The sequence below is a fragment of the Equus quagga genome, chromosome 1, assembly GCF_021613505.1.
Source record: "Equus quagga isolate Etosha38 chromosome 1, UCLA_HA_Equagga_1.0, whole genome shotgun sequence".
NCBI lineage: Eukaryota > Metazoa > Chordata > Mammalia > Perissodactyla > Equidae > Equus > Equus quagga.
The window spans coordinates 178,257,518-178,383,812 of NC_060267.1; the positions used below are offsets into that span (position 1 = coordinate 178,257,518).

Sequence of the window (126,295 nt, forward strand, 5' to 3'; positions counted from 1 at the left end):
TCTTAGTACATCACTCTATCCATCTCGGGGCCTCCTACAAATCCCTTTATTCAGGGCCAATCTTTCTCAAGTCTTTACCGCACACGTCATAACCAAAGTACATATAGATTTATTTTTATTTTTGGTCTGTTAAATTCAAAACTCCCATCCAAAGGGATCACTTTGATTCAAATACAATAAAATCGCAGACATAAAACCAACTCCCAATTATTCATTCACACGAGTGCCTACTACATGCCGGCTGTTTGCTAGGCTCTGAAACTGAAAAGACTACATAAGGGCCAGGCCCTTCCCCCAGGGAGCTTATGGCCTCACTGAGGGGGAATGAAAGGTACATTTACGATCCAGTCTGCTACATGCTCAGAGAAGCAGGCCCGAAAGGAGAGGCAGTGTAGGCAATCTTCCCCGTTTCAGTTACCAATGCTGTGTAACAAACAGCACAGGACTTAGTGACTTGGAACAATGTTGTCTTCGCCTCTCGTGGCTCTGTGGGTTGACTGCACTCAGCGGGTGGTTCTCACTTGGGGACTCAGATGTGGTTGCAGACAGAAGTCTACCATGGGGACAATGGTCATCTGAAGGCTCGACTGGGCTCGATGTCCAAGTAATTCACTCACGTGGTTCCAAATGACGTAGCTCACCTTCAGCTGCTGTCTGGTGTGCTCATACATGGCCTCTCCATGTGGCATGGGCTTTCCACACAATGGCACTGGATTCTAGAGGGAGTGCCCTAAGGGTGAACGTTCCAAGAGATCAAAGCCACAAGGTCCCCCACGACTCAACTTGTAACTTCTGCAGTCACTTCTGCTGCTCTCTGCTGGTTACAGAAGGCCCACCCAGATGCACGAGGGAAGGGCTGCACAAAGGCATGGACCCTGGGGGCCTGGGTCACTGAGGACCATGTTTGGAGTCTCACTATCACAGATGCCAAATCATTTATGTTTCAATAATACATATTTTTTAATCTCCTCTCCTCTTAACTCACAGAAGATCAATAAGGAAGCTGTCTTGGGACAATACGAAAATTAATGAAGTCACTCCACACTTAGATGAGGAGCACCTGAGTCCAGTCCAGCAGCCAGGGTGCAAGGTGACCCAGAGGAGGGAAGGTGATCAAGAAGGATATGTGGTCAGCAATGGAATATGCGAGAGCTGGAGTAAAGGAGGACTACTCAGTACCCCTCCCTTTCACAACTTCAGCAGGAACAAATTTTGTTAATCCAAAAAGCCAAAACAGAGGTTATTTTCAGTTTGTCTGAATCACCCAATTTTTCCAACACAGAATCCTGTCCCCATTCCTGCACTTACTAGCCCTGTGCTGATTATGAAGAAAAAAAATTGTGATTTTCCCTTCCCTGCCACAAAGAAATTTTTTAAAATATGTTTGATTTTACAATCAAACCTCTGAGACTGTTCAAATATTATGTAAATTATTTTGTCTGCCAATTACTGTATCAGTTATATTTGAGTCTGACCAATTCTATACTGATTTTATTATTAGTCCAGGTTCATATTCCCTAGGGAACATAGATTAGCAGTTTACAAAGTAGATAAAGAATAGAAAACAAATTACTTCATCAGTATTAACTGGAAACATGCTAGCTATCCCTTATTTCAGAATAAAGTGTCCAATTCCTCCTTTTAAAATATCGTAGTTATCACACTACAAAAATAAAGAAGCAATTCCTGAAAAAAAAACCTCATCTCTATCATTTTTATTTATATTAGCCCTTAAGAAAAATTTTGACTTTTTTAAAAAAAAATTAAGGCTCTTGCTTTTTGCTTAAAATTTACTCTATTGGTTATTTATATTGACCACAAGATGGGGCTGTGATGTCATAATTTGGCAAGATTTATAAAATATATAAACTATTTATGGAAACAGAGGACAATAACAATAAAACAAAGTTTAATAGGATAATCTAATTTTTCAAATATGTGCATTTTTTCTATTAATCAATTATCTAATTGTTAAATGCTCAGAAGGAAAATATGCTTTAATTTGTCCATTTCTCTCTTGGAAGTCATTGAGCTTTGTCATATATAAAATTCTCCTGAGTAGATGCAGAATTATCTATCGTGACGGGATTTCCTTAAGGATTCTTCCAACCCTTTCACGTTACATTCCTAAAGGAAAACGTACTCAACTTAAAGCAGTGCTAACAAAAAACGTCTTTCAAAATTTTTTAAAATTATTTTATAATTAAACACACAGAAGTTCATTCAAATCTACGTGGAATTTTTTCTCCTTCTCCATCCCTTAATTCTGTTTTTAGAATCTCATATTTACTTTGGGGTGAGGATGATTTAAATGAAGAGTACTTTCTTTCAATTATTCAGGACATGCTGATCTTTTCCATTTTATCTGCTAAAACTATTCATTAAGTTGATTATTCGTGTCTTTTGTGTTGTAGTAGGCAAGAATTCCTTTCTAATTTTCAAAAGAGTATAAATATTCACATTTTTAGTCAACCATTTTTCAGCAAAGACAGAATAGCATGCCAAAACAATGTTACTTGATTTATCAAAAAAAATCACCACCTCAAAAGTCAGCAAAGAACCTACTTTTCTAAATGAATGTTTTCTAATCTATTTTAATGTATTGAGAATGAAATAAAAATATAAAGTCAATCGTAAAATTTTTTTTAAAACACCTGCCAGGAAGATTTAAGATCTATCAAGTCCTCACGTCCCCAGCATGTTTATTCATCTTTCCAATTTTTATAATTCCTTTCTTTAGAATAATTTACCTATATAGCACTAGGCATTTTTAAAGTATGTCTACATGTACTGTTTTCTAGTCTTTTCCTTACTTATTTCTTAATGTATTTCTCTTCAAATTTAATCCAAAATTCACTGCTTTCATTAAAGATCTTTATACATTTCCCCCCTCTTTCTCCCCAATGGCTTTTTCTTAATAAAGAGTTATTCTAAAAGAAATCTGTAGCTTGCTATTCCAAAAAACCACAGACAAACAGTGCTATCTGACAAAGCCTGCTTTCACGAAGTCCTAAACACTTTAATTTTCCAAAACAGTCAACATCTAGTCAAAGAGAGGTATTTACTGAGACGGACTCTCAATGGTGACTCAAAATTTTATTTGGCTTTCCTGCAACTTGAAGAGATCTGCTGAAGTGACCACTCCATATTCCAAATGAACGGCAGGCCCTCAAAAATGTCATACAAGATGGGCTTTAAGGCTTAGCATGCAGGGAAATTAAGCAGTGCACACAGGGGCTGGCCCCAGGGCCTAGTGGTTAAGTTAGGTGTGTTCTGCTTCAGTGGCCCATGTTCGATTCTCGGGCGCAGACCTACACCGCTCATCAGTGGCCATGCTGTGGTGCCAACCCAAATACAGAAGAGAGGAAGACTGGCACAGATGTTACCTCAGGGTAGATCCTCCTCAGCAAAAACAAATGGTGAATATGACAGGAAAATAGGAGTGGAGGAATATATAAAGAGATTCTGTCATTAGGATGGACCACTCAATTCATATGCTGTTTTCCATATTTTTATTCTATAGAGGGGCATTTGATCTCTCAGGTAAGTTACCAATATGGGTAAATTACTTATGTTTTTCAAAAATGAAACAGAATGGAGAAAATTAATACACTAGACTATTAAAGTATCCATATTACAGGAAAATATTCACATTGATTCCTATGCACATTAAGAATTAGGAAAAAAATGCCACCATGATGATGAGCATCTAAAGCCCTTTGATAATATATGTATACACACACACAGGCACCTGCAAACACAAATAGGTGCTATTAACATCAATACTTCCATTTATTAAAATTAAATTAGTTAGGGGGCTAGCCCCGTGGCCCACTGGTTAAAGTTCCACATGCTCCACTTTGGCTGCCTGGGTTCACATATTCAGAGCCCAGGTGTGGACCTACTCATCAGCCATGCTGTGGAGGCATCCCATACACAAAGTAGAAGAATACTGGTACAGATGTTAGCTCAGGCATAATCTTCCTCAACCCAAAAAAAAAGAGGATTGGCAACAGATGTTAGCTTAGGGCAAATGTTTCTCACACACACAAAAAAATTAAATTAGTTATGGGAATTCTCTCCTTTTCTTTCTACTGCTTTTTCTTTAAATAAACAATTGATATACAATTATATTTCTTTGGTAAACTATTTCACTTCTGCAAAAACTTAAAAATAGCAATGATATGATCTAGCACTTCCACTTCTGGGAATATATCCAAATGAAACAAAATCATTATCTCAAAAAGCTACCTGCACCCCTATGTTCACTGCAGCATCATTTACCATAGCCAAGACATGGAAACAACCTAAGTGTCCACTGATGGATGAATGGATGAAGAAAATGTGGTGTGTGTATATATATCATTTCATGTAATCTGGGATATATATATATATATATGTATGTATATATACACACACACACAGTGGAATATTATTCAACCACAAAAAAGGAAATACTGCCATTTGCAACAACACGGATGAGCCTTGAGGGCATTATGCTAGGTGAAAGAAGTTAGATAAAGAAAAATAATGCATAATCTCACTTATATGTGGAATCTAAAAAATGCGAACTCACAGAAACAGAGAACACATTGGTGGTTGGCAGAGCTGAGCATGTCTCAAGCTGCAGCTTTCTTCATCCACCAAATCCTGCCCATTTTCCATCTTTCAAACTTTCTGATATACTTATGGGACTTTTTCATCCTTTCCCTCACTAATTGTGATTTGTTCTTTTTTAAAGTACATTTTATATCATTTCATGTAATCTGGGATAAAAAGGAAGATAGAAAATGTGCTCAGCTGATTGCCTTGATCCAATTTCTGGAAACATGGCATGAGATTAAAATAGTTACTGTAGGTCACCACCCATGCATACCCCAACTGTAAAGAACCAGGATCTGGTAGACATCTTTCCTCTGAAGTGCACACAAGGGACACTAAGCTGGGTTGCACGGGGAGAACTCCACTTTTTATAAGCAAAATCTGTTCTGATTTGTTGGCATGCATGACATAACCAGGTACGTATTTGGAATACCATCCCTGAAATATAATAATATAATTCACAAATAATGACTAAAATGTCTCTTCAAGTTGATGGATAGCAGGAATTTACTTTGGGTATTAAGTGCCACCAAAGAAGAGAAAAGAGATAGAACCCAGCTTCTTATTCCCGAAGTCCATCCCCAAGTACTTATAAGACCTTCTGCATCAGCATATTCTCAGCACCTGGAATAGTGCCTGGCGCACGGTAGGGACTTCAAAAACACCACTGAATAAATATATACATATTGAATAAATGTTTTGTCTCTATTTCCTTACTTGTAAAATGTTAGATCAAACCCATAATCACTTTGAAATTAGAGATCTTACAATTCAATTTCTAATTCAATAAATAGACTCTTCATTTAAATTATGATATTAGTAAATGTACCAAGCAAAATGATAGCCTAGGGGCTGGCCCAGTGGCGCAGCAGTTAAGTGTGCACATTCTGATTTGTTGGCCCGGGGTTTGCCAGTTCGGATCCCGGGTGCGGACATGGCACCACTTGGCAAGCCATGCTGTGGTAGGCGTCCCACATATAAAGTAGAGGAAGATGGGCACGGATGTTAGCTTAGGGCCAGTCTTCCTCAGCAAAAAGAGGAGGATTGGTGGCAGATGTTAGCTCAGGGCTAATCTTCCTCAAAAAAAATTAAAAAATGATAGCCTATTATATCCAGATATTCCTTCAGGCTACTCCATAATAAATTCTCTTCTAAAGACAAATCACCAATAATAAAGAAGACAACAGAAACTTATTTTAAATTATTTTATTTTTCATAATTTTCTAACACATGGTGTTAGAAAAATGAATCTTGGCACCATGACTTAGACCTTTTTTTCAAGTTTAACCTTTAAGTTAAAAACAGTAGCTACAATAAGGATATTTAAACCTTACTCAGAGAAATGGTGAAAACTCAAGTCACAAATTTTTTTGTGTTGGGGAATATTTTAAAGTGGAATAAAGGGAAGGTACTGAAAAGAGTAAGAAGGATAGAATGGAGATTATGCTGGGAAGACAAAAAGGGAAGACTCTCCCTAAAGAGAATATGGAGAGAGACAAAGGGCAAAAGGAAGAAGAAAGGCTCATCAACTTTATTTTCCTGATATAAAATTCAAGTACTTAAAAAATTTTTTTAAAAAATCATAAAATGCTGCTACTAATCTCAATGAAATTTTCTTTTTCCTCATTATTTTCTAGAATTAAAAAAAAAAAACAACCTGTTTTGACTGAAGGACACTTGATCTTAAGTCAATACTTGATGTACTTTAACAAACGGAACGGCTTGAAAGCTTCCCTAAATCTAATATCTCCCTAACATAATCCGCCTTGGAAAAGTCTTCTGAAGGAACAGAGGGCTTGATCTCGAACACAAATGCAAAAAATATCTGTTGCACAATCTAAACAAAAACGTTTCCAACTCGATCTGGGCCTCAGTCATGCTTTGTACTAAGTTTCTTGAGGAAAAGCACTGTGTAATATTGATCTTTGTATTCCTTCAATAACTACTGTAAAAAGTACCTGCGTAGGAGGTCAAAAAAGTACTTACACCATTAGTTGCATACAAATTCAGTTAGAACCCCAGTTTTCCAATGTTTCAAAAATTGCCAATTTTCATTTATATTCATTTTGTCTACAAGTTGATAAATAAAATTCTTCCCAGGCTTTTAATAAGAAAATACTATTAGTCTCATTCATCACTTGTACATTTGTACCTGAATATTTTATCAACTGAAACACAAATTCAGAAAATTGTCATTATTTTCAGAGACATTAAGGCACAGAAATAAATATTTGCTTTTACTTTTTTTTCTTTCTCCTCTTCAATCTGTGTTTTAAGGCTCAGAGCAGACATTAAGAAATATCAAAGAATTTTTTGTAGGAAGTTTTTCAAATGTTTGGCCCAACGTGAAGCTGTTCTGTTGCAGTTATTTAAATACTCCTCTCAACTTCTCAAGCACATCTTTCAAAGACACGTTCATGCCAGTCATCCACTCCAAAAGAAAATTCAATCCAATGAGCAGTAAATAACTTAGGGATCTATAAATGACACTGCGATGTATCTTGTTCCATTTTTGACAGGAAGCCCTTCATGCAGATGCGTGAGTCTCCCTGGATGCATGAAACTCCAGCCTTTCCGCGGCGATTCGATAGAGCAATTGTACCTTAGAAATTTGCATCCACCTCCCTAAAAGAGACAGAGCAAATAAATGTATCAGTTCATTCTGTTTAATTCTTTATCAGTGGCAAAACTCAAATTACGCCATGTAAGTAGAATCTAAAAAAAATAAGGCAAAGGCTTTTTCATAATGACTTATTTCTTGTGAAAAATATAAAAGGTAAAAGCCATAATTACCTGAAAATCTTCTCCCACATTATTGAGCGCGATGTTGATGGTAAACGTAGACGCATCGTGATGAGGGCGGAGAGAGCGCTGTCTATCAGGGGAATATTTCACCACGAAATTCAATAACGCAAACCCCTAAAAAAGCAAAGCAAACCAATGGATTTGCTTATCAATAAAAACATAAAACTGCCCATTTGTGTAAACCTGGTAGGCGGTAGGCAGGGGCATGGAGGATAACTACCTTCGTATAATAGCCTGCAAAGACCTTCAGTGTAACGGGTGCAATAAACTCCCGGATAAAATGGAGCCATACATTCTCCAGATCAATTTGCTTCATGTGGATATCATCAGTTGGGACATTTTCATAACCGCCAGATATACGGCTATCCTAGAAACAACAGTAATGACATCATAAAAGTGTGGTCCACGTGCAATTCACATTTATATTATCTTGGAATTTTTTTCAACCACAAGATCATAATAGACAATAAAAATAACAGTTGTTCAATTATGGTGTACCATCTGCTTTAATTGCAAAACTATCAAAATCACTTAGACAACATGGCTTTGCAAATGTATCAATGATGAAGCAAAGCATTGCCAAGTCAGTAGACTCCTTTCCTACTTATTTAATGTATATGGGAGCTCGGACTATAAAGTAAATAAAATGGATTTCCAAAGCCCTCTTGTGACCCCTGAAAAGTGAGTTTTTTACCGTGACCCTTCAAGCAGCCTTAGCTGTTTAATGGGCATAGATTCAGCGTATGTGCCCTTGGACGAACTACCACTGAACACAAGCTTTCCTTGCTCTGCTCCTCACTTCTACTTTCTGGCACCCAAAGTCCTTTCATGCCTGCGTGTCACTACCCTGCCTGCAACATGCTGATTTCACATTCTTCCTTGTACTTTGAACTTCTGTCTCCCTGATCAGCCAACTAGCTTGGCTATGTAATTGAGCAGAGGCAGTAATATTCCACAGTATTCCATGTAAATTCTTTGGTATTGTTAAGGAGCTGGCATCTGTGAGTTCTCAGAGGAAAAGAAACAGTTTGAACCACAGACAGTAATACTTCCTGCCAAGTCTTTGGCACTAAATGTAAACACAAAATCGAATTACACGGAAGGCATTCAAACATTTCTCCTTCTTAGGTTTACACAAAAAACTGCTTCGGCGGTCAACCAGATAAGCTCTGTCTTAGTATTTTCACTATAACTCACTGTGAAAATGCAGAGAATAAAACTGGCCTTGGAGAAGGACAATCTCACACAGTAAAGACAGGTATTACCTTACCATTTCCAGCCCAGGGACACTGACCCTTAGGGACCATCCAGTGAAATTACACACACAAATGAGAAACTGAGGCCCAGAGAGATTAAATGTTAAAAAATTAGTGGTAGAATTAGACTAAAAACAGAGTTCTCCTGGCAGCCTTGGCTAGCCCATTCATTTAGGTCTAGGACTCAGACATGAATGACAAAAAGGACAAATCACCTCTCATTTCTCTAAATATTTACCCCTCCTCCCACCCCACATACACATTTCAGTTGTGTGAAATTCAACTTACATGATGTTTCCCCCCAGACCACTGGCCATAATGTTCCATTTCTTCCACCAGTTCGTCACAGGCTTTTTCAGAAAATATGGGAAACCAAAAGACATCTGGACAAGGCTATAAAACATGGCATCACCATTAAGAGAGCAATATTTTGTGTCTTTTAACTAATAAATGATATTTCAAAAATAATAGGACACAATATTCAATATTCATCTCACTTCCGGATGTCTATTTAAGAAGTTTGCCCAAAATTATTGACATGATTGTCTATAGACAATACTAGTTTCGGGGGTTCTCTTTTTAATGCTTTCTAAGACTTTATTTTGCATTTTAACATCTGTGAGATCAAGATGTGTCTTAGAGTCCTAGTTGGCCAGGCAGCCGTTGTGCTGTGGTCATAATCCACACTGTGTGCATACTCAGACAAACTTTCCTTCTGCCCTCACTGTGTGTGTGCACACATGCACGTAGTTGGTGGTGCACTTGTAGAGTTAACTTGCCCTTGGAAATGTCTTTTAAAATGACTTACATTATGATTTGTCATTGAAATGAAAAGTTACTATGTATACAGAGCCCCAGGACTATGATGCTTTAAGTCTAAAATAGCTCTTTTGGTACACATAAAATAAAAAATTCTAAATGACTACAAAACATTAAGTCATAGTCTAATTGGCAGTATCTTTTTTTTTCTTTCTCACAGTATACAAAACAATGGAGCATCGCAGGATCAAAGATGCCTTATATTCTCTGAAATAAGGTATTAGCAATAGTTTGGAACACTAATCTAAAATAGAGTTCATTTTTTAAAACACCTGAGGAGAGACTCTTGGAGTCCAATTTCTTTCAAAGATAAACTTTCTTTGGAAGAGGCCTACACCAAAGATCTGCCAAAGGTCCCCTTTTTTTAGTGGTTTGAGAAAGCTATAACATTTGGGAAGCTGATTTAAAAAAGGCTGATATTAAAATTATTGTTAATCTCCATGTTCTACATTTTTACAACTATATGACCCTTAAGGCTGCAAAACTGGTAATTAAGTCACATGAATTTTACCTAAAGGACAGTTTCTTCACTTTCACAACATCCTCCGCTACAGCAATACTGCATTAACAATATTCCCTTCTGGAAATGTAGCAAAAATGCTCTACATATCATAGTAATTCTTAATACAAACCTGCTCAACTATATTTTCAGTGAAAATCTTTGAATAATCACGGTTTATATATTTTTCCTTCCAGTCCTACCAAAAAAAAAGCAATTGCACAGATTAAAGCAAATACCTTTTTATAAGTACTTTAGTAGAAAATATAAAATACATGCATTTTAGAAATTGCTCAAATTATAAACGACTGTGTAGTGGACAAAACAGGAATTTTCAGAAACCACAGTTTACATTTTTAATCTTTGCCTTGTTCTGTGTATGCTCACATATTTCTATGAAACACAAAATTTTTATTCATAAAGTTTTATACCTCAGGATTTTAAAACTTGAGTAATGGTATAGTGATTAGATTTGTATTCTATATTCTATGCATATACGCAGGGGTAGGCAAATACATGGGTGTTTAAAAGTAAAAGATGATAAAATTCTACCAAAAAGTATTACTGAATATCAGCAAATTAATCTCCTAGGGTCTTACTTATACTTTTATAATGAATTACATTAAAATAACAAATTTTGTTAACGTATTTAAAATCTGCCTTCACTTCAGTTTTTAACATGTATCAAAGAATGAATACGGGGTTAATAAAACTTTCACTTCTTTTAGTTACTGGAATTAAGGTATAGACCATATACTGAAAAACAGCTCTTCCTCATGCTAATTCATGAACCCGAATCTTCTCTTTGACCAATCTCTGACACACAAACCACACAATTAGGATATCTCACTTTTTGTCAACATCAGCAAAGGAATCCTTTGCCTGGGTCAAGTGTTTTACTTCAAAACCCAATATTTAGGGACTAAATTAAATCACTTCAAATTAAAATATAAGGTGATTCAGTATCCAAAAAGATCTCTTCTTAAATGCATTTAGACTGTTGAACAAAATTCTTAATTTTCTCTTTACAAAGTACAGATATAGGGAGCCAGCATGGAAGAATTGAGATATGGACTCAAGATAATTCCAATCAAAGTATGTTTCAAAAAACATCTGTCCGAAATGTACTTTTTGAGGACAAATTTCAGGGGAGCCCTGATAACACATATGCCATTCTCAGTTTTGCATATCCCTGCTTATACACAGCTCAGACATTTTCGATATGGAAGAACCAAAGCTATCTTCAAATTCTCTAATAAATTCCATTTACACATAGTATATAATTATAAGGATCAAATTAGTGTATTTTATCATTATTCCCTCTAATATTGATTAGCTTTCTGATTCCAAAATATGAGAAAAAATTAGAAGCAAATAATCATCCATAACATTTCAGCATCTTTCTCTAAGTATTTTTTCCTATGCACCATTATTGATTTTTTGAAGTTAAAGAAAAAGGCCCCTAAGAACTTAAATTTGGGTATTAATACTATCTTTTCATTTTAGACCACCTTTCCTGTATCATTGAGCACACTGTGACTTTACTAATTTCTGAGGAGTTCTGATAATGGGATAATCATTAAATATTCTCCTTTGGGTATCCTTCATGTGTCATATTGATCAGGCTAATTTACCAATGAACAAAGCAAAGCCACAGAAAGAAAAGTAGTTCCTACTTACTTCTGATATTTTCATTGCATCCTCTCCAAAGATTTGAATTCTTACACAAATGTCTACAGTTCAGGATATAATTTGGGACATTTTTTCAGGAAGCTAATATTACACAAGAAATCAAATAATTCTATCACTCAAAATACCAAGAGACTCAGTGCCAAAGTAAAATACGTAATGCCACCCTCATCATTAAAAAAACGCCTCTTTTCAGTTCCTATGAAAGATGAAGATATACAGCTAAAATGGAACAGAAGTACTTTTAAAATATAAAAATGTCAAAAAGTATTCTTTTTCTATTCAACAAGTATTCTGAGACCATTACATTTACTACTCTCAGATGTCAGCTACTCTTACAAAATAAAACGCAATTCTGGGCAGGTGGACTGAGATTCTGTAATTTAAAACATTTACTATTGACAAGGGGAAAACCATAAACAGCAATATCACAGAGATGATTATTCAAGAGAGCATTTCCCCTTGAATAAATGTGCTAACTTGACCAGAGAAAACAGGTCTCAGTAAGATAAAAAAGAGTTAAATCTTGTATGATTCAAATGTTTAAGAAAAGAAATAATTTTTTTAGATTTTAAAAGGAAATAGTTTCCTCAACCTAAAACTTTCTTTATATGCTAAATCTCTGCAATTTTCTCTGGCTATATTTAGTGTACATTCACAGAATTGTTATAAAAAATAAACGAAATGACAAAATAAAATGCATTTTCCTAAACTAACTTCTTGAATTTTCTTCCTGAAAATAAGAATGTAATATTGCTATAAGTTAAAATATTAAAAATGTAAACATTTTTTCTGAAATTGTGATTAAAAATTTGATGGTGCTTTTGATATATAAAATAGAAACACTGGGAGAGATCAAAGAAATTGATAATTCCCTTCCCCAAATCTAACATATGTCTTAATAAAAAAAAGTTCTTGGTGAAGTTTACATCTACTCTACAGGTCATGAAGTATAATTAGTTATATATCTTTTTTAAAAAGATATAATTAAAAAAATTTAAAGCCTCTTACCACATTTTCACATTATTAATCCAATTGATTTACATCCATTTAGAGTTATAGGAAAATAAGCAATAAATGAAGTTGAGTATGAAATACATACCACAGGATTTTCAAAAATCTGCCAGAGGTCATTGTTATAATGGGAAGTATTGTAATTAGCAGTTGATAATAGTCTTCCAAATTCGTGTCTATTAGAAATGTACATAAACACACCCTATATGCCAAAAAAATAATAGTATTAACAATCTTAGAAGAAAGTACAAGAAAATATATTTAACTATAGGAAAAATACATAGGAGATATTAATTTCAACTTTTATATTTCATTCATGAACATGCATTTTTATTTTTCATATAAAACATGCATGATGTACAATGAAAGAAATAAAATTGCAATTATGACTTCAGACACCACACAAAACTAATTGATAGCACTGACACTCAACTGAAGAAAAGAAGAGGAAGAATGGACTGTTTTTGTCCCTTTCTCATTGATCCTAGATGTAGACATCGGGGAAAAAACTCCTGTTTGAAAGCAGAAATATTTTTGAGACACCAAAGTGCAATGAATTGTACCTCTTTTGGCTTCTTTCCCTTTCAAAGAAGACATCACATTTTTAAGCAAGAATTCAAATGTCAGTATTATTTCATCAGTCTGTTTTATACTTTTATTGTCTTGATGTTTAAAAACTGAACACACAAATTATTCGTGCATTATAAGGCGGCTAATCAGTCTCACATCCTTGCCCCAAACCAAATAAATGTGGCAAACGCCCCTAAAGTAAGCTTGTTTCTTTTTGTACCTGTTTTAATGGTAAAAGGGTTAGTTATTAATAAAAAAAAAATTAATGAAGAGTACCCAAATCTCATTTTAATCAAGATGTACGTTATGCTTACTTCTACCTCTTCTCTCCCTTAAAAAAACACAAACTAGAGAAAGGCCTTTGGGTTTAACTTTCTCATCTGTCAATCATAAAATGTCAATCAGCCCAAAGAACTAAGAGTTGACGATCACACAATGCCCACCCCCAACACACAAACAGACAAGCATATATACAGATTAAGAACCAACGGCTACCAACATTTTACCCAGCTAAATGGAAAGAAGACTCTTAAAGAAACTTTACTGTTAGGCAATATACCATATCTAGTATTAATTAAATAAATAAAAATAAATAAAAATAACACCTTTGGGGGGCTGAGCATTTGGAATGTTTCCGGAGTAGGGGAGTCTTTTTCCCTTTGTAAAGTCTAAAATGAAGAGAAGCATTGGGTAAGTTGACCTGCACACCCACTCTCTCAGGTATTCTTAGGTAAATCAAAACAGCAGCCCTTGATCAAAAGCTGACATTGTGAAATGTCCTTCATAGACAACATGCAGGACAAGCAAAGCTTAGAGCGCACAGAAAGAAACATCTCCAGCCCTTTCTTTGTTTTGGGTCAAACATAAATCCAAGCTCATTCCTTAGTAGAACTTTCATTAGACACAAAATTAAGACAAAGGAAAAAAAATGTGTAAGAGAGGCCATTCCAGGATGCGCTGTTGAGTCAAATTAGCCAAACATGAGCACAAAAAACAGTCACAGGTACTGAGGATATTCAATGTAACAGTGCACACAGGTTTGTAGGAAAAACAAATATATTCAAACAACACATGCCTTATTAAACTAAGAAAAAATACTTGCCAACTTTTCTGATTTTTCCCCAAATCACATTTGCTTATTTAAATTTGAATAAAATAGCCCAATCATTTCTAAAACACAAAACCATATAAATACATTTTAAAACATATTTATACATTTTGAAAAACATTTTCTACAGTCACTTTAGTTTTATAATGAAAATATATTTGTAGAATAGCAATGTATCATTAATTTTTCATATAGATTAAATATACTAATATATCAACCCTTCTTCAGTTTAGTGGTAAAGAACCAGCTTTTTAAGAGTGTGGAGTTAATAATGATAGAGAAAATATGGATCTTGATTTCAGAACAAAAGTATGTTCTTCTTAAATGTGTAAATGATCACTTCACCTGGGGTTTATCTAACTAATTTTAATCAGGTCAAGTTTTCAGTATAGAATTTCAAATGGGAGTAAAGATGAATTCTTAAAAATACAAAACTGATTTCTAACAAATCTATGTTTATTATTGAAATCTTACTATTGCTTATGAGTTAGCCTAAGCACCAAACCTAACATTTTTCTAATTGTTTCCACAGATAAATGTTCACAAATTATTCTCCATAAGTGTTCCCAATTTATCAATGCAGAATCAAAAAAATTGGCTAGTACTTAAAAATTAGAAAGAAAAAGGGCATCAAAACACAATAACATATCAACTGGGAAAGCAAGCCATCTTATAAGAACATTCAAGCAAGCCGTCATCCTATACCCTACCATTTCTCTAGCATTTCGGCAAAGCGCCATGTCAGGATCCAATTTGTCACGAACAAAATAGTTCCTTTCATTCATCTCTGATCGGAGTGTCTTTCCTTTAATTAAGTACACGTTAGCCATGTATGGGACATTCCATATCCCTCTGAAAGTAAAGAGAAGATATTCCAAAATACCACAAATACAAAATATTTTAAGGTTATTTTTATCTTTTTAAAATAAATGTTTTATGTTTTAAAATTTTGCATATATAACTTATTGAATCAAATTACACACAAATCCAACCACATTTACTCATATTTGACGTAAATATACATATACATATGAGATTACTTGGTACATACTACGTTTTTCTGAGATTAAATCACAATCTCCCTAGATAAACTTCATTTCAGGGTTGATATCTGTTTGGCATTTTGGCTGTCATCCTCACTTAGTTGTTACAGAGTATAATATTTTGTTGTACAGAAGGTGGTTCCATTTAAGATGAAGCAGTCTGATACCAAAACAATCACATACAATCGGTAGTGTGCTAGAGCCAGCTCACACTGGCTCCCCAGAGCTGACGTTGGTTTCACTTCCCCAGTCTACACCCAGAGTCTTCACATCAGAAGCCTGAAATCAGCCACGATAAAAGTATTTACACTGCGGAAACTGGCAAACACTGTAGCTGTTATATGTGAAGTGTATTCTTGTATAAACTAGGTCAAAAACCTCCACCTGATCCTTTTCCTTACACTTCAGACAACAATGACAGCGCCTAAAGCAACTGAAATGAAACATGAATTCTCTATTCTACTCTGTGAACCCTTATTTCTGCTCTACCCACAGAGACTATCAGGCATATGGCCCACACAAATCATCCCAGAAACAATTAAAGGACTTTAAAACAACAGAATACGATCTTCATAACATTTTCTCAGCTATCATGCTTCTTAATTGCACCTAAGAGAAAGCCTTTATCATATTTACATCATTCAAATTTACTAATACTATTTTCACAAGCAAATCATCATTTTCCTTCTGAACTGTTCAACAAGAAGTGTGTGGGGTTTTTTCTAAGTTTAAGGGCACATATTTTTAGTCATGAAAGAATGTTTTCCTTTTTCACTTGGGCTGATATATCTGAGAAATTAGGTAAACGACTTAACATCTGATTCACTCAGCTCCATCATCTGATGAAAAAAAGAATGACATTCTTCCCTAACACTACTTTAGCAAAAAAACCCTATTTTTTAAACTAAAAAGTAATCACAATTGAAATATCAACTGTTGTCTCTGAAAAAAACTATCAGTCATATACACACTTTGTAGCAAGTAAATTATTTTCAAGCTCTGGAAATGGAAATCAGATACTGGTGAAGAAATTGATCTTTAAAGCAGAATATTAGCTATTTCAAAAAGAAACCTCTTACAACAGGAAATGTTGGAAGGTTTGAGTTGTTAGTGTTGTTTTTATTTGCTCATTTATGAATTTTAAAAGTGATCAAAACAGCCTTCATCCTGGCCAATAAAGAAATTAACTAAACTAAATTCCCTTTCCAAACTTTTGACTAAAGAATATTACTCTTCTAACCATAAGATGGCTACTTATAGTAACCATATATTGTCTCTTAGTATTTCCCACCACAGTGAGTTCGTTCCTTTGAAGATTTAGAACTTTAAAAATAATTTTTAATATTAATTTTACACTAGTATTTCAGGATCCCAAGTGGTTGTTAGGTTTTCAAATTTCCACTAAACAGAAAGAAAAGAGATAATAGGAAAACAACTTAAGTGATACTAACAAGACCATGTCTTTAGATTATGGTATTTTCCATTAAAAGATTAAATCAAGCAACTTACACTCTGTTTCCTTGAACAATATCCACGTAATCTTCAGATCGAGCGTAGTACCCATCAGGACTCAATGCTCCCCAGAAGTTGGACCACAGCTTTCCATGACGAGTTACAAGAGGAGCAATAATCTTCCTAAAGAGAGAGAGAAAACCAAATCCTGGTAATTATTTATTTTTAAATTACCACAGAATTATGTGTTTTGATCTTAGCATGACATATAAAACATATTTAACACACATGTAGTTAGTCTGAAAACCTAAGAGTAAAAAAAAATAAAAAGAGGAATTTCTTCCTAACGTTTTCTCTTAAGTAAGTACACTGATTTTCAATGATGTTCCTTAAAAAAAGTAACAAAAAGAAAACGTAACTGAAAATGCTACTGAAAGTATAAAAATAACTTGTAAAAGTACCTTACTTATAGCCAAGAGTGAAACTACCTTAATTCTTTAATTATTTTAAGTCTTTCAGAAATTACACTAAAGGAAATCAAATATTTTCATTGTCATTGGGAAGACATAATAATCCCGGGTACAGTAAAGCATCCCATAAATATTTGCTGAATAAAAAAATGAATCAAGATGGGCTGACATATTTGTAAATAGGCCAGTTTTCTTATGGTTAAGTCTTGAATTACTTTAAAGTATGTTTCCTTTTTTTTTTTTTTAACAACTTTTAAAACTGGTGTGCTAGCCCTGGCAACACTGAGTATTTTTCTGGTCCTTTAACTATTGTAGAAAAACAAAATCTGAGGTTCCTCTAGAACTACTTTTAAAATGAAGTGAACTGCAGTGGTGTCACACAATTTTTAAGAAAAGCTCACACAACTCCACAACTCCTCCAAGAGGAAGTCTATGGATGAACTATTCTCCACAAAAAGACTACTTCGTGGGCCAGCCCCAGTGGCCTAGTGGTTAAGTTTGGTGTCCTCCACTTTGACAGTGGCCTGGGTTCATTTCCTGGGTGTGCACCTACATCACTCGTCTGTGAGCGGCCATTCTGTGGCGGTAGCTCACATAAAACAAGAAAAAAAAGAGGAAGATTGGCAACGGATGTTAGCTCAGGGCCAGTCTTCCTCATCAAAAAGAGGAGGACTGGAGGCGGATGTTAGCTCAGGGCTAATCTTCCTCAAAAACAACAAAAAAACACAATCATATTATATATAGGGTGGGTTAATAGGGCATAATAGAGTTCTCATAGATTTTACTCAGCAAAATAAAAACTGTAATTCTAACAGTTCGCTGTTAACCATTCTATCTGTTACGCAAAATAACTGTGTTAATATATGTAAACATACTTAGAAGAATACCTGGCACTTAAAAAGCACTTGTTACAGGTGGGCTCTAAGTAGTATTAATAATGTTATTATCAGTAGTAGCAGTATCAACAAGTGAAGATTAGTATTGTTATAAGCTGGTATAGGCACTGTCTTTTTCCCATTCCAACTCAGTTAACTGAAAACAGATACTGCCCAGAGATAATCAGTTCAGTATTAAATAAAACCACAGATCTGGCTGTGGAATAATTTGTACCTCTGATACTTCTTTCAAATTCTAAGAACTACAACTCTGTTTGCAATAACCTTTTAGGTCAGAAGTTTTATGAAACTTTACTTTAAAATTATCTACAGAGAAAAATGCAGTTCCAAATTTTATTAGTATCAGATATATCATGATTTCATGTAACGTTAAACAGAAAAGTAGGCCCAACAAACATTGCATTTGTGATTGTAACTAATATTAAATAATTCTAATTTTCATGAGGTTCTTTCTATTTGACTCCTTTAAAAGAAAACTAATTAACTAGAACTGAAAGTTAATAAGGTGTAGAAAATAACTAGGTGTGGGTCTCCTCAATTTGTTAAACATAGATAAGTAATTATAGTGTGTCCATGTAGATGCAGAAAATGATTATCATTTTAAAAATAAATCAACACTGAATTTTATACAGTACCTGTTTTGTTCAATCAAAATTTTTAAAGTCCTTGGATTTGTCAAAACAACATCTGCGTCCACACTGAAGTAATAGTCACAGTTTTTATCCTGACGGCAAAAATCCCTGACATGGAAAAAGAAATAAGAATTAGATAAAATGAATATTTTCTGGTTGAAAAATGATAACATAAAGCTTATATGTAAAACAAGGTTTCTCTAACATACTTTTCTAATCAAAATAGTAAGATAAACAAAAAGATAAATATTGTCTTAAATTTCAAAACGGTCAATTTATCAACACAGATGTTCACAGACACACCAACGCTGGAATCACACACACACACACAGGGCAAAATCTCGTAGATATTCAACAACTCAGTTGTAAGGGAATCTTGGAGATACAAGTGTGTAATTCTTCAGGTATTAAGACTTTTTACACTTGATTTGCACAGGACTCGTTCTGAGATAGTTGCTCCCCTGCCTCCTAGGGGACACGGGCTGTGCTGCAGGCTGTTCGTGGTAGAGCCTGTCACGTCAGCGTCAGGAACATCAAGCAATGAACCACTCGTGACCCATGAAACGCCCCCAGGAACCATGGCCTCCATGTTGGGGCTTCTCTCTCTCTGAGCTCCCCTCCCTCACTGCTGGTCCCAGTTATCACTTTCTGCTTTTGCCAGCGTGTATCTGCATACCACACTTGTTTCTCAGCAACTGTCAAACAGGAGACTAGGCAGGACAGCTTGTTAAAATTGTGCAAAAAATTAGAGAAAAATGAGTTCTGAACGTGGACCCAAGGGATTCTCCAGTGAATAAGTTATGGTACCATTAGTAGTAACATCTGTTTGGTTTTTCCAAGGCCTGTCTTCCTGCCCATCCCTTCACCTCCCACACCAGGCAGTATCCGTCACTCTGGGCCCTGCGCTTCCACAGTGTGAGATAAGCACATCTCCTGACGAGAAGTCCCCATGACTTATCAACCTTTTATCAGCAGCTCTTAACCCACTGCCTGCCATATACAATTAACATTCACCAAATAAATGCTGGTTTTTACTATTACCAGAGTTGTACAGTAATCTGTCTGAAGTATTAAAAGGGCTAAACAAAGGACCTAAAACATTTCTTCTGAGTGTTACATTATTATCTAGATCAGTAGGTAACTAGAAAGCAGGAATACCTTTTGTTCCCCACAGCCTGAAACACACATTTTTACTACACACAACCTTCAGATAGTAAACATTTAAATCACTGCTACATCATCATACTATTCATTTGTCAGAGTACTTTTTCTTTAATCTTGATCTGAAGTTCACTAATAGTTTGATTAAATCTGTTGACTCTTAGTCATTAAAAGAAAAACGTAAATAGATTCCATGGCCCTTTACATGAAAATATACACAAACATAGACATAGTCTAACAGTAGAGGCGCTCTTGCACATGCACACAGAAACACACACACACACTTTTGAGACATCTAAGTTTAGGGTACTAATTTTAAAGAAAAGTTTTTTTTTTTAAAGTTTGTTTAGTAGAAATTGTTCAATTTAAATTTATTAAAACATACATTCCCATGTTTCTGGCTTCAGCTTGACTCAGATTTTCTTCTGGCCCTACTATTTTTATAGTACTGATTTCATGTTTAGCTTTATCAAAAAATATCTTGATGTCCTTTTCATGATAAACTTCCTGTAACATATTTAAACAATAGAAAATTAGTGAGAAAATAAGAGAGTAAGATGACCGAAGTATTCATAAGTAGGGATGGGTTCATATTCAAAGCTGTAAATTCCACAATTCTAATACTCACTCAGTTACAGACAAAATGATAACCATATTAAACATGTTACATTTGAATATCACCTAAATGTCACATAAGAATCTAAAATAGATACATATCAATATTTTTTTAAAGAGAAGATACTTCAAAACTCTTTTAACATCTACTCCTAGACAAGTCCTTGCATAAATATTTAAATTCTGGGTGCTATAAAATGTTTCTAACTCAAGAGAAAATATAACTGATGGCCTGAGAATGGACATGTGTTGTAAAATATTCATAAAAAATGTCTATTAAATCTAATATATTAATATAAGTTGTAAATATAAATAATCATATTTTATAAAATAAATATCACAAGATTCTTTAAAGCCAGAGATTAAAAAAGAAACTTATAAATAAAATTGTGCTTTTACAAAAAGAGGGGAAAGTTTAACAACATTTTTTTGACAGGGAAATATAATGGGAAAATTGTCAACATAAAAGCCATCAAATTAGTGTGATTCAACTGTGCTAAAATTTAGATAAGATTATCTGTATCCATCATTAGAGCATTTCTGAGCTTTTTATGTATCTAGTCTCACTAAGTAGTTTTGAAAACTTTTCACAGCTTGTTAAAACTACTTATCACATAAAAGCTGCATAGGTTAACTTTAAATAGAAGACAAGACAAAAACTCCTATGATCAAGGAGTTGTAGGTGTTACGAAAGCAGGAAAAATACAAATAACAGACACAATACATAAAAAACAAAACAATTTAACGTTAAGTACATATATTACAACGCATTTTCCAAAGCAAATGCTCAATGATTCAACCTTTTAAACTTATTTTAGCTAGTGTTTTGCACATTTAAAATATTCTCTGAGAAAGGCAAATGATTAGCTGACATGTACATTAGGAAGAAAAAACAATGTTAAACAAATAGTATTAGGACAGAAGAGAAAACAGCATTCTTCACAGCTTTTAAGTTTTAACTTAAAGACTTTAACTTCACAGTTAGTAAGTTTTTCTAGCTGATGTTAAATACCAACTGTTTTAACAGGAAAGAGGCAAGCAAAATACTGAGGGAAAATGTCTTTGAGTTTAGATTATATGTGGGAGGTATTTGGGAGGTTCTGAATATTTTTGAAGGAAATGACAATATCACAGTCTTTTGGGGAAGAACATGCCGATGTGTGATTAATCAAAACAATACTCTATCTGGAAGCAATTTCAAGTTGTGATGTTATGGTACTATTATATGCTGCAAACAATTTAATTCTAGAAAAGAAAGTACCAGAACTAACCAAAAGCAACCCAAATACAGCGCTTTGACATCTCTTCATTATATATTAAGTTGAGCCACAGGAAAATAATGGCTGATAATCAACCATTTTTGATTTACAAAAAATTGAGTTTCATGTGGTTCATCCCAATATTATGATACTAGTTTCTGGACTCTAAAATCCTCAGGTTCTAAACAGGCAGGGCAGTAGTAAGTACTCCAAAATTCCCCCACTGAATTTAGCCCAGTGGACTTTTTTAGACATACATAAATAATAACAAATAGTTCTAAAGAAGATCAAAAATAGTTTTCACATAAAATATTCATTTTTCAAATACTTACTTTGTTATGAATAAAGAGTTTAAGTGCTTCTTTTGGGTAATCCAGTGTCAACAATAGGTTCAGAAATCGAGGTAGGAAAGGAGTTGGTTGCTCAATAAAAACACCTATTGTTACATTTGGATGGACCTTTGTTTTATAGCAAACACACAAAAAAGTTATCGTTAGTGTGGTTTTACTTTAAATGCTAATCAAGTCTTAGTCAACACAACATAAACTATACTAGAATGTCAGTTCAATTAATCTGCTGAATCTGCATGGCCCCATGGCAATTCTCTAACCCTTGAAATACATTTTTGTTGACCCCTAACATCAAAGTGATTTTATTCAATCTTGTCTCGGTATTATGACTTAGATTTGAAGAGGAAACTCTCTGTCATATTTATGATATGGATGTAATTAAGGATATTGCCTACTCTACCATTCAACACTTCCTTTATGATAGTCCTTAAAGAAACTGCCTGCAGATCTGAATCTATTTTGACAGCCTCATCTAAGAAGCCAGAATGCTAACTGTGTTTCTCTTTTTGTTTCCATGGTTTGGAAGTTCAGCTGTTAATTTGCAGCTCAAATAAAGCAATCATGAAGGACTCGAACATTTGTTTCCATCATCGAATATCTCCTTAAATCTCATTTAACTTCATTATTATATTATATATAAAGAAAGCTATTTTCTTTCACTAATATATTGTATCTTCTTGTTCCTATTTTCATATACTTTCTTAAATCCTGTTTGAGTAGGTTTTGGGGAACACTTTATCTTTCATCCCTTGCATGAAAACTTCTGAAATACCCATTTTATTTGTCAGTCCTTGTGACAAATACAGAAAAAGGAGTGAAAGTTGCTGGCTTGAAAAACTTACAAACGGTTGGGGAGGACAGAAAGGTAAGTGAATGACCATGTAATAGCGCTATTACAGAACTCCATGAAATATTTCTTTATAAGGCCTTTTTAAAACCATTTCTCAAAGCCTGAATTTAAGGATTAAAGATTTTTAAAAGTACCACATACGTTAAATGCTGAATTAGGTACCCCTCCCCCATCTTTTCACACATGGAACTTCACACATTCCTCTGTTTTCTGGATCATAACTTCACATTTGTTTGCATTGAAGTACACCTGGTAGACTGTTGCGCTTCTTTATCCATCCACGCACTCACCCAAATATTTATTACTAAATGAACAAACAAAGACAAAATATCTACCCTCTAGGAATTCTCAATTCAACAGCGGAAATAAGTAAAAAGTGGATCAAAACTCCCCCTTACCAAATGAGATAATGCATTTCATGTAAACTTCATAATAATCTTAGAAGTTATTTATTATCCAAATTTACACGTGAGGAAAATGGGATTTGGAGAAGTTAAGCAACCCAGAACACATAATTTAGCAGGTAAAGAACTGGGCTTCAATATGCTACATCTCCATTATCAATCTAAATTCATTCCTACATGCCAACAATAACAACCATACAACTGTTAACATTTATTGAAGGCTTAGCACTTCACGCATATATAAAGTTTATACATATAAAATAACATATAGAGAAATACATAATTTGATTTAACCCACCTCCCAACCCTCTAAGACAGCCACTCTTGTTTTTACATATAAAGAACCTTGTCTACGGCCCACATCTAACAATATGGTAGACCTGAGATCTTAACTACCTACATAATTTTAATTTTTATATCTCTATTGCATAATAACTACACATATGAAACACAAGAAATTTATTTTTCATAATAGAATGGCTTTCCTGTATAGCATGTAAATAGCAAAAAATAAGATAAAATAAAAACATTTTAATATAAATATTTTTCTATCTTTGCACCAGAAAGTTTATGAAAATGAGAACCAAACAGAAAGTATTAACTCTCCCTCCAGAGGACAATATTACTTTCTGCAAAAAAGATCAAGATGACTTTTAAACATCTTCATGATGCAGCTTCATTCAGAAATATTCTGGCATTCTTTCCAGAGAGGAAACATTCAGTTTGTTATTTGAGAGACTGGCCAAAAAGTCTTATTTTCAAGTAAAATAGGGCTCTATTCAGAAGCTCCTATATGTGCACAAGTTACTCTTTATCCTCCTTTCAGACAGTAATAAGAACAGAAACTATTTAATTCAGGAGCTTTAGTGTTTTACAGTGAGAGTATTTTGTACGTGTGAGGGTCCAGGAGTTCCCAGAGCTGTATTACTGGGAATTTTATTTTTGCCCACATGGGTTCTACTTATCTGGCATGCTGCAGATTGTCAATAAACCTACGGTGACTGAAGGAAAGAATCAGCCTTAATGACAAAATCATACCTGGATTCCAATTGTTCATACACATAAAAGTCTTCTAAGATATAAGAGCAATTTTTTGGAAGAAAAATGTTACTATAGGATATCCTAAAACTGCTCTGCTCTGGCTGATGACAGAAGAAGAGTGTATAAAAATGTATTACAGACAAATAATAATAATTTCCAATTGCTCATTTAACCTCAAAGCATAAATGATAAGCCATAGCTGTAATTGTCTATGAAAAATATATATAAGTAGCACCGTGCCTGGTATATAATATGTACATGACATCCAGGCAAAACTGCACAGTGGTCAAGAAGACAGGGTGTGGAGCCAGTCTGCCTAAATCTAAACCCCACCTCCAACACTTAAAAACATTGTGCGCCCTCAACAAGTTACTTAACCTGTATAAACCTGTTTCCTCACCTGTAAAACTCAGTCAACAGTACTACCTACTTTTTAAGGGATTGTGTGAAGTTTAAATGGGTTACATATGTAAAATACTTAAAACAGTCCTTAGTTATATAATCATTTATTACTCTTTAAATCATCGAGTTTGAAAATCAAACACAGACAAAATTAGTCAATACAAACGCTGGAGCACTGTAACCATTGTTTTTCCTTAATGCTTTGACCTAGTTAGCAGAGTAAAACAAAACAAGAATACCCAATCACAGCAGGCTGTTAAATATTAAAAACCACGCCCCTTTCACGGGGGTAGATTATTAGATGGTTTTGCTTTCAGAAACATTTCAGAAATACACCAATCTAACAATTTTCTGAGTCATCCTATTTTAGCTTTATAAATCCATTCTCTGCCCTCTTATCAAAACTATAAAATAATGTGCCCTTTTTTTTCCACAAGTCACTGTATTTCATGACAATATACTTTTTATTACTGCATTTCACACACAGTCAATTCCACTTACATTTACTGCAGACAGGTCAATTGTATCCAATTCACAAAGAGTGCAGCCCTTATCCTGTGTCCACGCATTAGGTACATAGTTTCCAAAATAATTCAGGAGAATCTAGTAAATGAAGGAAAACTGTATTAACAAAAATCAGCCTCTCCCCTCAATGTGCTTTTGAACTCAGGTACCTGAGGGTTACTGTAAATACTCAATAAGAGCTTGATTACCCTTGGACCTTGTTCCTAACACAGTCACAAATAAAAAGAAGTTAATCTTGTTAATTTGCTGTTTTCTTGTTTAATCTGAAGGGTGACTCAAGGGTCACAAGGATTTATCAGCTTGATTTGCAGAAGAAAAAGAATGCCTTTAAGGAAGTTCCAACCATCAGATAACCAGCCCCCAGCTGCTGCTGGTGCCAAGAAGTCTGATTGCCCAGGGGCTTATCTGGAGTGAAAGAAACATGGATTTCCCCTTTCTTTCTCCAAAACTCCACCTCCCAAGCCCCTTACATTCTATGAAAACCCCTTGCTTTCATCTTTTGTTTAGGTGAATTTGAGAGAACCTATCCTCCCATCTTCTCGTTTTGGCCAATTTGAATAAAACTTTCTCCATCTCCAAGCATGTGTCTCAATTATTGACTTATTTTGCATCAGCACATGAACTTGAGATTAAGATGTTTGGTATCACTTTCATTCTATAAACATGTAAACTGGGTATATTCCTTTAATAATTCTATTAATATTTATCACCTACATGCACATATTGAACAAAGTTCTCTCCAGACTATGAATCATAAAGCAGGACAAACTTTGTCTAGAAATGCCAAAAAATGCATAAAGTAATAAAGGTCATTTATTTCATTATATAAGGAATAACACCAGAAAAGACAATTAAGAAAATATGTCAAACAATGAAACACACAGATTTAAGTGGGCTAATGAGACTTACTGGCAAAACAACACAAAAAACCATCTTGTGAACAGTAATTTAATAACAAGATAAATATGTTTAAAGGCTCAGCACAGACACAGTGAATGGGGCAGTGACAGTGTGACCTCTTACCAACAGTACCATACAAAACAAATATTGCACAAACTTTATCACCAAAAGGCAGAAAACTATGCTACCTATAATAAACTATGCTTTCTGGCAGTGAATAAGGGGTACTGACTTCAGGAAAAGAAAGTTTGCAGACTAAAACAGATCTAGAACAAGCTCCTAATTATAGCCACCCCATAGATCCTATCAACAGTAAAGTACAACACTGCTTCCCCACCTACCCCTTTCGGATCCTCAGAGGATTTCCTTTGTGACCTATCTCCCCTTGTCCTTAACCATCTATTGGCATTCATTTTACCTGTAAAATCTGTGTCCTTGCATATCTTTTGGGTGAAGGAGAGGATGAGGGAAGATGGATGGAGGAGAGGGAAGCACTATAAGATATCCTCTAAGCCCTCAAATGAATCTCGTATATCCATAGAGTTTGAACATTTTTAGGAAAATTCTGCTGATTTACTTAAAAAAAAATTACTTTATACTGCAATGTTAATATCTATAGCAGTATGAACATTCATTCATACTTTTTAATTTTTTTATTATTTCTTTTCACAAACATTTTTTCACCTCAACACAGTGAACATGTAGCAAACTAGCTTTGGCTGTGACTTTATATTACTTTTAAAAGGAAGCACCTCTAATCCTCATTATGCTTATATAATCATTAACTCTTCATTGGAAAGGTGAGATGAACTCAAAGGAAAAAATGTCTATCCATTACATATGATAGTCAAAATGCATAGAAGTGACAAGTGGATTCTTCTAGCTTCTTAAGACTCTAAAAGAGATCTTAAGGTATAGAACAGATGAGGTAAATTACTCCAGTACCATTTTACCAGATTCCACACATATATCTGGGATTCCATCCAGATATTTCTATTGTATTGAAACTGAAAAAATTCTGGTAAAATAAGTACAGCATTAATTACAATGGGAAAATCTTTGTGTAATACAGATATTGTAGACATAGTTACATTTAATCTGTATAACACAAGAAGAAGTAATGGACAAGTAACTCACATTTCTTTTGAATTACATTATAATTCAGGAAACAAATTACAAGGCAGGAAATATGTAGTTATGGCATTCATTAATAACATTTCAAGAGTCAATGTGGTCATTTTAATGTGCCTCTATAATAAAAACAAAAAATTTTACTGCTGTCACATTACAAATGCAAACATTAATTTAATCATTCTTGTTCTACAAAAGATTATGGTTTTGAAGGAAGAAAATAAAGAGATACATGTGAAAATGGATACTTCATTATGCATTATTTCCAAAAGAGATTTTTAAAAAGCCCAGAGGGAAATATACAGTTCTGTCTAAAATATCCTGGGAAATATTTTTTTTAAAGAAGAAGAAAATCCCCCAGATAGTTGGCCATATCTAAAATTCTCATGGATATATAAAGACTATACTTTCCTCATCTCAGAAATCTTATAAAAAATTAAATATTTATTTCATGAATTATTTACCAGTCTATTAGAATCCCTATGTGACTATGAAAATGATTGATATTTTTCAAAATGTTAGAGCATAAAAGGCATTACTTTGAGTTTTCAAAATTAAAACTTTACTTTGTAACTTTTCTGCTTTCTACTTTTTAGCCTCAATTCAATTTTTATACATAATTAAGACATTTTAAAAACATTACTTTTGACGGGAAACCTCCCTCTTTTGGATCTCTCACCACACAGGCAGAAGTTATCCACCACCCCCACCCTCCCTTACATCTGTTCTCTCCATTAAAAACTGCAGACAGTCCTGCTGGCAGCTTTGGAAAGTGCAGAAGGCTGTTTATGTCGTTAGGCTGTTCTCGGCTGTCCCAGCTACTAGGTGGTAGTACTTTCCTGATCCTTCTTTCACAATACCGCAATGTTTCCAAGGATGATGTCATTTCACTGGCAGAGAAATTTTCCAACCAAATTTTTTCTTCCTTTCTTTCTTTTTTATTTTCAAATCATTCAATTATTCAAGGTCATAGTGACCCTAATATTGTGGGTTTTATGCAAAAAATTAAGATCCCTATTTTTATTGCAAATCAAATTAGTTTCAGAAATGATTTGTTTTCATGTGCAAATGAGGTGATTTGATCTAACTTCTATTTGTATAGAAATACCACCAATATCATAATGACTACCTTAAGATGTATATTATCTGATATTTAAAAGAAAAGGTTAGGTATAAGAATAAGCATCTTATGATGGGGTACTAACACTAAATAAGCTTCTGGAATAAAAAGTAAAGCTTAAAAACAGAAATTATAGTTTCTATCTAAAAACTAATTTATATTAGATTGTTTCTAGACCAGTATGAGAATAATCATGTAGAATAAATGCAGAAACATATTTCAAACAAAATATTCATTAAAAAACAGAAAGTTGTTTATACATCATTATGAAAACAAATGAAAAATATGAATGTTCACAGATACATACTGAAAGGACATAAAAACTGAAAACAGCAGTGAATGAAAACAATATGGGAGGGTTGTGGGATTATATGTGATTTTTTAAATTACTTATAATTTAAAAATTGTTCTTCCTAATAGCACGAGATTTAGAGAAAGTAAGAAATAAACTCATCGCTACATACTTTGATCTATTAACACACTATAAACAATCTATCATTTACAGATTATGTGCATATTTTTAAATGAAAAAGTGAATTACATATTATACCATTTAGTTCAATATTATGTCTCAAAACTATGGACGTTATAATCATCCCTTGCTAAATAAAATAATAAGTAAAATTAACTTACAGAAGCTCATATAAAATTTTTTTTCACCTTTATGAAGGTTAAAAGAAAAATTTGTATGTAAAGAGTAATATACTTTCTTTCCCCATTAACCTGGACACAGAAGAAAATGTGATATATTCATGTGCCTCTATTTAACGTAACATTATTAAATAAAGTATGAGCATTAGTTGAATACTTGTTTATATAATCTTTTCTCAAATTTTTGTATTATACCAAATATAATTTTTATCATAAAAAGCTTACTTCAGTTTTGGTTGCCAAATAGAATTGTAGGAAGATAGACTAAATAGGATTATGTCAGAGAAAATATAATAGGATCATGAGACTGCTTGAAAGCCCAGAAACAGAGATAGCCTAAACTGAGAATGTTTCCCGGAAGACTTCAAATTTCTTGGTCCCCACAGCCTTCCTAAACGCTTAAGGATTAGCGCCCCTTTTCTTATGAGAGATCTTCAGTCACTTAGGAAAGCTCCAGTCAGTGTTCTCCTGGGGATTTTTGGAAGGAATTGATCACTTTGAAATCAGAAAACCATTAGGCCTTACCCACAATAGCTAGATTCTCAGGACCAAGCTTCCTCTTTAAAGACATTTAAATCTGATTAAAATATTACATTACCAAAGAGAAATAGCACACTATTTAGTTACAAGCAACGTCTGGTTAGAACAGCACTTGCCTGACTGGTGCCAAGGGTATCAGACAGATGGCTAACACAGAAACCGCAAGCATGCTCATGCACGCATGCGTACACACGTATGCACACACACACTGTAAAGGGCTTCAGAGACAAAACTGGCCCATCTATCAAATTTGCTCAAGGATAGTTATGGCAACCTACAGCAATTTTAAGACTTTTTTGCCCTGCCAGAAAAATATCTGCTTTACCACTCCCAAGAATAATTCTAGGTCTTTAGATTGTTTATAGACACTGACATTTAATTATGATTTATTGAAAGGCTAATATACGCTACAGATGTGCTGACCTTGGGAAAACAAAAGTCAACAGGATAGATGTCATTTCTGTAATTCTTAGGCTAAAGGCCCAGTAAATGAGGAAGACACAAAGACATGTAATTTCCTTCCCCATCCAGCATGTGGTATGTATTGTGATGGAAGAAGTTTTAGGTATTATAAAAGCATGCAGAGACCTGAGGGGCAAAGACTAAGCTACCACCTAAAGATGAACAGGACTTGGGGTACAGTGGGTCGTAACGAGGGCAGGGATTCCAGAGTGAGTGCAATGCACGTACAGAGGACTTGCAGACAGAGGCAACGTGAAATGTTTGTGACGTTGAAAGTCACTCAGTATGGCAGGAGCTGAGGGAGAGAATGACAGTATGAGAAACGTGTGCATGGATATTTGTGGTATCAAGAGTGGTGGGGTAGATAAGGTGGTAGATTGGTTATCACTAAAGCAGGAGCAAAATGTAGAAAATGCCTTAAAGACAAGTTGAGAATTTGGAACTGCATACCCAGGTCCGTGGAGGAAATCACACAGGTAAGTGATGTGATCTGGTTTCTGCTTCAGCAGAATATTCCAGTTCCAAGCTGCTGGTGGGTGGCTGCCCCTGGTGGGAGGTTGCAGTTGGCCTGAACTAAGGAAGCTGCTTTGGGCACAGAGAAAATTAGATAAACTACCACACACCAGAGTTAGAAGGGACAGCTGTTGGTTTGGAAGAGCAAGTTCTTGGCAAGCAACTACAGCCAAAACAAAACCCAGGTTCTGGTTAACCAACTGGATGGAAGAGAAAGCAGAACTGGAAATCTTGAACTCTGGATCTTATACGACACAGAAATAAATCTACCAAAGGTGTATTTAGACCTGGAGCTCAGGAAAGATACAGGACACACAGCAAGGATCTGAAAATCATCAGCGTCAGGAGAGGATTTGCTGACATGGGAATGAAGCAAATTACTCCAGAAATGTGTGTAGAAGAGAAAAGGAGGAGGCCTCCGTGGAGAGCTGTGGAACACTTAATAAATCGGAACAGGGAGAGCTTACCCCCGGCCCCGACCTCCACACACAGCAAGTGCTAAACTTTAAAAATGTATATTAAAAAAAGAAAGAGAGGAAAAAAGAGATTTAAGTAGAAAGGCCAGAAAATCAGTAGACAAACCAGCAGAGCATCATGGAAACAAAAGGAAACAGTATTTCAAGTAGGACTGAAGGGGATTGACGAGGTCAAACATTACCTTTGGGTGAAGTTACAGACAACTGTCTACTACCCAACAGGAATGTCACAAGAGACCTTGACAGGAGCACTTCCTGGTGTGGCGGGAAGAGGAACAGTGGTGCCGGTGGGATGTCTCTACTTCAAAGCAGTTTGGCTGTGAAGAGGAGGAGAAAAGACATGCAGGCTGGAAGGCACTGTGGGTTGAGGAGGATGTTTCAGTTTGTGTTGGCTTAGGTTCTGTTCTGTTTATAGGATGGGAAAGAGTTGAGGGTCTTTAAAATGCTGATGAGGAGAGAACAGAGCTGGGAAAATTGATTAGAGAAGGCAGAGCACAGGAGAAGATTAATTTGTAGGAGACAGGAATGGGATGAAAAGGATGGTGGAAAGATTAGCCAGAGGAGAAGGGGAACCTTCCGTTTTGATGGTGGAGAAGCTGCCGATGTGGGCTTTCCCCTGAATTTCTTTCCATGTATTCCACTGGAGTTCAGACTACTCACTCCTCCAAACAGCAGACTACATCTCCCTATCCTCTCTTCCCGCAATGCAAATCTACCTGTTAACCTCTTTTCTAGGTACTTATGAGTAAACTAGGTATCTCAGTATCTCAGAACATTGTTTTAGGCACAGTACATATACAGTCATGCACCGTCTAACGACATTCAGTCAGTGAAGGGACCACATATCCAACGGTGATCCCATAAGATCAGTACCATATAGCCTAGGTATGCAGTAGGCCATACCATCTAGGGTGGTGTAGGTACACTCTATGATGTTCGCACAATGACGAAATCACCTAACAATGCATTTCTCAGAACATATCCCCATCATGAAGCAACACATGACCGTCTACAATTCACGTTCCATTTCAATTGGATACCAGCAATACAAACTTATCTATAAATTTTGCAGTCAATAACAATTCAGCAAGCTCAACTATACATATTTGAAACAGAAAAGCACCCAAAATTTCATTAGTCAAATTAAGTCTTTGTCGATCATGAACCATCGACCTTGGTATAAAATAAACGCAAGAGGAAGCTTTCTGGCTATTCAGTCGCATCTCACTTAGCAAAGCTGCTAACTTAGAAATGGTGACTGAGGAGAAACAAATGGCCCTTAACGACCTCAGCATTTCCTACTCAGACAGGATCTCTGTACGGGGGAAACGTGGCTAACCCTCAAGGTAGCTGTTATTATTAACCACTAAAGTGAAACGTGTTACAAATAGAATGAAAAGTTACTACTCTGCTGAGGAAAAATCATCAGTTTGATTAATCTGAATGAAATAAGATAACATATACTGCATAAAAGATAAAGCCTGTAAAAATTGTTGGCACCAAAATAAAGCCTTTTAAAAATATTTAAAAAGAAGAGGAAGAGGACCTTCTACATATTACTCCACAGTCTACCTCCCAGAAAGAGGCAAACAGGGAAAAGCCACTGTGACTCACCTTGGTGGGTCCATTTCCATTAATTGCCACTGGTAGTGTTTCATAAAATACGTTCTTAGCTCTGGCTTTACCATTTTCAAATTTCAAAACAACTTCATCTGGGTGAAAAAGAAAAAACAGGTTTTAGTCACTTACATTGCATGTGTATTTACACGTACATATGTGTCTATCTAGAGCTATAGCTATCTACATAGCCATATCTATCTATATACATATCTTGTTACCAAATTTCTCATGCATACTATGCCATGTGCTGCAACACTCTCAGGACCCCTCCAAGTCAGCAGATACCCAAAATGAAGGATGGGACTGGTACAGATAGACAGTCTGAGAGTCTCACTTACTCCAGCCTGGCACTGGCAAGTGAGTTACTACGCCACTGGGGTGTCTGGAGGAAGGAAAGCATCTTTGGAATCCTACCTCTGTCTCTTCAAAGTGATGTGATCCTAGACCAGTTAAACTATTGTCTCAACTTACTCATCTGTAAATGAGTTCCTTGCCTGACTTTCAAGGCTATTATGAAGATAATAACAATATATGTATGGCGAATAGAACGCTGCCAGGCACAAGCAAGGCTTCTACAATTGGCCACCATTGACAGTATTTCCTGTTCTTGAAAATCAGAACTAATGCAAACTCCAGGAATACACAAGTCAAATGGGAGCAGCAACAGTGTTTTGGGTTTTTTTTTTTTGCTTTCAGCTTTTTTCCCTCATATTTCCTGAGTACTCCAAACTAAATATTCTGAGAATCTTTTTACTGTATGAACTGACTTGAAGAAGTGTATTGAATTGCAACATATTTTTAATTTTTAAGGTATTAATGCATTAATTAATTAATATATTTTTATTTTAATGTATTAATATATTGTTATCAAGATATACGTCTCTTTAGGAAAACACACAGAGGCATAGGTACATGCACGCACACATGCAACTGCACCCCCCCCCCCCCCCCCCAACACACACACAGATCCATAAGTGTGCATGCCCAGTTACCAGCTACCTTTCAGCTAGGGTAAAATACTCTAATGCTCTAATACTCTTGGGTAACAATACAGAGAACTTATACTGGAAAACGTGTAAAAGGGGTAAAAATGAGGTGCAGGTAATTCGTAAATAAATCTGCAGTCCCCAGATGGTGAGACATTAAATTCTAGACTACCTTAGGCCAGAAGTTTATCTTTTTTGCACTAGTCTTAGGAAATGATTTTAACCGAATGAATTTAACTATATCAAGCTAAGCTCAAGTTCAATATTTTTTAACAGTTGCAATATCTACATGTCAAACTTAGTCACAGACCCAAAATGGATACAACAAAAGGGAGGACAGTTGAAAACACAGGTGTTCATTTGTACACACAAGTAATTTGGTATCTAGCAAGCATACCTACAGCTCCATTTAAGGTCTGGAAAATTTTGCATTTGTGATCCAATGTGATGTTAATAGCTTCCTAAAAATAAGAATAGAATGGAATTGAAAATGACAACAAAAACAGCAAACAACTCTATCATGTTAATATCGTTTGGGGGGGAAATTTGAAGGTCCTATATGTAAATTATTCCAGCAATATTTTTCAAAAAGACAGAAAGAATGTAATTTTATAGTTTATTAAATTGGAGGATAAAGGGTATGGTAAAGCATTTAAGTTTTTCTCTGAATATTTCTACTTCTCCACCTTTTGACTTGTTCTGACCAGAGAATTGTTAGCAGAAGTAAAATGAATAGCTTCCGCTTGGAGCATGTAATTGCCAGTTCGAGACCCTAAGTGTGCTCTTTCCCTGTGGACATGACCCATCAGCCTGGGTCCCTGAATGACCACAATAAGTAGAAACGCCCTGCTGACCTGGACATGTAGCAGGAGGAATAAACCTCTGTTGTGTTAAGCTGTTGAGGTTGGGGGTTATCATTGGAGCATAACCCGTCTGACCGCTATAATAAGTTTGTAACTAATCAACATAATCATAATAATTAACCTGCTTTACAAACCTTATGCTTCTCAATGCACCAGTTTTTCTGCTACATTACAGTGTTTTAAGAATATTCCTAAAAATTGTCTTTGCCTGCTGTTATGCACTGTTTGTGTCCCTCCAAAACTCATATGTTGGAGCCTAATGTGATGGTATTTGGAGATGGGGCCCTTGGGAGGTAATTAGCGTTAAACTGAGCTCATGAGAATGGGACCCTCGTGATGGGATTAGTGCGCTTATAAGAGACATCAGAAGGTTTACTCTCTCTCCCTCAGCCATGTGAGGACACAGCAAAAAAGTGATTGCTGTCTACAAGCCAGGAAGAGGGCCCTCACCAGGACCTGACTGTGCTGGCACCCTGATCTCGGATTTCTACCCTCCAGAACTGTGAGAAAATAAACTTGTGTTGTTTAAGCCACCCCGTCTATGATATTTTGTGAATGGCAGACCAAGCAGACTAAGACACATGCTATAGACAAAATCTTATGCTTAGAGAGAAACAAACAGGATTTATGCAACTAAAACTATTATAAGCCCAGCAGTGAGATTTCAGAGGAAGCATCCTAAAGCAGAGACAACTCAACGAGTCTCAGGGTACTTTCACAGTTGAATTACACTAAAAGAAGACGGGCAGCAAGCAGCACGGGCCAGCACTCTTGCCAAGAGGAGGTTTCTTCTCCCAGAGGAGAGAATAAGTCCTAGGCTTGGCGTGTCAGGCACACAAGAGGGAAAGTAAAAAACAGAGATGAAGAAAAGTAAACATTTTAAGAATGAAGTTTACTAAATATTTAATGTCTAATGAAAATACTTAGATGACAAGTATTTATCTAAGAAACAGCTACAGTTACAAACTCACTATAAAATATACTTAAAATCTTACATTTCCTAATGACAATACCCACAGATACACAACTCAGTAAATTTTAGAACTGTGTCAGTTATATACAGTAAATTTGTGAAATATGAACTTATATTAGGTAAATATATTAAAAATATTCTTGAATTAGAGAACTTTGGTTTTACTTTTCTCCAAAGTTTCATTTAAATCAATCTCAGGAGTATTCTCTCCAGGGCCTATGACAGATGGCTATTGTCCTCAATGTTCCCCCGCTTGCCAACAGAACTCAGATTTTCAGTAGGACACATATGCTTGAAATAAAGAACAAAATTTCCTTTGCATAGTATCTATAGCCACATAAATATGTTCTAGTGAAAGAAAAGTATGAGAAAGTATTTTGTGAAACTTCTAGGAATGCTACCTAAAGAGAGGTGACACAACTGAAATGGTCCCCTATTTACTATTCTGCTGCTTAACTGCCCAGAATATGGATACAATGGCTGGAGCTCCAGTAGCCATCTTGAATAAGGAGGTAGACTGAAAGTGGGAGCTATTACACATACCCTCTTCAGTGGATTAACATAAATTTTAGTGTAAAATAGTTGATCATCATCATTATCCTGGAGATTCCACTCCTGCACTATACGGTTGATATATGGAGCATAACCAATAAATCCTGCAATACAACAGAGACAGAATAGAGGATTTAGTATTCAAAGATCAAAACTTGTGTCTGTGTCAATTCCACTGGCCAATTGTATAGAGTTGTAAAGCCTCTAGGCCAAATCCTTAGGTTAGAATTTCCTGGCTCACCGTGAGAGAAATAGGAGTTTGAGGGTCCTTTGTTTTATGTATAAACTACAATAGAGTGAATTTTACTATGAATTGCAAATCAAAGACTCTTTTTGAATAAACACATTCCCAAAATTAATTGACACAAAAAGGGGACCTAATATTTTCCAAAGTTCCTAAGGGAAAAAAAGTTACTAGGAAAAGAATAGAATAAGACAGAAGAATTTTCTTTCTGACCTTCTAAAATACTCTTCTTGGATCCTTCGTAGAGGATTTGCTGTTTCTGAAAAAGGAAAATCTCTACTACAGTGATTTTAAGGTCAGTGCCAGAGACGCTAACACAATCAAAGGAATGTTGGATTTGTCACTGACTGCAAACATCCCAAAGAAATTTTATATCTAGGACATTTTGGGAATTTTTCCTTTACTTGAGCTAGTCATTATTGTGCCTGCTAAACCATTTTCTGGCTAGGTTTTGTGTGTCACAGTCTGGAGAAAGGAAGTCTAAAATTGGATTTTTCCCCTTGGCCCTAGAGCATAAGGATTACGTTTGCCAATAACAGTTGTCTATAAAAGACACAGACAACAGGATCATTTTTCCTCTGTTCGAGTCTTCCTCTGAATTTCAGAAACGCAGCCAAGCTGTGCTGTTTCACTGACATGCAATACTTTTAAAAAAGGACAAATTTTACTCCTGTGAAATGAAAGGAAACCTAATTTTTTACCCTCAAAATTAACATTTTCTCCTAGGAATAAGAATTAAAAGAAATAGGTCCAGGACTACTGCTGTTACCTAGAGAAAAGAAGACAAAATGGACACGCTAAAGCAATCACCGGTTGTTCATTTTTGCTATTTTTGCCAAATAGAAAAATCCTAAAACACTGAAAAATAATGCACTTTTTAATTTCTGTGACCAATCTTCTGTGATAAAAAATAGATCCACATAGCGACACATGACATTTTCCAATGGTTTATGTTGCTGTTTTCAAAAATTATGTTTCCTTATCCTATTTAAAAATCTCAAACATCCCAAAAAAAGAAATTATATCTATTTTCCTAGAATGTGACATGCATTGTATATGATTTTTATTTTTCTACTAAACTGTCATATTATTTCACAACAATAAAGTTTCTAATATTCTTAAACTTTCCTCATAAGGCAACACGCTTACTCTCCATGACAAAGATTTTTTTAAACTAAATGACATACCCACAAACAAAACCCATGTTCTTTAAACAACTCTCAATAGCTCACTCAGGAAATTACATAAACTTTTATCGACTGTATTTAAATTTCTACCATCTCTTTAACTATTTTGACTACAGAAGGCATAAGGATGATGTTTTGATGTCTTTGTATCATCTCCCACCTATAAACACCTTTTCCTTAATTAAAATTCCTCACAAAGGCGCTCATTGGTAGTTTTCTGCTGTTTGCACAGTACTGTGTATCCATCTGAAATTTAGATCCCTGAGCAGATATATCACTATCTAGATGAATTTACCTATGATATTTCACTATGCAGGTCATGTTTGGAAAAATTAACAAACATAAAATAAAACTTACCCTAGAGTTCGATAGCTGCACAGTTTTTAAACTATCTAGGACTTAGGATAAGCTACAAAAATGAGCCTTGCGTGACTGAAGGCCTGACGGTTTGGAGGTAGAAACAGCAGCATCCACAATTCATGTGCTCAGCCGAGAGTGGGCAGCCTCCCAGGCAGAGGCTTTGTCAGTGCACGAACTGGAAATCTAAGGGTGAAAGACAGCTAAGGCAATGAGGTCAGAGTGACCAATATGAGAAAGCGTAGGCTCCGACTTGAATACGAAGTAAAATCCAAAGGTGGTGGAGAGATTATAGGAAAAAATAAAACAGTCAAGAGATCCAAAAAACCATTAACTGTAGATGTACTGAGATGGAGAGTAAACGTGAGCTAAAACTAGCAGTAGAAACTGGAATTTAAGGTGTCAGAAGTGCAATATTCATGTGGGCTGACAAAGTTCCAACGCACAACTCTGGGATTGGGATGCTGAAATAAAGTGCAGGGAATAGAGCCAGGTTGAGGCATCTCACTGAGAAAGTAAAGTACTTGCTAAAGCTTTCGCTGTCTTAAGTGGCTGAGCGAAGCCTAGGATCCAGACATGCTATGCTGCCACCTCAAGGAACATTTATTTGAAATATCCTGAAGGGTATCAGTAATTTACACGGAAATCACCCAAAATATCTGTTTTTCCAATTTGGCTTGCAATCTCCACCCAACTTGTTTCTCTAACATGTCCCCCTATCCTATTTGGTTACGTCTTCTGACCATATATTTACATTAATCTCAGTCTAGGGAAAATATTTTGGAGTCATGATAAGTCCAAAGTCAAACTTTCTATCATTTTTTGGAGGGAGAGGGGAAATGTGATAATTTGTTCCTTTAATTTGCAGCAGCATAGCTAATCAGCACTTTAAGTATACCCAGATACTTAATGTTGAATCTTTTTGACTAGCGATTTCAAGACCAATCATTCATTACTCCAATACATTTAAAATCTAGATAAAATTAAGTAATGTCTATTTTTTAAAGCTGCATGATTGTAGATTGTAGATTGCACTTTTTCCTAAGGGAACTTATTAAATCTACTATCCTTAGATAGAAAATTCTCAATGAAACTATAATGAGAAGACCCAAATTCATGTCGTTTTCCCTTTAACAACCAAATGTCTTTAGAGAAGTCACTTAAATTTGGAGGACATGGGTTTTCTCCCTTATCATGTGGAAATAATAACAGTGCCTAGTGTTGTTAGGAGCATCATATGACATAATATATGGGAAAATGCTTTGTCAACTTATAAGATGCAATGTGGATTTTAAACTGATATAATTTTTCCATACTTGTAAGATGATAACAGTTATTTAAATCTTCATTCTACAGTTATATATACAAAAAAAAAGGTTGTTTTATCAATATTTATAATTTACTATGACTTGCATTAAACTTTTCTGCCAGTGTCTTACCTACCTCCTGAATTCAGGTATCGTTTCCCAATGTGCACTATGGGATACTTGTCTGCTAATCTTTTATCTGGCCACAGAATTCCATCTGCTGCAAAGACCACTTTGTGGTTTGACTTTTGAAACTTTTTTAGAACTTCTTCTGGACCACCAGCAAATATGACATCAAAGCTGTTTAATGAGGGAAAAAAGAAGTTTTAAAGTACACTTGTCTGAATTTAGGCACATAAACCAAAAAGTACTTTCCAATAAAAGTCAGAATTTAGACTCCAACACAAGATTAATAACAACTATTTACAGAGTACACCAAACAATTGTCCTTCAACTTAAATTGTATAGACTGTATTAAATTATTAGTGTTTACATTACACTGGCAAATGAAGTTCAAATAAAAGACAGCTTTTTTAGTACTAGTCAATATTTTTTCAAAAATCACTTATTCCCCAAAATCAAAATTATAAAAGTGTTAAAATTTTAAAAAGTCAGTAATTTGCTATATACCTTAATAATACAGACACAATCACTGACAGAAGCTGCCATTGTAACTGCCTCATGTTTCAATTTAATTTGTACCCATCCATTATAATTTCTGAAGATTTCATTATCTTTGACAAAATGTGTTCAACTACTAATATTCATCAACATAAATTTATATTTGAATCACTATTTAGCCTGAAATCCTAAAACAGAAGTGTATAGACAAATGCATCCTTTTAAAGCTCAATAAATTTGAAAGAAATTATGTAAAATTGACACTATAGTTTAATGTCTATAGTTTCATTGACCTTTCTGGAGACTTCATTCCTCATAGTTAATTCACAGAATCACAACAACTTAATAAAATATAAAGCATAAAAGCCACTATCTGTTTCATACTTTCTCCATTCTTGCTACGACCACAGATTCTTTTGCACCTTTTCTTACATCAGAGAACCTCAAGGCCAAAGGTTTCCAAATATGATAAATTTAATGACTTAAGATCCGGATGACAAACAATAAAAGTAAACAGATGCTCTTGAATTCAACACCAGGTCTTCCTAACAGCCAATAGTCCTGATGCACAGCTGTGATATCTGAACGGAGGAGGGAGGAGGCTGCTCCACATGCCTTTCCCAGGCAGACCTGCTCTCAAGGAGCTTGTTAATATGCTAGGATAGTAGTAATGTATCAGGCAACATTTAATAACTTTCTATATATGAATGGTTTTATCAAAATAAAACACACTATTGGGGCCAGCCTGGTGGTGCAGCGGTTAAGTTCACACGTTCCGCTTCAGCGGCCTGGGGTTCACCAGTTCAGATCCCAGGTGTGGACCTACGCACCGCTTATCAAGCCATGCTGTGGCAGGCATCCCACATATAAAGCAGAGCAAGGACGGACACGGATGTTAGCTCAGGGTCAATCTTCCTCAGCAAAAAGAGGAAGATTGGTGGCAGATGTTAGCTCAGGGTTAATCTTCCTCATGAATTAATTAACTAATTAATTAATTAAAACACACTATTGCTCATCTCTATAAAACTAAAAACCCAATGAAATTGTATAAAATTACTTTAACAAGAACAGTGCAAGTTTATACTTGTGGTAGAGATGCTAACTGACCCCATGCACATTCCCATGCCTTTATTTTGATAATGGAATCCTGCCCTGTTAACTGGGAACATGGCTGTCCTGCTAACGACTATTCTGGAGCTAGATGTGGCCGCATGACTAAGTCTGTCCAACGGAGTGTGAGTGGAACTAGTGTGCTCAGTCATACCAGGTCCTGGGCTTCAAAAAGGAAGTTGCCTGCCCTCTGCTTCTCTCTCTCTTCCTTTCCCCTTCCATGGTAAACAAGACTTTACAAGTGAAAAATACTTGACATACACACCCACACCACAGAGTCCACTTCTGGATCAAAAGTAAAACCAAAACAAAACATGAAAATTAAAATGTTGTTGACGTACAACTAAATTTAGTAATTATGCCTAGCCAATTTTTAAAAAAATAAGGGTGAGATAAAAAAGATAGACTATTTCATTTATATTGTCCTAGAGGATTTAAATTGTATCACTTGTTTTTATTTCAGTTACAAAAAATAACACTTCAAAATTAAAACATATCTCTATAGGTATACATTTTGGTACATAGTTTTTTCTCTTTTCTAAGATCAATAAGCAAGAAACTGCTAATACTGTTAATAACATAATAATAAAGTGACTCAGGGCATATAATTTGAAGTCTGCCAGTTGGATTTCTAATTCCAGCTCTGCCACTTGCTATGTGAGTTAACCTTAGACAAGTTAGTTACTTGAACTCTTTATGCTTCAATTTATGTATAAAATGGGGGAGAAAGTAGTACCTATCTCATCAAGCTATTGTAAAAAAATTAAAAATTAAGAACAATATATGGCAAATTATAAGCATTCAATAAAGTTAACAAAAATTAACATTATTGCTGCTAGAAGATAAGGTCTAACGTAAGGGGAGAGGCAGGAGGAAAACTCTCCCTTAAGTTTATACAAATCTGTAGTTTAAAATAATTTTATTTTTAGCAAGATACACATATGTTGTATGACAAATTTTAAATCAGAATAAATTTGTTCTGACTAAAACCTCAAACCAACTTTTCCCTGCCTGTATATTTAAAAAACTGGATTAATCTGACTTCACAAGACAATATTTACAAAAATATATCAAGTTTCTCTTTTTCTTATAAATAAGTACAACTGATTTCCTCAGTATGACTTTAGATTTCTGCCTCCTAAAATAATCCTGTCTTTTCTAGCAGGGGATTTTCCTAATATTGAAGATTAGGAAGTAAGACTAGTTCCATGAGTATCTGAGCCATGAGGGGCGAGACACATAAGCCATCCAAGTTGTAGAGGAACCCCAATACATTGTCTGGAGACAGCAAAAAGAGCTTCCTACGTCAGAGACCCACATAACTGAGGACAGGCCAAAGTGATTGAGAGATTTTCCAGGTAGCATCACGTATTCAAAGTTGTAAATGCACATTTGGAAAGCGAATGTCTTCTGCCTTGTAACCCCGGGGAAGGATACAGTATTCAGAGTATCTCCTAAATGATTAACAGAAGTCAACAGCGTGAAAAGCAGGCACTGTGGCAACTTCTAGCTTTATAATTTTGTATTTTATAAGCATGCATTACCTTGATAACAAAAAGCAATTATTTTAAAGCAAAATGTACAGGCAAAAGTTATCTTCACATAATTTAAATGAGAACTGACTTTGAATAAAAATGTAAGGTTGCTGAAAGTTTCCCATTTTATTCTGAGAAGCGGCATTGTTATTTCTGTGGTTAAGGACTTTAGAAAAGTTCTTTGAACCAATTTAAAATTTTTCAAAGGTCAAGAAAGTTTTTCTGCTCAAAGTTACTTTGGCTACGACAACGCAAATAGTCAAATTTTTTAACAAATCCACAACAGTCATAAAAATAATTCTCATAGGAATTTGATCTATTTAAATATGAAGAATAAAATAAAATTTTCCGCCGCTAACTGTGGTAAATATTCCTGGGTCCTGCAAAAGCCATAAGGTTCCACATTAAGTGGTCATACTGAGTCCTCCAGCAGACATGTCAGTGTTCTATCTCTAACAGGTCATTTAAACTTTACAAGTGTTTGTCCTTCTGTGCTCTCTGTTTTTGTGACACCACCACAGTCACCCAAGCTGAAATCCTTCATTCAGCCTTGCTTCCTCCCTTTCCATGGCCCCTCTCATCAAATCTTTCAACAAATCCTATTGATTCCTTCTACGTAATCTATTTAGCATTCAAATCCTCTTCATTCCCACTAGAAGACACCGGACTGGATTAATTCAAAAACCCTACATGCCTCCACATTACCCACCCCCTCCCCACTTCTAATAAGGACTGTCTGACAAACTCTCCTGAAAACCATTCTGTGCCAGTTCCCAGACTGGATCACTGGTCCTCAACTAGGGTTTAAAGCAGGATTCAGCGAATATTTACTATCTAGTCTTTTACAGAAAAAACTTTAGGCTTTGCGAGCAATATGGTCTCTGTTGCAAGAACTCAATTCTGCTGTCGTGGTACCAAAGCGGCCAAAGGCTAAATGTAAACAAATGGGCATAATTGTGTTCCAATAACTGTTTACAAAAACAAGCAGTGGGCCAGACCACAGCTTACCAACCACCAGCCTACAAAATGAAGTCTAAACGAATCACCCTCACATTAATAACTTTCCATTAAATAGCCTGTTCTAAAGCCAAACTGAATTATTTGACCTGTCATCCACATCTTTATTCAGGATGCTTCATCCGCTTAGCATGTCTCTTCCCAATCAGGTCCAAAGCATTCACCTTCAAGGCCCATTTCGAATGTCACCTCCTCTACAAACCTCACTTGATCAGCATAAATGGAAAAATCGTTTCCTTCCTCTTAATTCCCACAGCTCCTTTCCTCTCCCCTTTCATGGAACATTTTATTTTTCACTCTTCATGCTGGGAGTGCCTATCTTACAGTAGGCTGCGAGTTCTTCCTTCACAGGCCAGATCTGCTTCTTTATTCATCTGTGAATTCCCCTAGCCCTGTATTTTGAAGACAGTCAATAAATACTTGCTGAATTAATGAACGAATAAATGAATCCCAAGTCTCAATAAGAAGCAAAAGGTACTGAGTAGCCAGGAAAGAAAGCAACAGAAGAGTTCTCTAATTTTTTTTATTTGTTCCTACCTAATCCAACACTTTCTTCATCATCACTGATATAAACTTAAGCCAAAAGTTATAATCATTCAAACTATTAGCAGCCAGTGTTTAAAAGCTTAAAGGCTAATGAAACTGAAGCACACCAGTAGCAATACATCTGATAATTCTGTTTTTAATTGTGTCTTCATCTTAAATAGATATCTATATTTCCATAGATAATTAATACCACAAACTAATACTATGGAACCCCCTCCCCCCCCAAAAAAAACAGTTGAAATGTCCACCCAGTTGAATCTGCAGAGCAAACTACAATAAACTCACAGTGGTAAAGGATTAAATTTATTGTAGGAATTATGGAGGAAAGAACAGATATTAGCTCATATAAAGTGGGTACTATTTTAAAAACTAAATATGACTAGAGGAGGATTTTCCTCCAAACAGTAAACCATTTTGTCTCCTCAACATAGAATTCTTACTGAGTCTGGGCAGAGGTATGAGTCACTAGGACACTGCCGAGCTGGAGGGTCATTTTCTCCAGACAGTTTTCTGAGAGTGGCCTAGCGCTGGAGTAACAACTAGCCGAGAGGACGGCAAAGGACAGAATGATGGCAAGACACCAACCTGTGTAAGCTGCTAGTTATCTGTGGGGCCGTGAGTCAGCATACCTGTTGTTTCTGGGTCAGTCTCATTATTTATAAAATAAATGCAATAGATGGTTAATTTTAAATAAAAATCTCCCTCTTGTTTTAAAATGATAGTTAGGTTTAATCTTGGCAACATTAGTACTTTCAAATCTGACATATATTCAGTGCACGGTAAGTATTCATTGAGTCGATGAAGAAATAAAGAACCCATTTTTTTTAATCCCCGCATTTATTTTTATGTAGCTACAATATGCCAGATATAATGTATACAAAGCTCTGGATAGAAAAATGTATCCAGAGAACAGGATTTCTGTGCATCAGCATCCCTCCTCCCAGCCACAGCAGCTAGCACCATATTTTGCACATAAGAGATGCTTAATACATGTTTACGCAAAAGAACAAAATCCAAGGAGTAGATGATCTGTTTGGGGAAATATATATACGCGCATATATGTATAAATATGTATATACATACACACACATAAAACAGACAAATTAATGCCATACAAGAGTACCATGTATCAGTCCAGATGTATATAAACACCCAATGCTTCTTTTGTATACAACCTGCTTATTCCTCCTTCCATCACACCTACTAACATGCTCAGTAAATACTAACAGGAACATCTGAGCAATCTGACAAACTAAAAGTCACTCATTTCCTACATAATTCCCAACCATATTTCACACTATTCTGGATGAGCCAGAAGGCAGTGCAATATATTTAAGTGACAGCTAATGATTTCAATTTTTCCTCCAAAAAAAGAAAAAAGCAATATAGAAACTGAGAACTCTGATGTGTTTGGCTTTCCTTCATACTAATATAATGAAATGTTGTCCGTCGGTAATGACTAGGTTCTTGGTGTCTGCACACACAAACTGTCATCACTGCCAGGAAAGAGGAGTTGGTCAAATAAATATGCCCTAGTTAGTTAAAATTATAGCCATTGTCCTTGAAAAGCTTTGTTTTCAGAAAATTTTTACTCTGTCTTCTGAACAAACTATGTAAGACAATACAAAACGCAGGAATACGGAGTATGTAAACTGAATTATGAGAAGTATAAAATACTTATTTTGAAGAATACAAATAAGATAGGACCTGGTTACCTGTAGAATTAAAACATATAAATTATACTTCTTACTTCAATAACAAAATCATAAGAATATTTTCACAATTAGCAAAATGACCCAACAAAACATAACCTTTCACAATTTTTTTAAAGTAAATGATTCTAAGGAGATTATGCCAACATTCAAATTTTTTTGAAGACATATATTTTTCTTCCAAATTAGGTCTGCTCAGTTTTGTTTGCAGAATGAGTATAATATGAGACTTCCTTGAGGATGGGATATGTGTTTCTTTCTTTTCTGGAGTGTTAAGTCCTGTGCCTGGGTCACAGTTTGTGCTCAAGACAGGTATACTGAATGCAAAGTGAAAAACTGGCTTCACTCATCTTTTTCAGCAAAACTGTATTTAATCAGAAGCCAAAAGAAACAAACATTGGTTGACATGAAAGATGAGAAGCAATAGCATCTTTTTTATGCTTTCTAATCAAAATACAATTGTTTCAACAATTTCAATCTTTGAAATTTAGAAAATTTCAATGCTTTCCGGCCTTTATAAGTCATTTTATCTCTCCAAATGAATGAAGCCAAAACAATCTTTAAAAATAGTTTCAAAGCGTCCAGCATATTTCTCCCTCTTTCAATATCTGTTTCTCCCTCTTCTAATGCAATTTATTGTCATCTAATAGTTATTGGTTCCCTGCTATTCACTCTGACCATATGTAAATCAGATACAGGCCCCAGCTTCACTGTCTGGAACATACAAACAATGACAATTCAACCAGACGAGTGAATAGAAGCCAGCAATATACAATTAAAGTGATAAGGCACACATGCGAACAGCAGAGATTCGCGTGACTAAGATTATCCCTCAATTTTCAGCCAGTGTTTATTTATCCTGGATCCATCTCCCAGACCAGGGCCACCTAGAAAACCACTAATGTAATGGCTTCACTTGATATTCATTTTAATTTTATATCAGCTTTTGTATTGTAACATTGACTACCATTCTAATTTTTTAAGTTTAGTCTTCCTTACTGCTATCATTAGTTAGCAAGGGCCTCTAAATTGCAAAGTCAATTCCTTTATCTGACCTCAAAGTCATACAGTTAATCATCTTTAATCACATACTTTAATGACCTGGGGAGTTTATACCTACTCAAATCCTTGGGCAGATATTTTCATAGAGGAAATGTTCCTTTTGGTGAGCCCAGTAATCACCACTGAATACACCTTTCAAATATTTCATATATTGGGAGACTTTCAAAATAAGCACACCTGCATTCTGACTAATGGCATTATATTCAATGGCACCAAAAAATGTAAATTTATGCTCTGTCCAAATTCAAACTCAATTAATTGCACTGACTTTATTTATAACTAATTTTCTTCTAAAGAATTTTCTTAAGTTTAAAAGCAAAAGAATAAAACAAATAAAGTTTTTATTAGACAATTATCTGACCCCCAAAAGTATTCCACCCCATGCTTACTTAAGGGTCGGGACTCTGCTAGTTTATATTTCACCATATTCCGCACAGAACAAGTTTGTGAGGATATTTGGTATGCATCTAATTTACTCCTAATCACACAAACACATTTTGTTACATATTGCCCTACATATTATTCTAAAAAAACAAAACTGGTCACTGTATGGTAATAATTAGGTCTGACCAACTGTCTTCAATGTCACTAAAGTTAAAGAAATACATGCTTTACAAGCTAATTCTAAATGTAATGCAAAGTCCCTCATTATAAAATTCAAATGCTCAGCTACCTTGATGAAGGTGAATTATAAAGTCATTATGAAACAATTTTTCTCCATAAGAGAATCTGCAGCTACAAAGTTACAATAGTTGTTCCCAGAATCTTTATGAGCCTATTTCAAAAGATCTCATCACATATCATCCCTTAAAAGTCATCAAACTTATTATATTTACTGGTAGTTCCTCTAATCAAGAGGAGACTGTCAGCTTCACAAACTATTTTAATTGCAATAAAACACACACACACACACACACCCTGCAGTGAAACTCAAAGAAAAGTTAGTGGTACTTTCTTATATGGAGAGCTTCAGTTTTCATTTTGTTTTGAGAAGAACCCAAACCCTTGCCAAATACTCACTTTTATATAAATTAAATATGATAAATCTTACCCTACAGAGTCTATTTATAAACAACCAATCTCTAATTTTAAATGTTCACCCGAAAGTCAGTTTAGAATACATATTCCCATGGAAGCAATGTTATAAAATTGTTTCCAAACTAATTCACAAAGGCCTACCTAATGAGCACGAAGGACCATTCCAGGGTAGTGGAAATGTCTTAAAACTGAGTAGTGATAACTGCATAACTCTGTAAATTTACTAAATATTACTGAATTTTACACTTAAAATGAGTGTATCTCATGGTATGTAAATCATACCTCAATGAAGCTATTTTTAAAAAATCCTATCTAAACCATTAAGTATATAAATCTTTGTATTTTTTTCAGAGTAGTGACCTATGCGTCCATAAAACTAATTATTATCGTTGAATTGTCCTTTAAAAAATCACATAAGGGGGGCTGGTCCCGTGGCCAAGTGGTTAAGTTCGCGCGCTCCACTGCAGGCGGCCCAGTGTTTTGTTGGTTCGAATCCTGGGCGCGGACACGGCACCGCTCATCAAACCATGCTGAGGCAGTGTCCCACATGCCACAACTAGATGGACCCACAACGAAGAATATACAACTATGTAACGGAGGGCTTTGGGGGGAAAAAGAAAAAAAAATCACATAAGAAATAATGGTTTGTTTGATTTATTAAAATTAATATATTCTGAATTCTAGCCTTGACCAGAGGTAAGATTAATTAGGAGATTAACAATTTTGATACTGAATTATTATCGCCAATAATTTATAAACAGTCTAATTAATTTCTTCCAGACCTTAGATTACCCACAATTTTCTACTGCATGGATCACTCTGTAGACAATACTTTTTCAAAAGGGTGTTGTTTAAAAACACATAAGAGGAGGAAAAAACCTCTAACCTGGCACCATTTACCCATCCCTCTTTACCTTGGTTACTTTCTCACCATCCCTAGGTTTTCCAGGAGGACAGACATGGTGGATGATGATGGAGAAAATGTGAATCCTTCCTGGACCATGGTTTGGCTGAGCTAGGCCTGCGTGTTTTCAGTCAGCTGGCTGTTCTCACAAAGGAAGTTGTCAGAAAGTTTGTTTGCTTCACAGACAGATCCCAAACACTAACGGTGCCTGGCACACACTAGACCTTCCGTTAAAATTTTACTGCTGTCTTTTTTGTCAAGCTGGGTCTTCAAGTATCATCTAAATAAACAAATGCAACCTCAAGCAGTCTTCATATATCTCACGGTGTCCCTTTTCTCATCAAAACAAATTGGCCCCTTATTAAACCAGTTTCTCCCATAGCTAAATCTTAGATGGGGGCTGGAGGAGGGGGAATGGAAAGGATAGTAAAGCTAGAAGGAAAGAAGTTCTTCTCAAAACAAAAAAGGAGGCTTGGGAATCTAAAACCACTACTCATATGTGGTAACTTTACAAGGACGATTTGCCTCAAAGTCAAAATCAAAATGTACATGTGGCAAGCTGGCCACAACGGTTGTTTGAAATTCACGGTAATTTTAAACCAAAAATTTGCTATGAGCTTTCCACTCTTTTTCCAAGGGTAAAAAAACTGTCTAATAAATTCTGTAGAAAAATTCCCGGCACACAAGCTAACACCAGCTATGCCACCTCTCATGCTGCAAGAAGAGGTAACTATAAGCAGAATTTTGTTTTTTTCCTAGGAGACACTCTGGAAATTTTAAAGATGCAAGAATATGGACCCTTTCAAAACTTTTAAGTGTTGATGGCACTGGGACTTCATTATGTCTATCTTCATTTCAAAATTTATCCCCTTCTTATTTACACACTTACACAAAAAGCATAGCTCTCACTTTCATCTGCAATAATTTGTGGTTTGGAATTTTCAATTCAGGGAAAAATGTAAAGAAACTTTCCTAAGTTAAAAGAGAAAATGCTGTGGGATTTAAAATGAGCAATCAATAACCAAAACATAAAAATTAAAAGGAAGGTAGAGAAACAGAATAAAGAAGGCGGCAACCGCTAATGATTCATGACAACTCAACATTATTAAAAACATGTAAGAAAAAAGTAAGAAAGACAGTGGACACTCCAGATTAAGTAGAAGAAAAGCGAAGTCGTAGACAAAAAGATAATTACACACTCAAAAGGTTTTTCTTTCTTAATAAACATAGATTTTCTAATTTCTCACTTATAACGTTACATCATCTAGTTCTTCCTGGGTGACCAGAATCCCCTGACACAAAGACAGGCTCAAAATGATCTTTGCTCCCTTTCAAGTCAGGATTAAAACACGAATTTCAGAAAAATGTTAGTTCATGCCATGTATTCTCACTGCTGTTTATAGTAACTCATCAAATTTGATCACATTACGTAACTATGTCAGACCATGGTTTTATAACTATGAGTAAAATCTACTTTTTAAAACAATCATTCCTTGTGAATAAAATAATTTAACATATAACCTACAAATATGACTATCAACTCTTTTTAAAAATAATTTAATATAGACTTAAAAATCCACAAGATTTTCCTCTTACCATTCAGTAAACAAGACAACCAGATCCTCTTGATCGGCATAATGTTCCATGACTTCTTTCATTAGTCGCACTTTTTGGCCCCCTCCAATACTATTAATGCCATCACCACCTCTCCAATCTTCTCCTTGACCAAGGACCTATAAATGAAATCAACATTTCATCCCTGAGCAACCGTCAAATTATGAGAGGATCATAAAAACTGGAAGTCATCAGCAGCTCGTACAGTGTCACACAGTAACCACTCTTTTTTCACAAAATGACAGTGCTCGACAGGAAAACCTGATGCCTAGGTCAGGTCATAAGTCTTCAATGTTATCCACCCATAAAATGCCACTCCCAATTTTACCATTTCAGAAGTAGAGTTTAATCCAAGGAGGTCGGGGGTTGGGGGGGACCACAGAAAGTATTTCTCATATCTTATGCTCTATTTGTTCAGACTAAAATGAAAAAGAAAATGAAGAAATCTTCCATTACACTTTCCAATCTGGCAAGAAATCGGTATGATGAACACTGAAAGCCCTTGAAACTCAGCGACTCCTGGATGGGGCCCTTAAGCGATTTTCCTTCTGAACCAAATGGGTTGTTCAGGGAAACAGAGGGCATGAGGTCAAACATTACCTTATAAATCTTAAATTTACATCACTCTCAAAAGCTTAATAATAATTTATCAATGTAGAAGTGGCCTAAGAAAATTGTCCTCCGTTCTTGTCCCTGTTTGCCTTAGCCTCAGCAGCTACCTCCTGTGGACGCGCATGCTGACCCCCCTGGCTGTGAGGGAGCAGAAAGTGTGTCCCCCTCCACCACACACACACCTCGTATCTTATTTTCATCAAAACAAGGTCTGAAGTTCCCAAAATAATGATCTACTAGGAGATTTGTGAAATTAAGGAGGAAAATGACATTAAATATAAAAGAAGAGGATAAAACAAATTTAGAAAACAAGTATTATTAGTTCCAACTTTACTTAACATTGAGTCAAACGCAAACCTGGCTGGCAAAGCCTGTGGGGCTCCCAGCCTCCAATCTCTAGTTATCACTTCAAAACTACCTAATATTGAAGGTTGGGGGATAAAGGCTGGCCAAGAAAACTCCAACTGATATGGATCTGGATTCACATTGGAACTATCTAGTAGAATTATTAGGTTTTGCCCTAAAAAGTGGCCTCCTCTTTTTTTCGAGATTTGTTAACTTCTATTCCATACCCTTTGTGGAGCTCTCCAGCACTGTGGGAATGCCAGGACAACCACATCTGGGAGCCTGTTTTGCAGTGCACTGTTATGCTCTGCTCTCTATTTCCTTTCCCCTACATCAGTGTACCAAACTTCAGAATGCATCAGAGGCACAGGGAGGGCTGGTGGAAACGGACTGCTGGGTCCTGCTCCAGAGGTTGTGACTCAGTAGGCCTGAGGTGGGGCCTGAGAATCTTCATCTCTAACTATTTCCCAGATGATGGTGATGGTGGTCTGGGGTCGACACTCTGGGAATGACTGCATTTCATAATGGGAAGACGGCAGGAGGATCAAAAACTCCAGTCAGCCAAAGGGGCTGGGGTCCAAGAGTTGACACTTTTTAGCTACATACCCTGGGGTAAGTTTTCCTCACCCACAAACAAAGTAACATCTACCTCTCACGGTTTATATAATCAATCAACAGCACACCAAATATAAAGTTCCTAACACAGCTCCTGGCACATAAGAAACATTTCACGCTCTCCCCAGTCTGAACCCTACAGAGCTCCCTCATTGCATTTCAGCATTATTTTACCCTGATTTTTCTGTTGCCTCCATAGCGCCTCCTATCAGTGCGTACTGCTACGTTTTTCCTCTATCCTAACAAACTTCTAACAAATTTCTCATTTATCCTGCATTAAACATCTGGTTGTTAACACTAGATCTCTTTGCCAGCAAAGCTTAGCCTCTCTAACAGCTGTTCTATGTTAACGTCTGTACCTAGTCTTCCAGTGGCTACACAGCAAATACCTTCTTTCTACAGCACATACTGGAACTGCTGAGTTTTTCCCAAGGCCAAGCAATCTCCACCTCTCCTTTTTTTGTTGTTTTTTGGTTTTTTTTTTTTTTTTGTAAATGTGTTGCTTGTTTGTCTGTTTTCCTACCCTATTCTCCTCTTATTTGTAGAAAAGACCTGGCTGAGAGATCCTTATTTCTATGAAAAATAAATAAGTAAATAAAAAAGGCAGGCCTTTCACAGCTCAGTTTACTACTTCTACCAAATACCCCAGGTTTCCTCTGACAGCTTATCAATGAGATATTCCCCTGGAGATGTGTCTTCTAAAACTCTTTTATACTTTTATAATCTTTGCCAATTCCTCTAAAACAAAGAAACAACAGGAAAAGCAACTCTCAATAATAGCAGAGAAAGGGTATCCCCTTCACAGTCATGTTCCTAATTCTCTGTAAACAAAGAAACACACTACGGCAGACAAACCCACCATAGAAAAATTTCTTCAAAATCAGTGAAAAAAATTACTGTCAAATACTAATTATGTTGTACTTGTACATGATCCCTCAAAATAAATATAAATATAATAAACATCTTTCTGTTATTTTATAGAATATGTTCATAGAAAGCATTAGCAAACATTACAAAATTATTGTCTGAGTGGCAGACTATTAATAAGGCCAAAATGTACCTTTAACACAACCTAGTACATATAAACTAATAGCAGTCAGGTAACCAAATTTCATCTTCCTTCTGTGGATTGCAAATTGTATTGTTATTGCTATGAAAAATGTACTTTAGGTACAGATTCTAACATCTCCGTGAATTAAAAGATATACCATACCTTCACAGTATAATTGAAGTATTTGGCTGACTGCATAAATCGATGGAATCCATCAGTCTCCTTTGTTGCTACAGTTATGACTAATAATTTATCTGCAAAGACAGAAGGGAATACCATAAGATGGTTTACCAAGAAGTAAAATGCTCCCACATTACAACTCACTATAGTGACTAGAGATTTCATTAAACCCATGGGAATGCTCTGGTTGGTTAATCTTCACAAGGCTAAACAAAGAGCTGTTGAAAAAATAGGCGATTCAACTGGGTTATACTATGCCAAATGATGAACCATCAAATGATAAATCATTTTAATGGTAAGAAAGTACATTAAGATTTAAGAAAAGCATGCCCTCAACAAATCACTTCAACACCAAGAGAAACACTTCCATAAAATGCAGTTTTCATCTGCAGAGACAGAGAGCCTCCTAGAAATCATCTCATCAACCAGCTTCATTGTCACCTATAAGTTATCACTGATTTTTTGCACACATCAGTGAGGTCCTGAAGCACATTATATTCATCAAAACGCTAACATGTACAAAAAGAAAAGATCCAATCACGAGACTGATCCTAACCCTTTAAAACAGATTACGATGAATTGGGAGAAAACATTTAGAAACAGAATCCTAGTTTTTTTTCCTCCTAGTAATGAATTTTTGTATTGAAAAGCCTTAAAAGCCACATCATTGACACCAACTTCAGTGCTTTGCTTTTTCTTTAACAAATAAAAGGAACTAAAATCAGCATAGCCCCAGTAAATACACAGCTTCAAGTTACCATTTTATAATGGACTATTATTTTCAAGCCAACATAACACCACTTCTTAGTAGAAGAAGGTAGATTTAAGGAATCATTTCAAAATATCTATAGAAGCTATTAAGGGAAATACTTATCAGGAAAAGGCATGTTGGAAAACGCATAAAAGAAGCGAGTACCTCAGCAAATGCCAAAAGTACTCGGATATTTTTTTTTAACTTAAGGATATACGAGGACCCATGGACTAAGAAAGCAAAACCGACATCTTCTCAACATTCTAGGCACGGAGATATATCATTTGATTCTCACTTGTCCATTATCAATAAGAAAAAATTCAGAAGGTGTTAAATGTCCACTGAGCAATACACAATCATTGGAAACAGCGTTAATGCATAATAGGAATCAATTAGAAACAACTTCATACGAATCAAAGTAATTCTCCATCAAATTTCAAAAATAAAACCATAAAATATAAGCGCAATACACATAAAGAAATAATAAATTCAAACATTCGCTAGTCAACCAAAAAAAGAGAAAACATTTCTATGAAGATAAATATCAACACTGTTAGACTGTTCTCCTGGAAAGAGGTACTTCTCACATAATTTCCACCATTTTGAGAAATAAATATTCAAAGAAAAATAAGTCATTTTCATAAAGTCGTCAGGCCACAAGTAGATATATTTTTAGAGGATTTTTCAATTAATTATTCTTTTTTAAAAAACAAATATTCATTTGTAAAGTTTCAAACAGGGCTGAACCAATTAAGAAAATGTGACATGTTACCATTCCCAATAAATTTTGAAATAGGGAATACCAGATTTTATAAGAGTAAAGAGCATACTTTTTAAAATCTCTTTTCTCTGTAATAAAATGACTACATTTAAAGATAGCCTTTAAAAAAGCCTTCTAACTTTTTCTACATAAGTCATAAGAATTAGCTACAAGTTTAGATTTTGACTGGATGGACTTTTACATTTACCATTTCCAGTATAAAATTAACAGCAAAGATTTCATCATCCTTAACAGGAAGAGTAATGTTGGCCAGACCCTCGGGGAGCCAGAAATGTTACCTAATCCAATGACTCAGAAGGCAAAACTAAAAATGTGTAGTCTGACTGTGTCTGGCAATTTTATGCCAAATAAGGACTCCTGTTGTTTCAGTACTGTTGCTAATTACAAAAAACCAACACCAAATAATAAAAAACTTTGTTAAAGGAAGGTATGTTTAACAACATTATGTATAAACGTCTGTTTCCTCTTACCTGCTATTCAGTATCATTACTGTGATGAAAAATAAACCTTACTCGATCAGGGGAAGTAAAAGCTGTACTGACATGTACCACGCATGAGCTCTCACCAGCTGATTCAAGGGTCAACGTGCTCACCATCTATGAACTATTCCTGTCAAAGAATTGAACCTACCTTTCACATATACTTTAGATTTCACTAAAATTTACACTACAAATTTACCAAAACTAAAAGGACAGAGGACAACTGATCTATAGAATCGATGGCAAAAGGGTTGAAAAAGAGAAGGGAAACTGCCACAGTAACTGCTATAGTATATTAAAAGAATTGAGACAATTCAACCAAATGCAAATCATGGACTTTAGTTGGATCCTGATTTGAAAAACTAACTGCAAAAAGTTATTTATGAGAAAATTAGGGAAATTTGAACACTAATTGAATATCTATTGATATTAAGAAAGTTAATTTTTTAGCATGTTAATGGCATTGATTTTTTTTCAAAAGAGTGCTTACAGGGGCCGGCCCCCTGGCCACATGGTTAAGTTCGCACACTCCACTTCGGCAGGCCCAAGGTTTCACTGGTTTGGGTCCTGAGCACGGACATGGCCCTGCTCATCAGGCCATACTGTGGCAGCTTCCCACATGCCACAACTAGAAGGACCTACAACCAGAACATACAACTATGCACTGGCAGGCTTTGGGGAGAAGAAGAAGAAAAAAAAAGAAGATTGGCAACAGATGTTAGCTCAGGTGCCAATCTTAAAAAGAAAAAAAGTCCTTACAGTTTAGAGACACACTGAGGTATTTACCCAATGAAAGGATATGGTGTTTGCAACTTGTTTTAAAGTTGTTTGGAGTAGAGGGGAGGCAATGGAGGAGGAGGATGGAGATTAAACAAGACTGGCCAGACGTGACGAGTGTTAAAACTGGATTCTTTTTGTATACGTTTGGAAATTTCTACAGCTAAAAAAATAGAGTTCAACTTCATACATAATCTCTAATCTTCCTATCAGAAAAATGACAGAAAAATATTCAATATAAAACTTTAAGCCTGAATAATCTAAGTAAAAGGAAAGATGAAACAGACAGAAATGTTCTAACCAAACAAAACTATAATTTAAACAACTAGAATTCGTACCTTACCCAATCCACCCGCCAGAACTGAAACGCTAAAGTGAGATGACTGAGGAAATGAATTTGAGGAAATGGACTTAAGCAATATACACCCATCACCACTACCAAACCAATCTATAATGGCGTCAAAGAAAAGGCAAACGGAAGCTCAGCTGTGACCAAATGTAACCTCTATAGCCACTGACTGACTCTATTAGAAAATAGATTCAGAGCGAGAGAGACTAGAACTGCTCATCGATGAAAATCATATCATAGCAAAAACACCCAAAAACTTGTGTAATCATCTTTACAGTGTCCCCAAATGCCTATCACTATAGTGCGATTTGATAAATACTGAAGTAGCTAAATATTTAGCTCTCTACAAAAATTGAGACGACTATCAGAATTTCTTCCAAATCAAGAAGTCAACTTATTTAGACAGGCCAAAACATGCTATGTTCTCTCTTATTCATGCACTTACAGTTGGGGGTGGGGGTCGGGGGAGGCACTGTTAAAAAGTCATTTTCTTTCCTCCAAATAAGAGCAGAAATTACCAATATTTACTGCTGACCTAATTTTTCTTTCCAAAAACAAATCATGGATTTAAAATAGAAAGGTTTTTTTTTTTTTGCTTTTATAGCCTGTGTCCAAATGCTAAAGCAGAACATAAAATTCATCTGAAATTCATTGTCTTAATGACAAGCATTGCATTAAGTAACTCAGCACCAGTCCAGCTGCCTTTGATCCCAGTACTGAGGGATAAATCACTCTTCCCCAGAAACCTTCCCCACACACAAACCAATCCTTAATTCTAAATTTGCAAATATCAAGAAAACCGATTCTAACACAGGAGCTCTGAGTACACTGTTCTCACTCCGCAGCTAACTCATTTTATGAGCAGTCACACCCTTCATCTGTAAAGCCCAGCAGCTCTCAACTTTCTACTGAAGGAATATGTTTTCTTAGTAACGGTTGGCACAGTGCAGGCGCCAGCAAACTCTAACTGTAAAAGGCCAAATAGTAAATATTTTAGGCTGTGTGGGCCACATACCATCTCTGTCACGAATCTCCGCTTTTCTTTCTTTCTCTTTCTTTCTTCCTTCCTTCCTTACTTTCCTTCCTTCTTTCCTTCTTTCTTTCTTTCCTTCTTTCTTTCCTTCCTTTGGGGAGGAAGATTGGCCCTGAGCTAACATCTGTTGCCAATCTTCCACATTTTGCTTGAGGAAGATTGTCACTGAGCTAACATCTGTGCCAGTCTTCCTCTATTTTGTATATGGGATGCCACCACAGCATCGCTTGATGAAAAGTGTGTGTAGGTCCATGCCTGGGATCCAAACCAGGGAACTCACGGCCTCCAGAACAGAGTGCATGAACTTAACAGCTATGCTACCAGGCCAGCCCTTCTTTTTTTAAACCCTTTAGAAAGGTAAAAAAGAAAAAAAATTATTAATTTTCTAGCTATCTGTACAAAGGCAGCCATGGGCCAGATTTAGCCTAAGACATAGGCCAAGACAGATTTTGACACTGTGGTTGGCTGTATAAATCTGAAGACAAACTATTTGAGTTGAAATCCCAGCTCTACCATTTACTATTTATTATACATTGGGTAGTTACTTAAATTCTTTGTTTCATCTGTTTCTCATCTATAAAAAGTGTGTAATAATAGCACCTACCTAATAGGTTTGCTCTGGAGGTTAAATTAGTTAATATATGCAAAGTGGCTGACACTCTAAGTTCTACATATGTATTATACAGTATCTTCTTATATCTTTCTTATTTCTACTCAACAGATGTATGGATAAGGTAGGTTGTAGTTGTGCACATCTCAATAGGTTATAACTCCATTTCCATCTCTTTCTCTATCAGAGTTATACACTCAAGAGTCTAATCTCTTCCAACTCTCAAGATTTTATGATCTTAGTAATGGTAAAAAACAAATCAAGACCAAACCTATCTAAAAACAGTTCAACTTGAAGCTGTTCATTCAAATAATTTAGCCAGTAACTGCAGATACAACTTCTCAAGTTTTTACATTTCTCTCCACCTCCAAGTAAACTATCCTACTAACTCAAATTGTGATCATCACTAGCCCAGGCTTCTGCAATAGCTTCCTAAACCCACTTTACCCACTCCAGTCATATCTCTACAAAGCAGCCAGAGTGATCTTTTTAAAATATTTAGCTGTCTGATTATGTACCCCACTGCTAAACACCCTTACGTGGCTTCGCGTAGCTCTCAGGATGGTGGCCCAGCTCATTACCTCAACGTGGTCCTTGACTACCTCCATCCTCTCCAATCTCATCTGATACCTCTCTCCCCTTTGCTCTCTCTGCTCCAGCTGCACTGGCCTTTTCTGTTTCTCCAACAATGCCTGCTCCCTCCCACGCAAAGAGAAGAGCCTAGGCAAGACCATTATCTACTGTCCCCTCAATCTCTTGATGTAGCCACTGCCTGTTCAAATTTGAGACTCTTACACATATGCCATTTCCTCAGGGAGACCTTCCCTGACCTAACAGAATAAGTTAGTACCCACTACACATTTTCACTGCACTCTCTAACTCTCTTTCAGACAACTTACCACAAATTGTAATTGTATATTAATTTGCACTGTTATTATTTGAAGTTAAAGTCTCTCTCCTCAACTAGACTATAAATTCCAGAAAGACAGGACATCTTTGACTCAGCACTACGCCTCCAGGGCCTATCACAGTGTTCAGCATACAGTAGGTTCTTAACAAACATTTGTTGAATGAGTGGATTCAGGGACAAGTGATGTTATGTTTTATTTGCATATATGCATAAAATAATTTGTTCTCAACAAAATGCCTATGTAGTTAGCTTTATCATCTCCAATTCATAGACGAAGAAAGCAAGGTTTAAACAGGTTAAGCAAGTTAGCCAAAGTCACTCAACAAGTTACCAGCAAATCCAGGAATAGAACTTCAGTTATTCCTCCATCTATTTTGTTCCCATGTCAGATGTGCTGTTTTTAGAGTCAAGAGGCTAGAAGAAAACTTTGAGCTTTATTCCTTGTGAAGAAAAGCGATAATGTAGCAAGCCTGAGACTTCTCTCCTTAGATCTGTTTGCAGGGTTGGTCCTTGGCTGGCACCTGGAAAGCTGAATTTTGGGAGGGTTCTCACAACTCCCAGATAAGAATGGTTCACTGTGCTAAATTGTACAAACAATGAATTTATGGTGAACGCTTGCTTTCCTTCTAAGAGTCTGGAATTTTGGTACAGAGGTTGTCCATGTGACCAGCCCCCAATAAAAACCATGGGCACTGGTCTCTAATGACCTTTCCTGAGAAACAACATTTCACATGTGTTGTCACAACTAGCTGCTGGGGGAATTAAGCACATCCTGTTGACTCCACTGGCAGTTAGAAGCTGTGTCTTGTTTCCCTGGACTTGGACCAAGCGCCTTTCCCCTTTGATGGCTGTGTCTGGTATCCTTTCACAGTCATCAATCATAGCCATGAGTACGACAATATGCTGAATCCTCTGAGTCTTCCTAGTGAATGGCTGAACCTGGGGATGGTCCTGGGGATGCTTGACCCATTATGCAGCCAACAAGTCTTCATCTGAAAGAGGAATCATGGCCCTAATTGGTTATATGTCTGATGGAGGGCTGGGTTCAGAGGAACAGGCCAGAGAGACATAGAAATGACTTCAATATACTCCAGAAGAGAGATACCTGGTACATAAGGCATCATCCCCTACTCCTACACTAACTAAGAGTCATTTCATTTAACATAAATTGTGACTTCATGGACAGTCTAGCAAAGCCTACTTCTTTTACAGAGGAGGAAACCAAGACCCAAAGAGAAAACAAGACTTGTCCAGAATCCTGCAGCTAGGTGGTAACCAATCTAGGACTGGAACTCAGGATGTTCAATTACTAAAAGTATGGTTTTCCTAGGTCTTACTGCACGGTTTTGTTCTTTGTTAAGCACTAGTCACCCAAACACTATGACAAACAAACTGAAGCCATGGAGTCTAGGTGGCAAAAAAACAAATTTTATTTTGTGGAATTGTTAAAAGAAATTCAAAACAAAAATTCCTCAAGAGCAACTCATGCCACAATTTCAACAAGGAAGAAAACCTAAAAAGGAAGTGTGAAAAGGACATCACAGGATTCCTTAGCATCTTTATAGGAAAGGGGGTAGAAAAGGGAATGCTTAAAGAAAAAATACTAGTAATTTCCAACCACTACTGCTACATAGGCGACATCTTCACACATGTTAGCATTCAGATGGAGGCCTGAGCTTCCACAGCCCACGCTGGACAATGCACAGACACAGTCAATGAGGAGACATGCTGTGAAGAAGCGGAGGGAGGGAGGTGAGGATGTAGGGTGACCAACCAGCTCAGTCTGCCCAGGACTAAGAAGGTTCACAGAACATGGGGCTTCCAGTCTTAAAATTCGGAAAGTCCTGAGTAAACAAGGATGAGCTGGTCACCCTAGCAGTATGTACAAGGGGACCAGAGACTATTGCCAATGATGTACAAATGAATGGATGGCAAATGGTCCAGCAGACAAATGGTAGGAGGCTTTTAAGTTAAGGATAAACTCTTTCAGAACCAGAAGGTCAACCAACACCAGAGAGCAAGTGAAGCAGGACCAGATTAGGACCTCCAGAGGCCTCGGACACCTAAAAGCTCAAAGTGACTAAGACCAGCTCTACCCCTCGTAAGTGCTTCAAATCATAACATGCATTTTTAAACTTTTTCTCAAATAAAAAAAAAATTGTACACATGCTAAAATTGAGCCTTTTTTTAGGTTTCTGAATTTCTTTTTGGGTGGCCATGTTTTCTGATGATATATGCACATGTTCAGTTTGTCTACTGAGTAACCTAGAATCGAATGGAAGACAAATTTCTAGGCAGGATCAAAGGACTATTAACAGTATGCTCAAGAATTCCTAGCACCTAGCTGCTTTCGCAGAGCTTAAAGCTCAAGCACTTAAGAATAACAGATAATAGTGAAAGCTTAAAGGCATCTATGTATAACTGACAAACAGATGATCATATGACAAAAAAACACTGAAATTAGTTATTTGTAGTCAATACAACTTGAATAATTATTAGGCTAAGACTGGAATTTTAGAGTAAGAGACAATTTTTCATAGTATGAGATGTAATTTCTAATATAAGAAATTGTGGGCCCCTCTATAACCATATTAATTAATTATAGCAACCATTGACCATGAAAATTATGAGAAAACCTTGATATAAATACAGCGACATATTTAAATAGGTTTATATTCTTCTAATCTCAACAGTATCCACATACTTCAGAAAGTGATTAATATACATATGAACTATACACTCTATTCAATCTGTGTATTAAAAAACACTTCATTCAGAATCCTGTTTCACCAACTCTCTTCAGTAACACCCCAGTGTCCCTCATAATAACTATCCATGACCTATGTAAAGATACTCAACCTAATGTCAAGAGCTCAACCTGAACGTGATAAACAGTAAGAAGAAAATTAATGAGGACCCACTTGTCTACATCAACCCCAATTGCCTCCCGGAAACACGGAGATAAAATGCAAGGACTGGACTGCAGCCAAAAACTATACACAGAGTTCCAACAAATAGTTTCTGGAGGTTAGAAGGGGAAAGTAAAATTCAAACACTGAGACTGATCATGCTAAGGGGGGCTTCAATCACAGCAAGTAAAACGTGACTTAAAAAACTGAAAGGAAAAAATGGTGTCCTGCGAATCCTACTCAAAAACAAGCTAAAAAATGAGCCAACACGCGCGACAGCTGGCCAAAACACACAAACCAACAAGCAGAAAAGTGATCTTAACAAGAGAAGATGATCCCACTGTAATCTGTGCAGCCCAGGTGCGGAAAATTATGAGTCTGGCACGCTACATTAGGGAGAATTTTGACAAACACAGAGATGGACCAGCATGGTTAGACATCTGGCAATTATTTCACATATTGAATAGTTGAGGGATTGAAAATTTTTCTACCTGAATAAAAGATTCACCACCTCCCCACCTCATCATATTTGACGAGAAAAAACAGATTTTCTCTCTTATTTTAAAGGAGATAATTGGCTGGGAGAAGAATCAATGGAGAGCAGGTAGATTTTGTATCAATACTGTCTTAATCCATTTGGACTGCTATAACAAAATACCACAGATAGGGTGGCTTAGAAACAACAGAAATTTGTTTTTCACAGTTCTGGAGGTTGAGAAGTCCAAGATCATGGCAGCCGCAAGGCTGTGTTCTGGTAAGGGCCCGCTTCCTGGTTCATCACCAGAGCCTTCTCGCTCTGTCCTTACATGGAGGATGTGGCTGGGGTCTCTTGGGAGCCTCTTTTATAAGACCACTAACCCCATTCGTGAGGACTCTACCCTCATGACTTAGGCACCTCCCAAAGGCCCCCCCTTTTAATACCATCACCTTTGGGGGTTAATACTTCAACATATGAATTTTGGGGGAACACATTCAGACCACAGCAAATACAAAGTACAATAAAAAGCATCCAGAATGAATGGACAGTCTTGGAAAAGCAGTGTTTCCTATCTTTACAAATATTGATATAAAGACTACAGGACCATTTTCCAGCATTTATGACTTGGAGAGCACATCTGATCCCTTCAATGGTTATGAAATTTATACCTTCAATGTAATTTTATTACCAAATGAAAAAGGGTCTGTCCCCTTCACAGAGATTTTAATCCGTGGAATTCCAAGGGTTCAAAGGTTGCAACAACCTCCAAAACAGAAAGACGTAGCAGGAGTAAGAACCTCCTTTGACTGGGATAGGGTACCCCATCTGCTGGCCAAATGCTTTAGCAGAGACTATGAATTGCCTGCCAGAAATCTGTTTCCAAGACTGTGTAGTTTGTTCAAACAAATCTGATCTATTGCTGTTTATTCCATATTTTACAAAGGCACTAAAAATATTTCCCAGATTCATAAGCAAAAGGCATAAATAGCAAAGTTAGCAACCAGGACAAAAGAGCAGGGGCTGAGATAACAGATTCCTGCTGACTAACCTACGAATGAAAAGAGCTTCCCTGGGGCAGAGGGCCACCTGGAGACTGACTGGTGGTTAAGCCAGCCACGCTCTCAGAGAAAGTTGTAAGGGTGAGGTGCCTGAACCAAGATAACCTTTACTTCTCCATTATGGGAAGAAGAATCTTTCTGAAGAAGTCTTCCTAACCTAAAAGAATGAAAATAAATGAATCTGGGATGCAAAAAAAAGCAGACCTGCTAAAGTGGGGAGTGGCTGAAATGGAAACAAGGGAAAAGTCATAACTTTCATTCATCACCTTCAAGTACAGTCAAACTTTTGTCTCTTCCACACCACATTGTGATGAACATATTATATTTTTTAAAAGAGGACATTTTCTAGTGCATTGACCTTGCATAAAATAAGTATATTTAATCTGAGCAGCAGCCCATCCTCACACTGTCTTAAGAATGTAAAAGCACCTATTTTGACAGCTCAGAATCATCCCCCATAACTTGCTGGTTCTCCACATTGTTCAGATGGAGTATCTTTCCATTTATTTGTCTTCTTCAATCGCCATATAGCAGATTACTAGAAAACTGAGTCAGTATATCAGATATTTTGGGGACATAAAGTTAAATGTAGATGATCTGATATCTACAACTACAGATATCTTCTTCTATGGAATTAATACAAGATTCCAAAAAAAGGAGTTTTATTATTCACTTTGTGCTGCAAACTGTCATAAATTTTCATCTTTATATAAGAAAAATGTCCTTTTTTTTTGGAGTATATCCCAGAAAATATAAGAAACATTCCAGCATTCACTGTGCCAAGTTAGGGATTAGAGAAATACATTTATATACACACATGACTGATTTTTCCTTCTCCAGCCACTCTTTGTAATTTAACTTTTTGGACTAGCTGATAAAGTAGGAAGAAATATTCTTTCCCAGTGCTTTCTCCCAGACATCTATCTGACTTTCCCTCAGAGGATACCAATGCTGTTGTTCTCATGGATGCTTCAAGAGATGTCAATGTATATACTAGCAAATTCTTTAGACCTCACTTTGGATCTTTTCTCTTTTTAATTCAATTTATTTAAACTAAAACAAAAACAATTTACCCATTTCTCCCATGTCCCCATCCCCACCTCTGGCAACCAACAATCTGTTCTGTGTTATCTATGAGCTTGGTTTTATACACATATATTTAGATTCCACATATAAGAGAGATCATACGATATTTGCCTTTCTGTCTGACTTATTTCACTTAGCATAATGCCCTCAAGATCCACTCACGTTGTCACAAATGGCAAGACTTCTTTCTTTTTAAATGGCTGAATAATATTCCATTATATATGTATACCAACTTCTTTATCCATTCATCCATCAATGAACACTTAGGTTGTTTCCATATATTGGCTATTGTAAATAATGCTGCAGTGAACATGGGAATACACGTATCTTTTCAAATTAGAGTTTTAGTTTTCTTCATATAAATACCCAGAAGTGAAATTGCTGAATCAAATGGTAGTTCTATTTTTAACTTTTTGAGGAATTTACATACTATTTTCCATACTGGCTACACCAATTTAAATTCCCATCAACAGTGCACAAGGATTCCCTTTTCTCCACACCCTTGCCAACATTTGTTATTTCTTGTCTTTTCAATAATAGCCATTCCAACAGGATGAGGTGATATCTCGTTGTGGTTTGATTTGCATTTCCCTGATGATTAATGATGTAGAGCATCTTTTCATGTACCTGTTGGCCATCTGTATGTCTTCTTTGGAATAATGTCTATTCAGATCTTCTGCCCACTTTTTCTTTGGGTTTTTTCTGCTATTGACTTGTATGAGTTGCTTTGGTTATCTGGGGTCTTTTATAGTTCCATACAAATTTTAGAACCGTATTCTATTCTGTAAAATACACCATTGGAATTTTGATAGGGATTACATTGAATCTGTATATTGCTTTGGGTCGTGTGGACATTTTAACAATATTACTTCTTCCAATCCATGAGCATGGAATATCTTTCTATTTATTTGTCTTCTGCAGTTGCTTTTATTAGTGTCTTTTAGTTTTCAACATACAGGTCTTTCAGCTTCTTGGTTAAATTTATTCTTAGGGATTTTACTCTTTTTGATGCAATTGTAAATAGGATTATTTTCTTAATTTCTCTGATATTCATTATTAGTGTATCCAAACGCAATAGATTTTTGTGTATTGATTTTGTATCCCACAACTTTACTAAATTCTTTTATTAGTTCTAACAGTTTTTGATGGAGTCTTTAGGATTTTCTATATATAATATCACATCATCTGCAAATACTGACAGTTTTACTTCTTCATTTCCAGTTTGGATGCCTTTTGTTTCTTTTTCTTGCCTAACTGCTCTGTCTAGGAATTCCAATATTACGTTGAACAGAAGTGGTGAGAGTGGGCATCCTTGTCTTCCACCGTCGAGTATGATGTTAGTGTACGCTTGTCATATATAGCCTTGGTTATGTTGAGGAATGTTCCCTCTATACTTACTTTGTTCAGAGTTTTTATCACAAATGAATGCCGAACTTTGTCAAATGCTTTTTCTGCATCTGAGATCATCATACGATTTTTATCTTTCATTTTGTTAATGTGGTGTATCACACTGACTGATTTGCAACTGTTGAACCCTCCTTTCAACCCTGGAATAAATCCCACTTGATCATGGTGTACCATCCCTTTACTTATCGTTGAATTAGGTTTGTTGATAATTTGTTTAGGATTTTTGAATCTAGGATATTGGACTGTAATTTTATTGTGGCATCCTTGTCTGGTTTGGTATCAGGGTAATGCTGGCTTTGTAAAATTAATTTGGAGAGATCCCTCCTCTTCTACTTTTAGGAGAGTTTAAGATGGACTAGTATTAATTCTTTGAATGTTTGGTAGAATTCACCAGTGAAGCTATCTGGCCCTGGCCTTTTGTGACTTTTGTTTGTTGGGAGGTTTTTGGCTACTGATTCAGTTTCCTTACCAGTAATCAGTCTGTTCAACTTTTCTATTTTATCATGATTCAGCCATGGCACGTTGTATGTTTCTAGGACTATAGCCATATTTCTTCTAGGTTGTCCAATTTGTTGGTGTAGAATTGTTCCTAGTAGTCTCTTATGATCTTTTGTATTTCTGTGGTATCAGTTACAAGCTCTCCTCTTTCATTTCTGATTTTCTTTGACTCCTCTCTCTTTTTTTCTTGGTGAGTCTAGCTAAAGGTTTGTCAATTTCATCTTTTCAAAGAACCAGATCTTAGTTTCATTGACCTTTTCATTATCTTACTTGTCTCCCATTTCATTTATTTCCCCTCTAATCTTTGTTATTTCCTTCCTTCTACTAACTTTGGGCTTTATTTGTTCTTCTTTTTCTAGTTCCTTGAGGTGTAAAGTTAGGTTGTTTATTTGAGACTTTTCTTGTTCCTTGAGGTAAGGATTTCTCACTAATAACTTCCCTGTCAGAACTGCTTTTGCTGCATCCCACAAATTTTGGTATGTTACATTTCCATTTTCATTTATCTCACAGTATTTTTTTATTTCTGTTTGATTTCTTCTTTGACCCACTGGTTGTTTAGTAGCATGTTGTTTAATCTCCACATACTTGTAAACTTTCCAATTTTCTTTATGTAATTAATTTCTAGTTTGATACCATTATGTTCAGAAAAAATGCCTGACATGATTTCAATCCTCTTAAGTTTATTAAAACTTGTTTTATGGCCTAACATATGATCTTGGAAAATGTCCCATGTGCACTTTAGAAGAATGTGTATTCTGTTGCTTTTAGATGGAATGTTCTGTATATATCTGTTAAGTCCATCTGGTCTAACACGTCATTTAAAGTTAATTCCATGGAGTGAGGTTGGCACAATGTGGGTAAGCATCTGCCTCAACATGGGGCTTAGAAGGCTTGAAGGACAGCAGCAGAGAAGTCTACCCAGTTGACCTTTTACCTTTTTAAATGCAAAACAATATAAAACCATGAACATGCTGACTTTTCTAAGTTTTCTGCCCATTATAATGTGTATGATATAATGCATACAATGGGTCAGTTTTAGCAGAGAGCCAAAGGTCTTTCTGACCATATGTTTATATACTCCCAGTGCTTGAAGTACAGTTTTATTCAAGTTCTAAATTGGGGAGGGGGGGAATAATCAAAGGGATTGGTCTCATATAATAAACATATAAATATGATTAAAATAAGTCTTCATAAACAGCAAGTTATTAAGTGTTTGATTTCAATCTATTCTCATCCAGGCAATAATGAGACAAAAAGATGTATAATGTGTGTATGACTTGTCTTCAAGTAAAATATTTAATTTGATATGTAGTGCACAGTAGACACCGTCAGTTGACCTTAATGATCTCTGTGACAAGTGGCCCCTCTAGGCCTCCAAACATCATCCTTGAGGCCATTAACCTTGTTCCATGAGCTCACACCAACCTATACCCAGTCCTCCTCGGGTTCTTCCAATTCCAAGCTCTTCTGCAGAGATATATTCCTTTCCTTAATAATTAGGTTTTCTGTCCTTTACTTTTTCCACCAGTGGTAGATTCCTATCATGACATATTATTTCAATAGATGACTCGAAACTGGTCTTGTACCCTCTTCCTCAATTTTAGTTCCTGTCAAAATATTCCAGTCTCAGAGATGGTATCCCCAACATTCACTACCCAGAAAAGGCCATACGCACTGCCTTAGTCTTCACATGACTTACCATTCTCAAGATTTGCCTAATGCTAACGCTTCAACTTCCAAGATCTCTGCTAATCATCTATTGTCCAAAATTTACTCAACAAGAAAACGTCTGAATCATGAACTTAAGCATTAAAGAACAGATTTCCCTTGCCCTGACTGTCCTTTACCCTGTAGATATATTTCCAAGTTTCTGATACATTTCAGAGAAATGTTTTCGTTTACTCATTCTTGGACCATTCTACCTCTGGCCCTCTTACACCCACTTCAGTTTCCTTCCATCCCTTGGGATTACTGAACCCTGAAGATCCACTGGACCCTTAATCCAGTATCTTCTATTTTGGTCCATTATGCCAATGTCCTTGTCCAGCGGTTTTCAAACATTAGTGCACATCAGAAATACCCAAAGTCTTATTAAAATATAAATTTCTGGACCACATTCCCCAGAATTTTTGATTTGATATGTCTTAGGAGAGGCTTAGGAATAATTTCTGAGCATCAGGGATCAGCACCAGGAGATGCTCATGATGCTGAACAGGGATGACACTACAAGAACTACATCCTAGTTATGCCAATGAATATACACACTTCAGCATCTCAAATTCTAGATAACAATGAGGAAGTTAAACAGGGAAGGAAGAAATCAAGAGTAGCTGGTAAAGTGCCACAAAAGAAAAAATTGTAGATGGGCCTCAAAGATGGGATAAGAATTGGCTAGTTAGAAAAGGGGAGGAAATAACAGTGTTTTCAGTATCCAGAATGACAGAAAATGGTTAATTACAAATCGTAATTTAGGAGTGAGAGAGAGCAGCTGGAAGACAAGATGGCGCAGATCATGGATCCCACAGCTAAGGTCATTGGGCTCTGTAAGGGGAAGAGTGCCACAGGAGGCTTTGAGCAGAGAATTAACATTCTTAAGGTGCTGTTATTTCATTCACTCCTTCAAAAAATATTGTGTGCCTGCTATGTGCTAGACACTGTTCTAGAGACTGAAGATTCAAGAATGAACAAAAGAGACAAAAATCTCTGCCACCACGGAGTTTACACTCTAATGCAGGGGGACAAAACCAAACAAAATGTATTTATTTAACTTACAGGGCTAAAGAGAAAGTGAGGAGGGACAGAGGGAGCCTTGAACGTGTTGCAGTTTTAGACAGCATAACCAAGTGTCACTGAGAGGGAGACGTGAAGTGGAGGAAGTGAGCTAGCTATGCAAGATCTGAGGGAAAGCTTTCCAGTAAGAGGAAACAACAAATACGAGAATCTGACTGAGCCGGGTTCAGGCCTCCTGTGTCCTCGGGGGAGAGGGGAGAGGAAACCACAGGCACCAGAATGGCCAGAAGAGACCAAACAAGAGAGAAAACGAGATGAGGTCAGAAGTCAAGAGTGAATAGACTGTGCAGGGGCTAGTAGGTCATCGTAAAGATTTTGGCTTTTTTCCCAAAGAAAATGGGAAGCTATTAGAGGATTTTGAGTGAAAAGATAATATAACAGTTGCTAAAATATTACTACTACTGTTACTAGTACTAATAATAGTGTCTACCATGTAGATACTATGAACTCATTTAATCCAGTGCTACAGCTATTCCAATGTTACATTTAAATATATTGCCCAAAATTAAACAGACTATTAATAGGAGGACCTGGATTTGAACCCAGACAGCCTGGCTCCAGAACCTGTGCTCCGAACTGCCATACCAGCCTGTGCCCCATGGCCTGACTAAAGTCTAACAGGATTACTCCGGTTGCTATGACTGAAAGAGGTCAAGGGTAAAATTAGGAAGCCTGATTGGGACAGTGTTTACAACAATAATCTAGGCTAGAGTCCATGGTGATATGGACCAAGGAGTGGCAGGAAAGAGGGTAAAAAGTGATCAGTTTGGATATGTTTTGAAGGTAGACTAAACGAGACTAACTGACAGATTAAATGTGGGGTTTGAGAGACAGGAGTGAAGAAGGACTCCAGATTATTTAAGAAGACTAACCTTAAAAGATTAGCCTGCTGCATAGGTAAAATGGTACAAAAAGGTTAAAATCAGAAGTATTTGCTGTGACCTTCAAGGTGATAAAAAATCCACATGCCATGTTCCCTATCCAGAAGGGGATACAGCCCCTACAACTTCTCTTTTGTTGATACTTGTTTGCTGCCAGAGGAGTTATGGACCCCGCCATGAGACAACCTAAATGTAGATTAAGTGATTTATTATAACACATAAAACAGGGTAATGACCCACAAATTCCACACTCTTCTTCCTTTAGGATAGTAATTTTGGACACTGCATATATAATACAGACAGCTAAAGTGCCTTTAAAAAATAATGACGCCCAAGACCCACCTCAGACCAATATCATTCAGAATCTCTGGGCTATTCTTATTTCCCTTTTCAGAATAGAGAGAAACTCCTGTGCACCAGCTCATCCTAAAATGTAAAGCTTCTCTGTACCTCATAACATTTTATTGAGATGTTCATTGGTTTTAGCCAGAAATCAATATGCAGAGGTTTTCTTTTTTTAAAATCTATCTATAGAATAAACAAGCTATTGTGACACATTCCTGTGTAAATGCCATCACTTTAAGTCATTAGTGAGAAAATATGTCACAAGGATCAGAACATGGACATTGAAAAGCAACTGGGGGGAAGAAATACCAGCTGTTGGCCCAGAGCACTGTTAGAGGAAGGGCACTGTGAAAAGCGATCCCTCCCTCCTTCCCTCTTTCCCCGTGTCTTGTACCATCATATTCAATTGGTACCCAGCTTAACACGTTAGAAATGAACGTTCACCAACTGGTTCTTCAAAAAGAAGAACAAAAACGTGGCAAGGCATTAAGTATTCATAAGCAAGACAGATATTTAAAGCAGATGTTTATAAAATAGCTCTCTTGTGAATACAATCTAATCTCAGCAGCATAAATCCACATGGGGCAGGATGCACCTATGTACCGGGACAGGCTGTATCTGAGTCAGCAGCTATTCAGGGAACCTGAGTAACAGGAACGGAGATTCCCCGTTGGAAACCTCGGCCAGTGTCACACAGGGCCAGCTGCTGTGAGGAATCCTCAGAAATCCAAGCTCTCCAGAAGCCTCCACACTCCAAAGATAAACAAACACATGAACAAAGAGAACAGATTAGTGGTTACCAGAGAGAAAGGGGGATGGGGGGAGGCCAAAAGGGGTAAAGGGGTGCATATATACGGCAACGGATAAAAATTAGACTATTGTGGTGAGCACGACGCAGTCTGTACAGGAACTGATAAATTACAATGTACACCAAAATTACACAATGTTACAAGCCATTATGACCTCAATAAAGTAAAATAAAAGAAGCGTCCACACTCCAGAATCAAACAAGGAAGAGTTCCTACTGCTGACGGGTTCCTGGCGTCACTCGTCAGAGAACGGCCCACGTGAAGTCCGTGTTCACCATGCCCTAGAAGCAGGGCTAAGCATTTGGTCTTCCCTAGCACAGATGACCTCTCCAACACTCCTCGCTCACTCATAATTCCAGGATTTTCTCAAAGTAGAAGAAAAATCACAGTAGTCATAAACTGGCATGTTGTTAAAAATGTATATACCTCAACGAATTTGGATTAAACTATACTATTTATGTGTAGTTTTTCAGAAATATACAATATGGCTTAAAATAAGAAGAGAAAAGATTTCTCAAATTCTCGAATCGCTCTCTTAGCATTTTTCACTGAGCATTCAAGGCAGTTAAACCTCGGACACTTTCATCTTTCCCTAAATACTTTTTTAGTCGAAATCATTCTATAAAATACTATAATTAAGCAAAGAATACCAGACAAATCTAACCTCTTCCTGACGTTTCATGATCATGTCTAACTGTCCTTTCCAGTGATACAGTAATTCCCCAAAACACATCTAATTCTACATGGCTATTTACCCCCACAATAAATGGCTCCAGACAGAACGGTTTTCACATGCTGTTTCTGACCTTTAATTTCTTGGTCTCCAATTCCATGTCTGAGTGTCAGTATGTCCACTTCTATCATCAACACAGTATGTTTCTCCAGTTACTGCCCCTTACAATTTTTATAATCTATTAGGTACTGGGAGGTAGAAAACTCATTTGCTCATACTGTGTATTAAATCAAGTCAGTAAATGGTTTTCCTATATTTAATCATAAGTAATATAAAGAAACAGCTGGATGTTTAGATCAATTATGGCTAAAAAGAATAGTACAAAGTTAACTACAATAAAATTAAAATTGCTGTATTTCAAAAATGTTCACCAATAATAAAATGATTGCTACTACATGAAGCCTTTAGAGATTTATCTTGCAGCTTACTTAAACTGTACACATTCCCCAGATGCAGTTTATGAAATAATATCTAACATCAGGGAGGTTCTAGCTTTTACTGAAAGAAAAATCAAACTGACCTAAAACATTCTCACACTGAAGCAGCGAAAAATATCTCAGGCTTCCATGGTATTTGGTGAAAAATTGTGTTGCTTTGATAATTATTAGAATGGCAAGGAAAAAATTCAAAACTTCTCTGGGGAAAAAAATACACACACATACACGCATACACCCTACCTACAATTCTTCTGCCAAAATAAAACCAGTAGTATTGGACAAGAAGAGAACCCTTTAGACACAAATTCCATACTCTTCTTCCTTTAGTAATTTTGGACCCTGCATGTATAATATAGACAGCTAAAGTGCTTTTAAAAAATAATGATGCCCAAGACCCACCTCAGACCAATATCATTCAGAATCTCTGGGTTATTCTTATTTCCCTTTTCAGAATAGAGAGAAACTCGTGTGCACCAGGGGAGTAGCACAGAGGCTGGGGCATCTGGAAATTTCAGCCTGTGACAGAGGAAAGGAACCCCAGGTGCAGGAGTTTATATTGCTAAACTACGACTTAAACCCTGACTCCACTCTACCTTTGAGCCCTACAAATAATCTTCAATGGCTCTCATCTTCATTCCTTCAACAAACAGTTATTGACTGTTCTCTGTGAACCAGGCACTGTGCTAAATATTAGAGATACAATGATAAAAAAGCAAATGCTAGAATTTAGGACAATGTAAACTCTAGGAGCTGATGGTGCCCCAACTCCTAGTTGACACATAGTAGGCACTCAATAAATATTTCTGGAAGGAAGGCATCAATAAATACTTTCGGAAGACTGAGTCACTGCCTTCATGGATCTTATAATAGAGTAGGGAGTAGGGGTGCGGATGGCAGACAGTAAGCAAATAATTGCATAAATAAGTCTAAGTAGAAATTGTGATAAATGCTAAGAAGGAGATGAGAGATTTTAATAGAGGAAATTATTTTAAATTGGAAGGTTAGGGAAGAACTCTGAGGAATTCATACTAAAACTGAGACCCGAAGGAAAGATGAGTTCAGGTGAAACAGTGTGTATAGGGGGTGAAATCAAATATAATCCAGCAATATTGATGTCTCAGGGACCCCCTCTTTGTCAGCTATGCTGGATTTTTTTCATTTCTGTCTTTAGAGAGTTAGAGGATTAGTAACAATGTCTCTTACTATACTGTATCATTGACCAAATGTTCCCATCAGAAAAGAAATTACCAAGTTACAATTTAATACAACTTCTCCCTTACTTTTCAAAAAGATGAAGAAAATGTCCCTTTTCTAGAGTTACTAGGAAGTAACTCTAAATAAACCACAACTGAGGCTACTATCTACTGCTATTTAATGTACTTCATGAAACTAAACTAATTTTTTCTAAACAGATTTTTGTCATTTAAATCAATGTGTAAGTGTATTTTTTCAGTAAATAGAAAATTATATAATCCAACAAGTTTCCTTGTTTGATTCAATTAGCAAAAAAGTTTAGTGTCAAATTCACTATCCAGTTGTATCACACCCTTCTCTCCTGACGTTTCTTTCCACTATTTTTTTCCCCTCTTTTTGCCTATTCATTTTCAGTCTCTTTTTCCAGTTTGTCTTCCTCCATCTCCTTCTGATAACTGAGTGGCACATATCAGAATCACCAGAGACCTTCTTCCAGCTACAAAGGACGGTCAGAGAAAATACTACAAAACCTACATCTCTCATATTACAAGATTAATTTTCCCATGGAACTAAATGGAAAGCAAGAGAAGAGGGGAGTATTTTCTGGGCACATAAATAGCCCAGTGCTTGCATATTTAAGCATAGTAACTATTTAAAACATATTGAAGCATAATAAATAACAAACAGCAAGAGTTAAATTCAAAGTCAAGGTTTTTAATTAACATACTGCATCAAACTAGAAGAGCAAGGCCTCATCAGCACATTCCGATCTCCCATCAAATCAAACACGGCCGATGCCCAGCGCCGGTGCAAAGCACAGCTGACTCCGACTCTGCGGCCCTGAACCCACGGTCCTGAAGCCAGATGTCCCCCTACTTGTTTCCACCCTCCTTGCTTTGGTTATACAGCAATTTCTGTAAACTGAAGTCTGTTTCAAGCTGCTCTGTAGTTTCTCAGCACTTTAACTATCGCTTTGCAGAGTGCTGTCTCCCAAACACAGCCCAGTGAATCACACCAGCTGTCTGGCCTTCTTCCCGGAGGGTAACACCCCGCCCGCCCTTGCAAAGTTCCTGCTGTGGGGGCCTGTTTTTCAGCACCAGCTCTCTACTGAATAAACACTTGGATAACAACATTATAGACACCGAAAAAGACTATTAATTTTAATAATGGTGAATACTAAAATAACTGTAAAACAGTCACCAAAGTCGCTCAAAAAGGTTCCAGTCCATGTAAACAAGCGTGAGAATAAAAGAACAGCAGGTAAGAGTGTATTCCTAATTGATGTCGACTTAGGCAAATTTAAACATTTAACATGCAAAACTTAAACTCCTCTGTTCCTCTCACATCTCCCATCCAATCTGCCTGCAAATTCCATCAGCGTTACAGAACCCAGCCTTCCCACACCACCTTCCTGTGACTCGCCCAGGGGGGACTACCATCCCTGCCCTGGAGTACTGAAGTCGCCTCCCGAAGGATTTCCCTGCATTTATCCCTGTCCACTTCACTCCACTCCCTACACTGGCACCAAAATGACGTCTGCAACTCTGGCACTTGAGGGCTACAAGGTATAGCCGAGCAGGTGTACTCCACAAAGCCACCCAGCAAAGTGGCCAAAGGGGACAGTGGGCTTGAAATCCAGTCTTACTCCATTCAGAGGAGGTAACATTCTCATTCACACAGGTCTTGAGTCTTTTTGCTTCCAAATATTCTAATAGTCTCCTTTTTTGTTCTCAACAAAATCTACACTCCTTACCATAGTCTCCAAGTCCCTATGTAACCTGGTCCTGACTGTCACTCTGATCTCCTCTTCCACCATCAGCCCCTCCCTGCCTCTCAAGCAGGCGTGGGAAAACCTGCTGCTTCATGTCTCTGCTCAGTATGAAACGCCCTCCTTGAAAACAGTACCTAAAACAGCGCTGTCAGCCTCAGCTCTCCCGCCCCAATCCCATTTTACCTTTCTTCTTAGTGCTTATGTCCGTCCCATACATCTGTTGTGGTCCTTCCTCACTCCACTAGAATGCATACTCCACTGACAGGAATATGCAACTCACAGAAGAAACGGTGACAAAATAAAAAAAGCTTTTATTTTGGCAAATAAAGAAATGAATCACTAGAAATGTAAGAAATAAAACAGGAGGATAAAGAGAATCAAACCCTAGTTTCCCCTAAAAACTGGAAGAGATTCTTTTAAGAGTAATGCTGCTGAGAATTCCATACACCAGACCATCTGATATGCTGCTGGTGAGATGACAATCCATACAACCTTCTGGAAAGCAACTCGACAATATGTAACAAACAATACAAGAGTTCTCATCCTTTGATTTCAACATTTTGTTTCTTGGACCTATCCTGTGAAAACAGAAACCAAAGTCATTTTCAAGAACATCCCTACAATATTATTTCTATTAGTACAAAATAGCAAACGAACTATAAATCCAATAATAAGGATAATAGTTACGCAAATTATGGTATAACCCCAAAACAGGATATCAAAATGTTACTTAAAAATCACGACTTGAAGGGGCCCACCTGATGGTGCAGTGGTTAAGTTCACATGCTCTGCTTCAGCAGCCCAGGGGTCCAGGTTTGGATCCCAGGTACAGACCTACGCATAGCTTATCAGGCCATGCTGTGGCAGGCGTCCCACATATAAAGTAGAGGAAGATAGGCAGGGCTGTTAGCTCAGGGCCAGTCTTCCCCACCAAAAAAGAGGAGGATTGGTGGATGTTAGCTCAGGGCTAATCTTCCTCAAAAAAAAAAAAAAAAATTATGACTTGAAGAGTATTTGAAGCCATGGGAAAATACTTACAACACAGAGTTTTGCAAATAAAATAGAATACAACATTGTCTCTTTATGCTTGTCAGTATGTGCATGTTTCCCAATTTTATAAGGAAAACATCTGAAAATAAGTGAACAGAAACAAAAGGAAAAAATACTATCACAATGTTTTATACTGTTTACTAATGATAGTGGGATCATGAACAAATTTAATTTCTTCTTCTATTGTCTTCATTTTCAATTATATGCATATATTTTCACTGCAACCAAAAATACAATTTTCAAGTGAAGTAATACCATCTTCATGAAGTCTGTCATACCCTGGTCCTTACTGAGTCCTACTGGTGCTTCAACATTTCTTACAAAAGCTCTGTCATTTCTTTCTAGAGCTTTTAGAATGATTTACAGATGAAAAATATTATTAGAAATGGCAAATCTGACTGCACACTGGCCACAAGTCATCAAAATAAATCCAGATTCACCAAAGATTTTTATCTTCACCAAAATGAAAGCAAACATTTTTGAGATGTATCACTTTAAACTCACACACAAAACCCAAAAAACTAAAATTCCCATGGCAGCGTATTAACCTACATAGGCATGTATGAACCTAACCCACCACTTCCAATCCAGTTTTGTTTGCTCATTTTAGCACCGAAGTGTGTGTCCTTACCACCTGGAAGTGTCACGAACAATAAGCAAAACAAATGCAGCTTAAAAATAAATAAATGCCGGGGCCAGCCCCGTGGTGTACTGGTTAAGTTCACATGTCCCACTTCAGGGCCCAGGGTTCATGGGTTTGGATCCCAAACATGGACCGAGCACCGCTCATCAGCCATGCTGTAGTGGCATCCCACATACAAAATAGAGGAAGGCTGGCACAGATGTTAGCTCAGGGCCAATCTTCCTCAAAGAAAAAAATAGTAAGTAAATAAATAAATAAATGCCATGGGGAAGAGCCTAGAGCCTAGAGAAGTAAAGTCAAGTAAAATGAAACAATATTTGCCTGTCCCAACTCCAAATAATTTTGAGGAAGACCAACCTTCTAATTCTAATACAAGATACTCCTCTGTAGATATGCTCAGCAGAAGTTTCAGCCAAAAGCTTATTGTAGTTTCTGCTATGAGCAAATAAACTACAAAAACAAAAAAAGGGTTACATGAAAACAAAACTTTCAAATAAAAATCACTAAAAATAAACCTATAATTACGAGTACAGTTATGGTGATCCACAAAGTTTTCTTTGGTACTTTTGCTTTCATGAATACTTAAGAAGTGGAGTCAAGTCAAATCTCTCCCTCCTAAATGAGCCAGAATTTTTCTGTTATCTCTTGACCTTCTCAAGTTTCAGAAGCCTTGAGTAAGCCCTAGTTGTTTCATCTCAGAAAAGTGACTTTAGCAAGCTAAGTATTTACTGAACATTAATAGAGTGTTGTATAAGATGAAAGCACTGGAAAATAAAAAAATACATCATCGAAAGTCAAACACTATAAAATTGCAATGAGATAGCTGCACTACACTGTCCGTCACAGAAGTTATGACCCATTGGCCTAAAAAAGAGGAGGATGAGAGGATAAATTCCTATTACTTAGTTGCCTCTATTTTATAGTTTTATTTCATTTTTCCCATGAATTTCTTTAGCAATTGTTCTTCTTGAAACTTGAGAAAGCATCCACAATCTTGGAACTTTATAACAGAGTTCCACGTCAGTAAGCAGAGCATGTGCTTCACGTAATGCTGAGCCCACGGGTGAGTCCCTACTGCCCCAAAGACTCGTCATAAAATTCTGAAATTATTGAATGACTTGTCAAGCTTTGAGAAGAACAATTACTGAAGAAAGTCAAGGAAAAAATAAATACAAACCCCTTGGAGCTAAACTTCTAGGTAAAAATTATGTCCCTTGTTCCAGATGCATTCCTATGAGATCTGGGAGACAGATGGTCTTCTCATTACTTTTGGCCATTTCTATTGGTAAGCATGATCCGGAAGACGTGGGTTACCCTACACCAGTGTTCCAGTCTTCCACTGTGTGTGGGGGGCAGGCAGGGGGAGGGGATAGGAGGGGAGGGGAGGGAAAGGGGACGGAGAGAAATAAAGGGAAGGGAGGGAGAGAGGGAGACAGACACACAGATAGGCTGCAGAGGCAGCAACTGAATTCTGCTTTCTGGAGTCTAGGCACCAGCTTCATGTCAGCAGTCAATGGAGACTTCCTGATCCCTGAATTTTATTTACAGCAGCATTTTGGTAACTCCGTAGTTCTGTGGGAAGCCTCCTGATTCCCTGCTCTGGGACTAGGGTAGTGACCTCCTGGTTTGGTCAGCTCTCTCTGCTGTTCTAGGAGTCAGTGCTGGGGGCTCAGCCTAAGGCTGGCTCTCCCAGCCTTTCCAATAATTGTGTCAGCCCATAACAACCTTTGTTAAATCCTCTTCTGTGCCAGATATCTGAAATGGCTTCTCCCTCCTGAATGGAGCCCTAACAGACACAGGTGCCCAGTCCTCCCATCTGTCGTGAGTGCGGTGAGCCCTGGGTTACCTGACTACCCTTCTGCAAGGCCTACAGGCAAAGAAACTCCCAGAGGCTTGGAGTGCCGAGCACAGCAACTCACAGATTTGGTACCCACAATAAGAGACGCTGTCTCTGTCCTCTTGTGGGTTAAAAGCCAGCTGAGAATAGGAAGTTAATTCACATGAAAAGACTGAGGATAACATACTAAATATCTAATTAAGTAGCAGATTAAACACTAGCGAATAATATCGCAGGAGGCCAGCAAGGAAGGGAGAACAGAGCGCGAGCAGACGCCTTGGATATGTCACTCAGCACCTCGAGATTCAGTTTCTCGGATGGGAGAAGCAGGGACTGTGGTGAGGGAAAGTGTTCAAACAGATCATCTTTAAGAAAGGTTCCAGTGCTAATAAAATGATTTGTGGACAATATTGTGACAAAGTGTCATCAAAAACAGCTTCATGAATGGGCAAAATGGAGGCCTTAAAAATGATAAGCAGGATTTTGACAGTGGGAGGGAACTGGAAAAACAGATAGGACGAAAAAGGTAAAAGCCTGGTATCTTGGCTGAACAGTGAGGAGCCCAGTATGAACAGAGAGCGAAAGTTGGGAAATAATGGTAAATACGTTTGGAAACAGAGAAGGAACTGGAGGTTTCTGAACAGGGCAGTAAAATTAGAAATGCGCCATCAGACTAGAGCAGAGTTTCTCAAATGTAGCTCTGCTGACATCTGGGGCTAAATAATCCTTTCTTGTGTGTGTCAGTGGGGGGCGTGGTTGCTGGGCATTGTAGGATGTTTTAGCAGCATCCTTGGCCTCTAAAACAGGATGCCAGTAGCATCTACGACTCATGACAATCAAAAAAATGTCTCCAGGCATTACCAAATATCCCCTGGGGGACAAAATTACCCCTGGTTAAGAGCCACTGGACTCAAGAAAGATTAATATGGAAAGATGAGGCCAGAGTAGTAATTTAAGAAGCGATATAACTATTTCATTCTGTGATGCGTGCCCAGACCAGGAGGTGCAAACACACATTAGTGAAGAGGTCCTGCGGGAGCTACAGCGCACAGGAGCGCACAAGCCCCACCTACAAGGAGAGCATCCTCGGTGCCAGCCAGCTGTGGCTGCCACGTGGCAAGGCAAATCCAGGGTTGCTAGGTTTTCCTTCTTCTCTCCTAAGAGAAAGAAATGCCAGACTTTTAGCGATCTGTAGCCTAGATTAAGGTGCTGATACCCTGGAGGGGTGTCTAAGAGGAGAAATTAATGGATCGTGATCAAACAAACCAACTATAAAAAAGACAGTTTTGAGAAAAGAGGGCAAGAGTGAACTTGAATAAGTCCTGGATGCCAGGAAGGAACTACTACTGAGTGTGATGACAGTATTAAGATTATGTTAGAAAAAGGTCTTATCCGTTTGATATATTTAATGATATATAGATATATATACATAATATATATACGCTTTCCATTATAGATGAAACAAAACACACAGAGAGAAAATAATGGCTGACTCAACATATCTGAATATCAAGAATAAATCAGAGGAATGAGGAAAAGTGACTTCAAAGTTTTGAATTTTAGTAAGTGATCAAAAAACGTCACCACAGAGACTGCACTACTAAATTTACTATTTATTTCCTTTGAGTTCCCTTAGAAAAACCTGTCTTTGTATCTTCACTTGGTAAAACTTATTTTCAAGAATTCATTGACAGCCTACACTTTTCTCCCCACTATCAATCAGAACACAAGAATTAATTCCATACATTCAAGATTCCACTTTAGAATAATGCTAATTAGAATTAAACTGTTTAAAATAATAACATTCATTAGTAACACTTATTGAGCAATTTCTGTTTGCAGACTCTATGCTAAAAAGGCTTTTACTGGCATTATCAACTTTAATCCTCAAATCAGCCCTAGGAGGCAATTATCATTATAAAGAAACTATGATTCAGAGAGGTTAAGTAACTTATCCCAACAATAATCAGCAAATAAGTGGTAGAGAGAGGAACTAAATTCAGGCTGTGTGATTCGAAAACTCCATCCCCTTAAGCATTACCCTACACTGTCTCCCATAGGGCATCTTTCATAGTTAGCATGCAAGCAGTTTATGAGAATCTGGCCTAATCATGCATCCCAGTAAGCCGGGCAAGCTCACACACACCTTTAATTCTCAGTTAGAGGTGTCTAGCCCACTTCCTGTATGGTGAACCCTCTCTGACTATACCTAGGAAGCAGACATCCTCTTCTGTACTGCCTCGGCAGTTGCCCTAATGTTTGAAGAGTAATACAGCATCTTCCTCAGATTCTTAGTAATATATTCAGGATGAAAGTGGGACCAATACAGCTTTCCAGACAATTCGAAGCACAACAGACTTGTATCTCAATTTATCAGAACTACCAAGAGATGTGAAGTGCCCTCTTCCACCATGGAATGCATCCATGGTTGGCATCAAAGAGGCACAGTGTCTGTGTTTTTGAACCTCTGCTGATCACCAAGGCAACCAGCTAATTCCCTGCAACCAAATGAAGAGCAAACCCAGTACTGCACACTGGCTCGGTGTGCACGTCCCACCAGCGTCCAAGCGCACGAGACTGCAGGCTAGGAGTCATGGCACAGCAAGAATGGCTGGGACATGGAATTTATTACGGTTAATATAAAATGCTACACCACCGATCAGCAAATCCAGATAAATAAATCCCTAATATGAAAATATTCAAATCACATTTCTGCCTAGGACATGTCCAATTTTGCATAAGCAAAATTCCCCTTTGCTAACATTTGGGGCAGTGACTTCTTGCTCAGGTTTACCTGAATTAATTGTTTGAACCCATTCAAATCACATATTTTACAGTTTTCTAACATGTTTGCAAGCACTGTGACCTCCTCTTCTCCACTTAACCTCTACCTCCCATCACCTCTTCTGAATAGGACTCATTTTCAAAAGGATTTTCTAAAATTCAAATGTGCTATAAACTAATTAAAGTGTGGACTATGCTGACACTTATTAAGAAAAACTCATACCTTGCACCTACAAAGAATTTAAATCCAGTCATAGAAAAGGGGATATAGGGGCCAGCCCCATGGCCTAGTGATTAACGTTGGCACACTCCACTTCGGCGGCCCAGGTTCAGTTCCTGGGCATGGATCTACACAGCTCATCTGTGGCCATGCTGTGGCAGCAAACCACATTCAAAACAGAGGAAGACTGGCACAGATGACAGCTCAGGGCAAATCTTCCTCAAGCAAAAAAGAGGAATATTGGCAAAGGATGTTAGCTCAGGGCAAATCTTCCTCAGACAAAAAAAAAAAGAAAAGGAGATATAACTATCAGTTGCAGTCATTTCTTAAGTTTTAAAGTAAGCTTCTTAGTTTATCTTTTACTTCAACCCGAAAAATCTTCCCTATCCCCTCAGCCATAAACCATAACCAACCGACGTGCTGCTGGTCCCGGGATAACTGAGCCGTTCAACGACTTGCTATGGAGAAGAGGGAATTCGGCTGTTTGGGATTATATACCCTATGAAAAAACTCTATGCTTACCATTGAGGGACATAAACGTATCAACTTCTTTATATGAAGTAGTTTCTCATTTTAATAAAAGATTTTTCTTCAACCTTACCTAACTGCAGGATAAACATCTGCTAATGTTTACTTGCTTACTCAATAAATCACAGATAATATCCAAAAACAACATCCAGACTAAATGGTTCTGTGATATTTGGTAATCTTACACTTGAAAAAGTAACAACTGTATGTGTTCACAATTAAGGCACCCTCTTCCCCGTCCAACTGTTTTATTTGAACTGCTTCCTTTAATGAACACAAAATCCTGCTACAAACAGTGGGACAAATCACCAGAAGAAGAGAAAAAGCATTCGGTGCCACCATCTCCTCCAAGGATTGAGTCGAAGACTATACCAATCACTAGATGTGTTCTGTTCTAGAGGTGCAAAGACATGGAGAATAAACACTGCTGTGACAGTGATCGAACAGTACATCAAAGCAAGTCCAGGTCAAAAGGCATCCTGACTTTCTACTCCATTCTTAAGGCTTAACAGTAACCTCTGTGGCTGGCAAACACATACGTGTACACACACACACACGGACCCAAATACTTTCCTCCCATAAGCTTTCTTTTTACTTCCCATGTTTCTAGTTTACTAAATGCAATCACACGTTAAAGATACTTAAGGAATCTAAAAAGTAGATCTAGTGCTTTGACAACTGTTTCAGGAACAATTGAGAGGAGAGCCTCCAATTTTTAAACAGCACATTTCATTTAAAAAATTCTTTAACTTCTAAAGAGCCACCAGCATCATTTTCATTAACCAATAAGACTTAAACAGTCAGGACTGAGACACAGGAATATAAAGGCATCTTTAAAAACAGCTTATGATATTCAAATTTACCAAAGAGCGTGTGATTCTTCTCAGAAGATGGAAAATAGCTCCAGATAAACAGCAGACTGTTTTCTCCTCTCTTATAAAACACTTGCAATACTTTTAAATGTAAATTTCATTCCAGTTATTCTTGGCTTTACTTTCTTACCTCTACATCAAAATTTAATTAGGAAAAAAGCAATATCAAGGCCTAAGTCCAGCTCCTGATGGAATAACTAAAATATTAAAATACAAAACATTTATATCTCCGCTTCCTTTGGCCTAACAGATACATTTAATAGTAAGTTTCTTTGAGGCCCCTTTTCTGACTCCCACAGCACTTTTATCTCAACCACACATCCTAACACTTAGAATTCAGGAAACATCAAGTAACAGAGCTAGAAAGATCATAAATTACAAAGGCAGTCCGGGAGGCAAGGCTGGTGAGCGGAGGGTTGGAACTCAGATCGAGGTTTGCAGATGCCCGATGTCCACGCTCCTCCCCGGGGCCAGGCTGCCTCCCCATAAGTGCCTCTTTGATTTGTTCATGTTACATATGCATCATTTTTCCTGAAAGGATCTTAGAATTTCAATGTGGAACAGGAACTGAGCCTGGTGTATTTTTTGTTTGTTGTGTTTCATTTTTCTATTTTTCCTCCACAGTTTTTCCTCTGTTTTCCCCCTGAGTTACATAAGGCAACTCAGAACACAGACTAGCCTTCAACAAATAGCAGCCGAATTAAATTTTGAACTAGTAATTTGTCACACTGCAGAGTATTACTATACAATAGGAATTATTCTTAGCCTACATTTGTGTCTAAGAAGTTACAATACTGTTGGTAACATCTAGAAAAACTGTGCTCTGGGAGAATTTTGAAAGTTTAGTTAATTAAATAAATGTATATGTAGAGTCAGACAAGCAAATGTAAATTACTACTCAAAGAATTAAAGCAGTACCAAAAGAGTTATAGGCAAAAATGCATGGAAACTTTCACCCACGGGAGAAAAGAGATTGTCTCATGGCTCGGCTTATCCTGCTATGTCCCTAAGAAACTATGAAAATATCTAGTCCACCTATGTCTAGGGAAAACACTATCGTATTTCTCCTCTGCTACTCACACACAATACTTCTGGCACCAGATGTGTGGGTTTTCCCCACACCGACCAATTCTCCCACACCTGCTGGGTGTCCTGCAATTCGATTCAACTCAACCAGAATCAGCACGGACCCCGCAGCTTAAGGCTGGGTCCTACACGACTGCCCTGCTGCAGACGTCAGGTTACCCACAACTTCTGTCTTACTGGCTACAAATCAGAGGTTCCCAAGACCCTTCCTGAGCTTTGATAATTCGCTTGAGCAGTTCACAGAATCCAGGGAAAAGTTCACTTACTATTGCTGATTTACTACAAAGGATATTTTAAAGGATACACATGAACTCCAGATGAAAAGATATACAGAGCGAAGTCTGGAAGGATCCTGAGCACAGGAGCTTCTGTCTCCATGGAATTGGGGGCACTAATCCCCTGGCATGGAGATGTGTTCACCAACACAGAAGCTCCCCAAACCCCAAACTTCAGGGATTTCTGCATCACGAAGGCAAGATCGATTATTAAAATATCTTCTAACCCTCTCCCTTTCCAGAAGATGGGGGCGGGGCTGAAAGCTCCAAGCTTCTAATCATGGCTTGGCTGTTGTAGTGACCGGCCCCATCCAGGAGCCCAGCAAGAGCCATCTCAGAACAAAAGACGCTCCTAGGAAATTCCAAGGGTTTTAGGAGCTCTGTGTCAGGAATGGGGCAAAGACCAAACATTAGCAGAAACCGGGAGCAGAGACCAAAATATGTATGTTTTTAATTTTTTCACAACCTGTTAACATGTATCTACCCATGGATTTCATAGACTACAACCCTGGAGAAGAAAGAGCCGTCTGTGTAAAAGAAAATGGTAAGAAGTGAGGAACGAGATCAAAGAGTGAGGAAGAAAAGCTGAGCAAGGACACAGAACCTATGAACCCCTGAGGATGTGCCAGGTGTGGGGGTCTCTAACTAGAGTCAGAGTAGAATAAGAACTCTGAGTCTCTACTTTGTAACTCTGTTCACTTCTTTGCTTTGGTGATTTTCCAGTTTGGGTTTGGTTTTGTTTTGCCCTTGGTTACCTAGTAAAGTCACTGTTTAAAAAATTCCAACCCTGTTTAAACTAAACTAAGAAGAAAAGGAGAATTGTCCTTCTCTAGACGTGGCCGACAGGAATTTCAGAGGCTCTGGACGAGCAAGCCTCTCTGGTCACAGTTGTGGTGCCAGCTGGAGGCCAGGAAAGACCCAGCAGGGCTGTAGCAGAAGAGGGGACACCTTGCAGACAAGGGGCCTCAGAGCTGCCTCAGGCATGCCTGGAAAATCCCATCAAAGGCCAGTTTGCCCTCTGCATAACAGCGCTGTATGACTGCCCCAGGTGACTGAATTAGGGAGGTCATTTTAGTCTGCCTGCAAACCCTTAGCCAGTTTCTTTTTTTTTAAGAAATAATTTAAATTTTATATTTTTTGAATTATTTTTTGAGATGCTGAAATCACTACTGGTGTTTAGTATGCTGCTAGAACCAGGAAGAAAAGCTTTGAGAATGAATGCATTTTAAAAATCTAGAAGTAACTAGCTCCCTTCTTAGCCTTGTGTGTAGCACCTATAAGTAATTAGCGTCCTAAGGCCCCATAAAAGCTGCAGCTGCAAACCAGCTAAACAACAAACTACTCAATGACAGAGCCCTGCTAATAGGACATCGGCTGTGATGGGGCTCTGTAGTCACCGGAATTAAGATGTATAGCCTCTGAGGCTTTTCAGGAACAAAGCCCCCAAATCAGGAACCCAAGATGCCAGGATTCCACGTACTCTTCCACTTGCCGCTGCACTGCAGAGGGTGAGGCTGTGTGGCATGACGCATACTCAACATCTCCTTAGTGCCCTTGAGCATCCGGGGCTGACTTAGGGGAGAGGGGTGGCAGGTGAGAGCGATAAACACTGCGTGTGCTTGAAAGTTCCTGGGTGCCCTAGGAATCTTGACTGTATGGCGTCCACAGCACAGAGGAGCAGAACCACAGCATTTAAATCATAGGAAAACCATCTCCCTCTTTCTCTTTGGAAGAAAATTTAAAGCAGATTAAAAGGAATTAGAAACTAAATAGCATTCCTTTAAAAATTTGAGAATATAACTCTAAAGAAAATGAGCAGATGATCAGTTAATGTAATAAACACTAGGATGTCTTATGCGTCCCAAATAACGAAAGCAATATAACAATCAATATAACAAATGAGATTTCCTTTTAACCCTGGCTCATCTTAGAAACTCAACCACGTTTGTTAGAAACACTTTCCTGACCATTTAGCCCCTCATTTTAGCTGTATGTCCTCCAAAAGTGTTACGTGCATTAAAAGCTTTATAGTGTATATTTATTATAATAAGCATGTTCTTTGAATTGTATTGAAATTTAAATGTAGGTGATTTCTTTTTCATTTCTAGTGAAGATTTTGATTATAAATAACAGTAGTTCTAGGAAATACGAGCCCTCAGCCCAAAGGGAGAGGATGCTCAGACATAGTAGATCCCGTCACTGTGTCTTGATACTGACTGAGGAGTGTCCCCAACACTCAGAAACTTGCATGGAAACGGAAACGTCCTGTGGGAAGAGTAAAAGTTAAAAAGAACCATAAGAGAAAAGATTTCAGTGTGGATTGTTCTTGAAACAAAAGCAAAGACTCCCTACTCGCTATTTGCTTAACGTTTTCTCCATAATTGGAAAAAATTTAATTTCTAAGCTTATACGGACTAAATTTTAAGCCAAATTTCTCGTAGCAGAGTAAAAATAGTAAATAAAGCATATTTCCACACTAACAAATTAAGCATTGTCTGACCTAATCACATCTCCTTTAAGAAATTAATTTAAGAAGGGGAGATATAGCCACATTTCAATAGGAATAAAAAATGATTTTCCAAAACTGCTACAGTATGCTACTAATACAATTAAGCTCTGAAAAATACTTATGAATCAATTTAGTAACTAAGTATGTAAATGCACTAAACTGAATCAGTTTGTTATTTAACAAAGAGATTTATATTCAAAAACTAAATTAAAATTATTAACAGAAGTTGAGTTCCCTCTTTTAACACACAAAAGAAAATATGTAATGGAAATCCTTCCTCTGGGTATAAAAATAACATACCTCCACTCTTTGAATTTTGTTTTAAAGTAAAGTTATCCTGAGTGGGAAACATTAAAACTTATTTGAAGTTACTGTATTTTTAAACTATAAGCAGTATCTTTTGAAGGGGCATTCTTGTGACACAGTTAACCGGGTGCTAACAGTTCTGTACTGCCACACCAACTTCAGTAGCAGCAGCACCAAACACAGCTTGCCACACTGAGGCCTTAACCTAGTAAGTAACATAAGGACAACAAATCATAACATACTGTTAATAATTCTACTACTCTGGATAACTATTTCTTGGCTAAGTAAAATCTCAATAGCTCTGAAAATTAGTTCTGTTGTTTACGTTTAGCTTATCGAAGCAAGCACACCACAGTAAATGCAAACCAGTAAAACGTAAATGAAAAAGATCTGTCACTTTAAAAGCCACCAATTTCTCGGCTTAGCCTAATTTATAGCAATGGTTGAAAAATAAAATACTCATTGATAAATGTGCCAATTATTTCCTCCCAGGAATTAAGCCACAAATTCATAACCAAGTTTCCAGACCAAATTTCTAAAACACACACAAGCTCTGAAGAAGAAAAATGCATTTCCTTTCCAACCAGCCATCAGGGCGTCTTATTCATTTTTGATCAGGAGTACACTATTTACACCACAGTACATGCTAGTTAGCATCGAGCACACCGTTTAAAAAGATATAACGGGGAAGCTCTATGCTAGAATTGAGAACACCATAGGAATCACTGGCAAAGTCTAAAATGAAAAACAGACCTCTCAAATGCCCAGAGCCAGCAGCTACTGTCCAGAATCCAGCTCTTTCCAAGACAGCACAGATCTGCAGGAGACACAGCTCAAGTGGGAATGTCATCCCCTAAGGCGAGAGTCGGCAAAGTTCTTCTGCACAGGGCCAGAGAGTAAGTATTTCAGACTTTGCAGGCCATAGAGTCTCTGTGGCAACTACTCCACTCTGACTCGTGGCACCAAGGCAGCCACGGACAACATGTAAATGAACGGATGTGACTGTGAGCCCACAGACTTTACGGACCCTGAATACTGCATTTCATAGGACTTTCACTTGTCGTGATATATTATTTGTATTTTGATATTTTTCAATCACCTAAAAATGTAAAAACCATCGTTAGCTCACTAGCCAAACAAAAATAGGTAGCTGTTTTTGGTCCATTGGATTTGGCATGTGGGTCATAGTCTGTCACCTTGGGCAAGGGCCCAGTTTTCCTTTAGCTTGTGGCTATCCCTTTGCCCTCTATTTACATAAACCTACAAACTAGGTGCCGTTTATTTTAGCAAAGCATTCCATTTGCTTCTTCAGGGCTCTGATGCCCAGTCTCTATTTCTTCTTCATAGGTCCCAAAAGTCCAACAAAACAACGAAGAGATCAAGAGACACGGAGGACAGCCTGAAGAAAGGGCACAAGCCCCTCTTTTGTTGCTTTCCAGCTATGTGATCTTCTGCAAGTTACAGAACCATTCCACATCTCCATTTCACCATCTATTAAAAGGAAAGGATTGTGGTACCCAACCACCTGAAAGTAATTGTGAAGGGGCAGCTTTATACTGGGTATGGCAGGTAGGGCAGAATATACTACCTGTGGAGCAGAGTCGCCACCACAACTCAGAAACAAGACCTTGCCTGATGCTTCATCACTAAGTTGCTAGATTGTGGCAGCACACAGGTCCCAGGTAGAGAAGGGAAGCTCAGTGAAATGCGTGAACATCCTGTGAAAAAGAGCAGCTAGCAATCTCACTGACTGCGTGCCGCTGTTCATAATTCTCCAAGTGAGCCAGAAACTCAACCGACATAAACTTCTTTGTGTTAAAAGAACAGGGAGGGTACTGTGAAGAACCCCAAAATGAATTAAGAGTCAATCCTTGACTTCAAAGAATTCACAGTTTATTAAATATCAACATTTATCACACAAAGCAGGTTACGTCTCATATAAACCAGCTACATTAAGAAGTCAGACAGGGAGCCAAAGAAACATAGCAAAAGTAAGAGTTTCCCAGGAGCCAGATTTAAACAAGGAACAGAATTTCAGGAGAACAGGCAGAAATAGAAATCTGAGCGTGTACAGTACATGTATACATGTAGGATTGCAGGACATGCGGATTCACAATTCCACTAGACATTACCAAACTCTTCTCCAACGATGTCACGCCTCCATCAACAGTTTGAGTGCTTCCCATCCTCATAACAGCTGGTATGATCACAGTTTATATTTAAAATGCTTTAGTCAGTGTGATGGATAGAAAAGGCTATCTCAATTTAATTTTCATTTCCTGCCCTCACATTCTGTAGAGTTGTTTGTATGGCTGTTTTTATATCCTGAAATAAAAGGCACAGTCTATTTAAGGATGACAAGTCGTTCTGAGCGGCTGGAGTCCAGGACACAAAGTACACAGAAGACAAGCCTCTCTCTCTTCCTTCCAGAGCTTTCTCTAGGACCTTGGTCTTTCCCTCTCCACCCCGCAAATTACCGGTTTACATCAGCAGATACGGACAAACCTTTCCTTTCCTCCTCGAATGTGCCAGCGTAAATTAAAGAGTTTATAAATGAACATGGTTGAAAAATACTGGTCTTGACAGAAACACCTGAAACCATTTCCTCCATTTTTGCCCCAAACTTGGTTTCTTTCCAATTTAGATCATAGAATAGTCAAGGTACCCTAGAAAACCAAAAAGATTTTGATGTAGGTCTGGAGGCCTGGTTGTAAATGTTTGGCAGGAATACATCCATTCTGCTCCTTCTCTCGTCTAGAAGGCAGAAAAGTGCAGGAAAGGTAGAGCAGAGTATGAACTGGATTTACTGACACTTATCAGGAGAGTTTTGGGCTCAAAAGCTCCCATGGGGATAAAATTTTAAGATAAAATTCCCATAAATGATTCTAGGAGAAAATGATTGTTTTTAATCAAATCTTGCTTAGATTCTTTCCATGCTAATAACAAAGGAACAACCAAAAAAAGAATGAACACAGCAGAACACTCAGTAAATATAAAAGCAAGGTTCTCAACTCTGGTCAACACACAGCATCAAAGCTAGGAAAAACTATACTCCAAAAATTGATTAGTGTGATTCAAATGGCACATTCTCTACTACAGCGGAAAAATGGAAAATCACTATAAATATTTGCTTTCAAAAAGAGTCCCTATTATCATTCCAGTAACAGTATAATGCCACATTGCCTCAACTACACACAGATTTGTCCAATCCAGTGGTTTTCAATCCTGGGCAACTGTGCCCCTCAGGAGACATTTGGCCATTTTTCAATATGAGACATTTTTCATTCCTGCACCTAGAGGAGGTTCTCCTAGCAGCTAGTGGGGAGAGGCCAAGGATGCTGGTAAACATCCTACAGTGCACAGGACAGCCCCACAACAAAAAATTATCTAGCTCAAAATGTCAATAGGGCCAAGAAACCCTGGTCTAATCTATTTCTTCATGGCAACCTGGGACATGGTGACAAATATCAGGGGTTAGAGATGATAAGCATTCTTCCTAAAGACTTCCTATTAAACCAGACAACTTAGAATTCTAAAGTTTGCTTGATATTTACATAGATAAATAAAAACTTTTCAATTTAGTAATTTTCAGTTGTAATATTTTAGGGACAAAATGGAACAGAGTCCATGATTCTAGCCATGTTATCAAGCAGTGCACCGTGTATATTTATTAGTTTACCACATCTACCTATGCAAAAGTTCATAACCAACTAGCTACTGCTAGCTCCACCTATTACTAACTAATATTTTCCTGCATTTAGGCGATAACTAAAATCCCCATACCCACCCCCCAAAAGCAACCAGTCCTCAGGTTTCAGCAATGGGTTTTAAGTGGTCATTTACTGATGAAAACGTTTGTATCTGAAGTTCCCTTTCTCTGACGTTACAATACATTAAAATTTTACTATCTTCATAAAATTTAAAAGCAAGAGTAGGAAAGGAAGATGATTTTGACTATAAACTTAAAGTCAGCTACAAAGAGACGCCTTCTATGAAAAGTAAAGGGTGTTGGTAACAAAGTGAAATAAAATATACAAAGGCTGAAGAGGTCCCTCTAAAGTAGCAAAGCCCTTGGAGGTTATTTAATTTCCCAGTAAGTCTTCTTGGATGCTTCAACAAAGAAAGTCATTTTTCTGGGGAAATTTTTTTTAAAAATCTCCATTTCCAAGTTTGCCAAAGGCAATTTACTTGTCTAATTTCTAGTGTTACACTAGTGTTTTTAGTGTTACGCTAAAAGAAAATTCTAAAGTTATGAAAATTTAAAGGAACCACACAGGGTTCAGAAACCCATTTTAAAGCCATCATATATCTGAGAGAAAGAAAAGCATCATGTAACTGACAGAAATCCACCTGAACGCTCAAGTTTCTCAAGCTAACAAAGCAAGTACTGTTTGGCAGGAATGTAGAAAGATGGGCATCTTAGTCCACTGCAGTTTTCTGAAACACTTAAAGATGAGGACAAAACTACTGCTACATGGATTAGCTAAGCTCTACACCAAATGTCAACTAGTGAATGGAAACATGAAATAGAAATTTCCATCCTTGTGCTTAAGGAAAGTTCAAGCAGAAAAAGAAAAAGTGCCTAAATGCTCCTAATTAGGGAAAAAAAAAGTATAGCAAGAGGACATTTAAATCTAAGATCTAATTTCAGAGAGTTGAGCAGAGTTAGCGCACAAAAGCGGAAAACTCCAAGGATGTCTCATGTGCAGCAAACGGCAGCAAAGTATGTTTAAAGAAACATGTGGTGAGGCTCTCTTTAATCTGGCTGAATGTAAAAAGTTTTGTTTTACATGAACTTGACTAGACTATTTGCTGTAGTTCCTTCTGAAAACAAGACACGGCACCAGGCTTAGGAAGAGGCTGGCTCGGGGGAGAAGCTGCGCGTCCACGGCTTCCCCTCCAAAGCCCGAAGCAGCAAGGCTGCCGCCTGGAGGGACCCGGGAGCCTTACGGAAAACAACCAAGGTTCTGAGCGTTGTTTTTGGCAAGGCATAGGTGTTACCGGCTGCTTCCTGGGGCGCTGGAAGGAATGTGTCACCATCAATCAGAAAGTACACTGAGCCCCGTGTTTAGGTCACAAGGGAAGGACTGCCTCGTCCAACACGGATAAGTCATGCCAACTCCAGGAAAGAAGGAGAAAAAGTTGCGGGGAAAATGTGGGTGCCCGGGAACCTGCAAGGCCAAAAGGAAACCCCCACTTGTGCAGAAGCGAAGCTGGTGCGCTCTCAGGTCCCCGAGAACTCCCGGAGCCGGCAGGGCGGCGCTCCCACGCTCCCCGGGGGACACAGCGCCCGAGCGCGGTTCCGGGGACGACCTAGGCGCTGCAGGGCGGAGGGACAGTCCGCCCACGCCCCTCGGGGGCCCCGGGGAGCGTCAAGCCCCCCGCCACCTCGGCGGCCGGAGGAGGACGGGCTCCCACCTCCTCACCTCTGCGGCCCGGGGGCGGGGGGGACCGGCCCGCCCCGACTCACCTGGCGAGTCCCGCGCGCCGGGCGGCGGATGAATGAACCGCCCACCCGGCCGAGCCTCGCGGGACGGCTCACCTGTGGGGATGCCGGGGGCCTTCTCCGAGTCTGCCCCCAGGCAGGGACGCCGGGGCAGGAGGACGAGCGCCAGCAGCAGCAGCCGCGGCCTCGCCGCGCACCACCCCATCTTCGGCCCCCGAGGGCCCGCGCGGACTCCGCTCCCCACCGCCCCGCACGGCCCACTTCTCGCGAGAGCGCGGGGGCCCGGGCCGCCCCGGCCGGCGACTGCGGGGGGCGGGCGACCAAGTGCGTGCTGCGGGCCCGCGGCGGAGTCGGCCGTCGCGGAGGCACAGCGGGGCTGGCACCCCCGGCGCCGCGGGCGGTTTATAGGCTCCCCGAGGGGGAGGCGACGGGGCGGGCCGCACCCCGGCTATTGGCCGCCGGCTGACCCGCTGCGCGCGCCCCTGCGGTCGCCGGCGCTCGGGCCCACGTCTGGGGCTGTGCGCTCGGCTCGGACCTATTTAAAGCGTGTCTGGGCTACGTGTGGCGGCTCACGCAGGGCTGCGGCGGCCGCGGGCGGCGCGCGCCTCGCCGGGGAGTGGGCCTGGGAGCGGGGAGGGGCGACCCCTCGGTCCCCCCCGCGCCCCCGCCCCGTGCTGCGCGGGCCCCGCAGGGGGCGCGGTCGCCCTTCTCGGGCTGGGGTCTGCGCCGCGGTCGGGGGGACTGCGCATCGGCGGCAGCCTTGGCTGAGTGGGACCTCGCCATCCTCCAAGCCGTGGAAAGGGACGCCACCTCCACCCGCCCCCCCGTGAACTCGGGGCTGGGTTTCTCCTGCAGACGGAAGGCCCTGTTTTTACTCTACTCCGTAAGCCGATAGTTTTGATCGGCCCGTGGACATGTCTTCCTCCTCCGCCTGCTCCGGGACAGGCGCAGACTCCGTCCAGCAGCGGCTTGTAAGTGCCGCGGCGGCCGCCTGCTGCGCGTGTAAGCTGGGGCCGTGCCTGACAAGGCCTGCCTGCCGCCACATGGAAAAGTACTCGCCCAGTGTCGTCGGAGCGCTCCGCGCCCAGGCGCGTCTTCTCCTGCTCCAGTTCTGAGTCATGTCTAAGCCAATTCCTTTTTGCTGTATGACTGCTTGAGGAGAAGATGCTCTTTAGCTAGCCCAGTGTTTAATCTGGTGGGATGAGCGGGGGCCAAAGCACAAATTAAGACAAAAGCTGACAATTTTGTCCCATATGTTTTGTGACATGAGCTGTCTCGTGGGAGAAAGAGAATCAGACTGGCAGTATGGTCGGTAGTATTCTGGGATTTTCTACCTCTGTCTTCCTAAAATAGAAAAAACAAAAACCCAGATTTGAGCCAATACCCTTTCCAAGTCTGAGCCTTTGAAATTAAAATAAAATTGTTGAAAAATATGTTCCATGATGATCTCCTTTTATCTAAAAGTACCACGATATCTAGAGAAGATGAGTACTAAATGGTCACATTAAACACAGGTAGGAAAACCTGCAAAGAAATGTTGCTTGGGGTGTGGCATTTTAGGGAAAGAACCATTTCCTGTGCCCAGAACTAAGCCAGTTATTACTGTGTTTTGAAGGTTTGGTCTCAGTTTTTTTAGAGGAAAGTTGGACAGAGTTCAGAGAAGAGTAACAAATAATTAAAGAAATGGAAAGTATGACCTGAGAGAAGAATGAAATAAGGCTTATTTAGCTTGAAGAAGAAAAAGCTAGGAGACGGATTCCTCAATAACATCTCTCAGTGTGTGGCCAGCGCCGCTCCATAAAACCAGGCAGAAAGCAAACAGCAACAGTCATCGGAGACGGAGGACTCTGCGAGGAATGGCTGGTCTTCGGGCCAAATCTCAGTCTCCAGAATGCCAAACCTGTCTACTTGCCTGAACTCTGCCCAACTCCTCGAACTTGACTTCTTGCATCCCTAGTTCTCTACTATCTTCAAGAACTTGCATGGTTAGAACCTGGCTTTCTGCCCCCCACACCCCGTCTGGCTCCATGCACGCTTACAGCCTCTCTACATCACAAGTGTGTGTGTGTTTCAATTGCAAAGTCCATCAACAATTGCAGGTTACCATGACATTCCTCCTTCTCTGTTAAGGCTCACAGGGTCAGGACTGTAAGGCTTGTATAAAGCAAGTGTTTCTTTGGGATTTTCAAAATAGCCAGACACATTTATCGCCGTCTGACAGAGCCCCAATTCTGAAAACAAATCCTTCCTGCTTTCTTATGTTTCCAGCTGTCTACTGAACATTTCTCCTTGGACATTCCACTGGCACAAATTCCAAAGATTTTAACTCATCAAATCCAGATCCCACTCCCAGCTTCCTCCCCTGTGCTAATGATGTCGCTGCTCACTAACTCGCATGGCCACAGACATTTTCTCCTTCTCTCCTCCCACCCCCCGCAAAACACAGAGCTGCCTTCCAAATCTAGTCATTTTTTCCCTTCGCATTTTCTCTCCATCTCTTTCTTCCCATTCTCACTGCACCTCACTAATGCATTCCTGAATATACCCTAACTGTGCTGTTTCAACTGTTTCCTAACTGGTCGCCCTCCCTGTGGACCCTCCCTGGCCCCGGTACAATGCCGCTGTATACCACAGCTACATCATCGTACTCAGTTATCCTTTTGATTGCTTCATCCCCAAACTCAAAGATTTCATCCAAATCCCTTAACCTAGAATTCAAATTCCTTTGCTATCAAAACTGGTCACATCTTGCTGTACCCTTTACCCTATACCCAACCAATCTGGTTTTCTTTATTCTCCCCCAAAGCAGGCCAAAGACTTTGTCACTTTTAATCTCTAGAGTTTGGGTAAGAATCACTGTGTTCATTTGGGTTCCTCCAAGGCCCAACCCTGAGCCAAGATTCAAGGACCAGCGGTTTGTTGGGAGTTTTGAGGAAAAGGGGTAGTTGAGGGTGAAGTGGCACAGGAAAGGGAAGTTAGCCAATAATGGTACATTATTAAATCTGCCACAGTAGGTGACTGGAGCTCAAGCCTTCAGAAATGATGTACAATATAGCCCTCAGAAATATCCTGGCCAAAGGGCAAGAGAATGGGGATATGTATGTCCCAACACTCAACAGACACTGAGTAAGGGCTTCAGGGCACCCGTTAATTCTCAGGCCTCCCAGCCTGCTAGGCTCGTAGGCATAGCAGCTGCCCAGTAATGATGCAGGTCTTGGCCATGAGAAGTCAAGTTGACATGCTCAGAAATGGCAAGGAGATCTGAGGAGAAACGGGAGAAGCACTGACAATATCTCCTCAGCCACCATGCGTTTGTTCATGTTATCCCTCTATCTAAAAAGCTCTCCAAACCTCTCCTCCTCTCTTCATTGAGCTGACTTCTGTCAGGCTGAAGTGCCACCTCCTGCAGGAAGCCCAACTTGAGTGCCTCATCCTACCTCGGGCTGGATTAGGTGTCCCCATGCCATGCTGTCTAACTCCTTAAACAAACCTTCTCATTTTTGGAAGCTTTTTATTTGACAGTTTGTTTATTGAGGGTAGGATCCAATTCTTCTTTATGATTGTGTACTATGTAAGTGGCACATGTATTCATTCATTCAAAAACCGTTGACTGTGCACCTCCCATATCTCAGGCACTGTTCTAGATGCTAGTAAAACAAATATCTCATTGAAAAAACAAACAAACATCCCCATCCTTATGGAGCTTTTACTCTTATGTAAAGAAAGAGATAATAGACATATAATGGTGATAATTGGTAGAGAGAAAATAAGTCAGGGAAGGTAACTAGGAAGGACCAAGAAGGAGAGGGCATAGTGACTCTGAACAGGGGGTCCTGGAAGGGCCTCACTAAGAAGGTGGTGCTTGAGCAAAAGCCTGAAAATGGTGAAGGGAAGGTGATCATGCTGTATGGGGGAACTGTGTTCTGGGAAGAAAAAACAGGAAGTGCAAAGACCCTGAGGCCAGAACCTACCTGGAGAGTTGTAAGAAGGCAAGAGGGCCAAGAGCAGGAGTTAGTGACTGTGGGTCAGATTAGTAGGAGATGGTGCTGAGAGGTAACAAGGAGGGGAGGAGTGAGCTGATAAGCAGACAACAGGCTTAGTATAGAGCCTGGTAACAACTTTGTCCTTGAGGACATTATGCTAAGGGAAATAAGCTAGCCACAGAAAAACAAATACTGCTTGATTCCACGTGTATCTAAAAGGGTCAAACTCATAGAAGCAAAAATAGAATGGTGGTTGCCAGGGCCTGGAGGGAGCGGGGAAAGGTGCTAATCAATAGGTATAAAATTTCAGTTATGTGAGATGAATAAGTTGTAGAGATCTGCCGTCCAACGTTGTGTCTGTAGATAACAGTACTGTGTTGTACACTTAAAAATCTGTTAATAAGGTAGATCTCATGTTAAGTGTTCATAATCAATTGAAAAAAAAAGAAAGAAAGAGCCATTTGGATGGTTGTAAGCAGAGCAGTGAGCTGATCTGATGTGGGGTTTGAAAGGATCACTGAGTCCGGATGCTGGGGTGGACTACGACTAAGGAAGCTGAGTGGGAAAATGAAACGGCAAAGCCTGGAGACCAATTTGGGGGCTAATGCAGTGGTCCAGGAGATGATGGTAGCTTCACCCTGGTTGGTAGCAGTAAAAAGCAAGTTAGCTTCTTAATAGATTTTGATTGTAGAGCCAAGAAAATTTGATGGTTTCTGTGTGGGTGTAAGAGAAAAAAATGGAATCAAGGATATTTATTCAATGAATATTTGTTGAGTGAATGAGGAAGTCAAGCCTTGGGAACACAGATAATAGCCCTGGGGAGGGAGAAAGAAGGAAAGTTTACATGAACCAGATGAGAAAGAAAACCACCAGACGGCCAAGAGCTGAAACTTGAAGAAGACGGACCCTCAGTTGGGGAGAGGAAGGGGAGTCAGCAAAGAGATTGATACAGTCAGACAAATCGAAGAAATTCTACAGAAGGGAAGCTTGGGAAATAGGAGGAAGTGTGAGAAAAGGTGGTTGATTTTCACATTGGGGACATGAGTTTAAGATCAAAACCTTAGATGGGAGCAGAAACCACAGTGGCTGTAAGATATGAACTGGAGGTGAGGACGTGGAGGCCATGGTGAAGCAGAAGTATCACGCTGTGACTCTTCCATCTAAATCAGGCCCCTCCTGCCGACATCAGAGGACGGGCTTTCTAATTTTAGGGCGAGCGTGTTGCCACCAAGCTGAAGGCCCCTTCTACATATGAGGCTTGTAGCAGGCTCTGTGGGCCCGAGCAGTTTTCTTTTTAAATTCTTTAAGTTGCAACTTGAGGGGAATGATTTCCAAAGTGACTTTTTCAAGAGTTGGATATCCAAATAAAACCCATATGAGAAAATAAACTGACCCTCTTAACCTATGGTAAGAAAAATAGGTTTCTTCCCCCAACAAAAACAGTGATTTATCATAAGGAAATGTGCATGGATTGTCTCCTGAAATTTTCACTCCTCTGGTTTCTTATTGTCTTTAGGAAAAGATAAGAACCCTTTATAAATCTTGGTTCTCATTAAGAACTTCCAGCCAAATTCCCATTTTTTTAAACCTTTATTATATGTTTTAGTCATCTGAGCATGATTGTATAGTATCTTCCCTAGGTAGATGTGAATTCTGAAACCCTGGTACCTAGCAAAATGATGTCAGATGTAAAACTAAACTCAGCCAGATTCAAGTAGGAAGAGCAGGCCAGGATAGTAAAGAGAGCAGAGAGCACACACGTATTCCACAGATGATCCTAGCAGATGTTTTGTGACTAGTTGCACTGATTAGGACAGAGCTGTCTAGGCCATGAGTCACCCTACAAGGTCAGCAGCAAAAGTTTGTGGCTTATGCATTCAATCTTCCCAACATATTTTGCCAAAGTTCCAAGCTATGACATATTTGTTGGCGTAGGTGACACCAGAATGACATTAACTATGATTAACCAATATAGTGTCAAAAATTTCTTGTTCAACAGTGGTTTTTAATGATTTTTGATGGCTCTCTGCCCTCATGGTCCCTCATTCTCCTGCCTCACAGGACCATTTAAGTCCTTTCTCTGCCCTGAAGCTAATAAGGTTTGTGTCAATGGCCCCTCACTTGCAAGGGCCTCTGCGAGTGTTGAGAGTGGCTGGGAATTGTATAATATCCTGGGTTGGGAAGGAAGCCAGGCTGTAATTAAGAACAATTACAAAGAAAGCTTTCCTCAGAAACTCACTCAGGAAATCATAAGAAAAGAAAAAAGAGACCTGAGCCCCAAGTGTTAGTTTTTCTTTTCTTATCCTAAATAAGTACTTACTTCTTTACCTTATTTTACATTTGTAAGTCTATAGTCTTTTTTCTTAAAGATCCCTAAAGTGATGTAAACTTTAGGCTCTATTGCACCTTGATTCGCTCCTTGACCTACCCCCAGAATCTAGACTCAATCCTTTCCATAAGTATTGAGACCGCAACAAGTCTCTGATCAACAATTCCTGGGCTCAGCATGGAGGCGGACCTTCCTGAGTCGACTCTGACCTATTCTAAGCCCCGTTTCCAGTACTGGTATCCTTAACTGATTCCTCTGTAACTGATCTTAGCTCAAGTATCTTGGATCCCTGTCTGAATGCCTAGTTCATCTCAGACTGAGACCTTCCCTTACCCTTGCATAAATCTCCAGAGAATGGAGCTCTGTAGCTTCCCAACCTGTGAACCTCCTCAAGGTCTCCTGCTGGCTTTATCTTACCACGTGCTATTGGGTGCTTCCTTATGTGCCCTGCCCTGTGACTGGCTGGTCTACAGGTTCTGGTCATCCCTGTTCTGGCAAAGCTGATTATGGCAGAACTGAACTGAACATACATTGATTACAAGTGTTTGATTCAACCAGAATACCATGAGTTAAATAATTGTATTATAATGTCACTTGGTGAGATCTCCAAGGATGCTAATTGGAATTGAAGCATAGCCTAACTAAGAAAAGATACAGATCTGTTATGCAGTAAAACAGATGTGAATTACTCTAATAGGAGATGTTATAAAAAGAACAGAGAGGATAAAATAATAGAAAATTATAAAGCTTTGGCCTTAGAGAAATGGCTACTATTCAGAAATATGCCATAAATGTGCAAGTCTGATTTTTAATCAACATCAGTCCTAAAATCTGGAAAATGAATTCTGTGACATACACTGAAGGAAATATTTTTGCAGTAGAACTGAAAGGAAGGAGAATTTACTTTAAAGCGTGTGCCAGTTGAGAAAAGCATAGCGTTGGCCAACGTTCCACGCCGTGACCAGCCTGAATGTACCACCCAGAATGATGCGTTGTCTTCTTCAGAGCATTTTCCATTACAGGTTTCCAAAAGGGATGATTTGCATCAGATATAATTTTCTGTATTATAGACAGATCACAATTCACAGAGCCCTTCATACTTTTTGAAGATAGCCATAATGATCATGAGCCCATTTGCTGACTGTGTGTGAGCCTCTTTGAATCGTATGTGAAATGTTCAGGGAACTCCCTGCAGGCATTGTATTTTGCAAAGTTCTCTGACATCATAACACCACTCTGGAATCAGAAGGTAGCTATTTGGTGACTGCCCTCTAATTCATCTCTTACTTCAATCACAATGTTTTTCTTTATTACTACTTCAGTGTTACTTTGTTAATGTGTGGCCCTCTTACTTTTTCCCAGCTGTAAAAGTGAATCTTAAAGATCACAATTTAGAGGGCCAGCCCCGGTGGCCTAGTGGTTAAGTTCAGAATGCTCCACTTGGGCAGCCCAGGTTCAGTTCCTGGCATGGATCTATGGTGCTCTCTTAGTGGCTATGCTGTGCTGGCGGCCCACATACTAAAAAGAACAAAGAGGAAGATTGGCATGGGTGTTAGCTCAGGGTGAATCTTCCTCAGCAAAAAGAAAAGAAAAATCACAATTTAGAGATAGTTAACACCAATTTTAGCCAACAGCGAAAGCACTATTGAGGTGCAAAGGATTATCAGCATTTAAAAGAAAAATATTTTAGGTATAGACTACAAAAGGCAAATAATCACTTAAAGAACAAGTTTTTAAGCAAGAATTGTTTTTCCTTAAAAATTTAAAAATCTCTCAAATGAGAAATACTATCAAATCAATCATTCTAACGCCTCTCTTTAAATTCTTTAGTTTTTCAATAGTTGTAATTTATTGCCTAACTCAAAACAAATAAATTACAACAAGTATCCACACAGCAAAATTGCCCCAAATCCATCACAACAGTAGAGAATCCCTTTTTCTCTTTACTCCACCCATGGTTTTCTTAACGCAGGTGCACAGTTGTGCATTCCTTCAGTCAACAAATGACTACTGTGTGGGCACCATCTTCCAGACACCACTTTGTCTTTAGGATTCCAAGATCAATCAGACACTTCTCTCACTTTGAACACCTCTGTGCATGTGTAAATCACTCTACTAAATAGTAAACTAAATAATAGTACGCAATTCTTTAGTCTACAATATGTCTAAGTAAAAATTATTAAAGAAAAAATAAATGTTTTAAATTTTGGAAACTGATTATTTTGGAAATATTTTAATGTCCCAGATAAAATAATAATTTGAATTATCCTCTCAAGATAATATTTTTTGTCATTTGTTGTTTATAAAGATAAAGTGTATGAATTTTGGCTTATAATTAAATAAGAGAAGTATAAAATATTGTATGCTTTCATGTCTTTCTTTTTTTTTTGTTCATGTCAATTCTAAGTATCAGTCAGGTTTGGAAGTATAGTACCAACTAAGGAAATAATTAATTCTGATATTTCAGTTACCTAAAAAAATAACAATTACCAAAAATGTCACTTTTTATTGCAAAAATAAAGCAATGAAAGGTAAGTTATTATGATTTAATGTGGTTTTTACTCTTGACCAATAGGACATGTCACCTAACTTTCAAATGCCCTAATTTCTCTCTCTGTCACAAAACTGATTCCCCATTTTTAAAGTATACTCTGAAGATAATTCAGCAATGGTAATATGGCATTATGTTTATGTCAGATCTTTGATTCAGGCCCACTTGGCTTCCAATCCTAATTCTACCACTTAACACCTGTGAAGCCTTGATGTAGTTTCTTAAGCTCTTGAACGGACTAAAATGACAGAAAATTTATTATTGCACATCCAAGGGTGTCCAGAAGTAGGGCGGTCTAGGCACAAGGTGTTAGGTATCTGGCTCCATTTCTTTCTGATGCTCTTGGCCTGTACTACTGTGGTTCTTGGACTGGTGGTAACATGTGTGCAGGAGTTCTGGGCATTACATTGACAGGAAGATGTCCAGAAACAGAAAAGAACCTGCCTTTTTTCATGTCTTTGCCCTGAGCTACCCAAAACACGTGTCAAAAGACTTACCCTGGTGTCATTGGCGAGAATTAGGGCACGTGGTCATTCCTCAACCAATAATGGTGGGGGAAAGGGATTGCCACTCACATTCAGCTGGTCAGGATCTTCCCCCAGAGCTGTGGATAGGGTGAGCTTTCTCTGGGTCACACGGGGGGAATTTGTTTTGGAAACTTAAACAAAATTGAGGTTCCATTAAGAAGAAGGAGTAAATGATTAACAGCCAACATAGTTCATTATCTATTTGTTGACTGGCTACCGAGGAGGATTCAGTACTCTTGTCATACACACACATACAGGTGCACGCTCACACACGAAACTGCACACACTCCCTCTCCAAACCTCCCAAAGTAAGTCATGATTTTAGTTAGATTAGTGCCTAAAGTTAGCATGATTATGGCCATGTAAATAATATTCACTGTTAAGCTAGGTAATTTACTATGGTTTCATTTCCTTTCTTGTGTGCTTTCTGCTTTTCCTGGAATTAATAATTACATTTTACAGAATTTAACTGTCATATTTTCAGTGAGGTGTCATGTCATATTCATCTGATGTGAGTTCCTGAGTCCATGCCCCTCTGCTCCCTATTTTGCCGAGAATAAATCTCCATGCTACTGGGGGGAGAAAGGTGGAAGTCACAGGAGAAACAGTTTTCTGGCCAGGCCAAGTGGCACGGGGGAGGTCTACGTACTTCTATACAGACCTTAAACCAATCCTTTTGCTTGTAACCCTACCACTTAAATTCACATCCCAAGGTATTTGATGGCTGCAAATTATGAGCCTTTCTCTAGCAAGGATTGTTTTGTTTTGCTTTCGAATTCCTGTCTGCAGGCACTCAGGTTTCCGCTTCCTCTGCCCTGATGAGAATTAACAAGGATATTTTACATCTTCCCATAATTTACTGATATCATCCTCTCCCATCCCATTCATATTACATTTTGAGTTTCCCCATTTGGGATTTTATTCATTCACTTACACTTTATTGGGATTCCTGGAGAAAGTAGACATAAATGCACGTGTTTAATCTTCTGTGTTTAACTAGGTGTCTGTTTCTTAACTGCATTAAACTTCAATTTCCACACCAATAAAATGAGAATGTTAATAGTACCTATCTGTAAGTATGGTTGATGGATTAATGGTGCAAAGCATTAAAATTTTTAGTATACTGCTAACACATAGTAAGCAGCAAATGTATTATTATTAAGATCATACAATAAATATACATATGACATTTATATACAACAAATAGTGCATAGCAAAATATATTTAATTCTCTCTCTTTTATATTAAAAATTCCATAAAAGAATATTACGTATTCTGTTTATTATTAATATATGTTTCTCAAATTAAATTGAAATGAATTTTTAATACTTGCATTACAAGATCCTACTAATTAAGTAAGGAAACATCTTTGCAACTACAATCATGTATTCTGCAGAGGGAGACAAGTAGGTCTGTTAGGCTCGAATCATGAAAACGAAAGCTGAAAGGCCCCCTTGTCACTGGTACATATTGATGACCTCCCTCTCCCCTGCCCAGGCAAATAATTCTCTCTTTGTTGTGGTTGTAAAGCATTAGGCTTTTGTAATCATTTCTTAAGGGGAAACTATTGGTTTTAATAAAATGATTTGGGGGAGGGGCAAATAATGAGACTTGAAAATGGATTTATAAATATTTTTAATATTTCTGAAACTTTGCTCAAAAACTGAGGGACTTCCATAGAAACCATCATCATTAAAGGATATATAAAGTCCAAGTCATCAATATATTATTAAAGGTATATTCTTTAAAAACTGTATCATCAAGATGAACTTAGTCACTGAAGAAAGAATTTGGTGGCGTCTGGACAGTCTATGAAAAAGGGAAGCAGTTAATCAGTTTATCACTAAAGGGCTTTCCGGATCCCAGCAGCTGCGAGCGCTCCGTCCTGCTCCGCACTGCCTGGCGTTGTCTGCGTCCCGTCGTCACACTTGCTATCTCAGAGTGTGCTTACTTCCTCATACGTGTATGGGTTGTATTTTCCTTTGAGGCAGAGCGGTGCCTGATTCCTGTTTGTATTCCCCAAAGCCCTGGCACGACGCCTTGAAAATTTCAGGCATGCGACAACTATTGATGAATGAGAACATTTCCCTGTTTCCCCTTTTCCGTCACAGATAAAGACCCAGTTCGTGGTTCCCTTTTCTAACCAAGGTTTCAGCAATTGATGGATACTTATTTTACTTACTGTACCGGGATTAAGGAAACAAGATATTGACTCTTCTCACGTAATTTTAAATCATCCCCTCACCCCTGATCTAAAAACTATTATAATTGTATTTTCCTGTTTTTAATTGCTCCTCTCTTTAGCATCGTTATATCTGAATCCCCACTTCTCCCCTTCTTTTTGGTTTAGGCACGAGGGAGCTGGTGTTAAACCCATGGTCGTGTGGTATCTTTGGGAAGAGCCATGATTGGCCATTGTATCTTTTCAGTACAGTGAGGGATGTTCAGTTGGTCATGATTTTTTTGTCATCAAATTCTAAACTTTTGTTATAAATGAAAAATAATGTTAGTTTGCAGTCTTATATTGTGACATTGTGAATCTTATCAGAATTTATCAGAAAACTGGCATTTAAAAATTACTTTAAAAGAAGTGTAATGTATTATCAGGTTTGAGATAATAATATGCAATAAGAACCAAAATGTTTTCTATAGGAGTTCCTCTCCCATTTGGTAATGGAAGTCAATAGGAAAACGAGAAGAAACTTACTCATGACTTTACAAAACTATAACTGATTGATAAAACCTTTTCTGATTTTAATAATGTGTATACCAGTACTCTGTGAAGTCAGTCAGTCTTGACTGGGCATCATTAATAACATGATGATTTCCTCAGAAGACATTCATGTTCATATCAATTTTTTACTCTAAAATATTTGTTGTTTTTCCAGGGTATTGAATTACGGAATTTTTTAAAGACTATAAGTTGTATGTGTTTGGAGGGATGAAATAAAGTTTGATTTGGAGCCTTGGGAATTCATTTAAACATATGCTTGTTGTCCTGTTGTGTAGATAAGAAGTCTTCCTGAGCCTCTAGAAATCATAACGCATATGGAAATGTAATTAATTACAGTTATGGGCCTAGAAATGTCAAAAAATTATTACAGTCTCTTGGATGAAATATGAAAGAATAGAAAGTATTTAAAGAAAAGTTTAAATTAACGATCTTTCTTGTATTTTTAAAATAATTTTTCCCAAGTGCATGTCTCCAAAGCCTGCCACCAGCATTTGCTGTGTCTTAGGCACAGAGCAGATACATATCAGCACATGGTGGCAGCTAAAGCTGTGCTGAAGAAAGCATTTTAGGATTTGGTTATTCATGGAAATGGAATCATAGTCTGTGCTCTTTTGTGCCTGGCTTCTTTCACTCAACATAATATTTTTGAGATTCATCCATGTGGCTGCCTGTATCAGTTTCTCCTTCTTTTGTGTTGCTGTCACAGTGATTTGGGCATAGAACAGTGATTGTTGCTGGGGTAGGAGGCTGATTGACTGGAGAGCGACGTGAGAGAATGGCTATGGAAATGTTCTCTTTCTTAATGGGTGCACTGTTTACACAGGTGTGTATATTTCATAACGTAAGATTTGTGCATTTAACTGTATCCATGTAATTATCTTCAATAAAATTTAAACTTGATCTAAAGGAACAAGGTGATCTGGAGAGAAACGTTGTTAAGAGGTTTTGGTAGATAGCTTGTGCGGCTTTTGTCTGTCAATAGAAACATATCTGTGGTTCCAACTAAACTGCCTTGCTTTATTCATGCTGCCCCTCGGAGAAGTGATGTGTGCTAATGGTGTCTTAAATGAATAGATGTGGCTCAAAGCGCCTAAAGGCAAACATCTTTTAATTAATCTGTTTTGATGCTTTTCTAAATAACAAATGTATTAATTCATTGTAAAGCGTTGGGCTTCACATCCTGAGTACCGAGGATAGAGCATGTGGACTAGACAGAGCTGTCCCAGTGCTCCCGGCTCCTCTAAGCTCTCAGAGAGGACAAAGGTGAAAACGGAATTACAAGTGTGATAAACGTCATGAAAGGAGGAAGCACAGAGTGCTTGGAGGGGGAAGGTGTGGAGGGCAAACCTAGCCAGGGAAGGCTTTGAAGAGAAAATGTTCAAAGTCCTGAGGGTGAGCGAGATTTCACTAGATGCAGGAGAAGTTGAGGAGAGGGTATTCTGGGGACTTGAAGTTCACAGGCAGGAAAGGAAATGCAAATTGCTGATCAGTAGTGAGCCAGGTGGTGAAAGGAGATGGGACTACAGGGGGAGAACTGGGTTGAGTGTGGGGGCTGACGGAGGAGATTACACAGAACTTTGAAGGCTGAGGTGAAGATTTGGCCTCTGGCCTTTGGTCACCATCAAGACAAGACAAACTGATGCTGCACTCTTCTTGCCAAATGTTGCTGAGGCTTTCATATGCCCATCTATGAAAGGAATCTATGTACTTGTCGCTGTATCATTTGAAGAAAGTTTGGCTTGGGTCTCATGACAGCGTGAAGAGTTTGTTTCTTGAACACGAGACGTAGGTTTTACATTTCCCTGAATCATCACAAGGCTCTGCTCATACAATCCGGCATCATTGATGGTGTCACTCATCTCTGTGCAGTTCAGCAATGAAACAGCCTCTCTCGGAGGGCTGGAGCTGACAGCACAAAGTAGGATGATTCCACAATAATGTGCAAGGTCACCTTTTGTGCTTTGAGATCTTCTGCTTCTCCAGGAGTCTTTACCAGAAATTGCCTTCTCTCACTTCACAGGCCCCTGACACATGGCAGACCCAGAGTTACACCAAAGCCTTCCACTGCCTTACAGCTGAACTCTAACTCTCAACCAGCTTCCCCCATGAATAGCTTTTTAATAATTTTGAAATATGAGTTAAGTTGATATAGCATTTTTTAATACTTTCACGGAATTGCTTGAGACATATATATGCCATCTTGTGTTGTGACAGAAACAAGGTAGAGCCCACCACATATTTATAAAGTTACGTCAATGCGATTCTGTTCTAAGAAACTTGGGTTCCTAGTTTCAGGAATAGATTTTTGATCAAGTGTCAATTTCCAACCTTATAAATTGTATACCTCTTGCTCTATCCTTTTAACCCACAAACTAAATGTGAAATAGTTGCATAGCTTTTAATCTATAGCGGAATATGGATAGTGACTTTTCTAAAAGAGAAAAAAAAAAGCTTTCAATTTAATTTGATGTTCAGTTTAATAAGATTTACCTAAGATGTCTAACTCCAAGATGCTATTATTATCATTTTTATGACAACCTTTTCCTCATTTTTTCTCTTCACATGAGCTAAGCACAATACGAATGAACAATATTCAATAACAAAAAACAATGTTCAGTTATTCCATGGTAAGTTTCAGAAATTCAAAAATTCAGCTTTGATCATTTGCCAGCGATAAATATATGTTCCTGGGAAGCTTTCTCTCCTATGGGTAATGGTTCGTAGAGTTCTTTACTTCTTTCCTCAAAATCCAACCCAGTCTCAATCTCAAAAGAATCCTTTGTCTTCTGCTTAGTTGAAAAAGTGGAAGCCATCAGTATAAAGGTTTTCAACTATCTTCCCTCCTTATTCCCGTTGCTCCAACTGTAGAGGTGTCTTCATTCATTACCATCACTGAGCCTTCCAGGCAGGTCCCTACACCTGTGTTCGGGGTCAAGTCACTTGAACTAACTCACATACTGCACTCTATAAATGGCCTTCTCTCCTATGCTGTCGACACCTCTCTCTCTGCACTTTCCTAAAAGCAGTTATATACACCACAGATTCTATTATAATAAAATCAAAAGACCTACTTCCTTGGCCCTACGTATCCATCCACCCAATTTCTGGGTCAGAGATTCTCAGAATTTTTTTTTTTAATTTTTTTTTTATTAATGTTATGATAGATTACAACCTTGTGAGATTTCAGTTGTACATTATTGTTAGTCATGTTGTGGGTACACCACTTCCCCCTTTGTGCCCTCCCCCACACCCCCCTTTTCCCTGGTAACCACTGATCAGATCTCCTTGTCAATATATTAACTTCCACCTATGAGTGGAGTCATATAGAGTTCGTATTTCTCTGACTGGCTTATTTCGCTTAACATAATACCCTCGAGGTCCATCCATGTTGCTGGGAATGGGCCAATTTTGTCTTTTTTTATGGCTGAGTAGTATTCCATTGTGTACATATACCATATCTTCTTTATCCAATCATCAGTTTCTGGGCATGTAGGTTGGTTCCACGTCTTGGCTATTGTAAATAATGCCACGATGAACATAGGGGTGCAAGGGACTCTTGGGTTTTCTGATTTCATGTTCTTAGGATAGATACCCAGTAATGGGATGGCTGGGTCATAGGGTATTTCTATTTTTAACTTTTTGAGAAATCTCCATACTGTTTTCCATAGTGGCTGTACCAGTTTGCATTCCCACCAACAGTGTATGAGGGTTCCTTTTTCTCCACAACCTCTCCAACATTTGTCGCTCTTGGTTTTGGATGTTTTTGCCAGTCTAACGGGTGTAAGGTGATATCTTAGTGTAGTTTTGATTTGCATTTCCCTGATGATTAGCGATGATGAACATCTTTCCATGTGTCTATTGGCCATATTCATATCTTCTTTTGAGAAATGTCTGTTCGTGTCCTCTGCCCATTTTTTGATCGGGTTGTTTGTTTTTTTGTTGTTAAGCCATGTGAGTTCTTTGTATATTATGGAGATTAACCCTTTGTCGGATAAGTGGCTTGTAAATATTTTTTCCCAATTAGTGAGCTGTTTTTTTGTTTCAATCCTGTTTTCCCTTGCCTTAAAGAAGCTCTTTAGTCTGATGAAGTCCCGTTTGTTTATTCTTTCTATTGTTTCCATCAACTGAGGAGTTATAGTGTCCAAAAAGATTCTTTTGAAACTGATGTCAAAGAGTGTACTGCCTATATTCTCTTCCAGAAGACTTATTGTTTCAGGCCTAATCTTTAGGTCTTTGATCCATTTTGAGTTTATTTTGGTGTGTGGTGAAAAAGAATGGTCAATTTTCAATCTTTTGCATGTGGCTGTCCAGTTTTCCCAGCACCATTTGTTGAAGAGAGACTTTCTTTTCTCCATTGTAGGCCCTCTGCACCTTTGTCGAAGATTAGCTGTCCGTAGATGTGTGGTTTTATCTCTGGGCTTTCAATTCTGTTCCATTGATCTGTGGACCTGTTTTTGTACCAGTACCATGCTGTTTTGATCACTGTAGCTTTGTAGTATGTTTTGAAATTGGGGATTATGATTCCACCGGCTTTGTTTTTCTTGCTCAGGATTGCTTTAGCAATTCACGGTCTTTTGTTGCCCCATATGAATTTTAAGATTCTTTGTTCAACTTCTGTGAAGAATGTTCTTGGGATTCTGATTGGGATAGCATTGAATCTGTAGATTGCTTTAGGTAGTATGGACATTTTAACTATGTTTATTCTTCCAATCCATGTGCATGGAATGTCTTTCCATCTCTTTATGTTGTCGTCCATTTCTTTCAAGAAAGTCTTGTAGTTTTCATTGTATAGATCCTTCACTTCCTTGGTTAAGTTTATCCCAAGGTATTTTATTCTTTTCATTGCGATTGTGAATGGGATTGAGTTCTTGAGTTCTTTTTCTGTTAGTTCATTGTTAGTGTATAGAAATGCTACTGATTTATGTATGTTGATTTTATACCCTGCTACTTTGCTGTAGTTGTTGATTATTTCTAATAGTTTTTCTGTGGATTCTTTGGGGTTTTCTATATATAAGATCATGTCATCTGCAAACAGCGAGAGTTTTACTTCTTCATTACCTATTTGGATTCCTTTTATTTCTTTTTCCTGCCGAATTGCTCTGGCCAACACCTCCAGTACTATGTTGAATAGGAGTGGTGAAAGTGGGCACCCTTGTCTTGTTCCTGTCCTCAGAGGGATGGCTTTCAGTTTTTGTCCATTGAGTATGATGTTGGCTGTGGGTCTGTCATATATGGCCTTTATTATGTTGAGGTACTTTCCTTCTATACCCATTTTATTGAGGGTTTTTATCATAAATGGGTGTTGGATCTTGTTGAATGCTTTCTCTGCATCTATTGAGATGAGCATGTGGTTTTTGTTTTTCATTTTGTTGATGTAGTGTATCACGTTGATTGACTTGCGGATGTTGAACCATCCCTGTGTCCCTGGTATAAATCCCACTTGATCATGGTGTATAATCTTTTTGATGTATTGCTGTATTCGGTTTGCCAGAATTTTGTTGAGGATTTTTGCATCTATGTTCATCAGCAATATCGGCCTGTAGTTTTCCTTCTTTGTGTTTTCCTTGACAGGTTTGGGGATCAGAGTGATGTTGGCTTCATAGAATGTGTTAGGGAGTACTCCATCTTTCTCAATTTTCTGGAATAGTTTGAGAAGAATAGGTATTAATTCTTCTTTGAATGTTTGGTAGAATTCTCCAGAGAAGCCATCTGGTCCTGGACTCTTATTTTTGGGGAGTTTTTTGATTAGCGTTTCTGTTTCCTCACTTGTGATTGGCCTATTCAGATTCTCCATTTCTTCCTGATTCAGTTTGGGGAGGTTGTAGGAGTCTAGAAAGTTGTCCATTTCTTCCAGGTTGTTCAATTTGTTGGCATATAGTTTTTCATAGTATTCTCTTATGATCCCTTGTATTTCATTGGTATCTGTTGTGATTTCTCCTCTCTCATTCCTAATTTTATTTATTTGCGATTTCTCTCTTCTTTTCTTGGTGAGTCTGGCTAAAGGTTTGTCTATTTTGTTAATTTTTTCGAAGAACCAACTCTTTGTTTCATTGATCCTTTCTATTGTCTTTTTTGTTTCAGTATCATTTATTTCTGCTCTTATTTTTATTATTTCCCTCCTTCTACTGACTCTGGGCTTTGTTTGTTCTTCTTTTTCTAGTTCTGTTAGGTGTCGTTTGAGGTTGCTTATGTGAGCTTTTTCTTGTTTAGTGAGGTGAGCCTGTATTGCAATGAATTTCCCTCTTAGGACTGCTTTTGCTGCATCCCAGATGATTTGGTATGTCGTGTTCTCATTTTCATTTGTCTCCAGATAATATTTGATTTCTTCTTTAATTTCTTCAATGATCCATTGTTTGTTCAGAAGCGTGTTGTTTAGTCTCCACATTTTTGCACCTTTCTCTGCTTTTTTCTTGTAGTTGATTTCTAGTTTCATAGCATTATGATCAGAAAAGATGCTTGATATTATTTCAGCTCTCTTGTATTTATTGATGTTTGCTTTGTTTCCCAAAATATGGTCAATCCTTGAGAATGTTCAATGTGCTCTTGAGAAGAATGTGTAACCTGCTGTTTTTGGATGAAGTGTTCTATATATATCTATTAAGTCCATCTGGTCTAATTTTTCATTTAATTCTATTATTTCCTTGTTGATTTTCTGTCTGGATGTTCTGTGTTCTGGATGTTCATTGGTGTTAATGGTGTGTTGAGGTCCCCTATTATTGTATTGTTGTTGATGTCTTCTTTTAGCTCTATTAAGAGTTGCTTTACAAATTTTGGTGCTCCTGTGTTGGGTGCTTATGTATTTATAAGTGTTATGTCTTCTTGGTGGAGAGTCCCTTTTATCATTATATACTGTCCCTCTTTGTCTTTCTTTATCTGTTTTGCTTTGAAGTCTACCTTGTCTGATATTAGTATAGCGACACCTGCTTTCTTTTGTTCATTATTAGCTTAGAGTATTGTTCTCCATCCCTTCACTCTGAGTCTGTGTTTGTCTTTGGGGCTGAGGTGTGTTTCCTGGAGGCAGCATATTGTTGGGTCTTGTTCTTTGATCCATCCTGCCACTCTGTGTCTTTTGATTGGGGAGTTCAATCCATTTACATTTAGAGTGATTATTGAGATGTGGGGGTCTACCACTACCATTTTATGTCTTGTTTTCCAGTTTTCTTCAATTCCCTTTGTTTCTCATCCCATGGTTTAATCTGTTCTGATGAAGAGCTGCTACTCTCTGTTGTTGTCCTTCTACTTATCTCCTCTGCTCTTGGTTTTGTAGCCCTTTTCCTTTTTTTGATTTTTCAGGAATGAGAGTTTTCCTGAGGATTTCCTGAAGAGGAGGTTTTGTGGCAATGAACTCCTTTAATTTTTGTTTATCTGGGAAAGTTTTTATTTCTCCATTGTATTTGAAGGATATTTTTGCTGGGTAGAGAATTCTAAGCTGTAGGTTTTTGTCCTTCAGATTTTTGAATATATCATTCCACTCTCTTCTAGCCTGTAAAGTTTCTGCTGAGAAATCTGCTGATAGCCTGATGGGGGTTCCTTTGTAGGTTAGTTTCTTTTGCCTGGCTGTCCTTAGTATTTTCTCCTTGTCATTGACTTTTGCTAGCTTCACTACTATATGCCATGGGGTTGGTATTCTTGCATTGATAAAGTTTGGAGATCTATTGGCTTCTGTCACCTGAAGATCCATCTCTCTCACCAGATTTGGGAAGTTCTCAGCCATTATTTCTTTGAATAGGCTTTCTGCCCCTTTCTCCTTCTCTTCTCCCTCTGGTATACCTATAATCCTTACGTTGCATCTCCTAATTGTGTCTGATAATTCTCGGAGAGTTTCTTCATTTCTTTTTAGTCTTACTTCTCTCTCCTCCTCTGCCTGCAGCATTTCTATATTCCCATCTTTCAAATTGCTAATTCTTTCCTCCATATTATTGGCCCTACTGTTCAGTGCTTGTAGATTTTTCTTAATCTCCTCTATTGTGTTCTTCATTTCCAATATTTCTGTTTGGTTCTTCTTTATCGTATCAAACTCTTTTGTGACATAGCTCCTGAACTCGTTGAGTTGCCGGTCAGAATTCTCTCTTAACTCATTGAGTATTTTAATGATGGCTGTTTTGAAGTCATCATCATTTAGGTTATATATCTCATTTTCTTTGGGATTTTTTCTGTGTATTTGTTATTTTCCTTCTGTTCTGGAGATTTAATGTATTTTTTCATATTGCTTGATGTTGTAGATTTGTGCCTCCGCATAGAGATAGAGTTTAGTTGCTCCTTCCACTTGTTTCTGCTGGTGTGGTGGGGGAGCAGCTGTTTATACTGCACCAACCAGGAACCCTATCCGCAGTTGCTAGCTGGGCCTGGGCCCCTCCTCGTAGTCACAGTGGTCCTTTGGATTCCCTCTTCTGCCGTGGGGGCCGTCACGGAGGGGCTTCAGGCTGCTGGTGCCTACTGTTGCAGCCCACCTAGACGTGCTCCCTCCTTGGGGTCTGCAATGGTGTTATGGGCTTTTCCAGCGGCCGGGGGTAGGATCACTTATATTTGCCGCTCCGTCACTGTCGGCACCCACAAAATCTCACTTGTCCACTATGGGTCGCAGCAGAGCTATTGGCATCTTCTACAGTCTGTGGTTAGCTCACCTAGCTATGCTACTTTTGTCCCGGGGTCTTCCAGCCTTGTGGCTCCCGGATGGGTGCTCTCTACTAGTGCTGTGCAGAGGCTTTCCGTGAGGCTGCTGTGAGCCTGTAGGGTTTCCCCCTAGGCTACGGAGCTGGGTCGCTGGAACTCCACCCAGCCCCAGTCCTGTTCCCCAGGAACTCGGGGAGCCCTTTGCCCTGTCTGGGGGATAGCCGGAGATCCTGATTTCAGTGGTATGTGGTCAGCTGCTGCCCTGCCTGATATTCTCCTCTCCGGGACCCTCCCGGTGTTGTGGATGCTGGGCATAGCCCCTCCGCTAATGGCAGACAGAGAGTTTTGTCTTCTGCCCGGGCAGAACTCTGGAGCTTCCCCTCTGGGGCGCGGAGCCAGCCTCTGGAGCTTCACCCAGCCCCAGTACTCTCCGAGATCTCTGGCAATCCCTAGCCCCACGGGGCGGGCAACGGCAGCTGGGGGTCACCTCACCCTCTGGGATTCTCTCCGGGTCTTTCCCAGAGTTGTGAATGCTGGGTGTGGCCCCTCCACTAAGGGCAGACAGAGAGTTTTGTCTGCTGCCTGGGCGGAACTCTGGAGCTTCCCCTCCGGGCCGCGGAGCCGGCCTCTGGAGCTTCACCCAGCCCCAGTCCTCTCTGAGATCTCCGGCAATCCTTTTCCCTACTGTGCAGGCAGTGGCAGCTGGGGGGCCGCCGTACCCTCTGTGATTCTCTCTGGGACCCTCTGGGCGCCGTGAACACTAGGCGGGATCTCCCAGTCAATGGCGGGGTGAGACTCTCCCCGCTGGCTCAGGTGTGTAACTCTAGAGTTTCCCTCAGCATTTAGGAGTAATTGTGGGGGGTTTAGGTAGGGTTCTGGTCACCTGTTTCCACCGTCGCTCCTCTGTTGTGTGCTTGCTCCTGCCCTAGATGTGTGTTGATCTTCTGGGGGCATCCGTTGGAAGAAAGCCGCTTGCAGGTACTAGGCTGTTCGGTTGGGGTCGGAGAGTTTTCACCTATTTCCACCTCCTCCCGGAGGGAAGTCCGTCCGCCTTCTGATGTATAGTCGCGTGGGTCTCTCAGACGTCCTGAGATGCTATCTGGATATCCTTTGTTAAGCGATGAGTGTCCAAATAATTGTAGACTCAAAGGGGGAGAGACAAAGAGGACTACTCACGGTGCCATCTTGGATCCTCCTCTCGATTCTCAGACTTTTTTAGTCTTAGGAACACTTGACATCCTTAAAAATTATTAAAGGTCCTGCTATGGACTGAATGTTTGCGCCCACCTCCCCACCCCACCCCCGCCCAAAACACACAAAAATTCATTTGTCCATATGCCAAAGCCTTAATCCAAAATGTGATGGACCTCTCTTACCCTCTGCTATGTGAAGATACAGCAAAAAATAAGCCTGCAAACCAGGCAGAGGACCCTTCACCAAACACTGAATCTATTGGCACCCTGATCTTGGACTCCCAGCCTTAAAAACTGAGACAAATAAATATTTGCTGTTTAAGCCATGTGGTCTAAGATATTTTGTTAGAGCAGCCTGACTGCCTGAGACAGGTCCCAAAGACCTTTTGTTTATGTGGGTTATATTCACTGATATTTACCATATTTAAAATTCAAACAGACTTCTTAATATTGTTTATTTATTCATCTTAAAGTATACCAGTGAAAACCCCACTCCATGTTAACATATACAACATATTTTATGAAAAATAACTATATTTCCTATAAAAAATATAAGAAGAATGCAAATTTCTTTTATATTTGACTTAATAAGAAATAACTGGATTCTCATATCTTCTGCATTCAATTTGTTGTAATGTCTTGCTTTTTGGTTGAAGTAGGTGAAGAATGTCTAATCTCATACAAACACGGAGGCAAGAAAGGCAGGAGTAGTGTAATAGCCTTTCAGATAATTGCGGATATTTTTCTTTGATGCCACACCAGAATTTGAAAAGGGGTAATTTCTGAAAGGTTAGTTGCAAAGTGAAATCTAAAACCATGTAGATGAATGTTTGGTACTTTGTTACATAAAATCCATTGGTCTATTATGCACTTTGAATGGCTCTTTTACCCATGTTCGTTGTTGTAACATTGTGAACTGGGAATTTGAAATATATTTGCTCATTGAGTTATGCAGATCTTCCAAATATACTGTGGAAAACTTCATCACACACTCATGAGATAATAAGAATGAAAAAAGGCAAATAAATTCTAATATTATTATGAAAATTGTTCTGACTATTTCAAGACGGTTGGGTCTAGTGTTAAGAGAGCAGGATCTGGTGTCAGACTCCTGGGTTATGACCATCAGCTCTGCAACCTTGGGAAAAATTTGTGCACCCATTCATTATGGGGACAATAAAAATACCTTCTTCGTTAGGACTGCCCTTACGTTGAAATGATATAATACATGTGACATGTTGGCACGCAGCAAATAACCAAGAATGAGAGTTCTTTTTACATTTCCTTTAGTTCCTAATTTTCTCCTGTGCTTTCAATTCATATCCTTGTTCTTTACTTACGCCTGGTCTTCTATTCTGATCTCTGACATTCAGGGTATACATGGCCTTAGGTCAAGCCTGAAGAAAATTTCAGGTTAGAATCTTCAGCAAAATCCAAATTGAAGGGCCAAGAGACAGGCTAATGAATGCTTTTTAAGAAGTGAGAAGGTTTCCAGACTTTGGGAGTCTGGAAAGAATGAAGGATATGACTTATTAAGGATATTTCCTATTAAGGAAAGGATATGATATTAAGAGCAGTTTCTGTTCCTAGGGCTTCCTTGGGCATCTCTGTAATAGGAAGCAGAGTTTCTCCTTCAGGCTGCTTGGGTTGATGGAACACTTGGGAAAAGCATTATGTCAACCTGAGGAGAATGATTATGTTTGGCTCCAGGACTGTAGAAAAATAGCTAACTTCAACTCCTTGTCATAAATCTGACCCAAGTTGGGTTAAAGTGTCTTATTTTGGTTGCTGTTGCTGTGTAACAAATTTGGCAGTTCAGTTTAAAATAACCGTTCTGTTAAACTCACAGATTCTGCCATCAGGAATTCAGACAGGGTGCAGTATGAACAGCTTCACTCTGCGTCTCCATGTCTGTTCAACTGGGAAGATTTGAAAGCTGGGGGAAACTGTACAGAGCTGGAATCATCTGGAGGCTCATTCACTCTCACTGTTGGGCCCAGCACCTATACTTGGTCTATCCAAGGGGCTGAGGCCAACTCAAAATGTGGTGGCCTCAAGGTAGTCGGAACTTACGTGGTGGCTTAGGGCTCCAAGTGTGAGTATTCCAGAAAACAAGTTAGAAACTACATTGCCTTTCATGGCTCAGTCACATAAGTCACATGATATCACTCCCTCCATACTGAATTGGTTGAAACAGTCTATCACAAGACTGCCTATATTCAAGGGGAGAGGACATAGACCCCACCATTCAATAGGAGTAGTGTCAAGGGATTTTTGGGCCATGTTTTAAAACTACCTGAGTTCCAGACAAACACACTATTCTCTGGAGCTTGAAATAAAGAAAAGTCTAACCCTCTGAGCTTGGACCAGGGATAAAGAATGAACAAGAGAAGTAACAAAAGGCTTCAGAGTCCAGTGAGTCAGAGGTAGCCTGGGACAGTTTGGGACTTGGCTGGATTGGGCTTGAGAGGGGTCAGGGTTCTTTGGTAGCAGAGCTGGGTATGAAGAGATTGGATGAGAAGGCTTAGCAAGAGAAATGGGAAAATAAAGCAGAAGTAAAACAATAAAATCACTCCTAACCCAAGCACTCAGAAGTAACCAGAGTTTACATTTTGCTGTTCCTCTTGCAGTGTTGTGTCTGCGTGTGTATCAGGGAGAGCGTTTATGATTTATCTGAGTTTGTATGTGTGTGTGCGCTTGTTTGTGTGGGAGCATGCATGTGAAGCAAAGTTATGATCATACTGTATCATCAGTCTTGTGTCCTGTCTTCCAACCCAAGTATTGGTTTCCTTCTCACTGGTATCCACTCTGAACAGATTTATATTTCAGCTTTATTCACTTCTGCTAAGTCAGCTAACTTAGTCTCGACAGAGTTCCGTTGTCCCTAAGTTTCTGTACTCAGTGCCAATAGCCTGCCACTGAGTTTTTGTTGTTATTGTTGTTGCCAATTTGAAGAAGTCGTCCCAACCTAGAAATGAACAGAGTCACTGATTACTCCTGTCCATAACTGTAAGGGCCAAGGCTCAAACACAATAAAGCTTCTGCCCTATAAACCAGACCCTGCCATCTTTCATTAATGTTCCATTCCTGGTACAATAGCAAAGAAGACAAGAAAACGTTGCTACCAGCGACCATCACTCATCTCTTCCAGAAACTATTGACATGGCCCCAGGTTGACCATTGGACCACCTGAGGTCTCCTTCTTTTCTCCTTGTGACAGATATCCCAAATAATATAGTAAACTCCTATCTCCTCAACTGTAGCTTCATCTACCAGCAACCAGTTCTTCTGACATGGAAGAGTCCAACTAACATCTGTACCTACTTCTGAGACATCTGCTGGATTCCTAACCCCGCTGCCAGATAGGGCCTATGCACAGAGGCTCTCTGCAGAACCCATTGGTGAGGAGAAAATTATCCCCGGATTTGTATCCCAGGAAAAAGCTTTAGCCAGAAGTCAAACATCTCTTGCCAATAGGCATAGAAGAAAACAAGAGCAGGGAGTTGAGTTGAATATATACAATGTTTTGTAATTTTAAACAAAAGTTGCTTCTTTTTTGCTTATGGGCAATGGATATTTCCAAATAAGTAGTGTCTCCTTCAAAGTAGCTGTCATGGCTAGGAACACAATTATTCTAATGACGCTATTCTCATCCATACCTTTTTAAATTCCTCTTTTTAAATTACAGAGGCTTTTATAGAGGCCATCCTATTATTTGGCTTATATTCAAAGGCGTTTATTCAATAGTTATTTAGCCTCTGATGTTTGTTAGTTGCTGCTGTAGGCAGTGAGGATATAGTGGTAAACATGACACGCAACATCCCTGCCTTCTCAGAAATTACTGAAAACAACAAAAAAGAAAACAAATAATGTTTCTGATGGTGTTAATTGCTGACAAGAAGGAGAGAGTGATTTGGGGTCTGGAAATCTTTTAGTGGGGTCAGGGCATGCCTGTCTGAGGAGGTGACCTGTGAGAAAAGGGGGAAGTATCTTAAGATCTGGGAAGAAGGATCTGAGAGGAAACCAAGTTTGCTTTACCACATAGGGGTAAATGGAAAGCTACAGGAGGCTTTTCGGAAGGGTGTAACTTAATTTGGTAAATCTTTGAGAGCAGACATGAGATAAGTGGGTGAAGGTGGCGAGTGATTCAACTGGGTCACAGAGTTTACAGTACAAACTGAGTTTTGTAGTTTGGGGAATCATTTTTAAAAGATGATTTCCAAAACTGTATTAGCAACAGAAACCTTAGAAGGTCCCCCACACCAGCTTCACCTAACTCATTATGAAGAGTAAATATCTCGCTAACAATGGATATATGTATGAGGGCAGTTAAGTTTGCAAAGAATTTAGTGTGTCTAAGAATTCAGCGTATGAATTAGATTTGGGTAGACAACATACTTACTTACATTGCTTTGCTTTTCTTTTTGTGAGAGTTAAATATGCTGTTTGATTTTTTTAAATTCTTCATGAAAACTGTAGTAACATACTTGAGTCCAGAGCTTGTCTCGATGATCCCTTCTTCCAATTTAGGGGAGCCCAATGTAATGCAGTCACTTTGAACTCTAAAAACAGAAATGGGTTCTGGTTCGTAAAGGAAACTTAAACTGGCTAATCTTTGTAGACATATGGAAACATGGCATTCATACGCATTTTTTCCACTTCACTTACTTTACCACTCAGACTTTGGGGATCTTCCCGTAAGTTTGTCTGTGACTCATGCTGGGGTCAGATGACTTAATGCTTCCATCTAACCGAGGGAAGGAATCTGATTATTTAACAAATCCACGATCCCCGGTTAGGATGCCAGGAGCCCTAAGGGGGCTAATCTTGTGGCTTGGCACTTTTCGTCTTTTCTTTTTCCTTGAAAAAAAAAAATCAGTGCTTACGGTTGGCCTGCTAACTGGCATTTCTTTTATCCCTTGAGGGTATTTCTGGGTCAGTTTGCTTGGATAGCTCGTAAGAGGCGATACAAGAGCCTCTCTAACTTTCCTTGTGTAGAGCAAACCAAGCCCTGTTCCTCGTCTTTCTTCTTTTACCCAGTGAAAATGTTAATGTTTGGAAGAGTCCAATCTTATCCACATATATTATCTCCTTGGAATTCTCCCAATAACACTGGTATCAAAACAAGCCAGGCATTATGGTTTTAATTCTACAGATGTGGAAGTGGAGGGCACAAGAGCTTCATTTCTAGCCTGAGATCACTTAGCTAGCAATGGCGGCTGCTAGACTCAAAGCAAAGTCTGGGCCTCACAAAGTCTACTACCTTCTTTCTGACATACTGCGTTTCTGCAGTTTCTCCAGTCCTTACCAGATCCATGCCTCTCCACACCCAGCTCAATATTAGACACTGTTACAATTTAAGCAGGCCTTGCTCTCTTATCGTATATTTGTTACCTGTAGTGGTGGCTTGTGTGGCTACTGGAGAATTCCAGACAGTGGAGTCTACAAGTGGGCGGAGATTACAGTCCTTCCTCTTCAACAGATCCTTTACACAAGCAGACTCCGTGGTGTATGTCTGCAACTGACACTGAAAGCTGCATTAGGAGATAAATGTACCGAAATTCCTAGTTTAACACTGACGAGCTATTTCCTGAAGCTTGTATTTCCACATGAATAAAAACAGGGTGATACCTGATGAAAGGTCCTAACAGTTCTGCACAAACACACAGGCACGCACACACATACAGACACACACACACTAGCCAACCCATCTGTGCATTTTCTTGGTTTAGAACTTTTTCTGTGTGGCTCGGAAAAAAAGGTTAGCAAAATCTGAAAGCAGGTTGGTTTGGTTGGTTGAAAGAAGGAGGGATTGAGGGTGTGGTGGGAGTGACAGGGGTGGAGTTTGGGAGTATCTTTTATTTGCTTATTTATTGAGTTGTGTGGGGAATCCAGTGAAGAAACTGAGCCAGTTGTTATAAAGCTAGGACTATTGGAGAGAGAGAAATGAGAAGACTTTTAGCACGTTTTACCGGAGATTAGCAAGGTGATCTCTCTTTGCTTCCTCAAGTATTTAATCTACTTAAAGCTCATCTACGTACAGAGAAGATCTACAGGACTCTTCAGTGGTTTTTGGAGCAACGTTTGTGTTTTGTTTGTAGGACTGCCAGATTTCACCAACAAAAATACAGGAAGCCAGTTAAATGTGATTTTCTCATAAGCAATGAATAAGTTTTTATGTGTGCAAGTCTCAAATATTGCCTAGGACAATCTTTCACTAAAAATTGCTATCTGTGATTAAATTTAACTAGGCACCATGTTATGTCAACGAGTGATCCTAGTCATTTGGCCAAGACGTGGATTAGAGCGGGAAAGTTTACGTTACCGGCTTACATGCAAACCGGAGTAGAGTTTCCCAGAGGCGTTCAGATGGTGACAGCTGTTTGCAAACTTGGCCTCACGTCACAACCACCTGAGGAACTCCAGATTCTGGTGCTGCTGCTCTGGGATTCAGCCAGGGTGTGGGATTGTTCAAAGCATTCCAGGTGACACTAATGTGCTACAACGAGGAGTTGGTGACTGCTGTCCCATGATTTTTATCCTGCACTACACAAAGACCCAAAAGACTTTTTAAGAGTGCCCATGCCCACGTCCCACTCCAGAGCAATTAAATCAGTGTCGGGGGTGTGGGGGCAGGCCTGCTATGTTGCAATTAAAGCAAAGCTCCCAATAAATTTTCATTTCTTTAGGGTTAGGAAGCCCTAAGTTATAGCCTAAAACGTGGCATCCTAGGGAGGGCCAGCTATAGGAAACTTTAAAAGGTTTAGTTTTAATTCTTTAAATTATGAAATTAATATTTATTCCAATAATTTCAAGCAATAAAGAAGCATCAAAAATAAAGATGAACTTCCCCAATTCTACTTTCCAGAAGTATCCACTGGTAAAACCTTGATCTGTTTTTCCCATGCCAAGCATATAATAAGGAGGAAAGAATCAACGAGAGGCAAACGATATGCGTCAGTTATCTTTTAAAGTTGCCACAGTTTGCTTTGATGGACCAGAGCTTGTCCGCATCACTGCATTAAGGAGATGTGTTTATTTCAGGCTTCACTCTGAATCAGTGAAGTTAGAAGCTGTAACATAAGGGAAGAAGGGGAGAAGAGACTTGAAGGGACAAAACAACCTCTATCACAGTCGTTCTCCACTCCTGACATTCCCGTGTAATGGCAGTGGCATTAGAGCACATTCCTGGCCATTGTCCGTCCCCTCGGTTACTTGCCTCCAGGAGTGGGGTGACTTACCCCATTAGTGAGTTTGAAGGAAGGAGCTGGACATAAGTGCTTCAGTCCCTGCTTTTTGTCTCTCTCTGGGGAGGCAGCCTGTCTGCCGGGAGCACACACTCCCAGCTCCTGCACAGGGTAAGTTTTACAGGGGTGCACCTCCACCAGGGACCCCTCTGGCTTCCAGCTCTGCCTGAGTTAGGGAGGGTAACTCTGATCCTACACCGCTCTGTAAACCCCTTGCTTCCAGAGAACACTGCTCGTCCTTAAAGCAGCCTTAATAGGACAAAAATAATTTTTGTTGCCCTCCCGTGTCTACCTCTCAATTGATTTCATTCACAAAGTACTCTCTCAAAACACGAGCAATATAAACACATTTTCCGTTTGAAAATCAGTGAGGAAAAGAGCATAAACTCTCCCTGATTTCCATGTCCAGGAGGTCCTGGGGCCCTATCTTAAACAAGAGGCTTGAACATGTCCTAAACAGAAATACCAAAGCCGTGTAGAATGGGGAGAGACGTACCAATACAGGAAACTCAGCGAAAGATAGAAATGTCCTAACCAGTAGAAGAAACAATAATAGCAAAGCAACTCAACGGGATAAAATAGACACTGAGCGTTGCCAGGAATAATCCTCATAGCCGACTGTCATCCCATCTGCCAGATTCCTGAACAAAATATCCCCACTTCCTCAGTCATATCATCTGTTCCATGTCATCTGTTGGGCCAACAGGCAGAGGAAGTCACCTCCAGGCAAGAGTTGGGTTCAATGGCCCATGAGCTGTATTTCCCCACTCGGAGTAATGGCGTGATTGTGGCTTTGCTTGTGGTGACTACAGAAGATATCACTCTATCAATGGATGAATAAATAAAATAAATTGTAGGTTATCCATGACATAAACATTTTAAATGTTTTTGTTGTTGTTTTTGTGACAGTAATGCAGCTTCTCCTTGACACTTAGAAAACCTCTGTCAAATCAGTCTGGTTTCTTGAGGTAGACTCCGTAATGACATGCTCAAAAATGATTGAGGACATTGGAAACATTTGAAACTGGGTTTTTACTGCTTAAAATTTCAATGTTATGAAAGATGTTGCGTTAAAATGTTTTAAATCACTGCTAAATTTTTGATGTGGTGGAAGGAAATTGGAACAATACCTATTTTTACTTCTGCTTCCACTGCCAATTTCCAGTGCAATTTTGGACACGTGGGCCTCTCTCAATTTCTTCATTCGTATAATAGATTGTAGAGCAGATAGTCCTTAATGCCTCTTTTAACTCTAAAATCCTTTGATTTTCTTCGTTAAAACTTATAGATTAGTACCAATGTATTCTGGACTGGAAAAAAACAAGTATAGTTTATCCACGAGTTGGTGCTGCCCCCTGTAGAGGACTGACATGGGACGGGGCGGGGAGGGGGAGGGGGGACTGTGAAACCAGATAAATATTTTGTCATTCTAATTGCTTCTCTCTGTCACCCTCTATGTGCCTATTCCTGCATAATCAAGAGTTTTTAAAAACTGTCTAACATCTATCTTTTTTGATCTGTTATAACGAAAAAAATTAAAACAAATAAATTATGCTTAATGACTGTTAGCCAAGACAATTTGAACAAACTTATTTTTAAAACTGTTCAAGGAAAGGATTGTTTCTGTAATTTCCCAAAATAAATGTATCTGAGCCTGGATTGCAGAAGAGGTGGTGCCATTTTATATGAATCTCTTTTTGCTTAATAACAATATTAGAAATATTAAACATTTTGAGAGAATCTAGAATTCAATAATGTAATGATAGAGAGATCTGTCATCTCAAATAGAAAATAAAGATTTAGTTGTAAATTAGGTCTAACAAATAGTAATAATTTACAAGTTCAAAATAGTTTTAAGTTTTATATTTATGTTAAAGCATTATCCTCTGAATATTTCATAATACAATTGTGTGCTATTTCAAAAAATAGGTCACTTCCATTGCTGGCAATGTTGTGAACTAGATCATCTTAAAACCCTCTTACTATATAGAACACCTAGAAAGTCTCGCTCAAGTATAACCAAAAACTATTTAAATGCAAAAGTGTAGCTCTTACAAGAGTAAGAGAATTTAGTAGAGGTTAAAATCAGGAGAAAATTCACCTACTGGCAAACAGAGATCAAGAGAAAGCTTGACTGTTGGGCTTGGGCTACAGATAGAGAAAAAAGTGTTCACTGAGAATTTATAACCAAGATTTGTCCTCATCGCTTTGGGGTTCGTGTTTAAAATACATACATGACTTGGGAGCACCAAACTGACAGACTAACAGGAAGTGGTCTTCAGTTGGTAACATCACTGGGACACCAGCAGAAGCAAGAGCGCACCTCTGGGAGACAACACACCCTCAGATGAGAACTTCTCCAGCCTCCTGGGCTGCCCAGCCATAATGCTAAACTTGACACACGCGAGGTAGCACCACCATCCTCTATTTCTCTTTCCCTATATTTTTATGTTAGCATGCAAAGAAGCCACATATCACACAGAGATGAAAGAAGCACAGGGCACAGTGGTTTAGGGTGTAGCCTTTGGAGCTACCTGCAAATATGCTTTTGTGGACCTAAGCTAGCTGGGTTACCTTGTGCAAGATACCACATCTCCATTTTCTCATCTGTAAAATGGGAATTATTACACTAACCTATCTCTTAGAGTTATGAGAATTGAATGAGTTAATATATGGAAAGTCTTTAGAACCAGAGTGGCGTCTGGCTTATAAGTACTAAAAAGAGTTAGCTGGCTGGTGCCATCATCATCATCATCATCATCATTGTTATAGGCAGTTGGTCACAATATACCATTTATCTCATGATTTGGTTGGTTTTTCTCCATCTGTGCCCAGATGTGTATTCATCTAGCCTGGAATTAAATCTTGAGGTAAACCTGGCAACTACACATCTAAAATTATATTATTTCACATGACTTGCTCCTTTGTTGAGAAGCAGCAGAACTCAGAAGTGCAGGAAAATTTAATGGCAAGCATTAAGCTAGATAATTACAGAATGTTTTTAGAATTTGCTTAGATATTATGCACAGAGGGTACCAGCATCACCCCAACCTTAGCACCTACCCCACCTCCACAACACACCCCACTGAGCACTCACCACGAGCCCATTCTGGACAACTGGGGAAGTGGGGTTAGGACAGCAGGCTGCCTGACCAGATTTCTGGTTGGAGCCTTGAGCCTGGGCAACTTTCCCAGCTCTTTCATTAGCTAAATTTCCCCTGCTTTGCTTTCCCTCTTCCAGGAGCGTTTATGTTTCTCAACTTTTATCCACTCCTTCAGTTTTCCCTTGTTACAATTACAGCGGGAGGAAGAAATTCCTTAGCACCCATCTCCTCCTTACTATTACCTCGTGATGAAGTTTGTTTCTTCCTCTGAAAAGTGCTGTGGACATTTATCTCATGATACAGTTATGAGCATCAAGTAATATACATTTTCAAACAAAATAATTTTTTATGCAATAATTCTTTAGCTTTGTGTGGCAATTACATACTTACTTGCTTCATCCTTCCTGAGGGATAGAGGACTTCCCCTTGAATACCTAGCACAATCATGCACATATTAGGGCTTTTTTCATTCATTCAGCAAATATTCGCTGAGCATCTTAAATGTACCACTCTCCTGGGCTCTGTGTTTACTGTAATAATCAATCCCTGATTTGCTTAATTCACTAAACTGACCTTTTCAATTGTATTTAACATGGATTCAGCTTGTAGACAAGACTGTAAAATGCATCTTACTCAACCCCAGCAGTGCCAAGAAGTTTGGGTGTACGACACATCCTGAGCATATAACACAACCAGCCAGCCTAAACTGATTAAATGGAACAGGAATATATTATACAGCACCTGAGATGGTGCTAGTAGCATGGCCTCTATCAAATGTGCCAACATCCCGTTGAACACAGGACCATCGTGGTCCTCATACATGTGTATACTGTTTGTTTGAAAGTCTGTCTCATCCATTAGCCTGTGAACCCCTGAGAGTAGTAATTAGATCTGTTTCACCTTTGCATTTCCCCTCTGTCTTCAGAAACAGCTGAGTGCCTGAATTTAGTAGATGCTCAATAAAGTAACTGTTGATAGAATGAAAAGGGGGGGGGGGACAGTAAAACTTCTCCTGGCTACTATAATAAGTATTAAAAACTATATCCACTGACTGTATTGTTATTCA

At 38.4% G+C, this 126,295-nt stretch overlaps 1 protein-coding gene across 2 annotated transcripts; it reads right to left on the reverse strand.

Moving 5' to 3' along the window:
- Window positions 1-5,793: 5,793 nt before the first annotated feature.
- On the reverse strand, window positions 5,794-93,321 carry PLOD2 (procollagen-lysine,2-oxoglutarate 5-dioxygenase 2). Of its 2 annotated transcripts, XM_046677124.1 has the most exons (20): window positions 93,045-93,321; window positions 53,289-53,380; window positions 50,486-50,622; window positions 39,481-39,644; window positions 36,241-36,353; window positions 34,259-34,322; window positions 32,870-32,967; window positions 25,439-25,540; window positions 22,223-22,348; window positions 20,402-20,523; window positions 18,859-18,963; window positions 16,915-17,040; window positions 15,073-15,214; window positions 13,860-13,922; window positions 12,773-12,886; window positions 10,115-10,180; window positions 8,952-9,056; window positions 7,628-7,774; window positions 7,396-7,521; window positions 5,794-7,227 (listed from the first exon to the last, which is right to left on the reverse strand). In XM_046677124.1, exons 1-20 carry the CDS (start codon window positions 93,151-93,153, stop codon window positions 7,072-7,074), a joined length of 2,277 nt encoding a protein of 758 aa, XP_046533080.1. In that variant the 5' UTR covers window positions 93,154-93,321; the 3' UTR covers window positions 5,794-7,071. The 2 variants fall into 2 exon arrangements, with proteins under 2 accessions (XP_046533080.1, XP_046533088.1); XM_046677132.1 differs by lacking the exon at window positions 13,860-13,922.
- Between the last annotated feature and the right edge of the window lie 32,974 nt (window positions 93,322-126,295).

Bases quoted from the DNA above. Each gene is read 5' to 3' on its own strand.
- PLOD2 (XM_046677124.1), bottom strand. From the start codon at position 93,153: ATGGGGTGGTGCGCGGCGAGGCCGCGGCTGCTGCTGCTGGCGCTCGTC. The intron at 20,524-22,222 runs GTAAGTATTTGA...AATATGTTACAG, and splicing joins AACTCTTTATTCATAACAAA to GAAGTTTATCATGAAAAGGA. The intron at 10,181-12,772 runs GTATGTATTTCA...TTTTTTTGGTAG, and splicing joins AGATTTTTGAAAATCCTGTG to GACTGGAAGGAAAAATATAT.